Source organism: Rhinoderma darwinii, chromosome 3 (assembly GCF_050947455.1).
Source record: "Rhinoderma darwinii isolate aRhiDar2 chromosome 3, aRhiDar2.hap1, whole genome shotgun sequence".
In the NCBI taxonomy this organism is placed as follows: domain Eukaryota; kingdom Metazoa; phylum Chordata; class Amphibia; order Anura; family Rhinodermatidae; genus Rhinoderma; species Rhinoderma darwinii.
This window is the reverse complement of record NC_134689.1, coordinates 273,471,815-273,615,993: the sequence shown is the minus strand read 5'-3', so window position 1 is coordinate 273,615,993 and position 144,179 is coordinate 273,471,815. Positions and strand designations below refer to the sequence as shown.

The 144,179-nt window shown below is 44.4% G+C and overlaps 1 protein-coding gene across 5 annotated transcripts; it reads left to right on the top strand.

The window, feature by feature from the left end:
• Nucleotides 1–53,352: 53,352 nt before the first annotated feature.
• On the top strand, nucleotides 53,353–133,400 carry RNF111 (ring finger protein 111). 5 transcript variants are annotated; one of them, XM_075857934.1, is made up of 14 exons: nucleotides 53,353–53,687; nucleotides 89,723–89,921; nucleotides 97,851–97,980; nucleotides 101,975–102,138; nucleotides 103,772–103,957; nucleotides 108,353–108,672; nucleotides 110,014–110,263; nucleotides 111,701–112,073; nucleotides 112,161–112,286; nucleotides 117,874–118,000; nucleotides 122,820–122,912; nucleotides 129,110–129,205; nucleotides 129,890–130,017; nucleotides 131,766–133,400. In XM_075857934.1, exons 2-14 carry the CDS (start codon nucleotides 89,792–89,794, stop codon nucleotides 131,881–131,883), a joined length of 2,241 nt encoding a protein of 746 aa, XP_075714049.1. In that variant the 5' UTR covers nucleotides 53,353–53,687; nucleotides 89,723–89,791; the 3' UTR covers nucleotides 131,884–133,400. The 5 variants fall into 5 exon arrangements, with proteins under 5 accessions (XP_075714049.1, XP_075714046.1, XP_075714045.1 ...); XM_075857931.1 differs by having other exon boundaries at nucleotides 89,723–90,611; nucleotides 129,914–130,017; XM_075857930.1 differs by having other exon boundaries at nucleotides 89,723–90,611.
• Nucleotides 133,401–144,179: the final 10,779 nt, after the last annotated feature.

Here is a 144,179-nt window from a genome sequence, read left to right as displayed (position 1 = left end):
GTCCCAGCTGCCTTGAGATCATTAACAAGTTCCCCCCGTGTAGTTTTTGGCTGAGCTCTCACCTTCCTCAGGATCAAGGATACCCCACGAGGTGAGATTTTGCATGGAGCCCCAGATCGATGTTGATTGACAGTCATTTTGTATGTCTTCCATTTTCTTACTATTGCACCAACAGTTGTCTCCTTCTCACCCAGCGTCTTACTTATGGTTTTGTAGCCCATTCCAGCCTTGTGCAGGTCTATGATCTTGTCCCTGACAACCTTAGAAAGCTCTTTGGTCTTGCCCATGTTGTAGAGGTTAGAGTCAGACTGATTAATTGAGTCTGTGGACAGGAGTCTTTTATACAGGTGACCATGTAAGACAGCTGTCTTTAATGCAGGCACCAAGTTGATTTGGAGCATGTAACTGGTCTGGAGGAGGCTGAACTCTTAATGGTTGGTAGGGGATCAAATACTTATTTCTCTGTGCACAATGCAAATAAATCTATACAATTTTGACTATGTGATTTTCTGTTTTTTTTTAAAATATAATCTATCTCTCACTGGTAAAATTAACCTAGCCTAAAAATTCTAGACTGTTCATGACTTTGACAGTGGGCAAACTTACAAAATCAGCAAGGGATCAAATACTTATTTCCTTCACTGTATATTAGAATACCCCAATAAATTAACCCATTTTAAAAACTGCACCCCTCAAAGTATTCAAAACTGCATTCAGAAAGTATTTTAACACTTTAGGCGTTTCACAGGAAATAAAGCAAAGTAGAGGGGAAATTTACAAATTTCTCCTTTTTTTGCCGAAATTCATTTGTAATAAAAAAAAATTGTGTAACACAGAAGGTTTTACCAGAGAAATACAACTCAATATTTATTGCCCAGGTCCTGCAGTTTTTAGGAATATCCCACATGTGGCCCTAGTGTGCTAATGGTCTGAAACACCGCCCTCCGAATCAAAGGAGCACCTAATGCATTTTGGGGCCTGATTATTTTTAGAATATATTTTAGGCACCATGTCGAGTTTGAAGAGGTCTTGTGGGGCCAAAACAGTGGAAACTCCCCAAAAGTGACCCCATTTTGGAAACTAGACCCCTCAAGGAATTTATCTAGTGGTATAGTTAGCGCTTTGACCGCACAGGTATTTTGCTATATTTATTGGAGTTAGTCTGTGAAAATGAAAATCTACTTTTTTTCTGAAATAACATAGAAATTTTTAATATTTACAAGGAATAAAGAAGAAAATTCACCCCAACCTTTGTAAAGCATCTTCTCCCGATTACGGAAATACCCCATATGTGGTAATAAACTGCTGTTTGGACCCACGGCAGCGCTCAGAAGGGAGGGGGCACCATTTGGATTTTGGAGCACAGATTTTGCTGGCTGGATTTTCAGTGCCATGTCGCGATTGCAACCCCCTGGAGGGAACAAAATAGTGGAAACCCCGCAAAAGGGACCCCATTTTGGAAACTAGACCCCTCAAGGAATTTTTCTAGGTGTTTAGTAAGCATTTATACCACACAGGTCTTTTGCAGAATTTAGTAGAATTAGGCCGTGAAAATGAATATAAACATTTTTGTCCACTAAAATGTTGAATTTTTTCATTTTCACAAGGGATAAAGGAGAAAAAGTCGCCCTAAATTTGTAGCGCAATCTCTCCCGAGTATGACAATATCCCACATGTGGTAATAATTTATTTTTTTAATAGAAGGGCTTATTTTTGGCAGGACGAGCTGTAGTTTTAATTGGTACCATTTTTTGGTAGATGCAAATTTTTTATCACTTTTTATTACTTTTATTTACAGCTTTGGTGGCCAAAAACAGTGATTTTGGCGTTTTAAATTCTTTATTTCTTACGGCGTTCATAATGCGCTATAAATGACAATTGTACTTTATTCTGCGGGTCGGTACGATTACGGCGATACCATATGTATATAGTTTTTTTTATGTTTTGCAGCGTTTGCACAATAAAATCACTTCTTTATAAAATAATTTCTTTTTTTGTGTCACCATATTCTGAGAGCCGTAACTTTTTTATTTTTCAGTCAAAAAACGGTGTAAGGGCTTGATTTTTTGAGGGACGGGTTGTAGTTTTTATTGGTACATGCGACTTTTTGATCACTTTTTATTCTATATTTTGGGAGGGATAGTGACCAAAAAATAGTGATTCTGGCATTGTTTTTAGTTTGGTTTTTTTGCGGCGTTCACCGTGCGGTAAAAATAACATTATAGTGTTATAGATTGGGTCGTTACGAACGCGGTGATACTAAATATGTTTACAGTTTTTTAACGGTTTCATTTTATTCCTATAATAAGAGACTTATTATAGGAAAAAAAAATCTTTTATTTTTACAATTTTGTAAAACATTTTTATTAACTTTTTTTTACATTTTTTCTTTACTTTTTACACTTTCTTTTTTTACCTGCAGCTCTGATCGCTGCTAGAATACACTACACTACCTAGGTAGTGTAACGTATTCCAACTGTCAGGCTGACATACATGGCAAACCCGTGGGCCGTTGTCTTGCCCCCGGGTGCCATCACAAGCATCAGCAGCCCCCACAATTGCATGGGGGCTGCTGATGTGCTACAAACCCCCTACATGCGGAGATCGCAATCGAGCACCGCATGTAACGGGTTAATTGCCGAAATCTGCGGCAATGAGCCGCTGATCGGAAACTAGTGGAGTGTCAGCTGTCAGGGACAGTGTGCATCGCGAACGGCAGTGAAGTCTTGTCACTGTGACAGGAAGTCTATCAGGAGGCTGATCCTGATAGGCTGCCATACATGGCAGACACGGAGGCCATTATTTGGCCTCCAATCGCTATGCTAGCCATCTGCAAACCTCACGATTTCATCGTGAGGTCTGCCGATGAGCTAGAAACCCCTGAATGCGGTGATTGCAATCAATCACCGCAATCAAGGGGTTAATTGCCGATATCAGCGAAAATAAGCCGCTGATCGGCATACAGTGGAGTGTCAGCTGTCAGGGACAGCTGGCCTCCCGGTTCCTGGTGCACACTGTCGCCGACAGTGTGCACCGGGAACTTCGCAGTAACTGTACGTCCCTGTGCCTTAAGACACTGGCCACATGGACGTACAGTTTGCGTCCTCGTGCGCCTAGGGGTTAAAATCCACTTTTAATACGGCGCACACTATATGCTAATTACTCTTTAGAGGGTCATGGGGCCGTGCCGCTATCCTGAAGAGTCACATAGTCCGGCCTCCAAACCCACCTTTCTATGTTTCACTGACATTTCCCTAGCTGATACAACTTTCTCGGATGCGCCATTGCCTTGTGGCACTATACACAAGGGGGGGGCTGTGTGGCACTATACACAAAGGGGGGCAGTGTGGCACTATACACAAGGGGGAGCTGTGTGGCACTATACACATGGGGAAACTGCATGGCACTATTTACAAGGGGGAAGGCTGTGGCTCTATCTACAGGGGGCTGAGTGTGGCGCAATCTACAGGGGTCTGTGTGCTGCACTTTCTGCTAAGGGGGGCTGTGAGCACTGTATACAAGGGAGTGGGGCTGTGTGGCACTATATACAGTGGGAGCTGTACAGCGCTATATACAATGGGGGCTTTATGTCGATATCTACAGGGGGGCTGTATGGCACTATCTACAAGGGGTTGGTGGGGGCGCTATCTACAAATGGGGTGTTACACTGTCTATAGGCGGGGCTATATAGCCCTGTCTACAGGGGGCTGTATGGCACATTCTACAGGGGGCACTATTTATAAGGGGGGCAGTTTGTGGCACCCGGGGGGGCCCCGGTCAAGAGTTTGCTATGGGGCCCAGTCTTTCCTAGTTACGCCCCTGGAATGGAGGATCGAGTCTGCTGCCAGATCTACAGGAAGTCTCTAAAAGCGGAGTCAGCCGCTGGTAACTTGGAAGTATCGGGCACCGGGAGAGGAATTCGTGGGTGCTGGCTGTAAACAATGAAGAACGGTGTATTCCTTGTGGACTCGCTGGTGTGATTATTGTAGGAGAATTCAGCCCTCAGACGCAACTGCACCCACTCATCATGCTGCTTGGAGATGAAGTGGCGTAGGTAGTTCTCCAAGATCTGATTGATCCTCTCGACCTGACTATTGGACTGAGGATGGTAGGCTGATGTAAAGTCCAACTTCACACCGAGGAGTCCGCAGAGGACTCTTCAGAACTTCGAAGTAAACTGAACTCCCCGATCAGACACAATATGCTGCTGCAAGCCGTGCAGGCAGAAGATGTGTTGGATGAACAGCTTGGCCAGCTGAGGAGCAGAAGGAAGACCGGTCAGAGGAACGAAGTGGGCCATCTTCGAAAATTGATCCACCACCACCCAGACACCACTGCATCCAGCAGAGAGAGGAGGCAAAACACAAGCAGGATCTTCCTCCGAAGGAGGGCTGGCAATGAAGCTACGCGACAGTGCATCAGCTTTAATATTTTTAGACCCAGCCCTATAGGTGACCACAAAGTTGAATCTAGTAAAAAACAATGCCCATCGAGCTTGTCTCGGGTTTAGCCTCCGGGCAGATTCTAGGAAAACCAGATTCTTGTGGTCGTTAAAGACAGTTACCTGGTGCCTAGCCCCCTCCAAGAAGTGGCGCCACTCTTCAAATGCCCATTTAATGGCTAAGAGTTCCCGGTTGCCCACGTCATAGTTACTCTCAGTGGGCGAGAACTTCCTGGAGAATTAGGCACAAGGACGGAGATGGGTGAGGAACCTGGTACCCTGGGACAAGACAGCACCCACTCCCACCTCGGAGGCGTCAACCTCCACGATGAATGGCTCCATTTGGTTAGGCTGAATCAGCACTGGGGCAGAGATAATGCACTTCTTAAGGATCTCAAAAGCCTGGACCGCCTCCAGAGGCCAGTGGAGGAGATCAGCACCTTTGCGAGTAAGATCCGTAAGAGGCTTAGCGATGACCGAGAAGTTGCAATAAATCTCCTGTAATAATTAGCAAACCCCAGGAAGCACTGTAACGCCTTCAGGGAGGCAGGTTGGACCCATTCAGCCACAGCTTGAACCTTGGCAGGGTCCATGCGGAATTCATTAGGAGTGAGGATTTGACCCAAAAATGGTATCTCCTGCACCCCAAACACACATTTTTCGGATTTAGCAAAGAGTTTGTTTTCTCAAAGGGCCTGGAGCACCTTCCTGACATGCTCAATGTGGGAGGACCAGTCTTTAGAAAACACAAGTATGTCATCAAGGTACACTACAAGAAATACCCCCAGGTAGTTTCTTAAAATCTAATTTATGAAATTCTGGAAGACCGCGGGAGCATTACACAACCCAAAGGGCATGACAAGTTATTCGAAATGACCTTCGGACGTGTTAAACGCAGTCTTCCACTCATCCCCTTCTCTGATTCGGATAAGGTTATAAGCCCCCCGAAGATCACACTTAGAGAACCATTGGACCCCCTGAACCTGATTGAAGAGATCAGGAATCAAAGGAATGGGATACTGGTTCCTTACAGTGACCTTATTCAAGTTTCGGTTATCGATGCACGGCCTAAGACCACCATTCTTCTTCCCTACGAAGAAGAAGCCAGCACCTACCGAAGAAGTAGAGAGGCGAATGTAACCCTTGGCCAGGCTTTCCTGGATATATTCTCTCATGGCCTCATGTTCGGGACAAGAGACATTAAAAATCCTACCCTTAGGGAGCTTAGCTCCTGGTACCAAATCGATTGCGCAATCGTATTCTCTATGAGAAAAAAACATCAGCGAAGTCCTGAATAAATTCAGGTAGAGTGTTCACCTCCTCAGGGAGAGAAATAAAATTAACAGAAAAACACGACGTCATGCATTCATTACCCCATTTGGTAAGATCCCCAGTATTCCAGTTAAATGTGGGATTATGCATCTGCAACCAGGGAAGGCCTAAAACCAAATCAGACGATAATCCCTGCATCACCAGTACAGAGCACTGCTCCAAATGAATGGAGCCAACAATGAGTTAAAAAACAGGGGTATGCTGCGTAAAATAACCATTAGCAAGTGGAGTGGAGTCGATACCCACTACCGGGACAGGTCTAGGCAAATCAATCAATGGCATAGCTAGAGACATAGCAAATTCCACAGACATAATATTAACAGAAGACCCTGAATCCACGAAGGCACTGCCGGTGGCAGACCTACCCTCAAAAGAGACCTGAAAGGGAAGCAAGATCTTATTAGGTGTCACGGACACTGGGTTTGTGGACCCACTAGGCCGCTCCGCCGTAGCGGGGAGGCAGCTGACCAGGTCACAGTCTATGTGAAAGTAGATAGCAGAGAGTAATGCTTAGGTACCTGAAATAGTCCGGGCGGTGACTGTGGCCTCAGCACGGATGGAGACAGGTGCGGAAAGTGGCGCCAGACGTGGCAAGCAGTATCCGATGAGCAGATGGCACTTGACGTGGCAGATGGCACTTGACGTGGCAGATGACTCTTGACGTGGCAGATGGCACTTGATGTGGCAGATGACACTTGACGTGGCAGATGGCACTTGACATGGCAGATGGCACTTGACGTGGCAGATGACACTTGAACACGGGTAGGCACAGGAACAATGCGGAATACAGGAACGGTAACAGGGCACGGGTAACAGCAGGAACGGGAGACACTAAGGGACCATTTGCGAGACAGACAGGGAAAGACTAACAACGCTCAGGCAAGGATCAGAAGGGCTGGGGCATTCTTATAGAGCAGGGAATCACGTGGGTTAATAATCATTGATTTCATGTGCGCACGCTGGCCCTTTAAGAGCGGGCGCGAGCGTGCACATGCACCCTACGGGACCCGGCCGGACTGAGCGGAAGTGAGCGCTGGCATCTCCTAGGAGGGAGACGGAGGCCAGCGCTCACAGATCCATGGCTGCGGGCGTCGGGAGGTGAGTGAACCCGACGGCCCGCGGCCATGGGTGCTACATTAGGTTTCATATTTATGGGAAATACCTGTGCGCCCAAGCGACCTCCCCGATGGTCACTTAGGCGCAGATGTTTTCCGACTGCTTATTCTTATGCCTTGGACAGTTGTTCACTTGGTGCTTGTCATCCCCACAGTAGAAGCAGAGACCATTCTTCCTGCGAAGTTCTCTACGTTGTTGGGGAGACACGGAGGCCCCGAGTTGCATTGGTTCATCCGAGATTCCCGTGGAAGAACGAAGCAACGGAACCTCAGGAGCCATCATGGGGGAGCCAGAGGAGAAGGCACAAGAATGTTCAAGTCGTCGTTCCCTGAGACGTCGGTCAAGACGTACCGCTAAAACCATATCCTGATTTAGAGAGTCAGAAGAGGGATAGCTAACTAATAGGTCTTTCAGGGTGTTCATCAGACCCAATCTAAACTGGCACCTCAAGGCAGGGTCATTCCACCGAGAAGCTACGCACCACTTCCTAAAGTAAGAACAGTACTCCTCAACGGGTCTCTTACACTGACGTAAGGTCACCAGCTGACTCTTGGCAAAGGCAGTCTTGTCAGTCTCGTCATAGATGAGCCCGAGAGCAGAAAAAGTGGTCAACAGAGGAAAGTTCAGGGGCGTCAGGAGCCAAGGAGAAGGCCCATTCTTGGGGGCCGTCCTGGAGCCGGGACATAATTATACCCACTCGCTGGCTCTCAGAACCTGAGGAGTGGGGTCTTAATCGGAAATAGAGCCTACAACTCTCCCGAAAGGAGAAAAAAGTCTTCCGGTCCCCTGAGAACCGGTCAGGCAACTTGAGGTGGGGTTCAAGAGGTGAGGTGGAGGGCACTACCTGGTTAGCATCACGCTGGTTGCACCTCTGAGCCAGGGCTTGGACCTGTAGGGAGAGACCCTGCATTTGCTGAGCCAGGGTCTCAAGGCGGTCCATAGGAACCAGGGTAGAAAAGGTATATGGGACTGTGATTATGTAATGTCGGGGTAGGGAGACAGACAGGTGAGCCCTAATCTACCCGCCACTCAGTCCCTGCCTACTTGCACGGCCCGTCCTAGGCGATGGCGTACAACTGGGCGACCTACGCTCCCTACGCTCAATAAGTGCATGACAGACAAACAGACAAGGGTACACAGAAGCTAAGGGAAATGGGGCAGTTGCCCACGGCAACACCCTGAGCAACAAGAGTAGTGAACGAGCCGAGTCAAACCAGGTGTGTACGAGGTACCAATCGCAGAGCAGGAGAGTAGTCAGTAAAGCCAGGGTCAATTTGAAGCAGAGGTCAATAGTACTAGCAGAAACAGCAGAGCCAGGAAACCAGACAGAATCACAGGCAAAGAAAAGCAGGAAATGAAGGTATAAATAGACCGAGGGCGGGAGCTAGCTCCGTCTGGCCAGGCTGTGATAGGTTCTCCCACTACTCAGCCTACCAGCCTGAGTGGTAGTAGATCGAGTCACTCTATCAGACCTAGGAGCAGATGCAGACTGATTAACCACGGGCGTCGACACAGAAGCTGTGTCTGGCAGGTCCTTTACAAACTGCCTGTAAAAATCAGTGAATCCCAAAAAGCGCTGTATGCCCCTCAAGCCTTGAGGAAGTGGCAATTTCAGAACAGACTTTACCTTCTCAGGTTCCATCTCGAGACCTCGATTCGAGACGATGTAGCCCAGGAAGGATACAGCATCTGTGTCAAACACGCACTTTTCCAACTTGGCGTACAGACGATTCTCCCTTAACAGTAGCAGAACTTGACGGACATGTCTCTGGTGCGTCACAGGATCTGAAGAAAAAATCAAGATGTCATCAAGGTAGACTACTACACAAACATAGAGGAGGTCATGGAAAATGTCATTAACAAACTCCTGGAAGACCGCGGGAGCATTACATAGGCCGAAGGGCATTACTAGATACTCATAGTGTCTATCACGGGTGTTAAATGCAGTCTTCCATTCATCACCCTGGTGAATCCAGACTAGGTTGTAAGCCCCACGCAGCTCTAGTTTAGAAAAAATCTTGGCACCACGTATACGATCAGACAGTTCAGAGATCAGTGGCAACGGATATTTATTTTTCACCGTGATCTGGTTGATGCCTCGGTAGTCGATACAAGGATGATGAGAGCCATCTTTCTTTTTGACAAAGAAGAACCCGACTCCTGCCGGGGAAAAATACTTTTGTGTGAAGCCCCTCTCCAAGTTCTCTTAAACATAGGCGGACATGGACAAAGTCTCTGGCAAGGAGAGAGGATATACCCTACCACGGGGAAGAGATGCACCAGGAATCACTTTATAGGACAGTCATACGCCCGATGTGCAGGCAATGTCTCCGCCTCCCTCTTTCTAAAGACGTCCGAAAATGCAGCATAATGACTCGGCAATCCTGCCAATGACTGAGGCAGCGAAGGCTGAGCTGAACAAATCTGCACCAGGCAACGGCCTTGACACTCAGGGCCCCACTGGCGAACCTCTCCGGAATTCCAGTCTAGGACTGGGGCATGCAGTCGGAGAAAAGGCAGGCCCAGCAACACAGGGTTAACAGCTTTGGATAGCACATAGAAAGGCAGAAAAGTTCAGAGTGAAGGGCTCCCACTTTGAGCCTCAGCGGCTTGGTCACAGCTATATCTGGGTCTGGCAAAGGTAGTCCATTTACTGAAGCAACTGTTAATGGGTTCTCCAGAGGGGGGTGGGTAATTGCAGAAGGTCCACCAGGTCTCTACGGATTAAATTAGCAGCGGATCCAGAGTCCAGATACGCAGAGACCTGATGCGTTCTCTCACCGGACACTATGGTCACAGGTATGGACAATTTAGATGGAAGTCCATTCTTACACAAGGTTGTCACTCCTAGCAACCCTAGGTTTTGGGATCTTTGGGGACACAGGCGCACAAGATGGTCACCGAGGCTGCAATAAAGACAGAGTCCAGACGCGCGTCTGAGTTGTCTCTCCTGGGTGGATAACTTACACTGGTCCATTACCACAGACTCCTTAGGAGGATCGACATCTGTGGACAGCAGGGGTTGCTGCAAAGTAGGAGCCAGACTGGGAAGGACTCCCTCCCGTTGAACCTCTTGGAGGCGTTCTCGGATCCGTATATCAATCCGGGCGGACAAAAGAATGAGGTCATCCAGGGTAGACGGCAGATCCCGAGCGGCAAGTTCGTTCTTAATTTTAGGAGCTAGTCCATGAGCCAGAGGCCACCAGAGCCACATTGTTCCATAACAGCTCTCCCTCCAGGGTGCGGAAGTGGATGGCGTACTCACTCACGGAGGTGCCTCCTTGGCGTAGGTTAATCACAGAGGCCACTGTAGATGAGACGCGACCAGGCTCCTCAAACACCATGCGAAAAGTCCGGAGGAAGGCTTGGAAGTCACGGATCCCTGGTCCTTGTCTCTCCCAGATAGGGTTCGCCCATGCAAGAGCCTTGCCAGTAAGGAGAGAGATGATGAAAGCAACCCTTGTGCCATCAGATGAAAATGTCCTATTATACAGGCTGAAGTGGATCTGGCACTGATTCGGAAATCCACGACAGGTACTTGCTTCTCTATCATAGCGGTCAGGAAGTGGCAAAGAAACACGCGGGTCAACACTGCCAAGAGATGTAGTCTGAGGATAAACACTGCCAAGAGGTGTAGTAGGAGGAACAGAAGCTTGTGCCTCCTGCCGATGTGCAAGGATGTTCAACGCCTGGAGGAGTTGGTCCTGTTGAGACCGGAGGTCTAGCATATCCGGTCGCATCTATTGAGACGTTGTCATAGTCTTGAATCGACCAGCTGGGTCCATGGCTTGAGTGTACTGTCACGAAGGGTCTGTGGACCCACTGGGCCGTACCGCCTTGGCGGTATGGCAGCTGGCCAACAGGGCGCAGGACAATGTCTATAGATTGTATAGGTACCTGTGGCAGCTCGGACAGCAGTAAGGCAGGCTCGGCTGGGACTAGGCAGCAGGTAGACGTCAGGCGAGGTGAAGCCGGTCAGACGTGGGATACAGCACAATACAGGATGGTATGGAATGCAAGGAACAGGAACTGGAACAGGTACAGGAACAGGACACAGGAACACACTAGGAGGCCATCACATACAAACTTAGGAAACATCAACAACACTCAGGCATAGAAGCAGGCGCTGGACCCCTATTATAGTCCAAGGTACTCAGGGGTCAAAGTTGATCAAAAGTCCGGTACGCACGCTGCCCCTTTAAAAGCGGGCACGAGTGTGCGCGCGCACCCTACGGGATCCGGCTGAGGTGAGTGGAAGCGAGCGCTGACGTCTCCTGAGGAGGAGGCTGGGGCCAGTGCTTGCCGACTCTTGGCTGCGGCTGTCAGGAGGGGATTGGAGCTGACGGGCCGCAGCCACGGACATTATAGGCAGTAAGAGATGAGAAATTTAGGATGAACTGACAATAGAAATGAGCGAATCAGATACATTTTTGTAAAGCTCAGAGACCTTGAGGACATGGCCACTCCAAGACGGACTTCATCTTTTCTTGATCCATTTGCAGACAATGATCAGAAATAATATAACCCAGGAAGGGCATGGATATATTTTCAAATACGCACTTCTCGAGTTTCACGTATAGGTTATACCCTCTTAACCCCAACAAGACTTGGAGTACATGCTTCCGATGGGTCGACAGATAAGGTGAGTAGATCAAGATGTCGTCCGTATACACCACCACACAGACATATAGAAGATCACGGAAGATGTTGTTTACAAATTCTTGAAACAAAGCTGGAGAATTACACAGTCCATAGGGCATTACGAGATACTTGTAGTGACCGTCTTGAGTGTTAAATGCGGTTTTTCATTCATCACCCTTGCGGATACGGATCAGGTTATAGGCGCCGCATAGATCCAGCTTAGTGAACACCTTGGCTCCACAAATCCTGTCAAAGAGCTTGGAGATAAGCGGCAAGGGGTACTTGTTTTTGATCGTGATTTGGTTTAATCCACAGTAGTCAATGCATGGTCGAAGTGATCCATCCTTCTTCTCCACAAAGAAGAATCAAGCTCAAGGCTGGTGAAGTGGACTTCCTGATGAACCTCCTCTCTTGGTTCTCCTTGAGTTACTCTGACCTGGGTTTCCAGCAAGGAGTGAGGACAAACCCGTCCGCAAGGGGGAGAGGCTTCAGGAAGCAGCTTGATAGGACAGTCATAGGAGCGATGAGGAGGAAGGATCTCTACATCCTTTTTGCTAAAAACATCTGCGTAAACAGCATATTGTGGAGGTAATCTAGAGAGGGACTGAGGCAGAGGAGAAATTACAGGTCGAACCTGAGGCAGACAGCGGTGATGACATTGGGGTCCCCACTGGAGGATCTCTCCGGAATTCCAATTGAGGACTGGAGCGTTCTGGCCAAGCCATGGCAATCCCAGCAGGAGGGGGTTAATAGCTTTGGTTGGGACATAGAAAGTTATTGACTTAGAATGGAGGACTCCCATCAACAGAAGTGACTGCCAGAGGTTTTTATAGGGAAACAATAGCCAAGTGGAGACGGTTACGAAGTCCTGCTTAATGAAGTTTGCAGCTGCTCCAGAATCCAAGTAAACAGGAACAGAATGCGATCCTTCACCGGTGATGATAGACACCGGAATAGAAAGTCTGGGAGAGAATTTAGTAGTTGCAGGAGATTCACCTAGGATTGTCTCTCCAATCAAGCTTAGGTGCTGTAGTTTCCGAGCTTTTGTGGGCATTGGCGCACAAAATGTCCCTGTGGCCACAATACAGACATAACCCAGTCAAACGTCTGCGTTGCCGTTCCTGGTTGGACAGTCGGAGTCTGTCTACCTGCAAAGGCTCCTCCGGAGGTTAAGCAGGACAGGGCAGTAGAGGCCTTTGAAATTTGGGTGCCAGACTTCTCCCGACAAACTTCCAAATTGTGCTCTCGAATCCTCATATCGATCCGGGTTGCCAGAAGTATTAGGGCATCCAAGGTAGCAGGATGCTCTCGAGCTGCCAGTTCATCCTTTATATGAGAGGCCAGGCCCTGCCAGAAAGTTGTCACGAAGGACTCATTATTCCAAGCATGCTCCGCTGCCAGCGTACGGAAGGAGATGGCGTAATCCCCTACAGTTGATTCCCCTTGATTGAGGGTCAGCAGCGAGGCAGCGTCATGAAGATCTTCAACCCGGTTACTCAAACACTGTATGGAAAGTCTCAAGAAACAGTGGCAGATCAGAGAATTCCAGGCCCACTCGTTCCAAGATGGGGTTCGCCCATGCCAGGGCTTTGCCAGACAGGAGAAAAACAATAAAAGCAACCGTGGCCTCATCTGAGGGGAAGAGATGAGCACGCAACCTGAAGTGGATTGTACACTGAAGGATGAAACCTCTACAAGTCTTAGGATCCCCGTCGTAGCGAGGAGGTAAAGGCAACGAAATTACAGATGCAAGGCAGGCAAGAGGGATAGCAGGTGTTGGAGCAGCAGGAGCAGCCAGAGGAGTTCCAGGACAAAGATCCAAACGAGTAATTATGGAGTTTACCGCCTGTAGTAGTTAATGTCTGCTTGCATCATTTGGACTGCAGTTTTGGGTTGACCAGTGGGATCCAGGGCCTAAGCATACTTTCATGGCTATGGGGTATGTGGACCCTATAGGCCGCTCTGCTGTAGCGGAGTAGCAGCTGGACAAACAACAGTCAATAATAGTCTTTAGGACAAGAGTACCTGGAAAGAAGATTAGGCAGACACGTGGCGTAGCAGACACTTGGTAGAGCAGACATTTGATTTCGCAGTCGTTTGAAGTAGCAGACGTTTGGTGTAACATACACTTGGCACAGATGACACTTGGCACAGATAACACTCTCAACTCCGACACTAGACTTTGCACTGGAACAAACACAATTACGGGAACACAGGATACAACTAAGGGACCATTTTCAATAATGAACATGGGCAGGCACATCAACGCTCAGGCAAGGAGGAAGAGGGCAGGGTCCATTTTATAGCTCCTGGTATGATGGGATAGGATGGGGGAGATTTTCCAGCACCCTATGCTCAGCAGCAGTCGAGGGCAGTATTGTGTGCCGACGTCTCAGACGAGGGAGACGCCGGCAGGAGCCCACAGGTCTGCCGTCACGGTCGTTGGCGGGTAAGTAATGCCGCAACCAGTGGCGTAACTACTGCGGTAGCAGCCGTAGCGGCTCCTACGGGGCCCGGGGCTTGAGGGGGCCCGTGCCGCCAGCCGACACGCCCCCCCATATGCCCGGTGGCGCCGCTAGCAGCCGTTATGGCTGCTACAGCGGTAGCGCCGCTACTATGGGGCCCGCGCCGCCGAGCCCCCAAGTATGGGCTGGGTGACACAGGCCCTCTCATGCCTGTAGGTGTCGCTAGCACCGGAGGGGGCCCCAGTGCTAGCGGCAGCCAAATACATGGGAACGGGATCATGTGAGTATGTCAAGTTTATATATTTTTTTCTCATAAAAATGTGAGTGGCATTATCTATAGTGGGGGTCTATCTACAGGGGGGGGTCGTCTTTATGTGGGCCATTATATACAGGGGGGTCTATATGTGGGCCACTATATACAGGGGGGTCTATATATGTGGAGCACTAGCTACAGGGGAGGTCTGTATGTGGGGATGTGGGGCACAATCTACAGGGGGGTCTATATGTGGGGATGTGGGCCACTATATACAGGGGGCTCTATATGTGGGCCATTATATACAGGGAGGTCTATATGTGGGCCACTCTATACAGGGGGGTCTATATGTGGGGCACAATCTACAGGGGGGGTCTATATGTGGGGATGTGGGCCACTATATACAGGGGGCTCTATATGTGGGCCACTATATATAGGGGGCTCCATATGGGGGTCATTATCTACAGGGGGCTATGGGGGCACTATCTACAGGTGGCACGGTTTGTGTGTGTGACAGTGTATCGTACTATTATAATCAGGGACACAGCGTATGGCGCTATTATAGTTAGGTGCAGTGTATGGTGCTTTATTATATTTAGAGGTGTTGAACATTTTAACTTTGTTTATAGGTGGAGAAATGTTTTAAAAGTGAGAAGCTGAAGACATCTGAGCAGCAAACTGCAGAAATGGGTCATGGCGGGTAGAAATCCATCATAGAGGTCTGGACCGGAGGGAGAAGAAAAGAACTAGAATCTGAGACGTCACTTAATGTAAATGTTTATTCTGCCTCTAATCTGCATTGTAGTCACTGTGTGATCTGCAGCGAGATGATTATGATATGATATTTTTTAGTGAAACACCATCTCCCAGCATATCCTTACCATTGTTTGGGCCATGCTGGAAGCTGTAGTTTTACGCCGTACAAACCTATACGGCAGGGGTTGCAGTAAAATGAGCCGTATTTGTTCTGGTGTTTTATATATGTATTGATCTTGGTTCTGATGCTGTACGTAAGTACTGAGCTTGGTTCTGGTGCTGTATATACGTATGAGATTGGTTTTGGTGCTGTGTATATATGTAATGAGTTTGGTTCTGGTGCTGTATATATGTACTGAGCTTGGTTGTAGTGCTGTATTTATGTACTGAGGTTGGTTCTGGTGCTGTATTTATGAACTGAGGTTGGTTCTAGTGCTGTATATATGTACTAAGCTTTGTTCTGGTGCTGTATATATGTCAGAGCGTGGTTCTAGTGCTGTATTTATGTACTGAGCTTGGTTCTAGCGCTTTATTTATGTACTGAGCTTGGTTCTGGTACTATATATATGTCAGAGCTTTGTTCTGGTGCTGTATATATGTACTGATCTTGGTTGTGGTACTGTATGTATGTACTGAGCATTGTTCTGGTGCTGTATATATGTGCTTAGCTTTGTTCTAGTGCTGTATTTATGTACTGAGCATGGTTGTGGTACTGTACATATGTCAGAGCTTGGTTCTGGATCTGTAGTTTATATAGGATATATTTATAATAACAAAATTGCAGGGCAGATGGAATTGTTCTCAATTCATTGTAAATTTAATAGGAATCTGTCAGGTAGTTTTAACCCCTTGAACCGCCACCATGCGGTAATACATGACCTGACAATATTTCCAAACATTCCCTTGTATGTTTTTTTCAGATGCAGCAAAATCCTTAAAATCCACTTTTAAAATGATACTCACTATATGCTAATTACTCGTTAGAGGTTTATGGGGCGGTGCTGCTATCCTGAAGAGTCACATAGTCCTGCCTCCAAACCCACCTTTCTATATTTGAGTGACATCTCCCTGGCTGATACAACTTTCTCAGATGCGCCATTGCCTTGTGGCACTATACACAAGGAGGGGGGCTGTGTGGCACTATACACAAAGGGGGGCTGTGTGGCACCATACACAAGGGGGAGCTGCGTGGCACTATACACAAGGGGGAGCTGTGTGGCACTATACACATGGGGGAACTGCATGGCACTATTTACAAGGGGGAGAGCTGTGGCTCTATCTACAGGGGGCTGAGTGTGGCGCAATCTACAGGGGTCTGTGTTCTGCACTTTCTACTAAGGGAGGGCTGTGAGCACTGTATACAAGGGAGTGGGGCTGTGTGGCACTATATACAGTGGGAGCTGTACAGCGCTATATACAGTGGGGGCTTTATGGCGATATCTACAGGGGGGCTGTATGGCACTATCTACAAGGGGGAGGTGGGGGCACTATCTACATATGGGGTGTTACACTGTCTATAGGCGGGGCTATATAGCACTGTCTACAGGGGGCTGTATGGCACATTCTACAGGGGGCACTATTTATAAGGGGGGCTGCTTGTGGCACCCGGGGGGGGAGGGCACGGTCAAGAGTTTGCTATGGGTCCCAGTCTTTCCTAGTTACGCCCCTGGCCGCAACCATTACAATTTTGAATAGTCTTTACTAGTGAAAGCCCATCTAAGAACAATAGCATTTGCTGGTATGTACTATGAGAGTAATATTTAACTATTGTTCATCATGTATTATTCAGTCGGAAGATCTGTATTATAGGGAGTTAGTAATTAAGTGAAAACAATTGTTAGACCTTAAGGGTATGTTCACACGGCTTATTTTCAGTTGTTTTTCGGGCCGTAAATGCCCCGAAAAACGGCTAAAAATACGGAGGCTGAACGCTTCCAAACGTCTGCCCTTTCATTTCAATGGGAAAGACGACGTTCCAATCCCCCGGTGCAGATTTTAAAACGGCGCGTAAAAATATGCCCCGTAAAAAAGATGCGCATGTCACTTCGTGAGCCATTTTTGGAGGCGTTTTTCATTGTCTCAATAGAAAAACAGCTCCAAAAACGTCCGTAAAAAATGCATAAAAAAACGCTTGATGCATAAAAACGGCTGTAAATCAGAGGCTGTTTTCATTTGAAAACAGCTACGTATTTTACAGCCGTTTTTTGTTAAGCGTGTGAACATACCGTGAAAGTCTCAGGATGAATAATTTTTCAGAAACCAATTAAAACAGACTGAAGTTATTACGACCCCCAAGACGATAAGATTTTTAAGTCTTAACGAGGCTGAAGTTTCTTATCTTTTCCAAACAAGATTTCAGGTTCAGTATTAACGAAACTGAACTTGTCATACCAATCAAGGGAGCTTAAGAGAATTTCCTGAGACCATGTAAAGATAGGCTTCCGTTGATTTTTCTATGCAAGTAATATATTCATATACTATGAAGTGACCATTAATGTGATTGGTTAAGCTAACTGTTATGTCCGCGGTCGCAGACCACCGCCTCTCCTTACCCTCTGACGGCTGCGACCGCAGACTCCTGTCTTCTGGCTGACATCTCCCTTCTCGTAAACATCAGCATATGCGGCCGCTCTGCTTCGTAGTGTCCACCGGGGTGCGCACGCTCGTGCCCGGCCTTAAAGGTCCAGCTCATGCACATGCTAATAATGTCTAATTAGCCTGAATTCACCCTGGACTATAAGAAGGGTCCTGCCTTTTCATTCCTTGCCTGAGTTTTGTTGTCTACCCATATTCGTATTGCAAATAGTCATTTAGTTGTGTCCTGCTCCTAGTGTTCCCGTATCCTGTATCCTGTGCTGTGTTTGTTCCCGAGCCTTATCTAGTGTTGGAGTCGTGTTGTGTCATCTGCCATGCCTGCTGTCATACACCACGTCTGGTGTCATCTGCAATGCCTGCTGACATACACGATGTCTGGTGTCACCTGCCACTCCTGTTATCATCCGCCACTTCTGGCGCCACCTGCCACTTCAAGCTCCATCTGTGTCAAAGCCTCTGTTACTGTCTGAACTCTTACAGGTATCCTTGTGCTAGGGACTTTGCATAGACTTTGTATAGACTGTGATTTGGCCAGCTGTCACTCTGCTACGGCGGAGCGGCCTGGTGAGTCCATATACCTCTAGATCGTGACAGTACGCTCAGGTCATGGAAACCGCTGGCCAACCTAAGACCACGTTTCAGATGATGCAAACAGATATGCGTGACCTGCTTGCATGCCAGGATCAACTCCTCGTGGCAGTAAAGTCTATCGTCTGCACACTGGATCAACTTCCTGCTCCCCCTCTGGATGCTGCTGCCGTTCCACAACAACCACCTCACTATGACGGTGATCCTAGAGCCTGTAGAGGTTTTATTAACAAATGTACCTTCCATTTTAAACTGCGTGCTCATCTCTTACCCTCTGATGAGGCCAAGGTAGCGTTCATCATTTCCCTTCTCGCTGGCAAGGCCCTGGCATGGGCGAATCCCATCTTGGGAGGGCCCGTCATTCTCGGACCTAGCACTATTCTTAGAGACTTTTTGTACTGTGTTCCGGGAGCCAGGTCGAACATCCTCTGCAGTGGCCGTTCTGCTAACTCTCAACAAAGGTGGGTCCACGGTAGAATATGCTATCTCCTTCCATACACTGGCAGCAGAGCTGGCATGGAACAATGAGGCGTTGGTGATGACCTTTTGGTAGGGACTGTCCACGCACATCAAAGACAAGCAAGCAGCCCGCTATCTTCCTTTTTCACTGTATGCTCTTATCCTGTTCGCTACCCAGGTCGACATGAGGATCCAGGATTGTGCTCAGGAGGTACGGCGGAAGAGACAATTCCACAGGCTGGCACCCTTGTTCCAGAGACCACTATTGCCTCCTCTTGTTGTTCTACCTCAGGAACCTATGCAGGTAGACAGAATCAAGTTGTCTGAGCAGCAGAAACAGCGCAGACGCTCTTCAGGTCTGTGTCTGTATTGTGGCCTTAAAGGCCTTTTTGTGCGTCAATGTCCATAAAAGCCGGGAAACTCAAGCACCTAGGGTTGGTTGGAGAGACAACCCTAGGTGTGACGATGCCAAACGTCAAGGCCTCTCCCAAGTTATCTTTTCCTGTGACCATCATCTCTGGAGAAACATCACACTCCTTTACTGCCTATCTGGATTCCGGAGCATCTGCAAATTATATTCAGCAGGAGCTAGAGGATCGCCTACATCTACCCATAATTCTTCTGGAGAGACCCCTGGCTGTTGCCTCTGTAAATGGACTACCATTGCCCGATCCTATTGTTTCCATCACTAAACCACTGACACTACAAATCAGAGTTCTTCACTCAGAAGACATCATCCTAAGGATGGCCGCAGCCATGTATCAGTGAGCGCTGGCCCGCATCTCCTCCTCAGGAGACGCCAGCGCTCACTTCCGCTTCACTCTGCTGTGTCCCGTAGAGTGCACACCTGAATAGTATGTCAAATTAGCCCATGATCACCCTGGGCTATAAGCCCTGCCCCTTCCTTCATTGCCTGAGTGTTGTTGTAATGGCAGGGGGTAGGGAGACGGACAAGTGAGCCCTAATCTACCCGCCACTCTGTCCCTGCCTACTTGCAACGACCCGCCCTAGGCGACGGGGTACAACTGGGCGGCGGTCCCTGCGCTCAGTAAGTGCACGACAAACACGACAAACATACAAGGAACACAAGCAAGGAAAAGGGGCCGTTGCCCACGGCAACACCGTGAGCAACCAGAGTGGTGAATGAGCCGAGTCAAGCCAGGAGTGTGCGAGGTACAAAATGAAAAGCAGAAGAGTAGTCGGTAAGCCAGGGTCTGTATGGAGCAGGATCAAAAATAGCAGGAGCTGTAGCTGGGCCAGGAAACCACAAGGAAAGACTCACAAGCACCGAGGGACAGGAAGTGCAGGCTTAAATAGACCGAGGGCGGGAGCTAGCTGAGTCTGGCCAGGTTACGATAGGTTCTCCCACTCCTAAGCCTGCCAGCCTGAATGGTGGAAGCAGGAGTCAGTCTCAGGGATGTATTCTCAGGTGCTGACTGATTCGTTCTGGGAGTTAACTCCGAAGCTGTGCCTGGCAGATCCTTTACAGTTGTTGTGTTTACCTGTGTTAGTCTTTGCAAATGGTCCCTTAGTGTTTTCCAGTTCCCAGTGTTCCCGTACCTGCTATCTGTATCCTGTATCCTGTGCTACCTTGTTTCTGTGCCATAGAGAGTTTGAGTCATGTTGTGCCGTACACTTCGCCTGATGTGTTACTCCGTGCCTGGTGTCTGCCTGCTGCCAAGGTCCCATCTGAGCCTAACCATCGCTACTGTCTGAATTACCAAAGGTACCCTTATTCGAACTATAGACATTTACTTGGTATCCTGTTGGCCAGCTGCTATCCAGCTGCTATCCCGGTACGGCAGTACGGCCCAGTGGGTCCACACACCCATCGTGAAAAAGTCTTACAAGAAAAGGAAGCAGAAGACTCAGCATAGATAACCTATTAGGAAAACGCTATAATAAAATAAAAAAAATAAGAGTAATAATGGAGTAGCCACTATTTCTGAAGCAGGGAACCATCAGCTCCCAGCTACAGAATTAGTTCAGAGCGGAGGAGCAGAGGGAGCATATCCGCTCGCCGAGGACTCCCCGGGCAGAGCGCTACTTTAAGCGTTGCGCTCGGTGAAGCCCTTGACGTTACTGTCCATCTTTGGGCTGAAGCTGGTGTGTATGGGCGGGGATTGGAGGCGTGGCTTAAAAGGAAAAAAATGGCTGTGACGCATCTGTTGTCCCTCTTTATCATACTTGAATGTTGGGAGGTATGCTCACATCTGTTTCTCCTGGTGAGGCGGCCACTGGCTACAGATTCCAGACGGGGACTACTGGAGAGGGGCCGCGCTCCCCGTTCTTGATATATGTGCAGGTACCAGAGCTATCAGGTGGATATGCCATAAATGTCTACATTGCGAATAACCCTTTATATAAAAACTTGATTTAAACAATAGGTAATTTTTTGAAGATACATGCCCTTTAAGCTGCCCACATGCATTTGGTTTCCTTTGTTAGAAGTAGTGTTTCATTGGGATCTACTGACAATCTAATGTGCATGGATACTAAAAGAGAATTTCTTTCTGAAATATTTGAAACCTGATAGTATGAAGCACTCAGCAGCTTCCCACATATGAGTGCATTTACACAAGCATAGTACAGGTTTGTTTTTTTTGCTCCCGTATTATAGACGCCACACCCAGCCCTTCGACGGTTCATCAGAACCAGAGTTAGGCTGGAATCACACAAGCACATTACGTCCGTAATGGACGGAACGTATTTCGGCCACTAATCCCGGACCGAACACACTGCATGGTGCCGGGCTCCTAGCATCATAGTTATGTACGATGCTAGGAATCCCTGCCTCGCTGCAGGACAACTGTCCCGTACTGAAAACATGATTACAGTACGGGACAGTTGTCCTGCAGCGAGGCAGGGACTCCTAGCATCGTACATAACTATGATGCTAGGAGCCCGGCTCCCTGCAGTGTGTTCGGTCCGGGATTAGTGTCCGAAATACATTCCGTCCATTACGGACGTAATGTGCTCGTGTGATTCCAGCCTTAGGGTACGAACATACACAGCGTAAACACTGCAGATTTTCCGCAGCGTATTACAGTAGTAGCAGTGTGGGTGAGATTTCAACAAATCTAGTTCCCACGCAGCAGAAAAGTGCCGCAGAAACAAAAGCACGTAAATTGACCTGCAGCGCGGTTTCCTCAATAACAGCATGTCAATTAATGCTGCGGAATCGCAGCTCTTCTGTTGCGGGTTTTCCCTATTGAATTCAATGGGGTGCTTAAACCCGCAAAAAAGTGGTGTGTGTTGCGACATTTGCAGCTGAATCACAGCGTTTCCGTCGCACAAATCCCAAGTTATACTTACCCAGATTTCCCTGCTTCTTTTCTAGTCCGGCCTCCTGGGATGACGTTTCATCCCATGTGACCGCTGCAGCGGTCACATGGCCTGCAACGTCATCCCAGGACGCCGGAGTACGCGCAGAGAAGACGGAGGGCGTAAGTATGAACAGGCTTTTTACATTTTCCGGCACTGCCTTACGCAGTGGAAATTCCGCCGGAAAAGTGGTGCGGTTTTTTTACGGCATTACCTACGGTGTTCAGGTCGGGTACGCTGCGAAGCTTGATGCATTGTATCCGCCCATAACACGCCGTGTGTGTTCCTACCCGTAGAGCACCATATGTTAGGGCTTGTCCTTCCATTTTCCCATCCCCTGGTTGGACTTGATGGACATAACTATGTAACTATGTAACGGAATTCCGCTGAAACTACTAAAAGATTCTGCTGTGGAAAAACCGCACAATTTCCTGCCTTTTTTACTACAGATAATGGTGCGGATTTTGCTGTGTTTTTTTTCAATGCTAGGAGATGGTGATATCTCCCCGGAAAAACACAGTAATTCAGTCCACATTGCGCAGCAGGAATCGACATGCTGCTGTACGAAAAATATGGATCGCAGGTGAATTTCTGGTCGGAAATTTTACGCACCGTGTGGATGAGATTTGTTAAATCTCATCCACTGTGCTGCTACTGTATTCTGCTACCGAAATGTGTACACATGAAATCATGTTACAATCGTAGACAAGGTCCATTTTGTATCGCTGAGGCCAATTGTAATAATACGTAATTTAAAGTCACCTTGATGTGACATTCCCAAGCTCGCAAACACATGCACACACACATGCACACGCGCCTACACGCATTTAGGATTTTACCCGCGCGGTACATTTTGGGTAATGCTAACATTGGCGGTAGCCGATAATGAAGATGATACCTTTAAAGTTAAATATCTCAGAGAAAAATCCTATCTCAAAATCGATTGCAGCATTGTTTTTGTATTGAAAAGAGCTACACTCGACCCCCCCTGTGCCATTTAAGATTTTGGTGCACCCGCCCACCCCACCGCCCCCAAGGGTTTGGGGGTGTTTTGTTTGGCGTTAAGTGGTAGATTTTATGACCCCATTTAATCCCACCAAATATCAACCCTCTACCTCGAGCCGTTCAAAAGTTATGAGGGTGTTCCGGAACTTTTGGTGGGCACTATATATATATATATATATATATATATATATATATATATATGTATACACACAGTATATATATTGTGAGGGTTTAGCATCAGGAGAGGTTGGTACAGCGGTTTCTTAGTAGCCAGAGACAGGGACACCGTGCGTTAAAGTTCATAACAGGGCTTTGCCTGTGTTTTATTCTTGTCAAGGAAACAGCCTCTTGTACAACAAGGCAAAATACAAAATAAATCCTGCTCGTCTGAGCACTAACTAAACAAGATATTATCTAACTATACCAAGTGCCTTCCTACCAGGCACTGGACACAAAGTAACACAGGTCTTTACTCACATAGCATACAGGCTACTCCAGACTTAGTAGTCTCCAGTCTGAGTCAGGGCGGAGACTGACACACACTGTGTCTGCACCTTTTTATACACAGACTGCAGGTGCAGCTAATTGAGCAGCAGCCTTGTCCTACAAACAGAGATGGACTAGGGATTGGGGAACCCGCCCGGCTCTTCCCCAATCCAACTACAGGCCCTTTTTCCGGCTTTTCCTTAAGCCGAGATTGGAAAGCTAGAGCTTTCTATTGCAAAAAATACTCATTCCCTGGAGCCTAGGATACATATGACAGGATTCTAGGGGAAATGTACCTTCCCTCACTGACTTTACCTGTCACGGTCTCACAATATATATATATATAGTGAGACAGTGACAGGTAAAGTCATTGAGGGAAGGTACATTTCCCCTAGAATCCTGTCATATGTATCCTAGGCTCCAGGGAATGAGTAGTTTTTGCAATAGAAAGCTCTAGAGTAATGACGGGGGTGGGGAGACAGACAAGTGAGCCCTAATCTACCCGCCACTCAGTCCCTGCCTACTTGCAACGACCCGCCCTAGGCGACGGGGTACAACTGGGCGACGGTCCCTACGCTCAATAAGTGCACGACAGACAAACAGACAAGAGTACACTGAGCTAGGGGGAGAAGGGGCAGTTGCCCACGGCAACACCGTGAGCAACAAGAGAAGTGAGCAAGCCGAGTCAAACCAGGAGAGTACGAGGTGCCAAACGCAGAGCAGGAGAGTAGTGAACAAGCCGAGTCAAACCAGGAGTGTACGAGGTACCAAACGCAGAGCAGGAGAGTAGTCAGCAAGCCGGGGTCAATATGAAGCAGGGACAAATAGTTCAGAAGCTGCAGCAGGGCCAGGAAACCAAACGAGAAGAATCACAAGCAAAGGAGGAACAGGAAAGGCAGGTATAAATAGACAGAGGGCGGGAGCTAGCTCCGTCTGGCCAGGCTGTGATAGGTTCTCCCACTCCTAAGCCTGCCACCCTGAGTGGTGGAAGATGGAGACAGTCTCACAGACATAGAAGCAGGTGCAGACTGATTATCTATGGGCATTAACCCCGAAGCTGTGCCTGGCAGATCCTTTACAGTACCCCACCCTTTTATGAGGGGCCACCGGACCCTTTCTAAGTGGACCTGGTTTACTGGGGAAACGAAGGTGAAACCTCCTGACCAATATCCCAGCGTGAACATCCCGAGCGGGTACCCAAGTCCTCTCCTCAGGCCCGTATCCTCTCCAATGGACCAGGTACTGGAGGGAGCCTTGGACCATCCTGCTGTCCACAATCTTGGCCACCTCGAATTCTGCCCCCTCAGGGGTGAGAACAGGGACCGGAGGTTTCCTCGAGGGAGCCAAGGACGGGAAGCAGCGTTTAAGGAGGGAGGCATGGAACACGTCATGTACTCGAAAAGATGGGGGCAACTCCAGTCGGAAGGAGACAGGATTGAGGACTTCAATGACCTTGTACGGCCCTATAAACCGGGGAGCAAACTTCTTGGACGGGACCTTAAGGCGCAAATTTTTAGACGATAGCCACACCAGATCCCCGACCATAAACAAGGGGTTAGCAGAACGTTTTCTATCTGCCTGAGTTTTTTGTATGCTCTGGGACGCCTCTAGGTTCTTCTGAACCTGGGCCCAGACTGTGCACAGTTCCCGATGAACGACATCTACCTTGGAATTGTTGGAACTACCAGGTGAAACGGAAGAGAACCGTGGATTAAACCCAAAATTACAGAAAAAGGGGGATACCCCTGATGAGTTACTGACCCGGTTATTAAGGGAAAATTCGGCGAGGGGAATGAATGAGACCCAATCATATTGACAGTCAGAGATAAAACACCTTAAATATTGTTCTAGAGACTGATTAGTCCTCTCAGTCTGGCCATTAGTTTCAGGATGGAAGGCAGAGGAGAAGTACAGATCAATCTCCAACTTTTTACAGAAGGCTCTCCAAAACAAAGAAACAAATTGTACCCCTCTGTCAGAAACAATATTGACAGGGACCCCATGGAGACGCAGGATGTGTTTGACAAACAAGGTAGCTAACATCTTAGCATTGGGTAGTTTCATGAGGGGCACAAAGTGGCACATCTTACTGAAGCGGTCTACTACAACCCACACCACCGACTTGCCTTGAGATGGGTCCAAGGTCTCTGGGGAATGGGCAAAGAATGGGTAAAGAACATAGTAAGCCCGCTGGTCGGGACCTGGGAGTCTTGGACCTAGCACAAACTTCACAAGCGGCGACGTAGGCCTTAACATCTTTAGGCAACCCAGGCCACCAATAGTTTCTGGCAATGAGGTGCTTGGTACCCAGGATGCCTGGATGGCCAGATAGTGCAGAGTCATGATTTTCCCTAAGTACCCTTAGCCGGAATTGCAGGGGAACAAACAGCTTGTTCTCAGGAAGGCTCCCGGGAGCTGAACCTTGATCAGCCGCAATTTCAGAGACTAAATCAGAATCAATAGTGCAAATGATTATACCTGGAGGCAAAATACAAGCAGGATCTTCCTCCGAAGGCGGGCTGGCCATGAAGCTACGGGACAGTGAATCAGCATTAACATTTTTAGACCCAGCCCTATAGGTAACCACAAAGTTGAATCTGGTAAAAAATAACGCCCAACGAGCTTGTCTCGGGTTTAGCCTCCGGGCAGATTCTAGGAAAACCAGATTCTTGTGGTCGGTAAGGACCGTTACCTGGTGCCTAGCCCCCTCCAGGAAGTGGCGCCACTCTTCAAATGCCCATTTAATGGCTAAGAGTTCGCGGTTGCCAATATCATAGTTACTCTCAGTGGGCGAAAACTTCCTGGAGAAGTAGGCACAGGGACGGAGATGGGTGAGGGACCTGGTACCCTGGGACAAGACAGCCCCCACTCCCACCTCGGACGCGTCAACCTCCATGATAAACGGCTCCATTTGGTTGGGCCGAGATAAAGCACTTCTTAAGGACCTCAAAAGCCTGGACAGCCTCAGGAGGCCAGTGGAGGAGATCAGCACCTTTGCGAGTGAGATCCGTAAGAGGCTTAGCGATGACCGAGAAGTTAGCAATAAATCTCCTGTAATAATTAGCGAACCCCAGGAAGCACTGTAACGCCTTCAGGGAGGCAGGTTGGACCCATTCCGCCACAGCCTAGACCTTGGCGGGGTCCATGCGGAATTCATGAGGAGTGAGTATTTGGCCCATAAATAGTATCTCCTGCACCCCAAACACACATTTTTTGGTCTTCGCAAACAGTTTGTTTTCTCGAAGGACCTGGAGCACCTTCCTGACATGCTCAATGTGGGAGGACCAGTCCTTGGAAAACACAAGTATGTCATCAAGATACACTACAAGAAATACCCCCAGGTAGTCTCTTAAAATCTCATTTATGAAATTCTGGAAGACCGCGGGAGCATTACACAACCCAAAGGGCATGACGAGGTATTCTAAATGACCTTCGGGCGTGTTAAACGCAGTCTTCCACTCATCCCCCTTTTTGATGCGGATAAGGTTATACGCCCCCCGTAGATCAAACTTAGAGAACCATTAGGCCCCCTGAACCTGATTAAAGAGATCAGGAATCAGAGGAAGGGGATACTGGTTCCTTACAGTGACTGTTATGGCCGGAAGGAGGGGATAAGTGAGCCCTAATCTACCCACCGCCCTGTCCCTGCCTACTTGCAACGACCCGCCCTAGGCGACGGGGTACAACTGGGCGGCGGTCCCTACGCTGACTAAGTGCAAGGGAATACAAACAGGGAACAAGCAAGGGAAGGGGCAGTAGCCCACGGAACACCGTGAGGAAACCAGAGTGGTCAACGAGCCAGTCAGAATCAGGATGTCACCAAGTATACGAACGCAGAGCAAGGAGCAGGAAGCAAGCCGGGGTCAGAGCGAAGCAGGATAAGCGGAAGCTGTAGCAAGGCTGAAGCAAGGCAGAAGCAGGCTGGAGCAAGGCTCTAGCAGGGCCAGGAAACCAGGAAGAATCACAAGCAATGAGGAAGAGAAAACGGCGGGTATAAGTGGACAGGGGGCGGAGCTAACTCCGACTGACCAGGCCGCGATAGGCTCTCCCACTCCTGAGCCTGCCACCCTGATTGGTGGGAGCCGGAGTCAGTCTAAGAGGTCCGGCCTCAGGTGTCGATTGATTAATCCTGGGAGTATCCACAGACGTAGTGCCTGGCAGATCCTTTACAGTACCCCCCCTTTTATGAGGGGCCACCGGACCCTTACTAAGAGGACCTGGTTTAGTGGGGAAGAGAAGGTGGAACCTCCTGACCAATACCCCAGCGTGAACATCTCGAGCAGGTACCCAAGTCCTCTCCTCCGGCCCGTATCCTCTCCAATGGACCAGGTACTGGAGGGAGCCCTGGATCATCCTACTGTCCACAATCTTGGCCACCTCGAATTCCACCCCCTTAGGGGTGAGAATGGGAACAGGAGGTTTCCTCGAGGGGGACCAGGACGGGGAGCAGCGTTTAAGGAGGGAGGCATGAAAGACGTCGTGTATGCGAAAGGATGGGGGCAGCTCCAGACGGAAGGATACAGGGTTGAGGACTTCAATGACCTTATAAGGCCCAATAAATCGGGGAGCAAACTTCCTGGACGGGACCTTAAGGCGCAAGTTCCTAGACGACAACCACACCAGATCCCCGACGACAAACCGGGGGTTAGCAGAACGTCTTCTATCAGCCTGAATTTTTTGTACGCTCTGGGACGCCTCTAGGTTCTTCTGAACCTGGGCCCAGACGGTGCACAGTTCCCGATGAACGACCTCTACCTCGGGATTATTGGAACTACCAGGAGAAACGGAGGAGAACCGTGGATTAAACCCGAAATTACAGAAAAACGGGGAGACCCCTGACGAGTTACTGACCCGGTTATTCAGGGAAAATTCGGCGAGGGGAATGAATGAGACCCAATCAAATTGACAGTCAGAGATGAAACACCTTAAATATTGTTCCAGGGATTGATTAGTCCTCTCCGTTTGGCCATTAGTTTCGGGATGGAAGGCGGAGGAAAAGGACAGATCAATCTCCAACTTTTTACAAAAGGTTCTCCAAAATAAAGAAACAAATTGTACCCCTCTATCAGAAACTATATTGACTGGGACCCCATGGAGACGCAGAATGTGTTTAACAAACAAAGAAGCTAACGTCTTGGCGTGAGGTAGTTTCTTAAGGGGCACAAAGTGGCACATCTTGCTGAAGCGGTCTACTACCACCCACACCACCGACTTGCCTTGAGATGGAGGCAAATCGGTGATAAAATCCATGGAGATATGGGTCCAAAGTCTCTGGGGAATGGGCAAAGAACGTAATAAGCCCGCAGGTCGGGACCTAGGGGTCTTGGACCTAGCACAAACCTCACAAGCGGCGACGTAAGCCCTAACGTTTTTAGGCAACCCAGGCCACCAATAGTTTCTGGTAATGAGGTGTTTGGTACCCAAGATGCCAGGATGACCAGATAGTGCGGAGTCATGGTTTTCCCTAAGTACCCTTAGCCGGTATTGCAGGGGGACAAACAGCTTGTCCACAGGGAGGTTACCGGGAGCTGAACCTTGATCAGCCGCAATATCAGAGACTAAATCAGAATCAGTGGCAGAAACGATTATACCAGGGGGTAAAATACAAGCAGGATCCTTCTCAGAAGGAGGATTGGCCATGAAACTACGTGACAGTGCATCAGCCTTAATATTTTTGGACCCAGCCCTATAGGTAACCAAAAAGTTAAATCTGGTAAAAAATAACGCCCATCGAGCTTGTCTCGGATTAAGCCTCCGGGTAGATTCTAGGAAAACCAGATTCTTGTGGTCAGTAAGGACCGTTACCTGGTGTCTGGCCCCCTCCAGGAAGTGACGCCACTCTTCAAAAGCCCATTTAATGGCTAAAAGTTCGCGGTTGCCAATATCATAGTTACTCTCCGTGGGCGAAAACGTCCTGGAGAAGTAAGCACAGGGGCGGAGATGGGTGAGGGACCTGGTACCCTGGGACAAGACAGCCCCCACTCCCACCTCGGACGCGTCAACCTCCACGATAAATGGCTCCCTTTGGTTGGGCTGAACCAGCACAGGGGCCGAGATAAAGCACTTCTTGAGGGTCTCAAAAGCCTGGACGGCCTCAGGAGGCCAGTGGAGGACATCAGCACCCTTGCGAGTGAGGTCCGTAAGAGGCTTAGCGACGACCGAGAAGTTGGCAATAAATCTCCTGTAATAGTTAGCGAACCCCAAAAAACACTGTAGCGCCTTCAGGGAGGCAGGTTGGACCCATTCCGCCACAGCCTGAACCTTGGCAGGGTCCATGCGGAATTCATGAGGAGTGAGGATTTGACCCAAAAATGGTATCTCCTGTACTCCAAACACACATTTTTCGGTTTTCGCAAACAGATTATTTTCCCGGAGGACCTGGAGCACCTTCCTGACATGCTCCACGTGGGAGGACCAGTCCTTGGAAAACACCAGTATGTCATCAAGGTACACTACAAGAAAATTTCCCAGATAATCTCTCAGAATTTCATTAATAAAATTCTGGAAGACAGCAGGGGCATTACACAACCCAAAGGGCATGACCAGGTATTCGAAATGACCTTCGGACGTGTTGAACGCAGTCTTCCACTCATCCCCCTCTTTGATGCGGATAAGGTTATACGCCCCCCGTAGATCAAACTTAGAGAACCATTGGGCCCCCTGAACCTGATTAAAAAGATCCGGAATCAAAGGAAGGGGATACTGGTTCCTTACAGTGACCTTATTCAAGTTACGATAGTCAATGCACGGCCTAAGACCACCATCCTTCTTCCCCACGAAGAAGAAGCCAGCACCTACAGGAGAAGTAGAGGGGCGAATGAAACCCTTGGCCAGGCATTCTTGGATATATTCCCTCATGGCTTCACGTTCAGGACATGAAAGATTAAATATCCTACCCTTAGGAAGCTTAGCACCTGGTACCAAATCGATAGCGCAATCGTAATCTCTATGAGGGGGCAACACCTCGGAGGCCTCCTTAGAGAAAACATCAGCGAAGTCCTGAACAAACTCAGGTAGCGTGTTTACCTCCTCACGGGGAGAAATAGAGTTAACTGAAAGACATGACGTCAGGCATTCACTACCCCATTTGGTGAGATCCCCAGTATTCCAATCAAACGTGGGATTATGCAACTGCAACCAGGGAAGACCTAATACCAGATCGGACGATAATCCCTGCATCAACAGTACAGAGCACTGCTCCAAATGCATGGAGCCAACAAGGAGTTCAAAAACAGGAGTATGCTGAGTAAAATAACCATTAGCAAGAGGAGTGGAGTCGATACCCACTACCGGGACAGGATTAGGCAAATCAATAAAAGGCATTTTTAGAGACATAGCAAATTCCACAGACATGATATTAGCAGATGAACCTGAATCCACGAAGGCACTGCCGGTGGCAGACCGACCACCAAACGAGACCTGAAAGGGAAGCAAAATTTTATTGCGTTTCATATTAACGGGAAATACCTGTGCGCCCAAGTGACCTCCCCGATGATCACTTAGGCGCGGAAGTTTTCCGGCTTTTTATTCTTGCGCCTGGGACAGGTGTTCAGTTGATGCTTGTCATCCCCACAATAGAAGCAGAGACCATTCTTCCTGCGGAACTCTCTACGTTGTCGGGGGGACACGGAGGCCCCGAGTTGCATAGGTACCTCCGAGTCTTCCGTGGAAGAGCGAGGAGACGGGACCTCGGGGGGAATCGCAGGGAAGTCAGAGGGGAAAACACTGAAACGTTCAAGCTGTCGTTCCCTGAGACCTCGGTCAAATCGTACTGCTAAGGCCATAACCTGGTCTAGGGAGTCAGAAGAGGGGTAGCTAACAAGCAGATCCTTCAGGGCGTTAGATAAGCCTAACCTAAACTGGCACCTTAGGGCAGGGTCATTCCACCGAGAAGCTACGCACCACTTTCTAAAGTCAGAACAGTATTCCTCAACAGGTCTCCTACCCTGACGTAAGGTCACCAGCTGACTCTCGGCCAAGGCAGTCTTGTCAGTCTCGTCGTAAATGAGTCCGAGGGCAGAGAAAAAACGATCAACGGAGGAAAGTTCAGGGGCGTCAGGAGCCAAGGAGAAGGCCCACTCTTGGGGCCCTTCCTGTAGTCGGGATATAATGATTCCCACCCGCTGGTTCTCGGAACCTGAGGAGTGAGGTTTTAGACGGAAGTAAAGTCTGCAACTCTCCCGAAAGGAGAGAAAAGTCTTACGGTCCCCTGAGGACCGGTCCGGTAACTTGAGGTCAGGTTCTAGAGGTGAGGCGAGGGGTACTACTATGGCAGCGTCAGGCTGGTTGACCCTCCGAGCCAGGGCCTGGACCTGTAGGGAGAGGCCCTGCATCTGCTGGGTCAGGGTCTCAAGGGGGTCCATGATAGAGTAGAAGAAAGGGTAGACTAGGTATGGGCTTGTGATTATGTTATGGCCGGAAGGAGGGGATAAGTGAGCCCTAATCTACCCACCGCCCTGTCCCTGCCTACTTGCAATGACCTGCCCTAGGCGACGGGGTACAACTGGGCGGCGGTCCCTACGCTGACTAAGTGCAAGGGTATACAAACAGGGAACAAGCAAGGGAAGGGGCAGTAGCCCACGGAACACCGTGAGGAAACCAGAGTGGTCAACGAGCCAGTCAGAATCAGGATGTCACCAAGTATACGAACGCAGAGCAAGGAGCAGGAAGCAAGCCGGGGTCAGAGCGAAGCAGGATAAGCGGAAGCTGTAGCAAGGCTGAAGCAAGGCCGAAGCAGGCTGGAGCAAGGCTCTAGCAGGGCCAGGAAACCAGGAAGAATCACAAGCAATGAGGAAGAGAAAACGGCAGGTATAAATGGACAGGGGGCGGAGCTAACTCCGACTGACCAGGCCGCGATAGGCTCTCCCACTCCTGAGCCTGCCACCCTGATTGGTGGGAGCCGGAGTCAGTCTAAGAGGTCCGGCCTCAGGTGTCGATTGATTAATCCTGGGAGTATCCACAGACGTAGTGCCTGGCAGATCCTTTACAGTGACCTTATTCAAGCTTCGGTAGTCAATGCATGGCCTAAGACCACCATCCTTCTTCCCTACGAAGAAGAAGCCAGCACCTACCGGACAAGTAGAGGGGCGAATGTAACCCTTGGCCAGGCATTCCTGGATATACTCTCTCATGGCTTCACGTTCGGGACAAGAGAGATTAAATATCCTACCCTTAGGGAGCTTAGCTCCTGGTACCAAATTGATTGCGCAATCATATTCTCTATGAGGAGGTAACACTTCGGAGGCCTCCTTGGAGAAAACATCGGCGAAGTCCTGAACAAACTCAGGTAGCGTGTTCACCTCCTCAGGGGGAGAAATAGAATTAACAGAAAAACATGACGTCATGCATTCATTACCCCACTTGGTAAGGTCCCCAGAATTCCAGTCAAACGTGGGATTATGCAACTGTAACCAGTGAAGGCCTAAAACCAAATCGGACGATAATCTCTGCATCAACAGTACAGAGCACTGCTCCAAATGCATGGAGCCAACAAGGAGTTCAAAAACAGGGGTATGCTGTGTAAAATAACCATTAGCAGGAGGAGTGGAGTCGATACCCACTACCGGGACAGGTTTAGGCAAATCAATCAATGGCATAGCTAGAGACATAGCAAATTCCACAGACATAATATTAGCAGAAGACCCTGAATCCACGAAGGCACTGCCGGTAGCTGACCTACCACCAAAAGAGACCTGAAAGGGAAGCAAGATTTTATTATGTTTCATATTTACGGGAAATACCTGTGCGCCCAAGTGACCTCCCACCGATGGTCACTTAGGCGCGGAAGTTCTTCCGGCTGCTTATTCTTACGCCTAGGACAGTTGTTCACTTGATTCTTGTCATCCCCACAGTAGAAGCAGAGACCATTCTTCCTGCGGAAACTCTCTACGTTGTTGGGGGGACACGGAGGCCCCGAGTTGCATAGGTACCTCCGAGTCTTCCGTGGAAGAACGAAGCAATGGAACCTCGGGAGGCATCATGGGGGAGTCAGAGGAGAAAACACAAACACGTTTAAGTCGTTGTTCCCTGAGACGTCGGTCAAGTCGTACCGCTAAAGCCATAACCTGATCTAGGGAGTCAGAAGAGGGATAGCTAACTAGCAGGTCTTTCAGGGCGTTCGACAGACCCAATCTAAACTGGCACCTTAAGGCAGGGTCATTCCACCGAGAAGCTACGCACCACTTCCTAAAGTCAGAACAATACTCCTCAACAGGTCTCTTACCCTGACGTAAGGTCACCAGCTGACTCTCGGCCAAGGCAGTCTTGTCAGTCTCGTCATAAATGAGCCCGAGAGCAGAAAAGAAAAGATCAACGGAGGAAAGTTCAGGGGCGTCAGGAGCCAAGGAGAAGGCCCATTCTTGGGGCCCGTCCTGGAGCCTGGACATAATTATACCCACCCGCTGGCTCTCAGAACCAGAGGAGTGGGGCTTTAAGCGAAAATAGAGCCTACAACTCTCCCGAAAGGAGAAAAAAGTCTTCCGGTCCCCTGAGAACCGGTCAGGCAACTTGAGGTGGGGTTCAAGAGGTGAGGTGAGGGGCACTACCAGGGTAGCATCAGGCTGGTTGTCCCTCTGAGCCAGGGCCTGGACCTGTAGGGAGAGACCCTGCATTTGCTGAGCCAGGGTCTCAAGGGGGTCCATAGTAGTGTCAGGGACCAGGGTAGACTAGGTATATGGGCTTGTGATTATGTAATGACGGGGTTCAACTGGGCGACGGTCCCTACACTCAATAGGTGCACGACAGACAAACAGACAAGGGTACAAAGAAGCCAGGGAAATGGGGAAGTTGCCCACGGGGACACCGTGAGCAACAAGCGAAGTGAACGAGCCGAGTCAAACCAGGAGATGAGCGAGGTACAAAAATGCAGAGCAGAAGAGTGGTCAGTAAAGCCAAGGTCAAACACAAGCAGAGGATCAGTAGTTCAATAAGCTGCAGCAGGGCCAGGAAACCAGCAGAGAAGAATCACAAGCAAAGGAGGAACAGGAAAGGCAGGTATAAATAGACAGAGGGTGGGAGCTAGCTCCGTCTGGCCAGGCTGTGATAGGCTGTCCCACTCCTAAGCCTGCCATCCTGGGTGGTGGAAGATGGAGTCAGTCTCACAGACATAGAAGCAGGTGCAGATTGATTACCTATGGGCGTCGACACAGAAGTTGTGTCTGGCAGATCCTTTACAGTTCCATCTTCGGTTCCCCTATAAGCCAGGTCCACCTAGAAAGGGTCCAGTGGCCCCTCATAAAAGGGGGGGTACTGTAAAGGATCTGCCTGACTGCTTCTGTGTCGACGCCCGTGGTTACTCACTCTCCTCCTGCTCCTAAGTCTGGTCGAGTGACCCCTTCTTCCACCAATCAGTCTGGGAGGCTGAGGAGTGGGAGAGCCTATCACTGCCTGGTCAGACGGAGCTAGCTCCCGCCCTTTGTCTATTTATACCTTCACTTCCTGCTCTTCCTTTGCCTGTGATTCTTTCAGTCTGTTTCCTGGCTCTGCTGCTGCTACTTACTACATGTCTTCTGCTTCATATTGACCCTGGCTTGACTGACTATTCTCCTGCTCTGCGTTTTGTACCTCGTCCACTCCTGGTTTGACTCGGCTCGTTCACTATTCTCCTGCTCTGCGTTTTGTACCTCGTCCACTCCTGGTTTGACTCGGCTCGTTCACTATTCTTGTTTCTTACGGGGTTGCCGTGGGCAACAGCCCCATTTCCCTTAGCTTCTGTGTACCCTTGTCTGTTTGTCTGTCATGCACTTAGTGAGCGTAGGGACCGTCGCCCAGTTGTACGCCGTCGCTTAGGACGGGCCGTTGCAAGTAGGCAGGGACTGAGTGGCGGGTAGATTAGGGCTCACCTTATTGTCTCCCTACCCCGCCATTACACCAGGTTTGGAGGGACAATTGTCGCGCTGATTATGAATTATGTCTTTACGAATACTTATTTTAAAACAGAAGTTGCATTTTCTGTTGGGATGCCTTTTTTCTTCTGAGGGAGGCATCTCAGCAGGGAAACGTTGCCCTCTGACAATTCTTGTATACACACTATATGGACAAATGTACACACCTCTTAGTCAATGAATTCAGGTGTTTCATTCAGTCCTACACAGTTGTATAAAATCAAGCACCTAGCCATGCAGTCTGCCTTTACAAACATTTGTGCAGCACATTACAGAAGCAAAAAAGTATTGGGACACACATTTAAATCATTGAATTCAGATGTTTCAGTCCCATTGTCACAGGTGTATAAAATAAAACACCTAGCCATACAGTCTGCCGTTACAAACATTTTTGAAAAAATGGGTCGTTCTAAATAGCTCACTGAGTTCGAATGTAGTACTGTAATAAGATGCCATGGTTGCAACAAGTCAGTTTGTGAACTGTCTTCCCTCCTAGATATTCCACAAACTGTGAGTAATATTATTGCAAAGTGGAAGCATTTAGGAACCAAAGAAATTCAGCCATGAAGTGGCAGACCACGTAATGTAAAAGAGCAGAGTCGCCAAATGCTGAGTTGCATAGTGCATAACAGTCGCCAATGTTGTTCTGACTCAATAACTGCAGAGTTCCAAAACTCCTCTGGCATTAACATCCGCACAAAAACGGCGCGCCAGGAGCTTTATGGCACAATGCAAGACGTCAGATGGAGTGGTGTAAAGCATTCGCCTGTCATGTCCATGGCCGCGGCCCGTCAGGCTCACTCACCTCCTGATGGCCGCAGCCATGGGTCTGCGAGCGCTGGCCCCAGTCTCTTGCTCAGGAGACGCCAGCGCTCACTTCTGCTTACCTTGGCCGGGTCCCGTAGGGTGCGCGCGCACGTTTGTGCCCGCTCCTAAAGGGCCAGCGCGGCCACCGGAGTTTATGTCAAAATTAGCCCATGAGTACCCTGGACTATAAGAAGGGCCCAGCCCCTTCCTCCCATGCCTGAGCGTTGTTGTCATACCCTAAGTTTGTCTAAGCAAATGGTCTCCTAGTGTTTCCCAGTTCCCAGTGTTCCCTGTTCTTGTACCTGCTGAGCTGTAGTCGTGCTCTGCTGTATCCCCCGCCTGTCCTGTTACACCACGCATGACGTCTGCCTACTGCCTAAGTCCCAGCCGAGCCTGTCATTGCTACTGTCTGAGCTGCCACAGGTACACTATACGAACTATAGACTGTGACCTTCGCCTTGTTGGCCAGCTGCCATACCGTCAAGGCAGTACGGCCCAGTGGGTCCACGCACCCAATGTGACAGTACGCTCAGGCCATGGACCCCGCTGGTCGATCCAAGTCCAAGATGACGTTACAAGAGATGCGGACGGATATGCTGGACCTCCGGTCTCGACAGGACCAACTCCTCCAGGCCTTGAACATTCTTGCACGTCGGCAGGAGGTGTAAGCTGTCGTTCCTCCTACTACACCTCCTGGCAGTGTTGATCCTCAGACTACACCTCCTGGCAGTGTGGATCATCGATTTTCTTTGCCACTTCCTGACCGCTATGATGGAGACGCAGGGACCTGTCATAGATTTTTGAACCAGTGCCAGATCCACTTCAACCTGTATGCAATGAAGATTGCATTTTCATCTGATGGCACAAGGGTCGCTTTCATCATCTCTCTCCTCACTGGCAGGGCCCTTGCATGGACGAATCCTATCTGAGAGAGACAAGGACCAGAGACCAGTGACTTCCAGGAGTTCCTCCGGACATTTCGCACGGTGATTGAGGAGCCTGGACGAGTCTCGTCTGCAACAGCCTCCTTGCTGAACCTACGCCAAGGAGACACCTCCGTGGGCGAGTACGCCATCCACTTCCGCACTCTGGCGGGAGAACTGTTGTGGAACAATGAGGCCCTGGTGGCTACATTCTGGAATGGACTGTCTACTAAGATTAAGGACGAGCTTGCCGCTCGAGATCTACCGTCTACCCTGGATGACCTCATCCGTCTGGCCGCCCGGATTGATATAAGGATCCGAGAACGGCTCCAAGAAGCTTGTCGGGAGGGAGGCAGCAACCCCTGCTGTCCTCTGATGTCGATCCTCCTAAGGAGTCTGTGAGGATGGACCAGTTTAAGCTATCTACCCAGGAAAGACAACGCAGACGCACTTCGCGACTGTCTATATTGCGGCCTCGGAGGCCATCTTGTGCGTCTGTGTCCCCAAAAGCCCCAAAGCCTAGGGTTGGTGGGAGAGACAAACTTGGGCAAAGTAGGACTCCCCACTAAATTGTCCATACCCGTGACCATAGTGTCCGGCGAGAAACACATCGGATCTCCGCCTATCTGGACTCTGCATCCGCTGCCAATTTCATGTGTAGAGACCTGGTGGATCTTCTTCAATTACCCACTACTGCTCTGGAGAGGCCGTTGATGGTTACATCGGTAAATGGACTACCTCTGCCAAACCCAGTTATAGCTGTAACAAAGCCGCTGAGGCTCCAAGTGGGAGCTCTCCACTCCGAGCTTCTATCGTTCTATGTCTTGTCCAAGGCCGTTAACCCCATGCTGCTTGGCCTGCCTTGGCTCCGATTACATGCCCCAGTCCTGGACTGGAACTCTGGAGAGGTTCTCCAGTGGGGCCCCGAGTGTCACAACCGTTGCCTGGTACAGATTCGTTCGGCTCAGCCTCCTCTGCCTCGGTCATTGGCAGGATTGCCTTGTCATTATGCTGCATTTTCGGACGTCTTCAGCAAAGGGGAGGCGGAGACGCTGCCCCCCGCATGTCTGTCCTATCGAGCTGATTCCTGGTGCATCCCTCCCCCGTGGTAGGGTATATCTTCTCTCCTTGCCAGAGACTCTGTCCATGTCCACCTATGTTAAAGAGAACTTGGAGAGGGGCCTCGTATGGAAGTCTTCCTCCCCGGCAGGAGCCGGGTTCTTCTTCGTCAAGAAGAAGGATGGTTCCCTGATTCCTTGTATTGACTACCGGGGTCTCAACCAGATCACGGTTAAAAATAAGTATCCGTTGCCACTGATCTCAGAACTGTTTGATCGTATACATGGTGCCAAGATTTTTTCCAAACTAGACCTGCGTGGGACTTAAAATCTAATCCGGATGCACCGGGGTGATGAATGGAAGACTGCATTTAACACCCGTGATGGACACTATGAGTATCTAGTAATGCCCTTCGGCCTGTGTAATGCTCCTGCAGTCCTCCAGGAGTTCATTAATGATATTTTCCGTGACCTCCTCCATGTTTGTGTAGTGGTCTATCTTGAAGACATCTTGATTTTTTCTCCAGATCCTATGACTCATCAGAGACATGTCCGTCAAGTTTTGCTGCGGTTAAGGGAGAATCGTCTGTACGCCAAGTTGGAGAAGTGCGTGTTTGAGAAAGATTATCTACCCTTCCTGGGTTACATCGTCTCGAATCGAGGTCTTAAGATGGATCCTGAGAAGGTAAAATCCATCCTGGAATGGCCACGTCCTCAAGGCTTGAGGGCCATACAGCGCTCTCTGGGATTCTCCAATTTTTACAGACTGTTCATTCCAAACTTCTCCTCACTGACTTCTCCTATCTCTAACCTCACCAAGAAGGGCATGAACGCCAAAGTGTGGACTCCTGAGGCAGAGTCCACATTCAATAGCCTGAAGAGTGCCTTCACGTCAGCCTCTATCCTCCATCATCCAGATGTTTCTCGACAGTTCTCATTGGAGTTGGATGCCTCTTCGGTCGGTGCTGGTGCACTCCTGTTCCAGAGAGGTTCCAAGGGCAAGTCAATGGTATGTGGCCATTTCTCTAAGCTCTTCTCTTCCGCAGAATGCAACTACTCGATTGGGGATCAAATTGGCCCTGGAGGAGTGGAGACATCTACTAGAGGGCGTAGCTCATCCCATCCTTATTTTTACGGACTACAAGAATCTCACCTATCTTTAGACAGCCCAACGGCTGAACCCTTGCCAGGCCAGGTGGTCGCTGTTCTTTACCAGGTTCCAGTTTGAGCTCCATTATCGCCCGGCCGACAAGAATGTGTGGGCCGATGCCTTGTCCAGGTCATTCGAGACAGAGGATACCATGGTGATTCCACAGAATATTATTGATCCATCTTTCATTGTCTCTGTCAATCCCTTGCACGATAGGGAAGTCCCTCTGCGGACTCCTCGGTGTGAAGTTGGACTTTTCCTCAACCTACCATCCTTAGTCCAACGGTCAGGTTGAGAGGATCAATCAGATCTTGGAGAACTACCTACGCCACTTCATCTCCAAGCAGCATGATGACTGGGTTCAGCTGCTTCCGTGGGATGAATTCTCGTATAATAATCACACCAGCGAGTCCACAAGGAATACACCGTTCTTCATTGTGTACACCGTGTTCCAAATTATTATGCACATTGGATTTAAGTGTCATAAACATTTAATTAAATGGTTTTTCAATTTAACTCATGGATGGTATTGTGTCTTAGGGCTCTTTGGATCATTGTAATCAATCTCAAACACCTGTGATAATTAGTTTTCCAGGTGTGCCCAATCAAAGGAAAACTACTTAAGAAGGACGTTCCACATTATTAAGCAGGCAACAGGTTTCAAGCAATATGGGAAAGAAAAAGGATATCTCTGCTGCCGAAAAGCGTGAAATAGTGCAATACCTTGGTCAAGGTATGAAAACATTGGATATTTCAAGAAAACGTAAGCGTGATCATCGAACTGTGAAAAGATTTGTGGCTGATTCAGAGCACAGACAGGTTCGTTCAGATAAAGGCATAATGAGGAAGGTTTCTGCCAGACAAATTAATAGGATTAGGAGAGCAGCTGATAAAATGCCATTGCGAAGCAGCAAACAGGTATTTGAAGCTGCTGGTGCCTCTGGAGTCCCGTGAACCTCAAGGTGTAGGATCCTCCAGAGGTTTGCAAGTGTGCATAAAGCTATTATTCGGCCACCCCTAAACAATGCTCACAAGCAGAAGCGGTTGCAGTGGGCTCAGAAATACATGAAGACTAATTTTCAAACCGTGTTGTTTACTGATGAGTGCCGTGCAACCCTGGATGGTCCAGATGAATGGAGTAGTGGATGGTTGGTGAATGGCCACCATGTCCCAACAAGGCTGCGACGTCAGCAAGGAGGTGGCGGAGTCATGTTTTGGGCTGGATCATGGGGAGAGAGCTGGTAGGCCCCTTTAGGGTCCCTGACGGTGTGAAAATGACCTCTGCAAAGTACGTAGAGTTTATGACTGACCACTTTCTTCCGTGGTACAAAAAGAAGAACCGTGCCTTCCGTAGCAAAATTATCTTCATGCATGACAATGCACCATCTCATGCTGCAAAGAATACCTCTGTGTCATTGGCTGCTATGGGCATAAAAGGAGAGAAACTCATGGTGTGGCCCCCATGTTCCCCTGACCTCAACCCTATTGAGAACCTTTGGAGCATCCTCAAGCAAAATATCTATGAGGGTGGGAGGCAGTTCACATCAAAACAGAAGCTCTGGGAGGCTATTCTGACATCCTGCAAAGATATTCAAGCAGAAACTGTCCAAATACTCACAAATTCAATGGATGCAAGAATTGTGTGAAGGTGATATCAAAGAAGGGGTCCTATGTTAACATGTAACTTGGCCTGTTACGTTTTTTTTGATTGAAAGAGCTTTTGATTTCTGTAAATATGACCCCCTGATGCTGCAAATTCAACAAATTACCATTTTAGTTCTCTTTACAACCTTTAAAATGTTTTGATCTCTGTTGTGCATAATAATTTGAAACAGTGTATTTTGAGTTTTTTACTTCTGAAAAAAAATCTGTTATCATTAGGAGATTTGTTCAATAAAATTTGCATTATACTCCAATGTTTGATGGCTTGAAGATTATACTGACTGTCATTTGCATCGACTATTTGGGAAAATCAGCGAAAAATAACATTTGCATAATAATTTGGAATGCGGTGTATGGCCAACACCCACGAATTTCTCTCCCGGTGCCTGATACGTCTGAGGTACCAGCGGCTGACACTGCTTTTAGGGACTTCCTGCAGATCTGGCAGCAGACTCGATCCTCCATCCTACTGGCAGTCGACCGCATGAAACGGAAGGCAGACACAAGGAGAAGAGAACTGCAAAGGATCTGCCAGACACAGCTTCTGTGTCGATGCCCGTGGTTAATCAGTCTGCATCTGCTCCTAGGTCTGATAGAGTGACTCGATCTGCTACCACTCAGGCTGATAGGCTGAGGAGTGGGAGAACCTATCAGCCTGGCCAGATGGTTCTAGCTCCCTCCCTTGGTTTATGTATACCTTCATTTGCTTCTTGTCTTTGCCTGTGCATCTCTCTTTTTTCCTGGCTCTGCTGTTCCAGCTATTTCTATTGACCTCTGCTTCTTATTGACCCTGGCTTTACTGACTACGCTCCTGCTCTGCGTTTGGTACCTCGTACACTCCTAGTTTGACTCGGCTCGTTTACTACTCTTGTTGCTCACGGTGTTGCCGTGGGCAACTGCCCCATTTCCCTTAGCTTCTGTGTACCCTTTTCTGTTTGTCTCTCGTTCACGTATTGAGCGTAGGGACCGTCGCCCAGTTATACGCCGTCGCCTAGGATGGGTCGTGCAAGTAGGCAGGGACTGAGTGGCGGGTAGATTAGGGCTCACTTGTCTGTCTCCCTACCCCGTCATTACAAGAACCTCCTCAATTTCTCCCTGGCACAAAGGTCTGGCTGTCCTCTAGGAATATCCAACTGAGGGTGTCATCATACAAATTTGCTCCCAGGTTCCTGGGACCCTTCGAGATCCTACAGCAGATCAACCCTGTGGCCTGCAAGCTTCAGCTGCCTCCTTCCCTCAAGATCCCCAACTCCTTCCATGTCTCTCGCCTGAAGCCGGTGGTTTTGAACCGCTATACTAAGACTCCTAGCCCTGCGGTTGCCTCCAGCGGCCCTTCAGACACCTTCAAGGTTAAGGAGATCTTGGACACTAAGACGGTAAGAGGAAGAACTTTTTATTTGGTGGATTGGAATGGGTTTGGTCCTGAAGAGAGGTCCTGGGAGCCAGAGAACCTCAATGCTCTTACCCTTATGAAGAAGTTTCTCTCCCACTCTGGCACCAAAAGGAGGGGGCGTAAGAGGGGGGATACTGTCATGGCCATGGGTCTGGTGCCATGGCGCTGGCCCCAGTGTCCTCCTCAGGAGACGCCAGCGCTCACTTCCGCTTACCTTGGCCGGGTCCCGTAGGGTGCGCGCGCACGCTCTTGCCCGCTCTCAATGGCCCAGCGCGCGCACCGGAGTTTATGTCAAAATGAGCCCATGAGTAACTTGGACTATAAGAAGGGCCCAGCCCTTTCCTCCCATGCCTGAGCGTTGTTGTCATACCCTAAGTTTGTCTAAGCAAATGGTCTCCTAGTGTTTCCCAGTGTTCCCCGTTCCTGTACATGTATCCCGTGCTACCTGGTCAAGTGCCGTGCTGAGCTGTAGTCGTGCTCTGCTGTATCCCACGCCTGTCCTGCTACACCACGCCTGACGTCTGCCTGCTGCCTAAGTCCCAGCCAAGCCTGTTATTGCTACTGTCCGTGCTGCCACAGGTACACTATACGAACTATGGACTGTGACCTGCGCCCTGTTGGCCAGCTGCCATACCGTCAAGACGGTATGGCCCAGTGGATCCACGCACCCATGATAGCGCGCCTGTGATGGCAGGAAGGAGGTGAAGGGAAAGTGAGCCCTAATCTACCCACCGCCCTGTCCCTGCCTACTTGCAACGACCCGCCCTAGGCGACGAGGTACAACTGGGCGGCGGTCCCTACGCTGTCTAAGTGCACAGGAAAACAAACAGGGAACACGCAAGGGAAGGGGCAGTAGCCACGGAACGCCACGAGGAAACGGAGCGGCGAACGAACAGTCAGGACCAGGATGAAGTGAGTAACCCGAGCGGGCACGGAGACAGAAGCAAGCCAGGGGCAAAGCAAAGCAAAGCAAGTCAAGTCAAGGAGAACTGCAGCAAGGCAGAAGCACGGCAGAAGCAGGCTGGAGCAAGCAGCAGTGGGGCCAGGAATCCAAAAGAATAACAAGCAATGAGGAAGAGAAAACTGCAGGTATAAATGGACAGGGGGCGGAGCTAACTCTGACTGACCAGGCAGCGATAGGCTCTCCCACTCCTGAGCCTGCCACCCTGATTGGTGGGAGCCAGTGTCAGTCTAAGAGGTCTGGCCTCAGGTGTCGACTGATTAACCCTGGGAGTCTCCACAGACGTAGTGCCTGGCAGATCCTTTACAGTACTCCCCCTTTTATGAGGGGCCACCGGACCCTTACTAAGAGGACCCGGTTTAGTGGGGAAGAGAAGGTGGAACCTCCTGACCAATACCCCAGCGTGAACATCTCGAGCAGGTACCCAAGTCCTCTCCTCCGGCCCGTATCCTCTCCAATGGACCAGGTACTGGAGGGAGCCCTGGATCATCCTACTGTCCACAATCTTGGCCACCTCGAATTCCACCCCCTCAGGGGTGAGAACGGGAACAGGAGGTTTCCTAGAGGGGGACCAGGACGGGGAGCAGCGTTTAAGGAGGGAAGCATGAAAGACGTCGTGTATGCGGAAGGATGGGGGCAGCTCCAGACGGAAGGATACAGGGTTGAGGACTTCAATGACCTTATAAGGCCCAATAAATCGGGGAGCAAACTTCCTGGACGGGACCTTAAGGCGCAAGTTCCTGGACGACAACCAGACCAAATCCCCGACGACAAACCGGGGGTTAGCAGAACGTCTACTATCCGCCTGAATCTTTTGTGCGCTCTGGGACACCTCTAGGTTCTTCTGAACCTGGGCCCAGACAGTGCACAGTTCCCGATGAACATCCTCTACCTCAGGATTATTGGAACAACCAGGGGAGACGGAGGAGAACCTTGGGTTAAACCCGAAATTACAGAAAAACGGGGAGACCCCTGACGAGTTACTGACCCGGTTATTCAGGGAAAATTCAGCAAGGGGAAGGAATGAGACCCAATCGAATTGACAGTCAGAGATGAAACACCTTAAATATTGTTCCAGGGATTGGTTGGTCCTTTCCGTTTGGCCGTTAGTTTCGGGATGGAAGGCGGAGGAGAAGGACAGATCAATCTCCAACTTTTTACAAAAGGCTCTCCAAAATAAGGAAACAAATTGTACCCCTCTGTCCGAAACGATATTGACTGGGGCCCCATGGAGACGCAGGATGTGTTTCACAAACAAAGAAGCTAACGTCTTGGCGTTAGGTAGCTTCTTAAGGGGCACAAAGTGGCACATCTTGCTGAAGCGGTCGACTACCACCCACACCACCGACTTGCCCTGAGATGGAGGCAAATCGGTGATAAAATCCATGGAGATATGGGTCCAAGGTCTCTGGGGATTGGGCAAGGGACGTAGTAGGCCCGCAGGTCGGGACCTAGGGGTTTTGGACCTAGCGCAAACCTCACAAGCGGCGACGTAAGCCCTAACATCTTTAGGCAACCCAGGCCACCAATAGTTTCTGGTAATGAGGTGTTTGGTGCCCAAGATGCCAGGATGACCAGATAGAGCGGAGTCATGGTTTTCCCTGAGTACCCTCAGCCGGTATTGCAGGGGAACAAACAGTTTGTCCCCAGGGACGTTCCCGGGAGCTGCACCCTGATCAGCCGCGATATCAGAAGCTAAATCAGAATCCGTGGCAGAGATGATTATACCAGGGGGTAAAATACAAGCGGGATCCTTCTCGGAAGGAGGATTGGCCATGAAACTACGTGACAGAGCATCAGCCTTAATATTCTTGGACCCAGCCCTATAGGTAACCAAGGAATTAAATCTGGTAAAGAATAGTGCCCACCGAGCTTGTCTAGGATTAAGCCTCCGGGCCGATTCTAGGAAAACCAGATTCTTGTGATCCGTAAGGACCGTTACCTGGTGTCTGGCCCCCTCCAGGAAGTGCCGCCACTCCTCAAAAGCCCATTTAATGGCTAGAAGTTTGCGGTTGCCAATATCATAGTTACTCTCCGTGGGCGAAAACTTCCTAGAGAAGTAAGCACAGGGGCGGAGATGGGTGAGGGAGCTGGTACCCTGGGACAAGACGGCCCCCACTCCCACCTCGGAAGCGTCAACCTCCACAATAAATGGCTCCTCTTGGTTGGGCTGAATCAGCACGGGGGCCGAGATAAAGCACTTCTTGAGAGTCTCAAAGGCCTGGACGGCCTCAGGGGGCCAATGGAGGACATCAGCACCCTTGCGGGTAAGGTCCGTAAGAGGCTTAGCGACGACCGAGAAGTTGGCAATAAATCTCCTGTAATAGTTGGCGAACCCTAAAAAACACTGTAACGCCTTAAGGGAGGCAGGTTGGACCCATTCCGCCACAGCTTGAACCTTGGCAGGGTCCATGCGGAATTCATGAGGAGTGAGGATTTGCCCTAAAAATGGTATCTCCTGTACCCCAAAGACACATTTTTCAGCCTTAGCAAACAGATTATTCTCCCGAAGGACCTGGAGCACCTTCCTGACATGCTCCACGTGAGAGGACCAGTCCTTGGAAAACACCAGTATGTCATCAAGGTACACAACAAGAAAATTACCCAGGTACTCTCTCAGGATTTCATTAATAAAATTCTGGAAGACAGCAGGGGCGTTACACAACCCAAAGGGCATGACCAGGTATTCGAAATGACCCTCGGGTGTGTTGAACGCAGTTTTCCACTCATCCCCCTCTTTGATGCGGATAAGGTTATATGCCCCCCGTAGATCGAACTTAGAAAACCATTGGGCTCCCTGAACCTGATTAAAAAGATCCGGAATCAAAGGAAGTGGGTACTGGTTCCTTACAGTGACCTTATTCAATGGTTACGATAATCAATGCACGGCCTAAGACCACCATCCTTCTTCCCCACGAAGAAGAAGCCAGCACCTACAGGAGAAGTCGAGGGGCGAATGAAACCCTTGGCCAGGCATTCCTGGATATACACCCTCATGGCTTCACGTTCAGGACATGAAAGATTAAATATCCTACCTTTAGGAAGCTTGGCACCAGGCACCAAATCGATAGCGCAATCGTAATCTCTATGGGGGGGCAACACCTCGGAGGCCTCCTTAGAAAACACATCGGCGAAGTCCTGAACGAACTCAGGAAGCGTGTTTACCTCCTCCCGGGGAGAAATAGAGTTAACAGAAAGACATGACATAAGACATTCATTACCCCATTTGGTGAGATCCCCAGTATTCCAATCAAACGTGGGATTATGCAACTGCAACCAGGGAAGGCCTAAAACCAGATCAGACGATAATCCCTGCATTACCAGTACAGAGCACTGCTCCAAATGCATGGAGCCAACCAGGAGTTCAAAAACAGGAGTATGCTGAGTAAAATAACCATTAGCAAGGGGAGTAGAGTCGATTCCTACTACAGGGATAGGATAAGGTAAATCAATACAAGGCATCTTTAGAGACATAGCAAATTCCACAGACATGATATTAGCAGATGAGCCAGAATCCACGAAAGCACTGCCCGTGGCAGACCGGCCAGCAAACGAGACCTGAAAGGGAAGCAAAATTTTATTGCGTTTCACATTAACGGGAAATACCTGTGCGCCCAAGTGACCTCCCCGATGATCACTTAGGCGCGGAAGTTTTCCGGCTTCTTATTCTTGCGCCTGGGACAGGTGTTCTGTAGATGCTTGTCGTCCCCACAGTAGAAGCAGAGACCATTCATTCTGCGAAACTCCCTACGTTGTCGAGGGGACATGGAGGCCCCGAGTTGCATAGGTACCTCCGAGTCCTCCGTGGAGGGGCGAGGAGGCGGGACCTCGGGGGGGATCGCAGAAAAGTCAGAGGGGAGCACACTGAAGCGTTCTAGCTGACGTTCCCTGAGACGTCGGTCAAGTCGTACTGCTAGGGCCATAACCTGGTCAAGGGAGTCAGACGAGGGGTAGCTAACCAGCAGATCCTTCAGGGCGTCAGATAATCCTAACCTAAACTGGCACCTTAGGGCCGGATCGTTCCACTGAGAAGCTACGCACCACTTCCTAAAATCAGAACAGTATTCCTCAACCGGTCTCCTACCCTGACGTAAGGTCACCAACTGACTCTCGGCTAAAGCAGTCCTGTCAGTCTCGTCGTAAATGAGTCCGAGGGCAGAGAAAAAACGATCAACAGAGGAAAGTTCAGGGGCGTCAGGAGCCAAGGAGAAGGCCCACTCTTGGGGCCCTTCCTGGAGTCGGGATATGATGATACCCACCCGCTGGTTCTCGGAACCTGAGGAGTGGGGCTTAAGGCGGAAATATAGTCTGCAACTCTCCCGGAAGGAGAAAAACGTCTTACGGTCCCCTGAAAACCGGTCAGGTAACTTGAGGTCGGGTTCTAGAGGTGAGGTGGTGCGCCCAACCCTTTGGGCCAGGGCCTGGACCTGTAGGGAGAGGCCCTGCATCTGCTGGGTCAGGGTCTCAAGGGGGTCCATGATAGCGACAGCGTAGGAGAAATGGTAGACTAGGTAAGGGCTTGTTATTCTGTGATGGCAGGAAGGAGGTGAAGGGAAAGTGAGCCCTAATCTACCCACCGCCCTGTCCCTGCCTACTTGCAACGACCCGCCCTAGGCGACGAGGTACAACTGGGCGGCGGTCCCTACGCTGTCTAAGTGCACAGGAAAACAAACAGGGAACACGCAAGGGAAGGGGCAGTAGCCACGGAACGCCACGAGGAAACGGAGCGGCGAACGAACAGTCAGGACCAGGATGAAGTGAGTAACCCGAGCGGGCACGGAGACAGAAGCAAGCCAGGGGCAAAGCAAAGCAAAGCAAGTCAAGTCAAGGAGAACTGCAGCAAGGCAGAAGCACGGCAGAAGCAGGCTGGAGCAAGCAGCAGTGGGGCCAGGAATCCAAAAGAATAACAAGCAATGAGGAAGAGAAAACTGCAGGTATAAATGGACAGGGGGCGGAGCTAACTCTGACTGACCAGGCCGCGATAGGCTCTCCCACTCCTGAGCCTGCCACCCTGATTGGTGGGAGCCAGTGTCAGTCTAAGAGGTCTGGCCTCAGGTGTCGACTGATTAACCCTGGGAGTCTCCACAGACGTAGTGCCTGGCAGATCCTTTACAGCGCCACTGGACTCTGGAGCTGTGGAAACGTGTTTTGTGGAGTGATGAATCACCCTTCTACATCTGGAAGTCATGTGGACGAGTCTGTGTTTGGAAAATGACGGGAGAACATTACCTGCCTGACTGCATTGTGCCAACTGTCAAGTTTGGGGGAGGAGGGATAATGCTATGGGGTTGTTTTCCAGGGGTTGGCCTAGGTCCCAAGGTTCCAGTGAGAGAAATCTTAATGCTAAGACATTTTGGACAATTGTATGCTTCAAACTTTGTGGAAACACTTTGGGGAAGGACCGTTTCTGTTCCAGTATGACTGTGCCCCAGTACACAAAGCGAGATCCATAAAGGCATGGTTGGGTGAGTTTGGTGTAGAAGAACTTTACTGGCCTGAACAGAGCCCTGACCTCAACCCCACCAAACACCTTGGGGGTGAACTAGAATGGACACTGCAAGCCAGGCCCTCTCGTCCAACATCAGTATCTAACCTCCCAAATGCTCTTCTGGATGAATATACAAAAATACCCACAAACTCCAAAATCTTGTAGAAAGCCTTTCCAGAAGAGTGGAAGTTGTTTCAGATGCATAGGGGAGACCAACCCCACATTAATGCCTATGGATTTAGAATGGAATGTCATAAAAGCTCCGGTAGATGTGTAGTGTGTGTGTCCCAATACTTTTGTCCATTTAGTGTATCTGTGCCCTGTTGGACTCTTGCCTAAGGTTCAATCAGCCTCCACCCTCTCTCCAGGATACTTTTGCTTCTCCCCAAATTCACCTGCCGACACTATCCATCAAGCCCAAGCTTCATTTGTCTGCTGATGACAGTTAAAACTTGGATATTTGGACCTTCCTTATTTTTGCTATAGCTGCAACTTTTTTTTACTGCAACTAGCACGTTGAGTTTTATGTTTATAGCTACAGAGCAATTCATAACTGGCTGGATGACTAGTTCACGTTTGGTCACTAGTTCCCTATATAGCGCAGCAGAAAATGTAGCTGATATAACAATTATTATGCGCAGCGCTACGGGTCTCGTGGCACCTATTGAGGCACATGGGGCTCATGCAGGGGTGGGATCCAGCCGGTTAGCCCCGGTTCTCTCGAACCGGTTGTTAAAATGACAGCCGGTTCGCATAACTGGGTGAAGCGGAAAGCCGGACCCGGTCCTGTCCCCTGCACTCAATTGTATCCACGTCCTTAGGACGCGGATACAATTGAGTTGACTAGCGCTGCTCTGGCAAGGCACATGATGCCTCGCCATTCGGCGCTTTAGTGATGATGCAGCCGGCGCCATGACGTCATTGCGCCGCTGCATCATTCTGATAGAGGAGGACTGACGTCGCTGGAGGATGGCGCAGCAACGGGACAGGTAAGAAAATATGTTTTTTTTCCTTCTACTGTGGGCACTATAGGGCGCTACATAGGGGACTATACAGGGCACAAGTACTACAGAAGACTATATAGGGAACTAACTACAGGGGACTATATAGGGAACAGTAACTACAGGGGACTATATAGGGGACAGTAACTATAGGGAACAGTAACTACAGGGGACTATATAGGGGACAGTAACTACAGGGGACTATAGGGAACAGTAACTACAGGGGACTATATATGGGATAGTAACTACAGAGGTCTATATAGGGAACATTAACTACATGGGACTATATAGGGAACACTAACCACAGGGGACTATATAGGGGCCCTTATCTACAAGGAACGTCTCAGCGGGCCCTTATCTACAGGCAACGCCGGAGGGGGCCCTATCTACAGGGTAACACCACATAGGGCCCCATGTGGCGTTCCCTGTAGATAGGGCCCCCTGTAGCGTTTCATGTAGATAGAGCCCCTTGTGGCCTTTCCTGTAGCTAGAGACCCCTGTGGCGTTGCCTGTAGATAGAGCCCCCTGTGGTGGTCCCTGTAGATAGGGCCCCATGTGGCGTTCCCTGTAGATATGGCCCCATCTACAGGGAATGCCACATGGGGCCCTATCTACAGGGACCGCAACAGGGGGCTCTATCTACAGGGGCCACACAGGGGTCTCTATCTACAGGGAACGCCACAAGGTGCTCTATCTACACGTAACGCCACAAGGGGCTCTATCTACAGGGAACGCCACAAGGGGCTCTATCTACAGGGAACGCCACAAGGGGCTCTATCTACAGGGAACGCCACAAGGGGCTCTATCTACAGGGAACGCCACAAGGGGCTCTATCTACAGGGAACGCCACAAGTGGCTCTATCTACAGGGAATGCCACAAGGGTCTCTATCTACAGGGAATGCCACAAGGGGCTCTATCTACAGGGAACGCCACAAGGGGCCCTATCTACTGGAAATGCCACAGGGGGCCGTATCTACAGGGAACGCCACATGGGGCCCTATCTACAGGGACCGCCACAGGGGAACAGGGGGCTCTATCTATAGGGAACACCACAGGGGGCTCTATCTACAGGGAACGCCACAGGGGGCTCCATCTACAGGGAACGCCACAGGGGGCTCTATCTACAGGGAACGCCACAGGGGGGCCTATCTACAGGGGATACTATACAGGGAATGCTACAGGGGGCACTATACAGGGAACGCTACAGTGAATGCCACTGGGGGCACTATCTATAGGGAACGCTACAGGGGGCCCTGTCTGCAGGGAACGCTACAGGGGGCACGATCTACAGAGAACGCTACTACCTACAGAGGGCTCTATGGGGAGAACTATCTATAGATGGCTCTACTGGGAGCACTATCTACAGAGGGCTCTACTGGGAGCACTATCTACAGAGGGCTCTATGAGGGCCACTATTTACAGGGGGCACTGTGTGTGGTGCATTACTTTACAGTGTTTGACACAATTTTATTCAGGGGCAAAGTGTATGATATTATTATATTTGGGGGCATAGAGTGTGGTGCCATAAGAATTTGCTCTTCGTTTATAGGTGCAGAATTGTTGAAAAAGTGAGCTTACGAAGATATCTGAGCAGCAAATGTACCCATTTCCGCAGAAATGGGTCATGGCCAGGAGGCATCATAGAGTTCTGGACCAGATGGAAAAGTAAAGAGAACGACTAGAATCTGAGAAGTCGTCACCGGTGAGTCACTAAATGTAAATGTTTATTCTCCCTGTGACTGCTCAGTACTGTAGTCATTGTATGATCTGCAGTGAGATGATGTGTGTATCATTCTTTTTTGTGAAACAGCAACTCCCAGCATATTCTTACCATCGTTCTGGCTATACTGGGAGCTGTAGTTTTATGCCGTACAAACTTATATGGCAGTGATTAAACTAAATTTGCAAATTATCTCTTTACTGAGATGTATTTGTACTGGTGCTGTATATATGTACTGAGCTTGGTTCTGGTGCTGTATATAAATATGTACTGAGCTTGGTTCTGGAGTTATATTCATCATAACAACCAAACTCAATACATATATACAGCACCAAAGAGAAGCCTAAAACATATATACAACTCCAGAACAAAGCTCTGCATATAAATACAGCACCAGAACCAAGCTCAGTACATATATACAGCACCACAACAAAGCTTAGTACATATATACAGCACCAGAACAAAGCTCAGTACATATATACAATACCAGAACAAAGCTCAGAACATATATACAACTCCAGAACTAAGCTCTGCATATAAATACAGCACCAGAACAAAGCTCAGTATATATATACAACACCGGAACAAAGCTCAGTACATATATACAGCACCACAACAAAGATTAGTACGTATATACAGCCCCAGAACTGAGCTTTGTTCCGGTGTTGTATATATATACTGAGCTTTGTTCTGGTGCTGTATATATGTACTGAGCTTTGTTCCGGTGTTGTATATATGTTCTGAGCTTTGTTCTGATGCTGTATATATGTACTGAGCTTTGTACCGGTGTTGTATATATGTTCTGAGCTTTGTTCTGGTGCTGTATATATGTACTGAGCTTTGTTCCGGTGTTGTATATATGTACTGAGCTTGGTTCTGGTACTGTATATATGTACTGAGCTTGCTCCTGGCACCGTATCTGTGCATTAGCCAGGAGAGTTGTCACGGTCTACTGTGCACGCCGCACTGTCCTCCACCCTACTCATGTGCACAGCCAAAACGAAATGGGCTGAGCACGCTTAGGATATTGAATGTGTGGGTAGGTATGTACGCTTATGTAATTATATACATAGCGTGGTAATCCACACTAAAACATTCTAGACAGGGAATTTCTTTATTTAGAGTCCACTTTAATGTAGGGGGTATTTGGAATATAATTGTTTTGCTTTATTATTAGAATCATTTTCAATGGTGTGATACACTGCAAAACACTGTGAACCCATCGTCCCCCCACATGTCTTCGTCTGAAAAACAGGGAACATGTTGTTAAAAATTTGAATCCCACCCCTGGGTCTCATGGTCCCGAATCAGAATACACCTTCCTTGCATGTTAGAGATTCCTGCTGCTGGGGGTGTTGTAGATGACTTGGGCTGACTATGGGGCATTGTGCCTGACACTGGGGCATCTATATACAGTTTGCCCATTACTATCTAACCAAAATTGGTATACTTGGAGGATCTATCCATTTTTGTCTAAAACCATCCCAGAAATGAAAAACTTCTGTAATCCATGTTGTATCCAAGAGCTGTGCCTCACAAGCCAATGTCCCTCTATACTGCTCCCAATCTCATTTCAGATTTTAATAAGCTATTGGAAAATGCTGAGGACCTGTCATTCTTCACAGCACAACTAGTAAGTGTCATATATTCTGTCTAAATACACAATAATGTATAGGGTTCACACAACAGCTCAATACAACATCTATAACTTTACTTCAGGACAGTGACAACCACATAGTGTAAAAAAGGCGGGTGCCCTAAAGTAAAATGGACTCCGGAGCGTCCTAGTTTGTGTCACGTGACTCGCAATAGCAGCTGTCGTAGTTCAAATCTCGCTTTTCCGCTTCCCCGTTGTGTCATAATAGTGTCGCGAGAGGTAGGAAGAGCCTTAGTTGCTCGGGCCGAGGACGAGTCTCAGCTCGGCTGAAACAGGCCGCGGTGGACGGGGGCAGCTTCAGGAAAAGTGCCCCCCTTCCTCCAACTCTGGCTCTTCTCTCCCATTCTTTGGGGAGAACGTTAGAGCATTCTAGAAGCATATACGCCAAAGGAACCTCCCCATCCCCCACCGGGGGTAGAGCCAAGCGATCGGCCCCTTTGGGTGGGGAAGGAAGCAGCGGGGGTTCGGATTATCCCCGGCTACGACAGATGGAGTAATGTTCCAGGCCGCAGACTTGTGATCGGTAAGGGCACCTAGTGCATTTATATCGAGGTCTGGGAAAGCTTGCATCGTGGGCGAGGAGGTGCCTGGGTGGGGGAGGGGGGTTATTTACATCTGAGATCATTAACCCATTTGTTACTGCCGGACTCTCCATGGGCTGTCTTATGGAAGTGAAATCTATATCAGTCAGCCGTGTGTCTGTCATAGGTCTGCTGAGAATGGACACAATCTGAAGTGCCCCATAGCTGGAAAAAGCTAATGCCACAAAGTGTATGATGGATATATATATATACACACACCTTCATGGAGCCGGATACCAGATACGTTTTCAGTAGTCTTAATGGCAAGTATTAGCCCTCTGTTCACACTGGCATGATGATTTCCATTTTTGCAGGATCTCTGAAAGGTTTAACATTATATTTTTTTAGTTTCTTCCTCCCATCCATAAAGGAGTTGTCAAGATTGACATTTATCACCTATCCACTGGCATAGGTGATCCATGCCAATCTTAGGACAGCCCTTTGGAAACCATACGCTACAGATTTTGGCCGGCTGTAAAGGGTGATTTAGACCATTTTCTGCTGACCGTCTGCCCTTTAGGGTATGTTCACACGAGGGAATTACGTCCGTAATTGACGGAAGTATTTCGGCCGCAAGTACCGGACCGAACACCGTGCAGGGAGCCGGGCTCCTAGCATCATAGTTATGTACGACGCTAGGAGTCCCTGCCTCTCTGCAGGACAACTGTCCCGTACTGTAATCATGTTTTCAGTATGGGACAGTTGTCATGCAGCGAGGCAGGGACTCCTAGCGTTGTACATAAGTATGATGCTAGGAGCCCGGCACCATGCAGTGTGTTCGGTCCACTACTTGTGGCCGAAATACGTCCGTCAATTACGGACGTAATTCCCTCTTGTGCACATACCCTTATCGTGACACGAACAAGCGTGACATATCTGTAGAAAAGTTGATGTGCTGTGTTGGATTTTTTGGGCGCATTTGTTGGAAAGTCTTTCATTCAGATCTGTATCCCATCTATGAAAGTCTAGTCCAGACCACAGATGTGGGCAGAGAACGATCAGCATTTTGTCGCTATAACTTCTGGAGTTGTCGTCCAGAATGGCAACCTTCACAGACCATCCATGAACGACAAGTTTTTCAGACAACGGCCCTCTGAAATCCTTAATGTATGGCCAACTTTAAAGTGTCTCAGTCAGTCATGTATTCTGATGCCAAAAAACATCAGAAACCTGACATAAGAGAATGAACGCAAATGTGAACGCAGCTAAACGAGCTTCAATAAGGTTGTGCGTTTATATTTAGATGCTATCAGGTTTTACAGGCAGTGTATACAATGAGGTTTCTTCAGGGTACGTCCACACACAGCGTTCAGGGTATGTTCACACAGAGTTTTTTTGCAGGCAGAAAATTCTGCCTCAAAATTCTGTTTGGAATTTTGAGGCAGATTTTGATCTGCCTGCACGCCGTTTTGCTTGCTCCCATTGAGAGCCACGGATGAAAACTCAGCGAGACACGCTTTCTCTGCCTTTCATTGATGTCAATGGGAGGTCAGAGAAGTAAACGCCCGAAGATAGGGCATGTCGATCCTTTTTACCACAAGCGTTTTCCGCTCGCAGGAAAATAAACGCCTCCGTCTCCCATTGAAATCAATGGGAGGCATTTTCAGATATTTTCCGACGCGGTTTCTTCGTCCAAAAACTGTGTGAACTGGGCCTTACACTGCACATTTTCCATATGGATTTCCTGTGTGGATATTCTGCAGCATTTTTGGCAATAGAAATTGACATTCTGCAGGTTCAGAATCCGGACCGCAGGCCAACTTCCGCACTTCTTCTTCTTTTCTGCATGGTTTTTTGTGCAGCGTGTGGATGAGATTAGGTAAATCTCATGTACTTTGCTGCTAATGTAATGTGCTGCGAATTTCCAGATGGAAATTTTTACGATGTTTACGCTAGTGTGGACGTACCCTTAATCCGGTACAGAAATTCGAACAGTACAGCCCAGAATTAAATATCTGAATTTTGGACACCAGTAACCAATAATGACACCCCTCAGACATCTAACCATAGGAACAGCCGGACGTTTTATATAACATTAGATTTTGGGACCTATCTTCCCTTCTGGTCCTCTAACCTTGCAAGACAAATCTATATACTGTGCGATGACTGCCTTGTCATTCAGAATACTTAATAATCCGGCACCTGTCAGGTATTCTATACATTTCTCATGGCTGGTAAACGTAATACTGGCACGATTTCCTTGCTTAAGATTTAATTTTATTTTTTTTATATTGTAGACTCAGTACATAACAACTTATGTCGCTAACTATTATATTACCAATGTAAAATCAATAGATACTAATGTATCTTTATACAGAATTTTCTTTTTTCAGGCCCAATTTAAGGCACAAATTGTATAATAGATATTTTTAATCCCTGTAGATTTTTGCTTAAATGTCAGAACTGTTTGAACAATATCAGATTTGCCTCAGACAATTCAGTAAGAAGGGCCTTCTAGGGAAGAAGACCTCTATATTCTGGCATGTAATGGAGCAAGTCGACCCCCCCCCCCTCTCATTCAGCATGTTCTTGGATGAACCATGGAGGCCGGTGTAATACGAAAAAGAAGGTTTGTATATTGGTAAAGGTGACCAATGACGCAACAGTAGTTAACAGGCCGACCACTACAGTACGTTATCATTGTCTGTTGCATAAAAGAAATAAGACGGAATGAAGGAAATTTGTAAGAAGTAAAGGACTACTTTTGCATTTTTCTCAGCTTGTAGTGTTTACATATTACAAGCATAGTCTTTAATCATCTATTAGGCTATGTTCACATTGCATTTGCAATGTACGACTGATGTATACTTGCCAGCGCATAGCCGCAACCAATCCATAGGGTGCTATTTACCTGTTGTATGCCAAAAGCGTCTACTTGGCACACGTTCAGATGGTATTCATCGGCATCCTTTATTTATTTATTTTTTTCCAACTTTTCAAAAAGGGCTCTAGGTCTTCCCCAGGTAATTATAGACCAGTAAGCTTAACATCCATCGTGGGGAAAATGTTTGAGGGGCTATTGAGGGACTATATACAGGATTATGTGACAATAAATAGTATTATAAGTGACAGCCAGCACGGTTTTACTAATGACAGAAGTTGTCAAACTAACCTAATCTGTTTTTATGAAGAGGTGAGCAGAAGCCTAGACAGAGGGGCCGCTGTGGATTTAGTGTTTTTGGACTTTGCAAAGGCATTTGACACTGTCCCCCATAGACGCCTAATGGGTAAATTAAGGACTATAGGTTTAGAAAATATAGTTTGTAATTGGATTGAGAATTGGCTCAAGGACCGTATCCAGAGAGTTGTGGTCAATGATTCCTTCTCTGAATGGTCACCGGTTATAAGTGGTGTACCCCAGGGTTCAGTGCTGGGACCACTATTATTCAACTTATTTATTAATGATATAGAGGATGGGATTAATAGCACTATTTCTATTTTTGCAGATGACACCAAGCTATGTAATATAGTTCAGTCTATGGAAGATGTTCATGAATTGCAGGCAGATTTAAACATACTAAGTGTTTGGGCGTCCACTTGGCAGATGAAGTTTAATGTAGATAAATGTAAAGTTATGCATCTGGGTACGAAAAACCTGCATGCATCATATGTCCTAGGGGAGCTACACTGGCGGATTCACTTGTTGAGAAGGATCTGGGTGTACTTGTAAATCATAAACTCAATAACAGCATGCAGTGTCAATCAGCTGCTTCAAAGGCCAGCAGGATATTGTCGTGTATCAAAAGAGGCATGGACTCGCGGGACAGGGATGTAATATTACCACTTTATAAAGCATTAGTGAGGCCTCATCTAGAATATGCAGTTCAGTTCTGGGCTCCAGTTCATAGAAAGGATGCCCTGGAGTTGGAAAAAATACAAAGAAGAGCAATGAAGCTAATAAGGGGCATGGAGAATTTAAGTTATGAGGAAAGATTGAAAGAATTAAACCTATTTAGCCTTGAAAAAAGACGACTAAGGGGGACATGATTAACTTATATAAATATATTAATGGCACATACAAAAAATATGGTGAAATCCTGTTCCTTGTAAAACCCCCTCAAAAAACAAGGGGGCACTCCCTCCGTCTGGAGAAAAAAAGGTTCAACCTGCAGAGGCGACAAGCCTTCTTTACTGTGAGAACTGTGAATCTATGGAATAGTCACCGCAGGAGCTGGTCACAGCAGGGACAGGAGATGGCTTTAAAAAAGGCTTAGATCATTTCCTAGAACAAAAAAATATTAGCTCCTATGTGTAGAAATTTTTCCTTCCCTTCTCTCGTCCCTTGGTTGAACTTGATGGACATGTGTCTTTTTTCAGCCGTACTAACTATGTAACTGTACTGAAAGTGTCTTTTGCACGGGACTTTATGGGCGATGCGTGCCCCTGTATGGTATAAGTCAGGGCTTTATGTTCCTTGCAAACGCCAGGAGGTTTCCCCAGCATATGCGACAACTATATACTGTACGCTGTGTTCAGAGCTTTTAGCTGAAAATATATGTGCAACAATGTACGGGAACTTTCCACATGGAAAAGCATTTCCAGAATTTCAGATCTGTTTTAAGGTATGCCCCTTTTTAAATGGCTGCATTTTGTTCTATGGAAGTATTTCTTCTACACAAAGCTTTCACAAAAGGCTGATCGATCCTGTAGGGAATCTTTAACCCCTTGTCGACATTTGACGTATACTTATGTCATAGCTGGCAAGGGGATGCTCAGCCTGTGAGCCCGCTCCATATTAAGTGGGTGTATGAAAAAGCTGACACTTTACTGCAACGAGTCGGATCCCGCTCGTTTAACCCCTTAGATACCGGGGTCAATAGTGACTGCAGCGTCTAAGCCGTTCGAAAGAGGGGGGGGGGCAATCCCTCTGACAGCCCACTGCCCCCACAATGCCTTTTTGGTGTGCCGATGGTTGCCATGGCCCCCAGGTCTGCCATCTTTGTACTCCTATTAAGTCCTGCCTCCAGCTGGGCTTATTGGGAGCCTGTCAGAATTACAATCTACTGCATTACGTTAGTATTGCAGTTTATTATGTAAGCAATCCAGTGATAGCTGGTTTAAGTCCCCTTGATGTACTAAAAAGTTAAAGGTGTGGTTATATTTTTTTTTTTTTTTTTTTTATGTGCAAAAAATTAGAAGTTCAAAATATTCACAGTTTATGTTAATGAGAGAGGTTTAATATTCTCTCCCATTAGTAAGGCCCAAGAGCGTGCTGCTTGGTTTGTTCCAAATTTGTAGACTGGCCACCATGTCCAACATCCGAGGACCGTATTATAAGAGCGCTATTGCCGAATTTGGCATAAAAGTAAAGATCTGACAGACTCGCACATGTTTGTTTTAACCTTTCCTTGGAGGTAGACGGCAGGAAGATTTCCCAATGTATACCTCTGATGGAAAGCTGTGACATATGCCACTGTATAGACCTACAGTGGCATTCGTCACACATAGGACCCCATAGTAAAAACCTATACTGCGTGGTATACATCTGAGTTTACGCCACTATTCCATACATTTACTGCTGATTTATATTGTGCCAACAAACTCCAGTTACGTTCTATGTCACCAAGGGTTTCATTGCTTCCTATTAAATTGGCTCTAGTGCGTGAGATAGGGAAATTAGATAGAAATCCTTTATGGGGACAATCTACTTTCCGTATCTCACACACTAGAGACAATTTAATTGGAAGCAATGAAACCCAAGATGACATAGGATGTAACTATGTCTTGGCTGCGAAGGGGGAGTATGGAGTAGGTTCCATGCTCAGTGGGTGTCGGCTGTATTTCACAGCCGAAACTTAAAGAGGCTCTGTCACCAGATTCTCAAATCCCTATCTCCTATTGCATGTGATCGGCGCTGCAATGTAGATAACAGTAACGTTTTTTTTTTTTTAAAAAACGTTCATTTTTGGCCAAGTTATGAGCTATTTTATATATATATATATATATATATATATATATATATATATATATATATATATATATATATGCAAATGAGGTTTGAAATGGACAACTGGGCGTTTTTTTTTTTCGTTATGTCCAACTGGGCGTGTTTACGTGTATGACGCTGACCAATCTGTGACCAGTCAGCATCATACACTCATCTCCATTCATTTACACAGCAGCGATGTGCAGCCACATAAACAGAGATTAACGTTAATCAAGTGTCCTGATGATAGCCTGGACGTCATGTGTATTGAAAATCCTGACACTTCTGACTCTTTTCTTTGAGATTTCTAGCAAGGGAAACGAAATCTCGCGAGATTACGGAGGTAAACGAGATTTCGTTTCACTTGCTGGAAATCTCACAGAAAAGATTCAGAAGTGTCAGGATTCTGAGTACACATGACGTCCAGGCTGGATGGTCATGTGTATTCATTATCAGGACACTTGATTAACGTTAATCTCTGTTTATGTGGCTGCACATCGCTGCTGTGTAAATGAATGGAGATGAGGGAAATGATGCTGACTGGTCACTGATTGGACAGCGTCATACACGTAACCACGCCCAGTTAAAAACACAATACACGCCCAGTTGGACATAACGAAAAAAAAATGCCCCGTTGTCCATTTCAAACCTCATTTGCATACATATAAAATAGCTCATAACTTGGCCAAAAATGAAAGTTTTTTAAAAAAACAAAAAAACCATTACTGCTACATTACAGCGCCGATCACATGCAATAGGAGATAGGGATTTGAGAATCTGGTGACAGAGCCTCTTTATCTGCAACGGCTGTAAACCGAGAACACCGATCACTGCTGTTTAACTACTTAAATGCCACGGTCAATAGCGACCATGTCAACCATTAGAAAGAGGGGGGCCTCCGTCACCCTATTGGCCCCCTAACGACGCGAATGCAGGGTGCCGATGGTTGTCATGGCAGCCTGTGGGCCTAATGAAGGTCCCCAGGTCTGCCATCTTTGCGCTCCGATTAAGCTTTGGTGGAGGCAGGGCTTAATAGGCAACTTACAATACTTTGCAATACATTGGAATTGCAGTGTATTGTACCAGTGATCAATTATCGCTTGTTCAAGTCCCTTAGGAGGACTAAAATGAAAAAAAATATATATAAATAAATGTAAACATAATTGGTATTTTGGCATTCTTAAAAGTCCAAACTATTATAATATAACTTTATTTGTCGCACGGTGAACGCCGTAAATACAAGAAAAAAAAAATAAATCCAGAATTGCTGTTTTTTGTTTTTTTTGTCTCCTTACAACCTAAATAAAATTGAATAAAAAGTGATCAAAGACTCCTTTGTGATCAAAAATGGTACCAATAAAAACTACAGTTCGTCCCGCAGAAAACAAGTACTCACGCTGCTCTATCAACTGAAAAATAAGTTATTACTCAAAATGAACACATTTTTTTCTTTTTAACCGTTTTTTTTCATCATAAAATGACATTAATCAGACGTTAAAAAAATAAATAAATAACATTAAATATGTTACCAATTGTATTTGCCTGAATAAAGTTAACATGTCGTTTTTACCGCCTAAGGAATGCCGTAAAAACAAAACCAAAAAAACTATCGTGGTATTGCAGTTTTTCTATTCCACCTCACACATTTTTTTTTTTGCAGTTTGCTTGTACATTATATGGCAAGTTAAATAATCCTATGCAAAACTACAACTCGTCTAGCAAAAAATAAAACCCTTATACGGCTATATCGAAGGAAAAATATAAAATTTATGGCTTTTGGATGGCGGGAAGGATAAAACGAAAATAATAAAGCCTAAGAATAAGGTGCCAAGGGGGTTAACATATCAATTTTTTTTTTTTTTTCTGGAAACTCCTAGGCTCTGTTCACATCTGCGTTTGGGTCACGTTCTGACGTTTCGCCGGAGCTATCCATCAGTCGACTATGCTATTACTTCTGGCAAAACTACGTGTTCGGTGCACGACAGAGACAAACTGAAACCACGGGCACCGGATCCGTCACTATTGAAATCAATGGTGATGGAAACGGAAACCTATGCTTTCTGTTAGTGTCTGTTCAGGGTCCCGTTCTGACTGAAAGCTCAGACGGAACGTCAGAACGGGACCCCAACGCAGATGTGAACAGAGCCTTACAGGATTTGAAACCTAGAACCCCCAGTGCTAACATTGACCCTCTGCTCCTTTTGTCATCGAGAGAGAGGTTCTCTATTTTTCCTGTCTAGATGTGTGCTCAGAAATTATTAGGAAAGCTCTAAAGTAAGTCAAAGCAATAAATGGTAGCATATTATTTGTTGATATATGCCAGAACTCTGCAATGCTAATTTTCAGGTTAGGATCATTGTGTGGGACGCGTGAGGGAAAATTTACAAGTCGAGCAGAGTTACTGTTATAATGATAGATTTTATGACTTGTAGCAAGTCGTTGGAATAGCACTTCTAATGTAAGAAGGAGGCAGGGGTCTTCATCATGAAATGGGAAGTCTGTCATAAATTGTAACGTGAGCATATTGCAAACAATGGAAATTGCTAATAACCGTTCTCGCTTTAAGGAATAACTAATGCATCACCTCGAGTAAACTCCAATGTCGCACTCTGAGTAGGGCAGCAATCGGGAAAACTGCGACGTCTCAGTCATTTTTATGTCTGATGGAAAATACGTATTTATTGGACAATTATAACATGCTCTACAGTCTCCGCAGACTTTACTTTAATGTTTCATCCCATCCTTATAGTCAAGTACTGCAACTAGCTTAATCTGCCAATTCTAGTAATCCAGTTCTTGTTTCGGAGTCCCATAGCGCAATGAAATATGTTATAGACTTGTGTCGCATTCACAAACAATGTTGCCGTTTCCGTGTGTGTTGGTGTGTTTTTTAAATTTGGAATTCTAGGACCAAAGATGTATAAAGCTTTATCCGTCGTTTATTCTCTCTTCAAAAAACTAAATATTAATTATACCACTGTCTGTAAATGCAGCCTAAGACCCCATGCACACGACCGTAGATTTCGTCCGTAAATACGGACCCTTGCATTTCTATGGCCGACAGGCACCTTCCTGTATATTTGCGGGAAGGCGTCCGTGCCGTAGGAACTTCTCATAAAAAATAGGACAATAGGCCACATGCACATGATGTGTATCACGTACAGATTTGCCGTGCAGTTTTAGGCACGCCAAATTTGCAGTGCAATAGAGTACCAGCAAAGTAAATGACTTTCCAAGTAATCTCCTCTACACGTTGCAGTTTTTTTTCCACGCGTAAACTGACCTGCGATGCAGATTTTAAAATTTGCAGCATGTTGATTTATCTTGCGTTTCCGTCTTTGAATTGTATGTGACGAGTTTATAAAAAAAAAAATGTAACTAAATCCGTAGCATAAAATCTGCACCTGTTTCTGCATCAACCTGTAAAATCCGCCCCAAAAATGCATAAAAAAATGCAATATTAAGTGCAGATTTTACCTGCGGAATTACGTGTTTATCTACGGTTTGGATTTTCCGCATCAAGTTTCGCAATGTGTGTATGTAGCCTAAAGGTGCCAATACGCATCAGATGACAATAGGCTGAACCCGCCGATTTGCTTTGTGACTTTATTCATTTTTATTTTTGTGTGAAATTGCAACACCAAGAAGGGCAAGCCGTTAGTTAATGCAGATCGAGGAAGTAGCAGGTGTCGCTAAGACCCGCAAATGATCAGATTTTCAAGCACCTAGCTCCAATCTGTGGCATGTCAGAGGGGCATAAAAGCCAGATTGAAAGCAAAGTTGTTTTTTTAGTCACATGAAACCTCAAAAACAGGATCAAGTAGTGTGGGGTGACTGTGTGATGCCTCCTATTTGTCTACGTGCCAGTTGTCGCCACTTATCGCAAACTGAGAGTGACAGAATCCTTGAACTGAGAGACCTTGGTTTATCACTCCGGAGGATCGCTACGTGCCTAGGCCGATATGTCCGCACTGTTCGCTGTTGCGTGTCGCGGAAGTTGGGAGATCAACAACAAATGCGAATGATAGCAAGAGGTGCGCAGAGGGCAACGTATGCACGGACAGATCGTCTGATTGGATCACTACACGCCATTCTTCCATTCTGTACGGCAAGTGAAATTGGATGTCACATCTCAAGCCTAGGACGGTAACCAGTGTCAACACAAACCATCAGAAGACCTTTGCATGACATTGGGCTACGAGCCAGACTTGAAGCTATAGGTGTTCCATTAAACACACGCCACCTCTGTCAATGGCTATCATGGTGCACAGCAAGATGACAATGGAGGTATATCCTCTTCAGCGATGTCCCACTATTGTCTCTGATGTAATGACAGACGGAGATTGGTCTGGAGACCACATGGGCAACGCCATGAAGAGGCCTTCACAAGATAACATCGCACCGGTCCAACTCCTGGGATTATGGTGTGGGGTGGCATAATTTACGGCAGGCCGACCCCTCTAGTCTTTATTTCAGGTACGCTAAGAGCTCGGAGTTACATTGATTTGGTCGTAGAACCAGTGGTACGGACATTTCTCCAGTGTCCCAGAAGCCGTTTTTCAACAGTACACCAGGTCGCATGTTGCTCGTGCTACTGTGATTAGCCTGCGTGGCCTAAAGGTGCTCCCATGGCCTGCAGCGTATCCAAACTTGTGTCCCATCGAGCGCATCTGGGATGTCATTGCTTGGAAATTGCAAAGGGAGCTACCAGCAGCCAATCTTGTCTGAGGAATGTTCTCATCAACCATTAATAACCTCATTAAGTGCATGTATTTCTGTGCGTGGCGCTCATTCTCAATCGAGATATTTGGAGTATTTTGTTTCCATTTTTTTTTTATCGTTTGCATATCTTGTCTATTAATCCTGTGATTTCCACAATTCCAGAACTTTTCCTTCTGTGTGTGTGTGTGTGTGTGTGTGATCTATCTATAATCTCTCTTCGGACCCTTTCACTTTTTTCATGTTTTGTTATGTTGAGGACTTGATCTGAAATTGTAAAAAAAAAAAACTAGGGACTTTTTTTTTTTATATCATTCTGCCCTCCATACCCATAATGACAAAGTGAAAACTCAATTTTAGATAATTTTGCAAATGTATTCAAAATTTAAAAACTCAAATTTCGCATTGACATATGTATTTATACCCTTTGCTATGATACTTCAAATTTAGCTCTTGGGGCCACTCGTTTCTCTAGATCATTTTTTTTATTTTTATTTTTTATATGTTTTTACACCTTAATTGGTGTCCACCTGTGGTAAATTAATTGGAAAGACACACCTCTGTCTATATAAGTTCTCACTGTGCATATCAGAGCAACAACCAAGCCATGAGGGGGAAACCTCCCTGTAGAGCTCAGAGACATGATTGTGTGGAGGCACAGATCAGGAGAAGGGTACAATGACCTTTCTGCTGTACTGTGGCCTCCATAATACTTAAATAGAAGAAGTTTGGAATAACCGGGAGTCATAGAGCTGGCTGCCCCATCAAACTAAGTAATCGATGTAGAAGGGTCTTGGTAAGAGAGGTGACGACCAAGAACCCAATGGTCACTCTGGCTGAGCTCCAAAGATCCTGTGTGCAGATGGGAGAAACTTCCAGAAGGTCAACCATCACTGCAGCACTCACCAAGCTTTGCATATGGCAGAGTGGCCAGAAAGAAGCCTCTCCTCAGTAAAAGACACATGAAAGCCCACCTGGAGATTGCAAAAAAAGCACCTAAAGGACTGACTGTGAGAAATGATATTCTGTGGTCTGAAACCAAGATTGAACTATTTAGCATTAATTCTAAGCTTCATCTCTGGAGGAAACCAGGCACTGCTCGTCACCTGCCCAATACCATCCCTACAGTGAAGCATGGTGGTGGCAGCATCGTGTTGTGTGGGTATTTCTCGGCGGCGGGGATAGTGAGACTGGTCAGGGTTGAGGGAAAGATGAACGGAGCAAAGTACAGAGATATTCTTAATGAAATCCCGATCCAGAGTGCTCTGGGCCAAAGGTTCACCTTCCAACTAGACAATGACCCTAAGCACACAGCCGAGACCACACAGGAGTAGCTTAGGGACAACTCTGAATATGTCCTTGAGTGGCTCAGCCAGACCCCTGACGTGTACTCAATGGAACATTTCTGGAGAGACATGGCTGTCCACTGACGGCCCCCATCTATCCTGACAGAGCTTGAGGGGATCTACATACAAGAATGGCAGAAAATCCCAAAATCCAGGTGTGCAAACCTTTTGGCATCATACCCAAGAAGACTGGAGGTTGTTATCGCTGCCAAAGGTGCTGCAACGAAGTACGGAGTAAAGGGTCTGAATACTTACGTCAATGCAATATTTATTTATTTATTTTCAATACATTTTCTAAGATTACTCAAATTCTGTCCATTATGGGGTATTGAGTGCAGAATGATAGGGACACTTTTTTTTTTTTTTTTTTTATATATTTTTTTATTTATTTTAGCACAGGGTCTCAACGTCACAAAATGTGAAAGCATTGAAAGGGTCTGAAGACTTTCCGAATGCATTGCCTGTGTTTGTATATATAATATAATGGTTTTCAAACTAGACATTCATATTCTTCTATGCGTTCTCTCGATGGTCCAGGTCCTGTAGATACCAAACTAGATGTTACTGTATGGATATTATAGGAGTTACAAATTTGTCTTCTTTAGGTCAGGATCACAAACAGGTTTTTTTTTTTTTTTGTTTTTTTTTAAATCGCTAAAGCCAGAAGTGGATCCAAAATGAAAGAAAGGTATAAAGTAAAGAATGAATGCATCACCTTTCTTTTGTGTCCACTCTTGTTTGGCCGTAAAGGGAACCTGTCTCACTCTATGCTGTCCTCTCGGTGCCAGACTCCTTCCGCTGGGCGCTCGCATCGATCTGAAACATTAAGGGTCCGCTCACATGTTGCGTAAATACTGCGGTTTTTCCCGCAACGGAATTCGTTGTGGAAAATCCACAGCAAATACAGTAGGAAAAGTCAGTGGATGAGATCAAACAAATCCCATCCACACGCTGCGTAAATACTGAGCGGAAAAAACACTCAAATTGACCTACGATGCAGAGTTTTATTCCGCAGCGTGTCAATTGTATTTGCGTAAACGCTGATTGTTTGTTGCAGGTATTCCCCATTTGAATTCAATGGGGAGCTAAATGCCACAACAAATAGCAGTTGTCACATTTTTTTTACAGCGGGTTTGCAGCGATCCCGCTGCAAAAAAACGCAATTCCCAAAAAATATCTCCCCCTTACACAGACTTCTGTATTCATCCCTCCTGCGTGGCCTCTTGGGATGACCTTTTTATCCCATGTGACCGCCGCAGCCAAACCCAGGCTGTAGCGGCGGTCACTTGGGATGAAACGTCATTCCAGGAGGCTGGCCTGTATGACATCAGAGGGCCGGCTACTGGGATGGCGCTTCATCCCATGTGACTGCCCCTGCAGCCAATCACAAGTTGCAGTGGTCTCCTGGGATAAAACGTCATACGTCAGTTTTCCGCAGCCGACATTCCGGGTGATAAATCACCACAGTTTGGTGTGCTTTTTCGCATGGAATTCCCTTTGGCGCACAGGGCGGATATGCTGCGTGCTATTGTGCAGCATATCTGCGCCGTGTGAACACCGCCTTAAAATTATAGTTATGCTAAACTATCAGACATGAGTGACAGACTGCTGAAATCGGTGTCATTAGTTTATGCTATCGTCACTGACAGGTTCCCTTAGAAGGGGACGCCAAACCAATTTTGTACTTCATTTCCATGTCCTTAATAGCAACTCTCCAAATACATGATCATTTGTTCAGGAGTATAATTTTGCTTGTTCTGTTTTGTTATGTTATTGAGGCTTGTGAAGAGATGTCTTCAGTGACTAGTTATGTGCTGAGACTTGTACGACTAGCACTTGGAGCAATTAAGTGCGTGCTTCAGAGCTGAGATCTTTTAGCTGTACGTTCAGAAATGTGCCTGCCTCAAGGAGCGACCCCCCCCCCCCCAAACCCTCCCCCGCACCCACTCTCTTTTCAAAATGACCAAATAACATTCTTCTGTCAAAAGCTAAGTGATACTTTTGTGAAAGGAAATAGAGATAAGACCTGTTATCCTCTTCATTAGTTTTTTTTTTTTTTGTTTGCTTCCCTTTCTTCTAGCTAAAAGGTGTAAATATCCCAGATGCGCCCCCCCCCCCCCCCGATTCCAGCGCTATAAGTTATTTATTTCTTGCCCCACCCTTTGCCTTGGCGCCTAATATGCTAACTGTAAGTAAAGGTACCTTTTCTCTACTAAGTAGGCGTTGCCTCGTGCATCGAAGTGATTGTCCAATGAGAGCGGACAGCCTCCCAGCGATGCAGAGGACCTGCAGTAAATCTTGCAATATCAGCAGGTCTCCTGCATCGCTCTGTGGCTGTCCGCTCTGATTGGACAGTGATGCACGAGGCAACGCCTACTGAGGAGAGATGAGGTCTAATCCTCTCGGTACCTTCACTCAAAATTAGCATAGTCGGCGCCAGACAGAGTGGTGAACGTAGTGGGACCCTGTGTAATACAATTTGTTTTATTTTTTTGTTTCTACAGTGCTGGAATCAAAAGGAAGCTGGGGAAAAGGGGAGGCATGTGGCTTGAAAACAAAAACATGACCGGTTCCATTGGGTTTCCGTCCCTTTGACAAAGTAGCGCTGTAGTCTGCAATATTTTGTCCAAAAAAATGTGCTAATCTGTGACGGAGGTTCCCAAAATAGCCTTTGACGCAGATGTGAACTGGGTCTAAGGCCAGATTCACACGAGCGTGTGCGTTTTGCGTGTGCAAGATACTCGTTTTGCGCATGCAAAAGGTCCGTGTGTCCTCATTATATCATGCGTGGCTGCGTGATTTTCATGCACCCGGCATCATGATGACACTCTGTTTTTATGTTTACAAACCGAAAAGAACGAGGTGCTTTTCTGTTTTCATTCATAGTTTTTACTACTGTAGTTCGCATCACGCGCGGCACCTGGAAGTGCTTCCGTGTGCCGAGCGCGATTTGCACGCACCCATTGACTTCAATGGGTGCGTGCAGAGCGAAACACGGGCAAATATAGGAGCGCTGCGTGAAATTCACTGACCGGCCCCATTTAGTAACATAGGTCTGTGCGACACGCGTGATTTCCACACGCGTAGCATGGACTTATTATACGTTCGTGTGAATAAGGCCTAAGACACAGGAAATTTCAAATTCAAAGGAGACGTGATGGGGAGGATCTTGTTAGTCTTGGCTGTGAGACATAGTTATCAATATCTTACAACAGACATGAAAAAGTGGAAGTCAAATCACGAAAATGAATACGTTTTTGCTTTGTCCTGTCGTGTGACCGTATTAACCTTCCACATGGTTATCATGTTTACAATTAATTGGCACTATAATGCAGGTACAGTTCATAGAGCAGTTGAACAGGTTAATCTTTTATCCTATGAATGAATAGTTCCTTTCTGTCTCGCATGCACCATATAACAGAACAAAGACTAACCTCCCCTGACGCCATAGTTTGTTTTGCCATGTTTGTACTTGCAGAGCTGTTAAAAATGATTCACTCACGTTGTATTGGCCTTACAGGGGAGGTATCCCATATGAAGCTACACTATATGGACAAAAGCATTGGGACACACCTTCTTAATCTTTGAATTTAGGTGTTTCATTCAGTCCCATTGCCACAGATGCATAAATTCCAGCACCTAGCCAAGCAGTCTGCATTTGCAAACATTTGTGGAAGAATAGGTCGTCCTAAAGAGATCACTGAATTCCAGCGTGGTACTGTAATAGGATGTCACCGCTGCATTAGTCAGTTTGTGAAATGTCTTCCCTCCTAGATATTCTACAATTAACTGTGAGTGGTATTAATGTAAAGTGGAAGCATTTAGGAACCACAGCGACTTAGCCATGCAGTGGCAGACCACGTAAAGTTACAGAGCGAGGTTGCCAGGTGCTGAGGCCCAAAGTCCAATAACTGGAGAGAGTCAAACCTGGCATTAACATCTGCATAAAAATTGTGCACCTGGAGCTTCATGGCATGGGTTTCCATGGCTGAGTAGCTGCATGCAAGTCTTGCATCACCAACCACAATGCCAATCGTCATATGGAGTGATGTAAAGCACGCCGCCACTGGACTCTGGAGCAGTGGAAATGTATTCTGTGGAGTGACTATTCAAACCTCTATCGGGCAGTCTAATGGACAAGTCTTGGTTTGGCGAATGCCAGGACAACGTTACCTGTCTGACTGCATTGTGCCAACTGTAACGTTTGGTGGAGGAGGGATAAGGCTATGGGGTTGTTTATCCGGCGTTGACCTAGGCTCCTTAGTTCCAGTGAAGGGAAATCTTAATGCTTCAGTCTACCAAGACATTTTGGACATTTGTATGTTTCCAACTTTGTGAGAACCGTTTGGGGAAGGCCCTTTTTCTGTTCTAGCCTGTGTCCAAGTGCACACGCAAGGTCCATAAAGGCATATCTGGGTAGTTTGGTGTATAAGAACTTGACTGGCCCACACAGTGCCCTGACCTCAACCCCATCGAACACCTTTGGGATGACTTACAACGGAGATTGTGAGCCAGGCCCTCTCGTCAAACATCAGTGTCTGACCTCACAAATGCTCTTCTGGATGAATGGACACAAATTCCCACAGACCCTTCCAAATCTTATAGAAAGTCTTCCCAGAAGAGTGGAAACCGTTTTAGCTGCAAAGGGGAGTCCAACTCCATATTAATGCCTGGATTTAGAATGAGATGTCATAAAAGCTCCTGCAGGTGTAATGTGTAGGTGTCATAATACTTTTGTCCATGCAGTGTATGTATTATGCTCTTCTTGTTAGCATGATTGTTAACCCGTTAGTGACCGACCCATCGTGTTTCTACGTCGGTCACTAACGGGTTTTATTCCGATGCCATAGACTTTTTACGTCGCGGCATCGGAATAAAATAGCGCCGCCGGGGGGAGGTTTAGCTCCCTGCTCTCAGCTGCCGAAGGTAGCTGAGGGCTTGGAGCAGTGACTGGGGACCGCTGTTTGCGGTCCCCATACCGGCGATCGTAATAACGGGCTCATAAGACTTCTATTGGCGACGGGTGCCTTCCCGTTTTCTCACGGGAAGGTGCCCGTGCCGTTGAAAAAGATAGAACATGTCCTATTTCAGGCCGTAATAACGGCACGGACAGTCCATAGAAGTCTATGGAGCTCTCGTAATGACGGGTGGCTACATGTGTGCACCCGTCATTACGGCAGTGTTGCTAAGCGACGTCGGTAAATAGTCACTGTCCAGGGAGCTGAAAGAGTTAACTGATCGGCAGTAACTCTTTCAGCACCCTGGACTGTCACTACCGATCAGTATAAACCTGTAAAAAATAAATGACTTTCATACTTACCGACAACTTCCTGCTTCCTCCAGTCCGGTCTCCCGCCCGTTGCCTTGGTGACGCGTCCCTCTCGACATCCGGCCCGACGTCCTGGATGACGTTTCAGGCCATGTGACCGCTGCAGCCAATCACAGGTCAATCACAGGCTGCAGCGGTCACATGGACTGCCGCGTCATCCAGGGATGTCGGGCTGGATGTGAAGAGAGGGACGCGTCACCAAGACAACGGCCGGGTAAGTATGAATTTCTTTAACTTTTATTACAGAAAAGGCTGTCCCTTCTCTCTATCCTGCACTGATAGAGAGAAGGGGCTGCCGATTAGTGCAGTGCTATTTTGCCGCCAAAAACGTGCCCGTAAATACGGGTGGAATACGGGTGACACCGGACCCATATTTACGGGCATGGGTTCGTAAATACTGGTGCAAAACGGGTGGAATACGTGTGACACCGGACCCGTATTTACGCCAGTATTTACGGGTGGGAAAAAATACGGTCGTGTGCATGAGGCCTTATACTGTGAAATACACCACATACTCGCCAGTGTTCCGATATTGTCCGTAATCACCCCAGATTACCCGTAATCACGCCAGATTACCCGTAATTACTTGTTATCTCCGTAATTCTTTTTTTTTTCCGCTGAATTAGTTTTAGTTGCTGTAATTCACTGCGGTTTACCGTATTTTTTTATTTTTTTACGGTCGTGTTGTCTATTATGTAAAAAAAAAAATCCCAAAAAAATGTAAAATACAAAAAATAAATGTACTTGTTAGTTTAGTGTTAGAAAATAATGAACCGCAGAAGCCGCAGAATGTTCTCTGCCGAGCAGGCATACGCCATGCTGTGCTGTAGCGGTTCCGGCAGTGATACAGACACTGCGTCAGAAGCAGAACTTGGCTCAGAAAGCGACACAAGTTCTGCTTCTGCCACTGGACCCCCTAGCCCTATGGTGGTGGACGCAGCGGTCACCGGTGAAGCGTCAGGAGCCGGGCCTAGTACTGCAGTCCCTCCCGCAATGTGGGATCCTGCAGTTTCTTTCTCCCCCCCAAATTCCGCCATTTACAGCGACTCCAGGCATCCACTCTGATGTCACAAATTTTACCCCCTATAATTTTTTTAATTTGTTTATAGGCGATCAGTTCCTGGAACTAATCGTCCAGCAGACGAATTTATTACTATTCCAGAGGATGGATCCCCACAACCGTCTGTGAAATGAAAAATTTTTGGGGAATTACCCTAAATATGGGGATAGTAAAAAAAAACGTCTATCCGCTCCTACTGGGCTACTAGCGCTATCCATAGCACCCCTGTATTTGCTGCTGTCATGACCCGAACGCGCTATGAGACGCTAATGCGCTTCATGCACTTCTCGGACAACTCCCAAATCCCCCCCAAGAAGTGACCCAGGCCATGATCGCCTCAACAAGTTGAGACCCCTCATCTCCCTCCTATCTGAGTCTTTTCTGAATTTGTACACCCCAGGCCAAAAAATAGCGGTTGACGAGTCCCTTATGGCCTTCAAGGGCCGTCTATCGTTTCGCCAATATATCCCCTCCAAAAGAGCCCGATACGGAGTGAAACTCCATAAGGTGTGCGAGAGCACAACGGGCTACACCTGTGCCTTTTTTATATATGAGGGCAGGGACCGCCACCTTAATCCCCCAGGATGCCCAGAGGATATTTTACTACACCAATGTCCCCCTGTATAAGTCCCTCCATGCTGCGAATACAGGGGCCTGTGGGACGGTACGAAAAAATAGTCGGCTTCCCTCAACAGCTGGTGTCCAGGCGACTAGTAAGGGGTGCATCACTCTCATTCACCAGTGACCAGTTGCTCGCAATACAATGGAGTGACAAAAAGGACGTGTACATGCTCTCCACCGTGCACGAGGACACCACAGTGGCAGTAAGAGAGAGGGGCGCTACCTCTGATAAGAGGAAACCGGTCTGCGTGGTGGACTATAATAAGTTCATGGGGGGAGTCGATCTATCTGACCAGGTCCTACAACCGTACCTGGTCAAGCGCAAAACTAGGGCCTGGTATAAAAAGGTAGCGATCTACCTTATCCAAATGGCCACTTACAACAGTTATGTGCTCTACAAGACCCAGGGAACGCTCAGTTTCCTCCAGTATCAGGAGAAAATTATAGAGCACCTCCTGTTTGACTCCCCCGCACCTGGAGACTCCTTTTGAGTCAGAGAATGTCAAAAGGCTCACTGAGCGCCACTTCCTTCACCCCGTCCCTGCCACTGAGAGTAAGGAATACCCCCAAAGGAGATGCCGGGTGTGCAGTAAACACGGAAGGAGGAGGGATACCCGGTTTTACTGCCCCATGTGCCCTTCAAATCCAGGCCTGTGCAACTACCCCTGTTTTGAGACCTACCACACAGTTTCTAATTATTAATTTTATCTATAATTTAGGGAACACCAAAAAGGGTGGGGTGGGGGGGATTCTTTTTAGGGAGTCAATTTCATTTATTCATATTTTATTTTTCGTTTCTGAGCTTTCCAAGGGAGGGAGGGATTCTCACGGGGAGGTAGTAAAGTATTTATTTCAGACTGTAAAACTAAATTTCCCCTTTATGATTTTTTTTATACAATTCTTGGACAATTAAATCCAGGACTTGATCACTCACAAATGAATACAGTTTATTGTGCAGGAGCCCACATCTGTCTATTCAGAACATGGACCCCCATAAGTGTTCTTGAAATAAAAAATAAATGTGGGCATTGCATTTATTAGTAGATAAATCCAACACCTGCGGCCCGTGCCGCCCCTGAATTAGTGGAAGTCGTGCATTTTAGCAATGGTTACAAGAATAAATTGGGGATGTATTTCCTTTTTCTTATGACTATGTCCTGCCACATACAGCGGTTACATTCCTAATTCTGTACCGTGATACGGGCATGATATTTTTTTTTTGGAGGATCTCTAATAATCGAGCTGTTCCTTATCAATACACCATGGGCTTTGTTACGGTTCTTCTGGAAATACTGACATAATTTTGAGGATTAGTGATCCTTTACTGTTCCTATAGATGGTTTTGGACATTGTCCCTCTATATATTCTGTAGGCGATTGGTTGTTTTGTGCACATAGCGGTTCCTACCTTGCCGGGCAGGGGCCTGTTATGGTGTACCGCGTCACTTGGCACATTCGTCCCTCATAAGGATTGATGGAGCTAAAGAGACGTTGTACAACCAGTCACTGAAAAAAAAAACCTTGTCTTGACAGCCCTGCAGGTGTTCTTCTATCTAGTGAACAGACTCGAGTTTGCAACATAGTTGGATACATTTTCCTCCATTTGTTTGAAGATATTGCCCGTCACTCCAGTACAGTTTATTTTTTTCTCTCTGACTGATTTTATATTAGGACAGAATTCTGTCCACAATGACATCGTAATGGCACCAACTGCTTCTTCAGCAAGACATAGTCATAAGTACAGGCAAATACGTCTATAGCGACATGTATCCATTATGAATACACGGCTTCACTTCTCTTCTGTATGCCGCACAAATGTATTAATGTGGCATATTTCTAACAAAATAACCTTCTACCACGTCTCCTCTATTTCATGTGGAAACGTAATAAGAGTTTGAAGAAAACATTATATACCCATAGTGTCTGAAATGATACCCATTATTTCCTCCTTTAAAAAATTTTTGGTCCGCATGCCCACTACACCACTAGATGAATACCTTTAGGGGTTTAGTTTTTAAAATGGGGTCATTTCTGCGTGTTTTTTTTTTTTTTTTTTTTGTTCAGGCAGCTCAATGCCTCTAAATGCATGATATGGGGCCGAGAATTTATTCAATTGTGCCCTGAAAGCCAAAGGGTGCTCCCTCTCTTTTTGGCCCAGCCACACGTCTAATAAGCAGATTGGGGCAACAATGAGAGTATTTTTGAAAACAGGAGAAACCGGGTGATTGATTTTGGGGTGTGTTTCTTCATTTTCATCGCTTTACACAGAAATCGGTCTTCAAAGTGATACTTTTATGAAAAAAGTAATTTATTTTTATTTTTTTTCACCTGCTATGCATTAAATTTAGCAAAAAACTGTGGGGTCAAAATACTCACTCACTACACCCCTAGATAAATACCTTAAGGGGTCTAGTTTTCTAAATGGGGTCGTTTATGGGGAATTTCTATCGTTCTGGTAGTTCAAAACCTCTCCAAATATACAGTGGGGCCTAAAACATTTTCAAGCAAAATATGAGTCCTGAAAGCCTCCGGGTGTTCCCTTCCTTTCGGGCCCTGTCGTGTGTCCAGGCAATGTATTAGAGTCACAATGGGGGCATTTTTGAAAACAGGAGAAACAGGGTGATAGATTTTGGGGTGTGTTTCTTCATTCTTATTGTCGCTTTACACAGAAATCTGTCTTCAAAGTGATACTTTTATGAAAAAAGTGAGATTATATTTTTTACGCCTGCTTTGCATGAATTCTTACAAAAAAACTGTGGGGTCAAAATACTTACAACACCCCTTAATAAATACCTTAAGGGGTGTAGTTTGCAAAATGGTGTCACTTGTGGGGGTTTCCAGTCTTCTAAATTGCTCAAAAAAAAAAATATTTTTTTTTTCAAAAGTGCTACCAAAATAGAGTAAAGAGATGGAAATATATATTTAATAAAAAAAAATTGTACTGTATGTATGTACATATGTGACATATTGGCGTTAAATATAGGGAAAAATGATAATTTTTACAAAATTTCTTCATTTTTTCTATTTTTTTATTCTTTTCCGTAAATCGTATCAGTCTACTTTAACCACTAAAATAAAGTACAACATGTGACGAAAAAACAATGTCAGAATTACTTGGATATTCAAAACTTTCGCTGAGTTATTCTCTGATAAAGTCACACATACCAGATTTAACAAATCTGGCTTGGTCATTAAGGCGTTAAAAGGCAAGAGCTTGTATGCATGTGAGCTGCTTACAGTCAACCATGAGACATTTGTAGGTTCTTCATCTTCAGATGTAAATGCTGGTCTTATGAATATCTAAATTGTTTCGACTTAGCACATACTTCAATTAAAAATAAAGTGGCAAAGCTTAATGGAAGCATACCAACAATTAATAACTTGCCCAGCTTACACGTAGCTCATAGTGGAAGTGTTACACATAGAATCGAGGTTTTCTGATTTGATGATTAATGTTGACTTATCCATTGACCATCTAATGCATAAGACGACATCCTGACTGTCCCTTGATGTTGGCAGAGAACTGTGAACGGCCATCTTTAAAGTGGGCTCTTACAAAAAATAAAAATAATTCTGGAAATTAGACCCAAGTTTTCTATCAGTTATGTCCCATTGACATACAGCCATCTTATAATATATTTAGCTCTATTATACCATTGGTTAATGCTTCTTGCTTGTGATACTTATCATTCACTAGATCTAAACAATATGTCACTTTATCTTACATGTCCGTGATACTAGGTGGAATACATTGCAATACATGGTGCACAATGATGAACCACATGGGGAACAATACAGGTCCACAACTCATGTATGTGGTTGTGTGAATAAGGCCCTGTTTTTTTTGTAGTTTGTACTCTGACGGAAAACTGATGACGAACTAGCGCAAACTTATGCGCTTTGCATCTGTAGTCCTTGTTTTTGTTTTCTCTATTAACCCCTTCCCGACATTTGACGTACATGTACGTCATGGAAAGTACTGACTTCCCGCATCTTGCCGTACATGTACGTCAAACGTTTGGCACCGGCTCAGAAGCTGAGCCGGTCCCATCATCACCGGATCTCAGCTGTATCTTACAGCTGACATCCGACTGTAACGGCGGGGACCGAAATTAGCTTCGATCCCCGCCATTAACCCCTTAAGTGCAGCGCTCAAACGCGATCGCTGCACTTAAAGAGCCTCTGTCACCAGATTTTGCAGCCCCTATCTGCTATTGCATGTGATCGGCGCTGCAATGTAGATTACAGTAACGTTTTTATTTTTAAAAAACGAGCTTTTTTGGCCAAGTTATGACCATTTTCGTATTTATGCAAATGAGGCTTGCAAAAGTACAACTGGGCGTGTTGAAAAGTAAAAGTACAACTGGGCGTGTATTAGGTGCGTACATCGGGGCGTGTTTACTACTTTTACTAGCTGGGCGTTCTGATGAGAAGTATCATCCACTTCTCTTCACAACGCCCAGCTTCTGGCAGTGCAGATCTGTGACGTCACTCACAGGTCCTGCATCGTGTCGGCCACATCGGCACCAGAGGCTACAGTTGATTCTGCAGCAGCATCAGCATTTGCAGGTAAGTAGCTACATCGACTTACCTGCAAACGCCGATGCTGCTGCAGAATCATCTGTAGCCTCTGGTGCCGACACGATGCAGGACCTGTGAGTGACGTCACAGCGTGATCTCTGGAGAACACGGCTGTGTCTGCACTGCCAGAAGCTGGGCGTTGTGAAGAGAAGTGGATGACACTTCTATGCACAACGCCCAGCTAGTAAAAGTAGTAAACACGCCCCGATGTACGCACATAATACACGCCCAGTTGTACTTTTACATTTCAACACGCCCAGTTGTACTTTTGCAAGCCTCATTTGCATAAATACGAAAATGGTCATAACTTGGCCAAAAATGCTCGTTTTTTAAAAATAAAAACGTTATTGTAATCTACATTGCAGCGCCGATCACATGCAATAGCAGATAGGGGCTGCAAAATCTGGTGACAGAGCCTCTTTAAGGTGTTTGCAGCTCATCGGAACCCCAGTAATGAAATTGCCGGGGTTCCGGTGGCTGCAATGGCAACCGGAGGCCTAATACTGGCCTCCCGGTCTGCCTAGCACCGAAGCCGGTCAAGATCCGCCCGGCGGCGGAGCCTGATCGGCCTCCGTAGCTGCCGGCAAGATGGCGCCGGGTCAGGAGCTGATCCGGCGTCATCAGCGGTGGAAGTCAGCTGTACTGTACAGCTGACATCCACCTGTAACGGCAGGAACCGGAGCTAGCTCCGATCCCTGCCATTAACCCCTTCGATGCAGCAATCGAAAGCGATTGCTGCATCGTAGCGGTTACAAGCAGATCGCCAGCCCTGACAGGCAATCGGGACTGGCGACTGCTGTTATGGCAACAGGAGACACAATGGTCTCCTGCTCTGCCATTACGGAAGCCGATTTAGGCCCCGCCGGGAGGCGAAGCCTAAACGGCTTGCTGTCAGTGAATGACTGACAGATCTAATACATTGCACTACATAGGTAGTGCAATGTATTAGAAAAAAAAAAATCTGACCGTTGGACCTTCAAGTCCCCTAGTGGGACTTGAGAAAAAGTGTAAAAAAAGTATAAAAAAGTGTAAAAAAAAGTGCAAAAAATAAAAGTTTGAAAACAATAAAAGTTTCAAGTAATCAAATAACACACAATCCCCCTTTTACTCTTATCAAGTCCTTTATTATTGAAAAATAATAATAAACCATATGTATTTGGTATCGCCACGACCGTAACGACCGGAGGTATCAAAATATTATATTTATTGCACGCGGTGAACAGCGTAAAAAAAACCCGTAAAAAACGTTACCAGAGTTTCTGTTTTTTAGTCACTTTGCCCTACAAATATTACAATAAAAAGTGATCAAAAAGTCGCACGTATCCAAAAATGGTACCTATAAAAACTATAGCTCGTCCCGCAAAAAACAAGCCCTCATACAACTCCGTCGACAAAAAAATTAAAACGTTATGGTTCTCACAACTTGGCGACAGAAAAAATACATTCTTTTTACAAAAGTAATTTTATTGTGCAAAAAGTTGTAAAACATAAAAAAGTTCTATAAATGAGGTATCGCCGGAATCGTACTGACCCGCAGAATAAAGGTAACATGTAGTTTATAATGCGTGGTGAACTCTGTATAAAAAAAAACCAAAAAAAGCTGTGCCAGAATTGCGTTTTTTGGTTTACCTGGCATCCCAAAAAATAGGATAAAAGGTGATCAAAAAGTCACATGTACCCCAAAATGGTACCAATAATAACTACAGCTCGTCCCGCAACAAACCAGCCCTCATACCGCTACGTCTATGAAAAATAAAATTAGTTATGGCTCCAATAAGTCAGGAAATAAAAAAATATGCAGTTGTGCCCGAGGAGAACATTTCTTCTGTTTCAAGAGGCGATTTATCAAGGACCTAAAATTAGGGAACCAGGAAGGGAGGGCCCAATCATATCCGATGGAAGCGACGGTGCCCGTATTATACCAGGATAATACTTTCCCAGCAAAATTCCCCAAACTACAAAGGCGCGGAGTGTGGACCAAAAGGGGGATAAGAAATGACACCATTTATCAGTGCGACACCGGCCTGTGCAGAAAGGATTGCTTCACAGCGTAACACACATCTATGGATTATTTTTATTTTTTTATACCACCTGACTATGCCCCTTATATACTCCGCCCCGCTTACATGTACCCCCACATTATAAAACACCAGCAATACTCAAACAAATATAGTACCAAGCAAAATCCGCTCTCCAAAAGCCAAATGGTGCTCCCTCGGCCCTGAACCCTACAGCGTGCCCAAACAGCAGTTTCCTTCAACATATATGGCACCGTCATACCCGTGAGAACCCTTTTAACAATTTTTGTGGTGTGTGTCTCCAGCGTCATAAGCTGGGCATGACATATTTGCCACTGAATGGCATATCTAGGGAAAAATAGAAATTTTTAATTTGCACCATCCGCAGCGCATTCATTTATGGAAAAGACCTGTGGGGTGAAAATGCTCACTACACCCCTTAATAAATGCCTTGAGGGGTGCAGTTCCATAATGGGGTCACTTATCAGGGGTTTCTTTTTATTATTTCACATCTGAGCCTCTGCAGTTGTGAACCAATACTTTGTAAATCGCCAAATTAGGCCTCCACTCCGCATGGTACTCTTCACTTCTGAGCCCTGTCATATGTCCAGACAAAAGATTAGGGCCACATGTAGGGTGTTTCTAAAACCGGGAAACACCGCATAATAATTAGAGAGCTGTCTTGTTATGGTGGCACAAGCCGGGCACCACATATTGGCATATCTATGGAAAAAAATCCCATTTTCACTCTGCAACATTGAGCGCACACTAATTTCTACAAAACACCTGCAGGGTTAAAATGCTTACTACACCCCTTGGTAAATGCATTGAGGGGTGTAGTTTACAAAATGGGGTCACTTCTGGGGGGTTTCCACTGTTTTGGGCCCACAGGTGCCCAGAAACCAATCCAGCAACATCTGCACTCCAAATGGCGGTCCTTCCCTTCTGAGCCCTGCCGTTTGCCCAAACAGCAGTTTATGACCACATATGGGGTATTGCCGTACTCGGGAGAAATAGCTTTACAAATGTTGGGTTCTTTTTTTCCTTTATTTGTTGAGAAAATGAAAAAATTTGCGCTAAAGCTACGTCTTATTGAAGAAAAAGGACTGTTTTTATTTTCACTGCCTAATTCTAATAAATTCTATGAAACATCTGTGGGGTCAAAATGCTCACTACACCCCTAGATGCATTCTTCAAGAGGTGTAGTTTCCTAAATGGAGTCCCTTTTTGGGCGTTTTCATTGTTTTGTCCCCTCAGGGGCTTTGCAAATGTGACCTGGCCTCCGCAAATCATTCCTGCTAAATGTGATCTCAAAAAGTCAAATAGTGCTCTTTCCCTTCTAAGCCCTGCCGTGTGTCCAAACAGCCGTTTATTACCACATGTGGGGTATTGTTTTACTCGGGAGAAATTGCTTTACAAATTTTGTGGTGCTTTTTCTCCTTTAGTCCTTCTGGAAATGAGAAAAAATTAGCTAAACCTACATTTTCTTTGAAAAAATGTAGATTTTCATTTTCACAGCCTACTTGCAAAAATTTCTGCAAAAAACCTGTGGGGTCAAAATGCTCACTATACCCCTAGATAATTTCCTCAAGGGGTATAGTTTCCAAAATGGGGTCACTTGTTTGGGGTTTTCACTGTTTTGTCCCCTCAGGGGCTTTGTAAATGTGACATGGCCTCCGCAAACCATTCCTGCTAAATGTGAACTCCAAAAGCCAAATGGCGCTCTTTCCCTTCTCAGCCACGCCGTGTCTCCAAACAACCGTTTATTACCACATGTGAGGTATTGTTTTACTCGGGAGAAATTGCTTTACAAATTTTGCGGTGCTTTTTCTCCTTTAGTCCTTGTGGAAATGAGAAAAAAAATTGCTAAACCTACATTTTCTTTGAAGAAATGTTGATTTTAATTTTCACGGCCTACTTCCAATAATTTCTGTAAAAAACCTGTGCGGTGAAAATGCTCACTACACCCCTAGATAATTTCCTTGAGGTGTCTAGTTTCCCAGATGGGGTCACTTTTGGGGGATTTTGACTGTTTTGGCACCGCAAGAGCCCTTCAAACCTGACATGGTGCCTAAAATATATTCTAACAAAAATAAGGCCCCAAAATCCACTAGGTGCTCCTTTGCTTCTGAGGCCGGTGTTTCAGTCCAGTAGCACGCTACGGCCACATGTGGGATATTTCCTAAAACTGCAAAAACTGGGCAACAAATATTGAGTTGCATTTCTCTGGTAAAACCTTCTGTGTTATAAAAAAAATTGTATTAAAAATGTATTTCTGCAGAAAAATATGAAATTTGTAAATTTCACCTCTACTTTGCTTTAATTCCTGTGAAATGTTTAAAGGGTTAAGACATTTTCTAAATGCTGTTTTGAATACTTTGAGGGGTGAAGTTTTTAAAATGGGGTGACTTTTTTGGGGTTTCTAATATATAAGGCCCTCAAAACCACTTCACAACTGAACTGGCCCCTGTAAAAATAGCCTTTTGAAATTTTCTTGAAAATGTGAGAAATTGCTGCTAAAGTTCTAAGCCTTGTGAGGTCATAGAAAAATAAAAGGATGTTCAAAAAACGATGCCAATCTAAAGTATGGGGGATGTTAATTAGCAACAATTTTGTGTATTATAACTGCCTGTCTTACAAGCAGATACATTTAAATTGAGAAAAATGCTAATTTTTGCAATTTTTCGCTAAATTTTGGTGTTTTTCACAATTAAATACTGAACATATCGAGCAAATTTTGCCAGTAACATAAAGTCCAATGTGTCACGAGAAAACAATCTCAGAATCGCTTGGATAGGTGAAAGCATTCCGGAGTTATTACCACATAAAGTGACACATGTCAGATTTGAAAAATGAGGCTCTGTCAGGAAGGTCAAAAGTGGCTAAAGAGGGAAGGGGTTAAACAAAATAATACATGCTAAAAATGCAAAAGGTGTGTTTTGGTTCTGTTCACATCACAGGCTCCATTGCAGATCCTGTTATATTTTATGGGAAGATAGCATTGCATGCATCGCTATCTTTCTTCCTGTGAAAACTACAGCCACCATGATGGAACCTGACAGACCTCCTAAGGCCCCATGCACACGACCATAACGGTCCGTAAAATTAAAAAAAATAGGACATGTCCTATTTTTTACTGAAGGATTCTACGGCACGGACACCTTCACGTAAATATACAAGAAGGTGTCCGTCGGCCTTAGAAGGTAATGGGTCTGTAATTTCGTACAATTTTTACGGTCGTTTGCATGGGGCCTAGTCGGTGGTGGTTGACAGGTGCTAGTGGTATCTGTTTGATAACACTGTCGTGGTTTACATTATAAACAGAAACCGGGACACAGGTGTGAACCGCGTCTAAACCTAGCTTTTATAGAGAGTCTGACTACGTGCGGGTGTTTCACTGATGGTCAATGTTGGGGAGAGATCTTCCTGTGTATTGCCACCCTTAGGAAACATTCAGTTCCTATTGCATCATTAAATCATTGCAGTCAGTGAAGTATTTAGTGTGGAAAAATGCACAGGTTTTCTATTTGTGCTATGTCTTTTAGGTCTGACTTATTTTTTTTTCTGGTAGTTCTGATTCAGCTTTTATATGTGAAATATTTTTTGCTTTTGTCCGACTTTGGTTGGTATATCTCTGAGAAATTTCTGTGAAGTCATTACTCATCTGTACCCGCCATCTGTTGCCAGAGATGACATTACAGCATAATGTTTCTGGCCTCTGTGACTAGCTTGCCAAATCATCCCTGTTGAGCTCCGTTCATTTTTTTGTGGTTGTATTGAAAGGTCTTTCTTTCCGCGCTTTACAGAAAGAGATCTATGTTTTTATGCGTATAAATGTTAGGGCTCTTGCACATCTATTCCGCTTTGATCGTGAATACAGATCTGAGATCAATGATTTGCGTGCATATCCATTTACTGCATTATATCTAGAGCTGGTTCTTTGCCAAGATTCTATAAGCAATATTCAGATGGTTAGAGCAGGAAATAAAATAATCTGTGCTAATGACTGTTGCTGTGTGGTGACCACAAATGAACACTTAGGCATTTCACTGAACTAGATCTTCGTGGTTACATATCCTGGATTTATTCCCTCAGCAGTATGAAGATGCTGCTTTTAGGGGTGCCAGGGTATATAATCACCATGCAGACCCTTTAATTTTGTGGCAGCTGTAAGTTTCTCTAATAAAGTGAAGCAATGGGTGCATCTAAATAGACCCCATCAGAATGAAATTGATAATAAATAAAATAATACGCACTCACCTGTCAAATCCCCCCACCACTCTGACCCTAATGGTCTCCGTCTGTCACGTGGATGACCTGCAGTGATGCCGGTCATCCACGTGACCAATTCAGTCAACCATTGGGCTCAGCGGTCTAGTGCCGTACACGCAAGCATCACCGCTAAGGCCTGTGTTTAAACACTTTGCTGCAGCGATGACGTGGCTGCCGACAAAGACCAGCGGTGACTTCCGGAGACTATGCGCTGGAGCAGCAGGGGATGTAGAAGGTGAGTATTGGTTATTTTATCTAAAATCTTAAATTTTGAAATGCCCGGGAAAACCCCCCATTAACTTAGATAATGACTTAACCCTTTCAAGACCGAGCTCATTTTGGCCTTCAGGACCAGCTCCATTTTTTTCAAATCTGACGTGTTACTTTATGTGGTAATAACTCCGGAATGCTTTTGCCTATCCAAGCTATTCTGAGATTGTTTTCTCGTGACATATTGTACTTTATATTAGTGGAAAAATGTGGTCAATAAATTCATTGCTTATTTGTGAAAACCACCAAAATTTAGAGAAAATTTGCAAAAATTATGATTTTTCTAATTTTAAATGTATCTGCTTGTAAAACAGATAGTAATATTACACAAAATAGTTACTATTTCACATATTCCATATGTCTACTTTATATTTGCATAGTTTTTTTAACATTATTTTATTTTTCTAGGACGTTACAAGGCTTAGTACTTTACCAGCAATTTCTTACATTTTCAAGAAAATTTCAAAAGGCGATTTTTACAGGGACCAGTTCAGTTCTAAAGCGGCTTTGAGGGCCTTTTGTACTAGATAGACCCCATAAATCACCCCATATTAAAAACTGCACCCCTAAAAGTATTCAAAACAGCATTCAGAAAGTTTCTTAACCCTTTAGGCGTTTCACAGGAATGAAAGCAATGTAGAGGGGAAATTTACAAATTGTATTTTTTTTTGCTGCAATTCATTTGTAATAAAAAAAATTCTGTAACACAGAAGGTTTTACCAGAGAAACGCAACACAATATTTATTGCCCAGATTCTGCAGTTTTTAGAAATATCCCACATGTGGCCCTAGTGTGGTAATGGACTGAAATACCGGCCTCAGAAGCAAAGGAGCACCTAGTGGATTTTGTGGCCTCCTTTTTTTTAGAACATATTTTAGGCACCATGTCGGGTTTGAAGAGGTCTTGTAGTGCCAAAACTGTGGAAATCCCCCAAAAGTGACACTGTTTTGGAAACGGCACCCCTCAAGGAATTTTTCTAGGGGTATAGTTAGCATCTTGACCCCACAGGTCTTTTGCTATATTTATTGGAGTTTGCCTGTGAAAGTGAAAATCTACTTATTATTTCTGAAAAAATATTTTAAAAAAAGATATTTGCAAGGAATACAGAATAAAAAGCACCCCAAAACTTGTAAAGCTACTTCTCCGATTACAGCATTACCCCATATGTGGTACTAAACTGCTGTTTGGACCCACGGCAGAGCTCAGAAGGGAGGGAGCGCCATTTGGATTTTGAAGCGCAGATTTTGCTAGATTGGTTTTCAGTGCCATGTCGCGTTTGCAAAGCCCCTGAGGTACCAAAACAGTGGAAACCTCCCAAAAGTCCCTTTAGGGGACTGGAACGAGCGATCATTAGGTCGCTGGTACAATACACTGCAGTACTAATGTATTGCAGTATAATAATCAGTTTTACAGGCTCCTGTAACAGCGCGATCGCTGTTCCTGTCCCGGGTGTCGGCTGTAATACACAGCGGACACCTGCAGAATATGGCGCGGGCGCAGTTCATGAGCCCGCTCCATATATAACCCCCTGCACCACGACATGCTATTAAGTCGTGGTGCGCGAAGGCGTTAATGCGCAGCGGATGGTGCAAAGTGAAAATTAACATTTTCCACTGATATGCCATTTTAACGCACAATATGTTGTGCCCAGTTTGTGCCACTGAAGACAAATACTTCATACAATGTTGAGCGGGTTCTCCCGGATATAAAATATCATATATGTGGACGTCAGCTGGTGTTTGGGCACGCTGTGGGGCTCAGAAGGGAGGGAGCACCATTTGGCTTTTGGAGCGCAGAGTTTGCTTGGTAACTGTTCTGTTTGGGGTTTTGCTTTTATTTCAGTTTATGATGTGGGGGTATGTGTAAATTGGGCAGAGTACATCAGGACATGGTATAGTAATTCGGTAAATAATAAGCCGCAGATATATGGCCAATGTCGCACTGATAAATGGCGCCCGATCTTTTCAGCTTTTGGACACTCCACAATTTCTGTCGCTATATTCTGAGAGCCAGAACTTTTTTTATTTTTTCTTCACCGGAGCCGTGCGAGGACTTATGTTGCGGGACAATCTGTAGTTTTCATTGGTACCATTTTAGGGTACATGTGAATTTCTTTTTTTTTTTCTCACTTTTTATTAGATTTTTTTTGCAAGCAAAGTGACAAAATACTAATTCTGACAATGTTTTTTTGTCTCTTCTTCCTTTTTTTTTTTTTTTTTTTTTTACACTTTTCACCGTGCGCTATAAATGACATTTTACTTTATTCTGCGGGTTGATACAATTACGGTGATACCATATGTATATAGGTTTTTTATATTTTGTGGCATTTGCGCAATAAAATCACTTTTGAATAAAATTATTTATTCTGTGTCCCCATATTCTGAGAGCCATAACTTTTATTTTTCAGTCAAAAATGCGGTGTAAGGGCTTGTTTTTTGCGGGACGGGTTGTAGTTTTTATTGGTACTATTTTAGGGTACATGCGACTTTTTGATCACTTTTTATTCTCTATTTTTGGAGTGTCGATGACCACAAAAATAGTGATTCTGACATTGTTTTTTAATTATTTTTTTTGCGGTGTTCACGTGCGGTAAAAATAATATTATAGTTTTATAGTTTGTGTCGTTGTGAACGCGGTCATACCAAATATGTGTACTTTTTTTTAACTTTTTCATTTTTTTCCTATAATAAAAGACTTATAGGAAAAAAAGCATTTATTGTTTTTACACTTTTATAAAACATTTTTATTACTTTATTTTTTACTTGTTTTACTTGAAGACCTGCAGCACTGATCGCTGCTATAATACGTTATACTACCTAGGTAGTGTAACGTATTATAAACTGTCAGTGTGACGCTGAGAGTCACAATGACAGGAAGCCTATGGGGACCGGCCTCCGGCTGGTTCTCATAGGCTGCTGTGCACGGCAGACCCGGGGGCTGTTGTATGGCCTCCGGTTCTGCCTTATAACCGACTGCAGCACCTGCAATCGGTCCCCGGGAAAGTTTGTTGTAGCAACTTTCCAGTTCGTTGCTACAACAAGCTTTCCCTGCGATCCCAAGACCGGGACCTGAACCAATTAGGTCCCGGTCATGTCTCCGGGACCAGAGGCAGGCGTTAACAGCGCGATCCGGGTGTCAGCGCTACTCTGAGACACCCGGATCGCGCTTTTAACACTCACCGTGAATTCACGTCGGCGCTGCACAGAGCCCAGCAAATGCCGATGTGAATATACAGTGGGCGGTCGGGAAGCAGTTAAATGACGCCACTTTTATAAATGTTGGCCTGTGTTATATGCCTAATATGTTTGTCGATTAAATAGCTGTGCGGGAAGACGTCCATTGTTTTACTAATATGAAGTTAGGTTTTTCCAGTCTGCCTTATGGAAGAAGTAAGGCCCCATTCACATCGCGTTTGTGCTATCTGCCGGGCGTATATGTGTTTTGTTTTTTTTTTTTTATATAAAAACGTGGACCGTTGAAAACTTATACAAACATGTAACATTTTCTGTTTACATCTTTTTTAATAGCGTGTACGTTTAACGTGTACTCCTATGTCGGTATAAGTTTCTGTCATTTTTTTTTTTTTTACCTAAAAAAAAATGGTACGTTTTTTTTAAAGTGAACACTGATTTACTGTATGTAAACTGATACAAACCTAGCATAACGTTTGCATACGTCGTCTATTGAGATAAATGCTAAAAAAAAACGTTCCGTCATATACTTTTTTTTTTTGAAGTACAGAATAGTGTAGCAGACTACGTTTTTCAGTACTTTCAAAAAACCGTATCCCATCGTAAACCATGACAAACCTAGACCAAACGGTTGTTATTTTGGTCTAGGTCTGGCCCATTCGAGTCCATGTATACGCCGAGCTAAACGTTTCAATACTTTTTGAGTGTTTAAAAACGTATACGCCCCGCGGAGAGCACAAACGCGCTGTGAATGGGGCCTTATTCGTACAAAATGTCAGACTCCAGCACCAATGGGTGGCTGTGATTTGAAAAAGTCAACCTGGAGAAGCGGGGTGTGGTAACGCTTCAAGAGGTACGTATATGCATAACCTCCAGAATTTGCTGCAAACACGCAGCGTAATCACGGCAAATTCTGCTAATCGCATTGAACTCAATAGGGAAATGCGAATTCCAAGCACAATTTGGCATGCTGTGGATTTATAATTCGCACTGCAGGTCAATTTATGCAAGTTTTTTCTGCATTCTTGCTCAGCAGCATGTAGACTTGTTAAAATCTCATCCGCTTTGCTGTTACTGTAATCTGCTTCAGATTTTCTGCCCGCAAATTCGGATAGAAAACAAGCGAGAATATATCCTTATGCTGCCCTCAGACAGGGCAGTATAAATCTCCTAATGAGCCACTTTAACCCAATAAAACGCATTTTATGACGATCGTTCAGCATAATGTTGGGTTGGGCAAGTGCTTTATACATCCCTGCTACATTATGTTTTGTTTGGTTTCCATTTAGTTCAACACCTCACCACCACACACAGTTTCGGCCTTTATGACTGAGCCCCATTTTAAAAATCTGATGTGTAACCGTATGTCAAAACATTAGCATTTTTCCACATTTTGTATTTTTCAGCTTATAAGACAATCATACCACACAAAATACTTTAATAACATCTACTATATCTACTTTATGTTGGCAACATTTAGTTTTTTAGCATGTTAGAATGCGTCTAATTTTTTGCAGCTTTTTTTTTTTTTTTTTTGAATTTTCAATAAGATTTCCAAAAGCAATATTTTATGGTTCACTTCTGAACGGCCTTTTTATATATTGTAAGCCACCTCCTAAATCACCACATTTTAAAACCTGCACCCATCAAAGTGTTAACCTTTATTCAGGAAGGTTTTTTTTTTGTTTTTTTTGTTTGTTCACAGTAATTAAAGAAAAATGAAGGTGAAATGTGTTTTTTTTTTTTTATTTTTTTGTTGCAGACTTACATTTAAATTTTAATACATTTTTCATTCTGTAACACCGCAGTTGTTAACAGAGAAACACAACTCCAATATTAATTACCCCGATTCTACAGTTTCTTATAAATATCCCATATGTACAACTGGTGTTCTCCTGGACTTAAACACAGGCCTAAGAAATGAAGGAGCACATTGTGGATTTTGGTGCCTACTTTTTATTAGGATGTTTTCCAGGCACTGATCGGTATACAGAGGTCCTGAGGTGCCAAAAGATAATAAACTTCTTCAAAAAGACCCCAGTTTGGAAACTATACCCCCAAGGAATTCATTTAGGGGTGCATTGAGCATTTTGACTGCACAGGTGTTTCATAGATTTTATTAGAATTAGGTTGTGAAAATCTAAAAAAAGGAACATCAGAAAGTGTGCTGTACAGTTACAGCATTTTGCGGGACCCCCTTTTCCGACTGTGACATAGTTACGTCAAACGTTAGAAAGGGGTTAACAAAAATAAATGGAAATATGTTCTGCTCATGTGACCAGGACCGTTTTTTTTTTTTTTATCATTTGCAAAGTACCCACTGAATGACAGCAAGCAGAGATCTGGAAAGCCATGAGGAATTGATACAGAAAGTATACTGGAACATTGTGGAATTTTTTCATTCTACGATGAGTAATTTTTATTTGCTGAAACCATAATACCCCTTTAAGTGATCTATAAATTCTGTTAAATGTTGTTGGCAATGACCTTTCTGCTGACACTGACCCAGCCGTTTTATCCATGTTCAAAAATATCACATTTATGTCTAAGTGTTGGCAGGCGGCCTTTTCCCCAACTCCTATTACTGTTAAAATAAAGCCTGGCAGTGTTCAGCCCTATACTGATATTTCTTGTTCTCTTTTCAGCTTGTGGTGGACCTCACCAATCCACTCATGGTCTATTTGTGTGAGCGACAAAGCGTTCTATAAGCGGATATGAAGCGTGAGGTTCCTTCAGATGCACCAAAGAGACCGGAAAATCTGAAAGGGGTATTGCTGAACCCTATGTGTGCTGGGACAGCAAGGACCTTCACAGCAGACGTGGACATGATTGCGAGTAAAGTAGGTAATGAATTCTCTCACTGTTGCAGTGACTCTAATAAGCAACAGAGGAACTTAAATAATGGCGGCACAGATCAAGAAAAGGGCCTAGTGCGAAAAAAGAGGAAAAGCCAGCAGGCTGGTCCTTCCTTTACCCAAAGTTGTGCTGGCAAAGAAAATCAGAGACTGTTGGAGCTAAGACTAGAGCCCCATAGTAATGACGACAATGATTCTTCCTTTAGTGACTGTGTTTCTTCGCCTTCGTCAAGCTCACATTTTGGGGACTCTGATACAATGACTTCTGAGGAGGACAAGGACAGCCCTAGACGTTTCTCGCCTGCAGGAGTAAATCCTACAAATAGAACTCCCAGTTCGAGGGCTCAAAAATGGCCTCGTCCCCAGTCAGACTCTGTGCCTACTATGCTTCTGAAAAGGCCTTGTTATCAGGTGAGCAACTTAAGGAGGCCTGTTCATCGAAAGACTTTTATGAAAAAGGGTTCAACTCAGAGGACACAGAAACAAAAAGAGCGGATATTATTGCAAAGAAAGAAGAGAGAAGTCCTGGCAAGGCAGAAGTATGCTTTGCTCCCCAGTTCCAGTAGCTCCAGTGAAAATGACCTCAGCAGCGAGTCAGCCTCCAGTTCTTCCACTGAAGGAGAAGACATATTTGTGTCTCCTGGGGAAAACCATCAAAATGGTACAACAATTCCCTCAGGTAGAACTTGTAATTTCATTTATTTCCTGAACAGTAAGGGCTCATTCAGATGAGCGTATATATGTAGTACGTGTGACGGCCGTTAAAACGGCGGCCGTCACACGGACTCGTGTAATTCTATGGGGTAGTTCACACGGTCGCTTCAACGGAGCGTATAAAGGGTCCGTGAAAAAATAGGACGTGTCCTATGTTACTGCGTGTCACACAACCCTCCATAGACTCTAGTCTATGGGGAATCCGTGACAACGCTCTCTGCACGGGTGCACCTCCGATGTGAAAAAACCTTCGGTTTTCCCACGTTCGAGGTTAGCTACGCTGGTCTGAATGTAGCCTAAAGCGTTTCTTTATATAAAATGAGACATCCCAAGAGTACCACGTAACGAAGTTATCAGCTGTTAATGCTAGATGAAATTACTCATGTCTGGTTCCTCATAATGGCACATTCTGTTCTTCTTGATCAGCTCATTGTTATAATAATAGCATTGGGCCTTATAGCAACCAATTAGAATCTAGCACAGTAAAGAAAATGAATGAAAGAACTTGGGTTTGTTATGCACCCAGTGTTACAGTATCATTGTGCCTGCACAGTACCGTCAGAAGTATTGCTTAAGGACAAAGGTATAAATGTTGTATAAAAGATATCATAACTGCTTTTAGTTTTTAAAACCCGATAAGAAGGCTTTTATATTCTACTTTTATGAAAAAAGTCATGAATTTTTGTATTTGCCATTTAGTTGGGGAAGTAGAATGGTTCATGCATTATGCTTTCAAAAGCTACCACCGTGATCCTGCGATAGGGCAAAAACCACCCTTGAATGGTCTAAACCAATATGCCATGAACTAGAAACTGGATAATCCAAAAATACACAAAGAATGACCCTTTGATGGCGCTCCCCGCTTCTTCAGTAATAATTTTAGTCACTAGGGTAACATTGATAAACTTGATTGGAAACAGTGACCATCAATATACACTGGTAATACAATGTTTTCTCTTAACACACATTAAGAGAAAAAATATTATTACTCTTGTAAACTTTGACCCCATCACCATTTCCCACTTTTGTTTTGTCTATAAAGTGCAGCTAAATGTTCGACAAACTTCTGACATGTCATGAGTTTGTATTGGTGGAGGTCCGAGCCCTGAGACCCCCACCAATTGCTAGAACGAAGCAGCTGAAGAACTCGTGTGAGCGCCCAGCTGCTTTGTTTCTATTCGGCTTTTTCCGTAGATAAATGTATCGGAGTACGGCCTCATGAATGTATCGGTGTACGGACTCAATAGAAAGTATGAGCCCGTACTCCGATACATTTATTTCCGGAAAAAGCCGAATAGAAACGAAGCAGCTGGGCGCTCACACGAGTGCTTTGGCTGCTTCGTTCTAGCAATTGGTGGGGGTCTCCGTGCTCCGACCCCCACCAATCCAAACTTCTGACATGTCACTTTGACATGTCAGAAGTTTGACCGTTTAGCTACACTTTAAGCGAATAAACTGGTGATTGGACAGATCTCTGGATCTACGTTGATACTAGTATTCCTGTATATGGTGTTTTTCAAGGAAGACTTCCAACCCTTTCTTAAAGGCTATGGACACTTGTGATCATTCTGTCAGACGGCTCTCTGTTGGGTCAGTCTGAAGCCCCTCTCTCTCCAGAACGCTAGTCTAACCTCAAATAAAATAAACTCAAATCTAATAAAGTTAGATTAGCGTTCTGGAGAGGGTAAGAGGGAGGCTGCAGACTGATCCGACAAAGCCATCTGACGGGATCGAGCAGCTTGCATCGTACAGTATTGTATGCAAGCTGCAGAAGCTAAACGGCAGAAAATGTACATTGCAATGCAGTAACAAAAAAAGTGTACGAAGGCTTTAAAGGGGTTTTCCTCTACCAGACAACTGATGACCGATCCACCAGATAGGTCATCAGTATATCATTGGTGCGGGTCTGACACCTGGACCCCGCACCGATCAGCTGCCTCTGGGCAGCGGACGTCCCTGCCGGAAGCAGATGGCTCCAGTCATGGAATAGTGGGCGGGCTGCAGTTCGGCCAACTGCTTCCGACTCCGTACATTGCATACTGTGCAATGACATCCGTTGCCCACAGGCAATCGGAGCAGCTGATCGGTGTGGGGTCCAGGTATCTGACCTGCACAGATGATATACTGATGAACTATCCGGTGGATAGGTCATCAGTTGTCCAGTAGTGGACAACTGCTTTAAATCTGTCTATACTGTAAAGGTTAATTAAACATTTAAAAAACTTTTCACATGTCAGAAGTTTTGATTGGTGGGGTTCGGATCACAGAGACCCACATTGATTGCTAAAACGAAGCTGCAGAAGCGCTCAGGTGAGCGATGTGCTGCTTAGTTTCTGATCGGCTTTCTTTGGAAAGGTGAGCGAGCGTTGAACGAACTCGTATACCTCCTATTGTGCCCATACACCGCGCCGAGGAAATCCGATCAGAAACGAAGTGGCTCATCTCTCACCCGAGCGCTTCTGCCGCTTTATTTTCGCGATCGGGGATCCCCGTGCTCCAAACCCCACCGATCAAAGCTTCTGACATGTCAAGAGTTTTTTTACGTTTAGTTACACCTTGTTATTACCAAATCCTGTGGTAAGGAATTTTTTTGTTTTTTTTTCTGTCCCACTTCCTTGGTTATGAATCCCAATTAACTGAGGGTTGTTGGCAGTGGCTCTAAATAAATACTTTTGCCTGACAAGAAGTAGTTTGTTGCCATAGGTGGCAGTAGATGGAGCAGCTGGTTTTAGTGTAATGACAGAAAATCTTCCCCAATCAGCAGGGAATCTCTAGTTTCGAGGACTAGATGCACATAAAATCCTACTTTTGTATTTTATTTCGAAGTTCAAATTGGACCCCACCCCCTTTATTGAAACTTTTATAATCATTCTTTTTATCCTGCAATAGAAATCTGCTCTCCATGCACTGTGACTTTCTAGTGTATTTGTGGCGGGTTTGTGCTTCTACACAGCAGCCAGTCTGAGCAATCCGAGCTGCAGTGTCAAGAATAGCGGAGGAACCGAGCAGCAGGCTGAGCCTCTGATGAGACCAGATATGTAATTCACACTACCTCAGACTCCCAGCGGATAATATAGCTAAGCTGCAGTCTCAAATCAGGGTGCCTTTTTTTCTTTAGCTTTTTTTTTTTTTTTTGTTTCCATTAGCACACAACTAAGGCTTCGTTCACATCTGCGTCGGGACTCCATTCATGGATTTTGTCTGAGCTTTCCGTCAGGGGAACACTGGAACGGAATACAAACTGCAACAAACCAATTTCTATGGTGACTGATCCAGCGCAAATGGTTTCCGTTTGTCACCGTTGTTTAAGGGTTCTGTCGTTGGTTGAATCCATGCCGTAGTCGACTGCGCTATTCATTCCGTCAAAACGACGGAACCCTTACACAACGGTGACAAGCGGAAACCATTTGCATCGGATCTGTCACCGTTGAAATCAATGGTGATGCAAACGGAAAACTATGGTTTCCGTTTGTTTGTTTGTTTGTTTGTTTTGTTTGGGTTCCGTTCATGGTTCCCCTGACTAAAAGCTCAGACGGAACCCCTGAACGGAGCCCTGACACAGATGTGAACGAAGCCCAACACTGAGAAAAATAAATAGAAGCCGCTGATTACCCAATAGGAGTCACTTACATATAATTTTTGGGCCCATAACTGGCACCTGCTCTTATGAAACATATCTATAGTGTTTACTTTTCTATTAACCCTTTAGTGGTTAGCCTGGTTTGGGCCTTAATGAGCAAACCATTTTTTTTCAGTTTTTTCCATCATCGCATGCGAAGATCCGTACCACCTTCTTTTTTTTGGTAGACATAGGTGTGTGTGAGGCCTCGTTTTTTGCAGAATGAATTGTATTTAACAGCACCATTTTGGGGTACATCTAACTTGTTGATTCACATTTGGGGGGGGGGGGAGAATTTAAAAAGAAACCAATTCCGCCATTATTTTTTGCATCTTTGACTTACACAGTTCACCGTGTGGTATAAAATAACATTAACTTTGTTCTGCGGGTCGTTAAGATGACGGCGATACCGGATTTATGTAGTTTTGCTATTTGCACAATAAATTCACAAAAAAAAAGTTAGTTTTTGTCTTGCCATAGTCTAAGAGCCATAACGTTTACATTATTTCTGCCAACGTAGCTGCGTGAGGGTTTATTTTCTGCATAACTGCTTTTTTTTCTCATATAATAAAAGTTGTTTTTTTTCACTTGGGATTTTTCATTTTTTTTTGGCGACTTTACTGCAACTATTCTGTATTCGTGTATTACCCCATCAGTGTAAAACTGACAGGCATTCTTTTAGTCTCTGGCGGGCCTAAAATACATATTGTTGGCAGACTTAGGTGGGGTCTTTTTAGGCACCCCGGCTGTCATGGAAACCATCGGCACACGGTGATCGCATCAACCACATAGATACAGCGGTCAATAGCTGCCTAGGAATCTAAGGGGTTAAACGGCCGAAAACCGCTCTTGACCATTTTGGGTTAACAGAGTTGATCTATCCCCATACTATGCTGCCTTTTAAATGTGGAAGCATCTTATAATGACTGATCCTCTTGAACACAAGAAGAAAATTGATCAAGTGGTCCACATGTTTTGTTCTATGTATGGATTTTTGTTATGGGTAACATAAAAGCGTATTTTTCCGTGTACTGTCCGTTTTAACAGACCGCACACTGACCCATCCATGCCTTATTCTGGCCGTTTTTTGCGGACCAGGCCCGCCCATTGAAGTCTATGGGTGCATGAAAAAGACTGACAGCACGTGGATGACATCCATGTGCTGTCCGTTTTATACGGTTCAGCTGCTAAAGAAATGCAGAAAAAGAAAAGTGAAGCCAGGAAGTGCTTGCAGAGGAGAAAAACGCATGAAACCACATGGACCCAACACGCACATTCATATGGACGAAAAGCGGTCCATTTTCTGTGGACGCAAATCGAATGTGAATAATGCCCTATTTGCAGGATTGGTCAAAACCAGTGTATAAAACAGCATGTTTTCGGGGCTTGTGTGTTTTGTCTTTTTGGTTTTGCTTTTCTTTTTTTCCTGCATACACTATCCCTACATTTTTGGCTTAACCCCCCTCTCCCCAATCTACTTAAAAATGCAGCATGGAAAAGTGTGTACACACCGTGATCGTGGTACCATGATGGTGAGAACACTTTTTTTTTGCATAAAGATTGTGAGTTTTGGTTGCTATTCCAGTGAATACATGGGCATTAAGTAAGTTACGCTGAAGCTGGCAGTTGGCTGCTGCAATGTAGCGTGCCATGCATGCTGATCAGAATGTTATAATGACAGATCCACTTTAACGCAAGAGAAAAAAAATTGTGAAGTGGTTCACTTTTTGTTTTTATTGTTCTTCTGGGTAACATGGTTATAACTTTTCTCTGTATGAATCTACCCACCTTGATACCAGGCCAGATACTGAACCCTACTTTTTTTTATTTTTTTTATACGCATCAATATAAGAACCTATTCACACTAGCGTATTTCTCGCCCGTGTACTGTTTTATCAATGGACTGCACACTGACCAATACAAGTCAGTGGAGCTCTTCACAAATCCTTTTGCCCACCACTAACAAGAGTGAGTGTTAAGCTGGCCATACACTTTAGAGGAACATAGCGGCAGCTTTTTCCCTATATGCATGCGTATGGGGGAGTCGTAAGGAATAGCAGTCGAGCAGACGATCGTTCGGCTGACTGCTATCTTAAGTGTATGGCCATCTCAACCTTCTAGCCGCATCCATTCCTTCAATGGCTCAGCCTTCAAAAAGGGGGAGTCATTTACGCTGCATGAACTTTGCTCTTTGCACAAGACGACTGTTGAAATGGTGTCTCCTACCCTTATCGACCTATTGTGGCACTGGTTAGCAGATCTGATGAAAGTGGATAGAATTCGCCGTTTAGTGACCATAAGTGTACAGCAAACTGTCCTACAGTAAGTTACGTATTTTAAATTAAAAAATATATATATACATGACCCATTTGATTTGTCCTAACCTTGACTTTTCTGCTGCTTATGCCCTTCTAAATTTCAGATGCCTTGTAGTGGAAGCTTTAGATACCTTTTAGCTACACCATTCCTTTGCAACTCAATTTAGAGATCTCTGAAAAAAACGCCTGGTAAACCTCTTAGGCTGGGTTCACACACCCTATTTACGGACGTAATTCGGGCGTTTTAACCTCGAATTACGTCCGAAAATACGGCTCCAATGCGCCGGCAAACATCTGCCCTTTCATTTGATTGGGCTTTACGATGTTCTGTGCCGACGGTCATTTTTTTTACGCGCCGCTGTCAAGACAGCGCGTAAAAAAGACGCCCGTGTCAAAGAAGTGCCTGTCACTTCTTGGGACGTAATTGGAGCCGTTTTCCACTGACTCCATAGAAAAACAGCTCCAATTACGTCCGTAATGGACGCTACGAAAAACTCCTGCACTTGCCTTTACGTCTGAAATTCCGGAGCTGTATTTTCCTGAAAACCGCTCCGTAATTTCAGGCGTATCGAACGTGTACGTGTGAACATACCCTTACACTCTCCATCCCTTAAGAAGCCCTTTACCAATATTTACTTCCCTAACCCTGTCAGAGGAGTACGAAGGGGAATCCCAACGCTACTTTTCTGGCCACTATGACGGAATGTGCAGCATTCTCTCCGGCTGGTTAATACTAACCTCCCCAAATAAAAAGCTGCAGGTTAATTGAACACTTGCTGATAGGTTCCCCACCGTTCACATCTGATCACTGGGGGGGCCTATCAGTAGAGCACCCTAAAATAAGCTTATTGCTGGCGGGGCCATGCTAACATAAAGGGATTATCCCTAGCGAACAACTGTACAGTCTGCAAAGGTAAAAAACTAAATCTGCACTGAGCAAGAGCGCCACCAGTACTTCTACTTTTGGACTACATGAAAGCACCTGTCTCAAACTGGATGAGCAATGTAAAGCTTTTTTGTTTTTTTTCTAATTCTTTATGGGTTTTTTAAACCTTTAAAGTAAAATGGGATTGGATGGGAAAGCACAGAAAGGGAAGGGGATTATGGTAGGTATAAAAATATCATAAATGGATATTGACACATCTAATTTCATACAAACAGTGATTTTTTTTAAATTTATTTTTATTTTTTAAAACCATGTGGATGCGGTCCGTGGCTTTCATAAATGATGCTTTATGAATTCACATATACTACTTTAATTTCACAGGTAGCATTGATGAGGACGTTGTAGTCATTGAGGCTTCATCCACACCCCAAGTTCCTGCCAACAATGAAGAAATCAACGTTACCTCAACTGACAGTGAAGTAGAAATTGTGACAGTCGGTGAAACTTACAGGTTTGAGCAAATAATATTTCCTATAAACAGTGTTTATATGGATTGTTTATGTAGGCTGGCCATGGTGGCTTAGTGTTTGACTTAGTTATTGATTTTTATTAATCTGTTCTCACTAACGTCAAGGCTTCCATTTCCTTTTTTTACTGGGTATAATAGGATAGCCGGTTACACTATTCTACTTTCCAAAAACAATAGAAACTTGGCAGAATAGAGGCTAACTGAAGCCAACAGATGCCTTTGCCATCAGAAAAAAAATCTTATTGAAATCAATAAAGATATTAATGCAAATGTTTCTTTCAAAACAACGGAACAGAATGGGTTGGGGGAAAAAAACGATGATTGAATCCAAGGGCAGGAGCATGAGCGCCAACACTCACAAAAGATAGGGGTACATCTTCGGTTACTTGTCATTTTTTTATTTATATATTTTTTTTGCTGTATGAGTGATTCTAGTCCTAAGCAGAAGAGGTATAGAACTAATATTAAGCCTTATTTTTTTTTTTTTAAACACTGTTCTGCTATTGACTGGAAAAAAAAATAAAACGTAAAACTGCACTCTATCTGGTCTAAAGGAAAGGTTTGGAAATATTTTCATTAGTTAAAATAATCTAGAAAATGGACGCGTGAGCTTAATCTTACACCAAATAGATTTATTTTTTCCTAATATTTATTGATATTGGCAACCTCTGTATGATCGAGTGGATAGACTGGTTACAAGGCTTCTTTATAGATTTAGGTTTTCTGCACATACTCTGACCCATCTTAAAAGCGTTCCTTACGTTTCAGATGACTCTAGAATAAGCTGTCGTGTGTACATGAGGAATACCACTATGTTTCTCCATTATATGACTTGTATTCTGCATTAGTTAGCAGTTTCCCCTCTGCAGGCTCTATCTCGAAGGCTACGTTCACATCTGTGTTGAGATTCTGTTCATTGGTTCTGTCTGAGATTTCCGTCAGGGGAACCCATGAATGGAATCCAAATGGAAATCATAGGGTTCCGTTTGCATCGCCATTGATTTCAATGGTGATGGATCCGGTGCAAATAGTTTCCGTTTGTCACCGTTGTGTAAGGGTTCAGTTGTTTTGACTGAATAAATAGCGCAGTCGACTATGGTATTGATTCCTTCAAAACAACGGAACCCTTACACAACGGTGACAAACAGAAACCATTTGCACCGGATCCATAATCATTGAAATCAATGGCGATGCAAACGGAACCCTATGTTGTCCGTTTGATTCAGTTTGGGTTCCCCTGATGGAAAGCTCAGATGGAACCCATGGACGGAGTCCCAAAGCAGATGTGAACAAATCCTAATTCTCAGTTGTCCCTGAGCTAGTGGGTGGAGCCTAACGGGTATCATGTCTTCTATACACTGCACACAAGGAAGAGATCTCTATCACTTATATAGAAGCTGCAGCAGAATGGAGGAAATTATACAGCAGTAATGTAGCTGAGAATCCAGACGTGGGATGAGCTAAAACACTTACCAGGAAGTTGTTTGTGTCTTTCGCACTTTGCTACTTTCCCCCTCTCCTTAGACTTGTATGGGCAGTGTGTCTCTTTCTCTCTCTGCTCCCTCCTCCAGCTCAGCCTCCCCTCTAAATAGACTTTTATTCGCAGGCAGTGAAGAGACACATCCTCACCTTCTGTAGTCCGTCTGTAACTAGGGACGCATTTTGCTTGACAACAGGGGATGGACAGCAGATTACATAAAGGTAGACACCTAGTTGCAGTAAATTCACACAGAATTTGCACGGATAAAATAGATATGTTTTAACAGTACGTAAATTACAAAGTAGGCATATCTTAGGTATACTATTAGATTAGCATATGTTTTGTGGGGGTTTTTTTTGTGTTTTTTTATTTTATTTTTTATTTCGTGTCCATTTAAAGAAATAGGACTAGATTATTGTGTTTGACACCATAGTTGCATTTTTTTGCTGAGGCTTCTGGTTTGAATGATCGTTGTCAATGCAATCAGGTTTTGGTTTCAACCTAGTTAGATTATATACCTTACAATTGCAATACCCTAGAGATTAGAGTGTTTGTTAGTCCATGTAAATAAGAATCAAATTTCCTGCCTGTTCACAACCGTCTGGGAGATGATGGCTATCGATAGGCATATTTTGTGAAGACTTTTGTTCATTGTACTTGGTCATCTGCTACTTTTGTAAACCAGATCTGCAGTTTGGCCAAAGCCGTTGAGGTTCGTCTCCTGACAGAGCAGATTGCTTAGTGTACTTGTAACTATTAGGCCAGGATCACACACACTGCTTTGATGTTATTTTTTGGCTGTTTTTTGTGCCAAAGTCAGAAGTGGACACAAAATAAAGGAAAAAGGTATAAGGAAAAGACTGATGTCTCCTTCCTTTTGTGTTTATTCCTGTGTTTGGCTAAAAACTGCATCAAAACTGTGTGTGATCCTGGTCTTAGTTAGGTGAGGAATTTGCCTGTCCTCTCCCCTGAGGATTAATTTACAAGTCCAAAGGGCAGTTTTTTTTCTGTGTTTGTCAGTTTTCCTAAAGTAAGACCACCCTCCAGACTCCTAAACCCAGATAGGGATTTACATCAATAAATGCATATACTGATCCTTTTATATATAGACTAATCCCTAACCAGAGGACGGGCTGTTATTGAAAGGTTTACTATTTTGTCTCTTGACCCAAGAATATCTTTAATTACTATGAAGTGATAGCCGGTTTCTCAAGAGGAGCTATTAAACATTCCGTCTGTTTCCAGCGTGAAATGGAAGAGGCCCAGATAATTTGGAACTTGCTATGGAATAAACAGGCGGTTGGAGTATTTTCCACAGGCTCCTGAAATTTGCTTGCTGTGCAGTTTCCTCCTCACACACACAAAGCAAATTAAATGAACGCATTTAACCCATTTGCTGACAACGCTGTGAACTCACCCTTTATGGCTGGCGCCGTTTACATTGTGTTTCGGAGAAATAGTTAGATCTGTATTTTGTTTTTATTACCTGATCAGAATGTTCTTGGCTTATACAGTGATATAAAGACTATTTCTTATTTTCCATCGGTCTCCATTATCAGGTACTTGTCACACTGAATATTCTTTGAACAGTTATTACATTTAAATCCTTAGTGTCCAAACCATGCTCCATACAACACGCTCCATACTTCTCCCCCTGCACCTTGACGTACCGGCGCGTCAAGGTGCGTTAACGGGTTAAAGGACATTTTCCCATCACAGTAACTTATAGCATATATTGCTAGTACATGCCGTCACCTACTGCTCCAACTGCTGGGACCTCCACGGATCCTTAGCACTAAGGGACCACGGCCCCCTTAGCCAATTTCTTTGCCAGTGTCGCTCCCTACCAGGGACTGTGCAGAGAATTGCAGTTCAGCCCTACTCAAGTGAGTGCATCTGCATTGCAGTACCTGCTTAGTGTTGGGTTAAAAAAAAATGTGTAGGGAAAATAAAAAAATCATGCAGTGTACTGGCGCTTTAGTTCTAGCCATCGTGGGTGCCCCATCTACCAGGCCCCCATTGATCAATAGGTTACAGCATATCCTAGCAATATACTCTCCCTTGCTGTGCTGGGAAAACCATCTTTAGAATCTATGGTAGCAACCGTACACCACCCATAATCGGATATTGGGCTTTCACATCAATGTTGAGGTATTGTTATCCCAATTCTCTTTGCAGAACTGCTGCACTTCAGACACACCGGTGGATTTTGATGCATAAAATGCTAACTTTATATCCTGATACATCATCTCTATTGCTGTCAAGTCAGTATTTAGCCTCGGCTAGTCCAAAATATTAAGGCTTGTATGTATTGTGCTTTAGCATCCTGCTAAAGCACGGTGTATAACCTAGTCTGGCGTTGATCAATAGATCAATTTAATATGTTATAGTTTCTTTAATAATAGCAAAAATGGAACACTTATTGATCTCATTCTCAACAGCTTAAAAATGTGTAGCTTAAGATCTTCAATGACAGGCACTTTGTCTTTCCCCTAGATCTCGTTCCTCACTTGGACACTCTCGATCTCACTGGGGCCAAAGTTCAAGTTCACAATCTGGAAGATCCCAGGAGCACAGGAGTCGCAGTAGAGTTTCCACGGTTATTCAGCCTCTAAGACAAAATGCGACTGAAGTTGTGGACCTGACTGTAGATGAAGATGGTATGTCTACCTTGCTTGTGTAGAATACAAGCCAAAAGCCCCTGTTACGTATTTATACATACACCTGCTGGTTGTTTTGGAGGGCAACGATGGAGAACCTTAAGGCTTGCAGCTTATTAAGGGAACAATTCTATATTGGGATATTTGGTATTTTTGCTCTCTGGTGAACGTATACTGTAAGAAAAACCTTAGTTTTCTGTAAAATGGGACAGTGTTGTGGATGTAGTTATCAAATATACAGACCATTCACTGGTAACTTCTTAAATCACTTTAATTTTGAGTTCTTTCTTTCTTCCCTGTAAACCTGTTTTCAGTACGGGACAGTTTTTCCGCAGTGAGGCAGGGACTCCTAGCGTCATAGATGACTATGATGCTAGGAGCCCGGCTCCCTGAAGTGTGTTTTGGTCCAGGAAATACTTGCGACATAAGGTCCAAATATCACAGACCGAACACGCTCGTGTGAATCCGGCCTAAAGCTTTGCTCTGGATAACCCCACTGCTAAAGATCTTCCTGTTGAGCAGCTGGTCACTAGGAGAAATTATGAAGTCTACATGCCTTAGGGCCAGTTCACAACTGCGTTGGAGGCTGTGTTAGGGGCATCCGTCACATATCTGGTCAAAAATACCAGAAACTAGCGCAGCATGCTTTGCTATTGTTTCCAGTAAAACCACAGACACTCCCACAAAACCCATTAAAGTCCATGGCTTCCATCAGGCACCGGTTGTGTCTCTCGTTCAGCAGAACCGGCGCTACCGGTAACTTGAACGCAGATGTGAACAGGTCCTTAATTAGCATATGGGTAAGCGCTGACCTGATGGGACAACCCCTTTAGTGCATCTCAAAATAGTCTGGTCTGATAGAAAGGGAAATCTCCTACTATGATGGTGTATTGCACAAGTGTATCCGTTAAGTAACGTTGCATTAGGTTGGCTTTCACAGCAGAACTTGTGGGGTTATCATGAGTCCCCCAGGAATTTCCTTTGATTAGATAGTGAAGGATATAGCACTGGGAGTATTTTGGGCCAGCTTATGACATTTCCTTCTGGTTATTCTCTGGAGCTGCTGGGCTGAAGTAATTACACAGGTAAGGAAAATTTAGGGTTAAGTGAAGTGAGTTAAAGCGAACCTTCAGCGAGTACATGTTGCCCTAACCATGTGCAGCATGAAATCGCACCAGGTGCCCTCACTACACTGAACTGTTTTTCACTGAAGTGCTACAACATTTTAGAGAAAACATAGTTTTAAAGCCTATGGAAACATTTTCGTAAATGTATATGAGGAAAATAAAATCTCCAAATACATACATTACAATTACAAAAAACGACACCAAAGGTTTGCTCAGCCTTTTAATAAGTTCCGGGCTCAGATGGTTCACCCGATGGGCGGCTCCCCTTCAACTTCTCTTTGTCTGTTTCAGTTACGTTGACTGTCACCTGCGCTTGTTAAAACTGTTTTCTCTGAAAACACTTTGCGCTTTAGAGTAAGTAGGGGCACCTGTCATTATTTCATACTGCCCATGGTGAAGACTGCAAAAACCTTATGACATGTTCCCTTGAAAATTCTAGTTTTTACAAATGTCAAATGGTTAGCTTTTGTATGTTGTGTAAATCTATATATATTTTTTTAACACAGATCCTACAGTTGTGCCAACTACCTCTGGCAGAACAGAGTCTCAGCCTGTAAGCACTGTTTCCAGTGATTCGTCTACCTCAGAGCCGGCCTCTGATCCTGTTTCAGGACCCTCAGTGGGTCAGACATCAACAATGCCTGATGCTCCTGCTGTCCCACCAAGTAACAGTACAACAGGCGTGACAGCAGGTAAGTCCAATTTCTGTTCAGCTGCATTGGCACTATGCTGGCAGCAAAGAGAAGTTAAGGCCGTTTGGCAGCAGCCAAGCTATTCCATTTTCCACTTTGGCATGTAGTATTATTTATATTTTTAATAGTTGACAGTCTTAATATTTAATAACATCCAGTCCGTCAAACACCAGTTATACAATCTTCTCTCTCCTCCAAAAAGTATGGACTAAAGATGTCACAGTAGACAGTTGCAGCATAAGAGTTTGCACTGTAACAGGTGGAGACCTCCACTTTTATACATAGATAATTGTGAATGTAGCTGTGGACTGTATTACAGGCTGTAACTCGAGATCAGTGCAAGATAAGTAACGCAGCATGTTTACAAAGTGTTTGTTACCAGTGTAAGACCTCATGCGCACTAACGTGTTTTTGCGTCTGCAATTCATACACAAAAATGCGGTTGAATAGCGGACCCATTCATATCTATGGGCCCATGCACAATACTGTGGTTTACACGGACCGTGTGGGGCTGCGATTGCGGACCGTTAACGCAGGACAAGTTCTTTTACTGTCCACAATCGTGGTCCGGTCCCATTGAAATAAATGCACATCTGTGTGCACGGTCCGTGATTGCGGACGACACTGCGGCCGTCCGTGCCATAATCACGGACCGAGTACACCGCTATGGCCATGTGCATGAGGCCTTAGCCAAGTTACCCACTTTTTCTGAAGATTTATTCTGTGTTTTAATTGCAGTTGCTTTCCAAGGTGCTCATATGCTATAACTTATAGCAGACCACTAATGGATTGTATAGGTCTTAGTGGTCTGCATATAACACTTTAAAGAGGTACATATGTCTTGTCCAGTTTGCAGCTGCACGATCATTAGTGGCATAGTGCTAGAACCAGAACATAACAGCAGTTTTTGGCTCTGTTAACATCGTCATGGGTTCCATTTAGAACATTGAACCAGGACGCAGTGCAGGATCCATCATACAATTTATACCACCATTGTCCAACAGAACCCGTTGATTCATAATGGGGCACATCTGGTGATTTCCAGCTACAGAGGAAATCTAATGTAAATATAAAACATAAATAATCTACCCCAATGGTCTGTTGTAACATTTTGGTGGTATCTAATAATAAAAATCGTGCCTACTACCATTATCTTTTACCTAAAACGGGAACCTACACATAGTCAGTCAATATCAGGGCTTCTCAATGTATTTCTACTGGGCCTCCAACCAGAACACTGTGAAGCCTGGGACTTCCTATTGCTTATAATTCTTTTAAAAATTTAAAATAAATTGAGCTTATCTTAAAATTTGTCTCCTGAAATCTGTATAACAAACGCAGAAAATAAACACAAAAGGAGTCAGTTATGTTGCTAAACCAGAGCTTGGTGAAACTATAGACAGACCTATGCAGCTTTAAAATCACTTCTGTCAAATCTGACTCGCCAGCTGCTTGTCACAAACGACTGAGGGAGCCCTTACCAGGGAGGTCTGCCTTACATATGGAGAAGCACTGCTCTTTCCCAATACATGCACCTTATTTAGGTCAGCGATGAACAGGGTAAAAAAATAATAAAATGGTGGCATTTTTTTCTCCTATTCCCCCTCCTAAAGTAAATCAGTAGAAATTTGAGAGTTTGTCCAGCAATAAATAAGGCCTCATTTAACCACATCGATACAAAAATAAAAAAAAGGCATGATCCTTTAGGGGTTAATCATGGTAACCATTGGACAAGTAAAGAAAATATTTATCGATCTTGTACACAATCAGTGTAAAATTATGATGTCTGATTTTCTTTAACCCCTTAACGACCACCCACCGTCCTTTGATGACAGGCAGTGCAGGTGCTTAGTCTACAGCGACGTCTTTTGGTGTCGCTGTAGAAGAGGCTGATGAGTGCTGCTCCTCTAAGCAGGATCTGTAACTAACCGCTCCTGATCTTAGAGCAGCCTGCTAAATACAGCTGGGGTCGGAAAACACTCGAACCCCACCTGTTTAACCCTTGGATTGCGGCGGTCCGTGACATAATCACGGGAAACCCGGTGACATAATCAAAGAGCAGGGAATCCCCCTGCAGTCAACCCTGGGGTCCTAGAAAGGACCCCAAGGCGGTCTGTTCAGTAAGCCTGCTGTTAGGGCACGCTATGTGTTGTAAATAAAGTTATCCCTTAACGGGATTAAAAAAAAGTACCAAAAAATTTTTATTATTTTGCATAAAATATATTTTATTGTCCCTACATTAAATAAAGACACAAAACCTACACATATTTGGTATCTAAACGACCGTAATAACCTGAATTAATATAACTGGTTATAGCCTGAAACATGAACAGTATAAAATATAAACAAGAAAAACTATGCAAAGAATCGCTTTTTGCTATATTCACACCGTAAAAATATATATTTTTTCTACCCCAAAACTGAGAGAAAAAAAAAATACAATATCTCCTGCATAAAACAAGGCCTCATGGCCACGTCAATGAAAAAATAAAAAAGTTATGGCTGCTGAAAGGCAGAGGGGTAAAAACAGAAAAATTGAGCTGGTCATTAAGGCCTTTTCAGGCCCGGTCATTGAGGGGTTAAAGGGGTTGGCTCCCTAATACAACCCTTTTCCTGCCTTAGCAGAAATCCATTCAGATCACTGTGGATCTAGCTCCTAAAACCTTTGAACAGCTGATATTGTGCAGTGGAAGTTTGGGTGGTCCACTCCTTTCCCCTACAGCGGCTAGTCTCCTATATTGAAATCCAACATGCCCAATCCTTCTACCCCACTATATCTGACATCGGGGCAAAGTCTTGACACCCCCATACACATCAGAAAGTCAGTCGATCCTGCCAAAATTGGTGGGTTCGGTCAACTGTTTTGTGTATGGGCACCTTTACCATTTTTGTTTAATTTTCTCTTTTCTGGTGATCTAAGCCTTCTTCACACAGAATCTTTCTGTCGATTTTTAAACTGCCTCAAACGCTTCTGAACCCGCTAACATTATTAAAATATAATGAATTTTTTAAGGCATTTTTGGTGGTGTTTTTCATGTGTTGTCATTTACTTTATCCTTTTTTTTTTTCAGGCGTTTTTGAAATCCTATAGAGAAGACTATGGGAAAAAAAATACGCCTGAAAAAACACCATAACCAGAATATTCTGCATTTGGAAAAAAACGCCTCTGGCTACAAAATTACCTGAAAAACACCACAACGCAGTTGTGTAGTGAATTTTATATTTTACCACAGACTTTAAGTAACTTCTGGCCGCATTAAATAACACCGTTAAAAACGCCACAAAGAAATGGAAAGATGCAGCAAAATGCTGTGTGTGAATCCAGCCTTGATCCTTTTGGTGACTGCTTTATCTCTTATGACTGTTAGGTCCTCTCGGACAGGGCAGCACTGCCAACATCCTGGGTCTTTGTCCTATAAAAAGCATGGATTATTGCCTCATTGAAAGGCATTAAAGCTAAAATAACGGCTTGAAATGTGACTATAAAGACACCTATTTACTCCGATTGTAGATTTGGCCTCTGTTGGAAATGCTGCACTAACTAAGGCCCCATGCACACGACCGTGCCCGAAATCACGGCCCGCGATTGCGGGCACGGCTGGCCGCCGACTGACAACCGCATTTTCGGGCCATGCTCCCATACAAAGTATGGGAGCACGGCTCGCAAAATGTAAAAGAGCGGACATGTTTCATAATTCCCGGAACGTTTCCACGGCACGGACACCCTTCCGTAGTGCTACGGAAAGGTGTCCGCGTTGAATGAAAGTGAATGGGTCCATTTTTGCGGCCCGCAGTTGCGGTCCGCAAAAATGGAGGTTTTTTACGGTCGTGTGCATGGGGCCTTAGCTATACTTGCATGGTTCCATATGACAATAGATGAACACATTACACATGGCATACTACAACAAACTAAACACTAATGTCTGATTCGAAATGTTCGTGTACCAATTTACTATTTGAAATATTCTGTCATTTTGTTTGCATTGGTTTGTACCAACAATACAGTTGACTGACATTATCAACATCCCCCCAAAAAAAGTTAGTTCATGGCTAGTTCTGAATGAAAACTATCCAACTAATGAGCCAGCTTTATCCTGTGGAAGGAATGTAAATACTTGATATGTTTATGATAGTGCTGAAGTATAAGACCATGTTCACACACTGCTGCAATTGGGGCTTGACGCAAATTTCACCCTTGGGTAAAATCCGCCGCCTGCCCTCAAATCAGTGCGTTTTTCTTTTTCTGTAGATTGTGAGTTGAGTTTTGTCAAACCCATCCACGTTCATTGTGCTGTATTGCCACTGAAACTATATAACAAGTACCCTATGTATGAACATGGCCAGTGACACATTACAATTGCGTTTTAAGGTGTTTAGACTTTTTTTTTTTTGTAGGTGACTCCAGAAGGACTACTGGCACCACTGTTGATGGTGGCCCTCCAGCAATGCCACGATTACCATCTTGTTGCCCCGAACATTCGCCATGTGGAGGATCATCTCAAAATCCCAATGTCCTTGGACATCCTCATTCAAGTTGTTATCCAACACACAGTCACCACTTTCCACATCACCACCATCACCACCACCACCACAGTTCTCACCCCACTATTCCTGTGTCTCCTCCCTTCATGGACCCACACTGTCATGTAGAAAGAAATGCCCCTGTCCCACCACCTTGTGGAGTAACAAGCAGTTCTTCCACTTATCATGACCCGGTAAGAATTTTCAAAATTGAAACTGCTTCCAAAGATTTTCATATTAACCTGTTCGGGACCGGGTTTTTGTTCATCCTTGAGGACCAGACACTGTTTAGCCCTTTATAGCACTCGTTAGTTAAACGGCTATAACTTTTTTATTTGCAATGTTTTTTTCCGTAGACCACGCAGGTTTTGTGTTTTATCATTTTTCTACACATCCTTTTTTGCGTTTTTAGAATTTTTAGGCTTAAAGTTTAAAAATAGTAAAAATACGCTTTTACTTTTTAGCAATTTTTTTCTGGCAAAAACATAGTTTTACCCTATAATAGACCTTTTATTTGTGATCGACATTGTCTACCGTAAATTTTAATATATTACAAGCCTATTTTAGGGTAATTGGCTCAGGGCCAGCCTTACGACCATGATTGGGAGGGGATTTTTTTTTTGGGGTGGGTATTTTGTGTATTTAATTTTTTTTGCACTTTATTTTACTTTTTGTTTTTTTCTTCTGGTCTGTCCCTCAAAGGTCAGAAAAGACCTTTGGGGGACTTTTATTTTTTTTCTTCTTTTGCACCTTGTCTTTCCACTGTAACTGGGGCTGCACAGCAGCCCCAATTACAGGGAAAATCAGCCCTCTTCTAGTACTATTGTCACTAATAGGGCTGTGCTGGGCCTAGTAAGATCCAGCAGCAGTCTGCCACTAATGGCACCCGGCAATCGTGACCAGTCACATGATCACCGGAACAAATAGAGGTAGTGGCACTGCCGCTCATTGAGCGCTGTGTAGAAGAGATTATAGAAGCCGCGAAAACTGCTTCTATCCTCTCCTCGGGGTCCCCGGCAGTCACTGACTGCTGGAGATCTAACATTCAGCTGCCCGATCGCTCGGGCAGCAGGCTAAAACCTGCGCCGTAAATAGTCTGACGTGGGTTTTAAGGACCCCGACCGCCGGCCGTAAATACACAGCCAGCGGTCGGGAACCGGTTAAAGATATCTTTTTGGTTTGTGTATCCGTTCCATATAGATTCCTTGCCGCTGGAATATTTCTAAATGTAATTTGATACCAGTTGAGCGGCATGAATAGAGTGAAATATAAAATCTTTTCTTGCCAAATACAAATGGTAATACATGCTCGTGTTCACATGTTCCCGATTACAACAATGGAGAGGTTATGTCTATTTCTTCATTCTTGTGTTAACTACCTTTTGAATGTTTTTACATGAGCCAATTTCTTTTCCTACTTTTTTTTTTTTATACTCAGAGGTTTGCTTTAGATTATGTGGATTATTGTTTAACATCTGTGTAAACTTGCAGAATGCAGACTTTTGTTTTCTCATGTCTATACCATTCATGTTACAGCAAGCCTTGCCTGTGGATCTAAGCAATAATGGTATAAGAAGCCACGGAAGTGTTAGCTTTCATAGCACCTCTGCTTTTGACCCTTGCTGTCCTGGTTCATCTTCGCGGTCTTCAGTCTATGGACATCAGTCAACTGCCAGTACCGCCCAAACTATGGCTATCGATGGCTATGGACCTAGCATGGTAGCACAGGCACAACCACCTCCCCAGACTTCACTCTCCTCCTGTCGGCATTATATGCATGCACCATGTAGGTATTGAATGCTTTCACTGCTGATTCTGTGAAAATGTATATATCTGTATACTTGGTTTTCTTCCCTTGTACAGAAAAATACTTGGTCTTGGAAAAGTTTCTAGATGTCTACCCATAATTCTATTTTGCAGCTCAGTGTGTGTGCGAGTGTTAGAAATGGTTTGTTCATTTTAACTAAGTATATTTAGAAATCAAATTACTTGACACACTTCTATTATTCTTATCCTCTGGACTGTTTAAATAACCACTCCAACAATTTATTTATTTTTTTGCACTTATGCTAACTCACCAGCAATATTCTAGCAAAGTCCTATTTGTTTCTTCACAGCGAAGTTGTATTTTGGACCTTTTCATTTTGGGCAACTGTGTAATGTGATCTCAGACTGATCACCAAAATATACCATGCTCTCATGTGTAAGCAGGAGGTAATTTCTCGTGTGTGTGTGTCTGACTTCTTTTGAACTATGGGAGAACATATCACCTATCAAATCCCCCTTGGCAGCTCTACTACACGTTCCCTCCCCACTCAGCTCCACCCTCTTTGTTCCTCTATATGTCTCCCATGCATAGAGTACTGCTGAATAAAGGATTTCTGCCCTATCAAAGGGAGCAGGAGTGCAGTGATATAATGTGTGTCAATACAATGATTAGCTACAGCGTTATAAACCTCCCCTGGCTCGCACTGACAGTCTATACTATCGGAGTGCACTATCGGAGTGCTGTGTGCAGAGTCTGCAGTGTATTTCTATGAGATGCTGCTCTTCACTGCTTCCTGTGTAAAAACTGATACAGAGAAATCTTTCACAAACCGAATGCAGAGACGACAGGCTGGGGCTACATAGACTATTGAGACTCTGCAGTATGAGTACAGCATTAGGGGATCCATAGCAGAGGGGAATAATGAACCGAGATGACAGACGACCCTTAAATTATTTCTATATCGTTCTCCATATCACAAGAGCCTCCACATTATTTTTTAATAGCGGCTGCCTATGTTGCACTATATAGGCAAAAAAAATTACCAGAGTGCTTCTTTAAAATCTCTTATTACCTAGATTGGTATAGATGTTAGGATGAGTGAGGCCATATACATCTCAAGTTCGGATTGGCAGAGTGCATGTTTATTTCAATATTCTATATGTAATACTTCTGTAATTTTCAGATTTTGGCGTTTAATCTGTACGGTTAACAATTATTGGACATGTGTTCACACAATAATAGTTGCAACATTTTATGATTCCACTTAAAGTAATCTGCTTTAAAACATTTCTTCCCAAATCATGCTGAATGGATGAATATACTTGTTTATGGTTTGCTAATCATATGGGTGGTAAATTCCATTGCAGGGTAATGCCCTACCTCTAGGATGCTATATTCTAATGGAGCAGTTTGCATGGTTAGAAGTGCTAATTTCATTTTATTTTATTTTTGTAGATGCTTCGCTTACAAGGCCTCTCCACCACCAAACATCTGCCTGCCCTCATTCACATGCTAATCCTCCGCCGCAGCCGCCACCACCACCACCCCCTCCACCTCCTCCTCAGATGGACTATGTGATTGCTCACCCAGTGCCCCCTTTTCACCCATCTCTCCCCAGTCTTTCCTCCACACATCCCGTTCCTCCTCCTCCACCACCATCCCACCACTTTACAAGTGCTACTGCTCCACTCTCTCAGCATCTTTCCACCTCCCATCAGTCTATTTCCCATCATATTTCTGCAACAGCGCCTGCAACACAGAGGTTGCACCCTCATGAAGTTATTCAGAGAATGGAAGTTCAGAGGCGACGTCTGCTGCAGCATCCAACGTAAGTTTGTTGTTTTTTTTTATTTTTATTTTATTCCAAATTTTAATCATAAAAAAAAATCGATCAATATTTTGCATTGTTTTCTAGGCGTGCTCATGAACGCCCACCGCCACATCCGCACAGAATGCATCCAAATTATGGACATGGACACCACATTCATGTGCCACAAACAATGTCCTCTCATCCAAGGCAAGCTTCTGAACGGTCAGCTTGGTAAGTAGGCAAAATAACATATGCCTAGTATTTTTTAATTGAAGAATGATATTGGCAACTTAGTTGTGTTTTTATTTTATTGTTTGCTACTACTATACTGTTTGCTATATGTATAATTTTTTTTTTTTTTTTTAAATAACCAAAAAATAAATGTTTCAGTTTCCCCAAAATCCATGTTAAAAAAAGAAAAATGTAACTGCTATCGCCACGTCCATAAAAGTCCAAACTATTGCGATCTAACCCGCATGGTGAACGCAGGAGTTAAGAAAAAAAAAAATTTAATATAGATTTTTATTTTTTAACTATAAAAACTAAATCTCGTCCCGCAAAAAACAAGCCCTCACTGCACAAACGACAGAAAAATTTAAAAAAGTTATGACACTCATAATGTGGCAACTCAAAACTAATTTTATTCTGAACGATGGTTTTTGTTTCCTTGCAAAAGTAGTAAAACAAAAAAATAAATATAAATTTGGTATTGCTATAATCATATTGACCTGCAGAATAAATTAACATGTTCATTGCATGGTGAACACCGTAAAAATTAGACCCAAAAAGAAATGGAGATAACACTATTTATTTATTTTCCCCATTTCATCCAACAAACTATTTTTTTTAGTTTCCTTGTACTCTATATAGTTACCTAGTTGATGAGGTTGGAAAAAGATACCGGTCCATCAACTTCAACCTGTAATCCTACCGTGTTAATCCAGAGGAAGGCAAAACCCCAATGAGGTTGATGCCAATTGCCTCATTAGGGGAAAAATTCCTTCCGGACTTCAAATATTGAAATCAGAAGAAATCCCTGGATTCATGTCCCATCTCTAGAATCCAGTACTCATAACCTGTAATATATAATTTTTTTCAAGAAAGGCATCCAGGCCCTTCTTAAACTTGAACATGGTACAATAAACGGTTCCGTAAAAAACTACAACTCGTCCCGCAAAAAGCAAGCCCTCGCACGGCTGTATCGATTGAAAAATAATACGGCTTTGGAAGGTGGGGAGAAAAAAACTACAATGAGAAAATGGCCGCGGCGTTACCAGGAATCTGCGTGTCCTTATTTTCTTATTGAAATGATCATGTATGTATGCATGTATGTTAGACAGGACATCCTTTTTAGTGACATGTTGGTGCGGATATGTTTAAATCGCTGTGAATCTGTCCTTGGAACTTGACCCATTATACCACAGATTGCACCAATGCGCTCACTAGAAAACACCCCCCACCCCCCCTTCCAAAGTTGGCTACACTGCTGTACATATGCACGTCCTTGTAGTGTTACATGCAGACCACTAAAACAATATAGTATACAATCTATTAATGGTCTGCAATATAGATAGAGTATGAGCACCTTGGAAAGCAACTTCGATTAATATACAGACTAAATCTACAGAAAAAGGTGGGTAACTTTGAAAACACTTGTAACAAACACTTTGTAAACATGCTGCGTTACTTATCTTACACTGATCTTGAGTTACAGCCTGTAATACAGTCCACAGCTACATTCACAATTATCTATGTATAAAAGTGGAGATCTCTACCTGTTACAGTGCAAACTTTTATGCTGCAACTGTTCATTTTGAGATCTCTAGTCTATACTTTTGGGAGGAGAGAGAAGATGTTAAAGCGGCTCTGTCACCAGATTATTATCCCCTACATAATCTGATTGGCGCTGTAATGTAGATAACAGCAGTGGCTTTTATTTTGAAAAAACAATCATTTTTGAGCAAGTTATGAGCAATTTTAGATTTATGCTTTTTAGTTTCTTAATGCCCATCTGGGCGTTTTTTAACTTTTGACCAAGTGGGCGTTGTAAAGAAAAGTGTATGACGCTGACCAATCCGTGTCATACACTTCTTTCCATTCATGTCCATTTGTACTCAGCACAGTGTGATCTGGCGAGATCACGCTGTGCTGTCAAATACATACACATTAACTTTACTGAAGTGTCTGGAGAGTGAATAGACATTAACTCCAGCCAGGACGAGATGTCTATTCACACTCCCGACACTTTGGTAAATTTTGTGTGGGACTTAATCACTGCACATCGTGATCTCGCGAGATCACGCTGTAAATGACAGCACAGCGTGATCTTACGAGATCGTGCTGTGTGAGTAAGTCCCACACAAACTTTAACGAATTGTCGGAGTGTGAATAGACATTGCGTGCAATTTAAGGGAAGTCTATATAGTGCGCTCATGCAGCTCCCACTAACTTCAACATTTTATATATAAATGACTTTTCCCTTGAGTAATATTAAGTAAGAAGTGGTATAGCTTCTTTAACCCCTTCACGACTGTCATACGGCTATATACGTTCCAACTGCCGATGCCCGGTGCAGTTGTCACGTATATAAACGTTGACAGCCTGGAACTGGGTTTAATGAGTGCGGTGCTTCTTCAGTGTGAGCAGCGCTGCAATCTCATGTCTGCCGTGGCATTGAGAGCCCCGGAATACACCCCAATTGCAGATGCAAAACCCTCTGTAGACAGCACCACTTAAGCTCCCTCTAGGATCGGAATCCCCGGCCAGCGCTCTGGTTGAGGATTCCCCTCCTAGAGGGAGCCCCCGCCGTCTCTCCATCCCTGCTGTAGATTAGCCCCCCGCTGCAGATAGCATCGCACCCCCCCCCCCCCCACCCCACTGTAGATAGTGCCACCTAAACTCTCTCTAGGAGCAGAATCCCCGGTCGACACTCTGGTCGGGGATTCTGCTATGGAGAAGCCCCTGGCATCACTATTCTACAGGGAGCTATAGTGGTGCTATTTGTGGCCACTGTGGTGTTTTCAGGGGGTTGGGACAAAAAAAAAAAACCTAACTATTAAAATTCATCCAATTTTTTTTTTTGTTTTTTTTTTAATGTCTATGAAAAACAGATGGCAAATGGCGGTTAAAAACGGTCAGACGGCCAGGAAAAGGATTCAAATTTTTTTTTTCTTTATCAAAGATTTTTATTTTGAAAATATAACCGTATATAAAACATTTCACATATTTGCAAAAAATTTGCACGCAGTGCAATATATTAACTTTCATATAATAACAGTATATAAATATATGAACATCATTAGGAGGTAGCCTCTCAACCATCAAGATTGAGTAGTAATAGAAATGTAGCGGTAATAACTGTACCATGTTCACATCAAAACAGTGCAATAGTCAGGGGACCAGTCCCCCAGTGAAATAAGAGTTGGCACGTATAAGTGTACATTTAAAGGAACAGTGTCATCACAAATAATTTTTTTATATGTTAAAGATGTTAGTGCTTTAATAAAAACGTTTATATTCATTTGTGTGTTTGTGTTTTACTGTTTCTTATTTTTACACTTTTTCTTCCCTATGGGGGCTGCCATTTTTTGTTCCATTTCTGTGTGTGTCGATTAACGACACACACAGACATGGAATACGGCAGCCACAGTCCCATAGGGACTGCGAACGGCTCCCGTCCCATTGACTGCCGTGTACGGCGTCTGTGTGGGAACTGCGCATGCGCCGCTCCCACACAGTCCTATTCGAAATTGGCGCCGTCCGGCGCCATTTTCCTGTGGACCGGAAGTCGCGGCCGGACAGTAATATTACTACTTCCGGTCGCGGCTTCCGGACTTGTGCACATGGAACAGCGGCAGCAAACGGAGCGGACGGGCCGGAGGGAGCCGCGGCGGCAGGAGCAGGTAAGAGATTTCAATGTATGTTAGTGTTTGTGTGTGTTTACTACTGTATGTAAACCTACTACACTGTGGGTTACCTCAAAAAATGGCGACACACAGTGTAGGAGGTTAAACCTTTCAAACCCCTCGTTTATCCCGGCACTAGCCAGGATAAAGGAGGGGGGGATGCTGAGAGCTCACTAGAGCGAGGGCTTTTAACCCAATGTTGCAATGCTGCAATTTTGGGAACTAGCTCCATCTAGTGACCAAAAATGGGTAGTATTATAAATTAGAAATAATTTATAATATTTCCTGACTCGCGAAAAAAATAAAAAAAATTTGAACAATGTTTAATCACCCACACACTAAATGTTTAATTTTTAAAAAAAAAACATGTTTTTCTGGCAACACATTCCCTTTAAATGTAGAGACACACAACACAAGACACCAGACGACAAAGGGAAACACATACAGACAAAGCGCACTCAGTTAGGCTATATAAGCTGTTCAGAACATTCCATCCAACCAGAGAGGTAGATCAGCAAGGATTCAAATTTTGAGACACATTGATGCAAAACAGCCATGAAAAACTGAACGTTGATCTGTTAACTGCCCTTTTTTTCAATGTGAAAAAAGTGTGTTTTCACGTTTTTAGTTATTTTGTCTGCTCATAATAAAAATGAAAAACACTTAAACGAATCTAGAAAATGAAAGCCTTATAAGTAACAAAGTAAAAATAGTTGTATTCAAAGCGGTTGCAAAGATATTATCGTTTAAAGAAGTGCATATCAGAAAATAAAAATTTGACCTGGACACGGGTGTCAGTGACCCTTGGTCATGAAAGGCTTTACAGCTTTTTAGACCCATTTTTAGTAAATATTAGTAGCTGTTTATCTTTGCACAGTTAGGCCATGCGCGTCACACAGACCTATGTAAGGCAATGGGGACATTCAGACATTCAGTGTTTTTCACGCAGCGTGTGTCCGCTGCGTGAAATTCACATGTCCTATACTTGAGCGTGTTTTGCGGATCACGGATCCATTGAAGTCAATGGGTGCGTGAAAATCACTCGCAGCACACGGATGCACTTCCATGTGCTGCGCGTAATTCGCGCAACAGTAGATCAAGTAATGAAGGGAAAAATAAAACCACCTCCATTTCTTTTTCTAAACCTCAAAACCGCGTGTCATAAGGATGGCATATGCGCGAAAATCACGCAGCCACGCACCAAACACTTTTGACACACGGAACTGCAACCCGCAAAAAACACTGCGGTTTTTTGCGCGCACAAAACGCACATGTTCGTGTAAATAAGGCCTTCGTCTGACAGTAACGCAGTAGAGAATGTCCTAGAGATGGGTCTGTCCGAGATCCTTCTATCTTGGCTTCGGCTCTGGAGAACTCGGTGTTGATGGTCATCCATTGATTTTAATGGTTGTAGCTTAATACTAAATCATGCAGAAAATGTGTAGGTGCGATAACTTCCTCCTTGGATAAGCGCTGATCACCGAGGCCTCCAGCATCTAGACTGCTGCCATTTCATTGTATGTATTATTAAAGGAACACTCCACAGGGATTCACAAAACAGAGAATCTGTCATGCACCACCCCCTCCACTAGGGACAGAAATAATGTAAGGGAAAAGCCGAGGCGTTCCCCCATCGCAACCAGTGTAGTTGCTGCTTTCTAAAAGATCTTAGAAAAATGAGAGCTTTAATCTCATTGGTTGCCATAGGAAGTTGTTCCACGTTTCTGTTACACTGGGGCAAATTTGTTAAAACTAATGCATCAGTTTGGCTTGAAGTGTTACTTAAAATGTATTAATCAATTTTAATAAGAAATCCACAAAGATCTGATACTGCTGTCATGGTTTTTGTTCTTTATCCCATGTTCTACTGAAAAAGCTGAACATAACTGCAAATTTCCGTTTTAATCCTACAGGGAGATCGCAATTGAAACTGGAGTGACTGCAGCACCCTACCAAACCAGTCCCTTACATCCCCATTTATCTCACTACCACACACCTCCAAGGCTTCACCACTTACAGCTCGGGGCCCTACCCTTAATGGTAAGCTATGTTCACTGTGATAATGTATCATGTAAAATTAGTTCGGGACTCTATGTTGAAAACAGGCAGCCGCTTACTTGTTTTCTCGGGTCGTATACTTACCATGCAATGGACTTCTGTAAAATAAGGTTTGTGAATAGTACTGTATTCTCAAAGTAGTAACGTTATTGCTATTTCTCATCCAGGTAAATGTTTTCTAATATAGTATATATTTACTTCAATACCATTGTTTTCACAAATGGCCGATAGGAGCAGCATGCCATAAAATCATGGTCATTTATCCATTGTCTAATTTATTTTTTTGCTTAAAAGTGGCCATTTTATTCTGGCCATCAGGAGGTAGATTGTTAAACCAGAACTGGCCATTTATGCTGTTAAGCATCTTAAACGGTCATGTGTGTACATGAGGAATAACACAATTTCTAGCCATTATGACTTGTATATTTTTTATTTTATATATATTTATTTTATCAGTTTTTTTTAACTACAGTTCTATCTCTAGTTCTCAGTTCTCTCTGAGCTAGTAGGTGGAACCTAATGGTGATTATGTCTTCTATATACTGCACACAGAGAGGAGGAGAGTCCTGCTCTCCTATCTCTACCTTTCACATATAATATATATTATAGAAGCTGCAGCAACATGGAGGACATTATACAGCAGTAATGAGCTGAGAATCCAGCACTGGGGTAACATAGAACTCTTACCATGAGCCTGTGTTTACTCTCTGCTCCCCCTCCCCTCTCCATAGCTCTGTATGGGCAGCACATCTGAGTTTTTCTTTCGCTCCTGTTTCCCTCTCCATAGACCTTTATGGGCAGCAGTCTCTCAATCTGCTCCCCCTCCCCAAAGACTTCTATGGGCAGTGTGTGTGTCTCCCTCTCTGCACCCTACTCCTACTCCCCTCTCCCTATAGACTTCTATGGGCAGCGTCTGTCTCCCACTCTCCTCCCCCTTCCTCTCCATAGAATTCTATGAGCATCGTGTCAGTATCTTTCTGCTCCCCTCCTCCATAGAATTTCATGGGTAGGGTCTGTGTCTCTCACTCTGCTCCCCCTATCCTCTCCATAGACTTCGAGACACGCCCCCCCCCCTCACTTCTCATCTGCTTTGTAACTAGGGATGGATTTTGCTTAAAAACAGGGGGTGAAAATCCGATTACAGGGAGACACCTAGTGGCAGTAACTTCACAAAGATTTGGCATAGATATAACAACTAAATTTTAACACTAAGTAAATTACAAAGTTAATATATATTGGGTATAGTATATACTATTTTATGCAGTTTCATATAATATGAGTGCTGTAAATGATGTAACAGCTGCTCTGCTTTCATGCTTGATTCTAATAGAGTATGGCCCAGTTCACAGGTGTTTTTTTTTTTTGGGGGGGTTTTTTTTTACGCAAAAACCGCATCTGAATCAAATGCAAAAAAAAACCACCGAATGCTGCCTCCTATTGATTTCAATGGGAGGCATTGAAATCAATGAGAGGCAAAGAAAGTTTTTTTTTTTTTCTTTGCAGTGTTTTTTTGCCCGCAGCACTCAATTGCCGTGGCCGAAAATCGTGGCAAGAATTTGCAGTCAGGTCCACATTTGCGTTAAAATTCCTGAAGGAGTTTTGAGGCATATTTTTCTGCCTATAAAAAAAACTGTGAACCGGGCCTATATTCGGAAACTGCATAAAGTGAACTTTATAAAATTGTGTTATTGTTTTAAAATATAAACGATCAGGAAAGGGAGCATAGTATTAACCCCTTAATGACCAGGCCATTTTGCGCGTTAATGACCAAGGATTATTTTTTGTTTTCTCACGGCAGCATTCCAAGAGTCGTAACTTTTGTTTTTTTATTCCGTCGACATAGCCGTATAAAAGCTTGTTTTTTGTGGGACGAGTTGTATTTTATAATTGCACCATTTTTAGATGCTTATAATCTATTGATTAACTTTTATTAACTTTATTTTAGGAGAGAATTGAAAATAAGCAGCTATTCCAGCATTGATTTTCACGTTATAAATTTACGCCGTTTACTATACAGCGTAAATAACATGTTAACTTTATTCTATGGGTCGGCACGATTAAGGGGATACCAAATATGTAAAGGTTTTATGTTTTCCTACGTTTGCACAATAAAAACCCTTTTTCTAAAAAAAAATATAGATTAACTTTTATTCAACTTTTTATGGGTGGAATGGGAGAAAGAGAATTTTGCCGTTGTTTTTTTTTGGATGCGGTTTAATTAATGTGTTAATTTTATTGTTCAAGTCGTTACGATCGCGGGGATACCATATAGGTGTATGGTATTTGTTTTGATACTTTTACTAAATAAAACCACTTTTTGGGCAAAAACAAATTTTATTTTATTTTTTTATTCACAAACTTTATTTAACTGGTTTACATTTTTTTTTTTCTAGTCCCACCAGGGGACTTCACTATGCGATGTGCCGATCGCATATATAATGCTTTGGTATACTTAGTATACCAAAGCATTATTTCCTGTCAGTGTAAAACTGACAGGCAATCTATTAGGACATGCCTCTGGCATGATCTAACAGGCATTTGCTGAAGGCAGACCTGGGGGCCCTTTGTTAGGCCCCCGACTGCCATGGAAACCCGACAGCGCCCCGCGATTTCTTTGCGGGGGCGCTGATGGGTTAACAGAGGGAGCTCCTTCCCTCTGTCAAACACATTAGATGTCGCTATTGAGAAGCGACATTTAATGGGTTAAACTGACTGAATCGCAGTGCGCTTCGATTGCGGCAGGAGCCAGGCTGTGTATAACAGCTGTGCTCCTGCCGCTGATCGCGTGGGTACACTGGCAGTACCCATGCGATCAGAGGACGGATATATCCGTCCTTTTGCAGAACTAACCCCTGCACAGGACTGATCTATCCGTCTTTTGTCGTAAAGGGGTTAAAGTAGTTGCCGATATTGCTATACTTCTTTAAAAGGAGAATTCGCAGCTTTTTAACATATCATCATAGATGCATGTGAACTGTGAAGCCCTAGAGCTTGGGCCACCCCATCATTTCCAGAAGGGACTCCTCACTCTATACGCCTCATGCACACGACCGAGTGGGCCGTCTGAGTCCCGTCAGTAAACCGAGGAAAGATAGGACTTGTTCCATCTTTCCTCGGATCGGAGACTCAAACCATTTTGCACGGACCCGATTCACCCGCTAAAGTGATTGGGTGCCACTCGGATGCCGTCAAACGCTTGAGGGGCACAACGGTCATGTGCAAGAGGCATTAGAACATCTCAAAGATTGCTGCTGGAAATTTGACACTATATTCTCATTAATTTTTGGTTTTTCGCGTATATTGTCCCATAAATTTGTTCCAAAACTTTACAGCGTTCCATAGTTTTGGAAGTTGACGGGGAGTCTGAGCCCATGAGCTGTGCAAAAATTACTTTTAAGATTTTTTTAAACCATACATACATACATACATACATACATACATACATACATACATACATCTCATCAATGGTAATTGTGTATAGTCTATACCTATATTTTTTTTTTTTTTTTTTTTTATATATTTATCCTATTATGTGCATGGCCGTAAAATGCATGTTTACAGAAAAATAATTGACTTAATGATGGGGGGGGGGGGAGGGGGGGTGTTAAATTATAGTCCAGGGTGGAGAATAGCACTAACTGATGATCAGGGCTATTCTGTTTCTGGATCGCAGCTCAACACACTGTGTGCATTGATATTCGTATCCGGGCTTTATTTGCATAGTATGAACCGAAGACGCATGTATCTTAGTAGATTTTTGTATTCTGTCATGTACCCACTGATGTCTTTTTTACCAGCTTAGTGACATTTTCTACTTTCAATAAACTGTAGTTGGGCAGGAAATCGATCCTCTTAACCATTAGTCATTGACACTCTGCATCTGATTCGAAGTGTCTGTACAGTGATGTCTGCATTTATGCAGTTATCATGCACAGGTCAAAAGGAGTTTCTAGTCTAGTGTCCCCATGACAACTACTTGTCAATCTGTCAAGCAAAACAAATTTTGTAAATCTGAAGTCCAAGATTAGTCAGGTGTCTAGTGCACCATATTAGATGCTTGTCCATATTTATTTACAACCTGTATTGTAGTTTTGAATGTTTATTTTTTATTTCTCGGTGCAGATTGGTTATTTCTTGGTACTCTACTAACACCTTCTCTTTGTCTTACTTGTTACTGCTTAGTTGGGTGTATTGAACCCATAGTGTACTTCATCCTCTTATCGCTAATAAATTGTGACTCCATATAATCCATAAAACATGTTGGTGATTGCAGGGTTTGAATTGATCCTTTTGGTCAAGTTTCTGACTTGCCACTCTGATCTGAATAAAGGATGTGTTTCGGGCAGGCAATGGTTTTTAGTCCTTGTTGGATCTAATAGGGCCTATAAAGCTTGTATCTTTGCTATCAAACAGGCTAATTTCCATGCAAAATGTTGCCCGTCTTATGCCTTTGAAGTTGGCTTCATTAAAAAAAAAAAAAGAAAGTGTCTGTAGCCCAAAATGCATTCACTTTTGTGTTGGGGCTGCCAATGGACTTTTCTTTACTGGTATGGTACAATGAATGTACTGAGTTGCCTATAGTAGGCCACCAATTTTTCCTGCAAATGAAGAAACAAAACCAGATTGCAGTCCTTCACTATAGTTATGTGTTTTAAATATATATTTTTATTTTTCTATGACAAGTGATCTTTTTGCTGGCAGATGGGTGGCTCACTGTAAACCCCTCTAACAGCAAAGAGGTCAATACGATCATTTCCAAGCAGTTGTGTTAAAGTTTAACTTACATCTGCTATTTGAATAGGTTCCAGACATGGCGGGCTACCCTCACATCCGCTACATTTCATCTGGATTGGATGGAAGGTCATTCAGAGTTCCTTTCAGGGGCAATTTTGAGGTTTGTAACAGAATGTTAGCTTTCTGCTGTCATGTCTTTGAGCAACATATCTCTGGAATGTTTCCATGAGGTTGCTGTGTTCTTAGTGCGATAATAAAGGATACACAATAAACCATTCCCCCCTAATCAGATGCAGAGTGTTAATATGGGGTCCCCAAATACAAGGAACAGGCCAATGTGTAAGTTTGCTACAGATGTCTTTAGTGAGCATCTTGGAATAAGCTATTAGGCATGGAATGAAAACCTATTTTGATTTGTGATTTATTCTATTGTGAAATTCCGTATTCTGTCAAATGCACATTTTGATGTTCATACATAAAAAAAATTGTTTTAGCTTAAACTAATTAGGTATTGCACTCTAAGACTAAAACTTAGATTTATAATTTGCTTATTTACAAATCAAATAGAATGCTATGTCCAGTATGTAGTTTATAGAATATTTGATGCCGTTTTACTGCATGTTGCAACATCAACATTGTGTATCCTATGTTCAGAAACTGTGATGTGTGAGCAAGAGTTAAAGGGAATGTCTCAATTTTGTTGTTTTTAAATTAAATTTTTTTTAAATCTATAATAAAAATATAATGTGAATTTTTTTTATTCAACAAGTTAGGAAATATTAAAAATTAAATACGTTTGTTCCCGATGTTGGCCACCAAGGGTGCACTTTTCATAAAAACAGCAAGGTGAATCAAGAAAAGAAACCTTATTCATGGTTACTGTAAAATGTGGGAGGGACACTCTCCCTTACTATAATGATCAAAATCTGTGGCACTCTGCAGGTTGTCTGGGTGCTATGGGTAGGGTTCCCATTCCCACCCCGTCAAGAGGTAAACTCAAGCACTCCTTAGGTCAATATGCAAAAATAGATTTGAGTAAGGCAATAAGAAGCGATCACTAACGTTTCGGCCACAATACGGCCTTTGTCAAATGCTATTGCCGCTGGTCAATAGAAAAATGTTATAGCTTGAGAATGACTCTTATGGAATAGGGTAACTTGTGCCATGGGTACGCATACCCATGGTACAAGTTACCCTATTCCATAAGCGTCATTCTCAAGCTATAACATTTGTCTATTGACCAGCGGCAATAGAGTTTGACAAAGGCCGTATTGTGGCCGAAACGTTAGTTATCGCTTATTGTCTTACTCAAATCTATTTTTGCATATTGACCTAAAGGGAATGTGTCGCTAGAATTGTTTTTTGTTTTTTTTTTTTTGTTTTTTTTAGTTAAACAATTAATATTTAAGTGATTACTCATTGTTTTAATTTTTACATTTTTTTTCACAAGTCAGGAAATATTATAAATTATTCTAATTTATAGCATTTCCATGTGCTGGCCACTAGAGGGAGCAGTTCCCAAAATTGCAGCATGGTCAATGTGGTAAAGCAACCTCATTGCTTTATGCTGCAAATTTGGGGTAGACACACTCTCCTCTAGTGTCCTCACACAATCCCCCCTCCCTTCTTCTGGCTACTGCCAGGAGATGGAGGGGTTTGAATCTTCAAACCTCCTACACTGTGTGCCGCCATTTTCTGAGCGACAGCACAGTGTAGGAGGATTAGATACAGTGCTCAGCAGACAGTATCACACGAACATAATATACACGAACATAAATTACCTGCTCCTGCCGCCGTCTCCGCTCCTATTCCTTGCGCCTTCGCTTCCTTGAACAAATGGCCGGAAGCCGCGGCCGGAAGTCGTCCTCTTACTGTCCGGCAGCGGCTTCAGGTCCACAAGAAAATGGCGCCGTATTTCGCTCTGCGAACAAGCTTCGGTTTGCGCTGTTCCCACACAGACGGCGTACGCTATAGTGAATGGAACGGCTCCCGTTCACATTCTCTATGGGGTTGTATGTGCCGTATTCCATCTCTGTATGTGTCGTTAATCGACACATACAGAGATGAAAAAAAAAATGGCAGCCCCCATAGAGAAGTAAAAAGTAGAACACAAGAACACAAATAAATAAAATTTATTTTAATAGCATATTAAAAGCAATATGATAAAAAAAAAAAAATTAATGACACCTTCCCTTTAAGGAGTGCTTGAGTTTACCTCTTAAATATTCTACCTACTAGTGACCACACGCAACACCCCTCATGTTTTTTTTGACTGAAATACCCCCCCCCCCAGCTTGTAAACTGCCTACCACTCTGCAGTAGTCATAGTTGTGTCGGCAGCAGCTTCCGCTCTTAAAGAATATGGTTTCAGTCTTCCCCCTAGAAGTGGGCATGCGCAGTTCACAGTATGAAGGGCACCAGCATAGGAGATGGGGTTGACTCCGGTACCTACTCTCCTATGCCCTGTGTGTGCTGTATAGCACCTGTGTATGTGTCGTGCAAAGACACATATACAGATGCTAATAAAGATGGCTGCCCCCACAAGAAGACAACCTGTATTAATAAAGTAACATCAGTTAAAATATGCCCATATAATAAAACATATCAAATAAAAAAAATCTGAAAATCTTTCCTGTTTGACGCTTAAGTGGGGTGCAACAAAAAAAAAATTACATCTATCCCGGAGTGAACAGTAATTGCATTTTCTTTATTTTTTTTTTTTTTTGTGTTTTTGCTTTCCCAGCAATCATTTATAGGCTAGACCCAGTGCAGGTACCTGTCCCAGGACTAAGAAGAAGGAAATAGAGCACGCTACTTGAAAGCAGCGCTGTTGTTATACAAAATTGTGCCATTTGGTTAAGGGCCTGTTCACATCAGCGCTTTGGTTTCCGTTCAACCTTTCCGTCAGAGGAACTGACGAATGGGAAGCCGAGCGGAAACTATAGCTTTAGTTTATTGCCATTGATTTCAATTGTAATACTTCCATTGCAGTTGTTTGTTTCCGTTCCGCAAAGTTTCCAAGGTTGTTTTTTTTTCTTCACGGAAACCATAGCGTAGAGGACTACGCCATTGTTGCCGTAAAAAAAACAAAAATCGTTACGGAACCGAAATCAACTGCAACAAGAGCATTACTATTGAAATCAATGGTAATGCAAACGGAAGCAGTAGTTTCCGCTCGGCTTTCCATTCATCGGTTCCTCCAACAGGTTGAACAGAAACCAAACGCTGATGTGAACAGGCCCTAAGAGAGCCTTACAAAGAATATAGCTGACTCATTGTTATGATTCAGCTTTATTCATGAGGGTAGCGATCCTCCCGTCCCTCTCAGCAGTGACTGACTGTTGCCTTGTATCTGCATATGAAGTAGCAAGAAAAAGTAAGTGAACCCTTTGAAAATACCTAGATTTCTAAACTGATTACTAATAAAATGTGGTTGGATTGTTACCCAAGTCACAATAATAGAAAAACACAATCTAAACCAATAACACACAAACCGTTGTACTGTCATGCCTTTTATTGAGCACACTGAGTAAAGATCTACAGTGCAGGGAGAAAAAGTAAGTGAACCCTTGACTTTAATAGCCTGTAGATTCCTCTTTAGCAGCCATCGCCTCCACCAAACATTTGCTGTAGCTGCAAATAAGATTTGCGTAATGTTAAGGAGGAATTTTAGACCATTCCTCCCTGCCTATGTGTTTTAGTTGCTCAGTATTTCAGTGATGCCTTGCGTACACCGTCCTCTTCAGATCAGGACACAGCATCTCGATAGGGATAAGGTCAGGACTTTGACTTGGCCATTCCAAAACACATCTTCTTCCAACCATTCTTTAGTTGTTTTACTTGTGTGCTTTGGTTCATTTTCTCGTTGCATCTCTTCAGCTTGACTTAATGGACTATAGTTCATTGTCTCCTCACTGATCAGAAGGCCCTGAGGCAGCAAAGCAGCCACAAACAATGATGCTCCCTCCACAATGCTTCACAGTGGATATGAGGTGTTGGTGTGCAGTGTTCTCCTTCCTTTCTCTTTTTTATTTTTTAATTTTTATTTTTTATAAACCTTGATTTCTGCTTACGAGTTCCACTCATCTGTCCATAGAACGTCTTCCCAGAAGCATTGTGGAACATCCAGGTGGTTTTGGGCAAACTTGAGACGGGCCGCAATGTGTTTTATTGTTTTTTGGACACAGTGTCTTCTTTTAATGGTGTCCTTCCAATGACCCCATCCTCGTTTAGTGTCTTTCTAATAGCGGACACATGATCAGAGGCTTTTGCAGTTTGTTGCGTCTTCAGTAGGTCTTTTTCTGTTGCCTTTTGGGTTTCTTTCTCACCTTTTTCAGGATTGCTTGTTGTGCTCTAGGAGTAATCTTTGCAGGACACTCACTCCTAGAGAGTAGCAACAGTCCGGAATTTTCTCTAGTTGTAGACAGTTTGTCTAAACATGGATTGATGTAAACCCAGGTCTTTAGCAATGCTTTTGTATTATTTTCCAGTTTCATGTGTCTCTATAGCACGTCTTCTGAAAGTTATTTGCCTCGACCTATTGTTCACACTAACCAATCTTTCTTGAGAAGAACAGATTTGTCAGTAACCAGGCTGTGTGCCTTTATTTAATGAGCAAACACCTGTGAAACTCGCACTTCCCATCTCATCCCCTTAATTGAAATTCATTTTCCCGATTTAACTCTTCGAGAAGTCATTCACTTACTTTTTCTCCCTGCACTGTGGATGTTTACTCAATGCTTTTAATAAGACCTGAACAGTGCAACAATTTGTGTTATTAGTTTAGTAAGATTGTTTGTTTGTCTATAATTGTGACTTAGATAGCAATCCAACCACATCAATAGTAATCAATTCAGAAATCTAGGTAATTCCAAAGGGTTAGGCATGAGGCATCACGGCCCGCGATTGCGGGGACGTTCGCGGGCTGCATTTTTTTAGTAGCCCGGCCCGTAAAATACAAAAAGTAGGACACTCTCCATAATTCCCGACACGGTTCTCTGGCACGGACACCTATCCATAGCAATACGGAAAGGTGGCCGTGCCCAATAGAACCGAACGGGTCTGTAATTGCGGACCGTATTACGTTCCACAATTACGGAGATTTCTTACGGTTGTGTGCATGGGGCCTTACATTTTCTGTATACTTGGCGGCCTATCTGTCACTGGTAAGGAGGGTGGGGGATCGCTCAGCACATGAATGCAGTGGATCTTTAACTGGTTCCCGACCGCTGGCTGTGTTTTTTTTACGGCCAGCGGTCAGGGTCCTTAAAACCTGCGCCATAGACTTTTTACGGCAAGGGTTTTAACTTGCTGCCCGAGCAACGACTGCTCCCATCACCGAGAGCTATGGATGGGGACGAGCAAACCTGTCTTGTTGAACGGCGCTCGCTGCATCGGCCAAGTGTGCATCACCAGCCCACCCCAGATAACTCTGCCCTGTCGCTGCACTCTACAATGTTCCGTTTGCTTTTGGCAATATAAAAGCTGCTTATCTTCGCTTCGGCAAAGGAATAGACTTTTCAGTTGTCAGTGTGGAAACTGCTTATCTTAACTCCTGCACGACAATAGACGTGTCAGTCTGTCTTTAACCTCTCCCTACATCCAGTTCCTCTGTAGGCTGTAAAATAAGGCCTAACTATTCTGGAGTGTACTTTTTTTTTTTTTTATTGTGCCGGTGTCTATTAGCCACGTTAAACTGCAATATTTTATGATAAATATTTACATTAAGAAATTACGTAAAAATAAATGCTGGGAATTACAATTTTTTTTATTGATCGTGTCGTGTTAATTGATCTAGCAGTTATGATGTTGTGCAGCAAATAGAATTTGTGATTTTAATGTTTTTCTAGAAGACATAAGGTCGAGCTGATCTTGTTTGACTTCATATAATTTATTCCTCTACAGTTGTAATCTTGACTTTCCTTATGAGTACTCCGTGCAGAGCTTGATTCCTGTACGAGCTTCCGCCTATATAACATAATGACATTTAGGAGAGGGCTAGAATTGCTGCTTTCATATTAACAAACAACGCTCCGATTTTGGAATGTTTTCTTCTAACCTTTGGCTAGGTGGTGTTCGTTTTTTATTTTTCATTTTTTTTTATGTTGCTAAAAATGGGTGCAGTCTTAAAAAAAAAAGTTTTTCTTACCATTTTCTTTTACTTTATCTGAAAATAAAATAATGGCGTCCCTGTAAAGTGCCATACCTGTAGACCCCGTCCTGTTTAATCATCACATAGCTCATTTAGCATTCTTTATTTTATGTCTGAGCTAGGGGACATTTAAACACTGTGCATGTTACTGACAAGAGTGGTGACGGTCCATTTCTTTCCATTGACTTATGATTTTTCTTCTACAGGAACTTATCCATCTTGAGGAAAGGCTTGGCAATGTAAATCGTGGAGCTTCACAGGGGACCATAGAGAGATGCACATACCCACACAAATATAAAAAAGTGAGTGCATCTGCGTCCTGTGATGTGAACACGTGCTGTAACATAGAACATTTGAGGAGAAAGTACATTTTGTTTAATAAACCATTGTATTGCCTAGTCATGGCTTCACAGTCTGCACTTTAAAAATTACTAAGAAAAGTTACAATTACCCCGTAAAATAAAAAAATTCTGTAGTCTGTCTTTTTTTTTAAAAATTATTCTGCTGTTTCCCTATTATATTCTATAATGGATGTTGAATTCTTAAAGGCGAGAGACACCAATGACAGCCATTACTGCACCCTTAGAATTCCACAGATGCCAAATTGCACACACGTTTTATGATTGTGCAGACTTGCCTCCATCCTCTGCTATTCTGCCTGTGTTTCACCTGTTGTTCTAATATATCCGTGAACCAGGAGGCGCAGGATGAACAGAACTATAGGTTCCTCTTGGGTAGGGGAATGCATAGAATTGTCGTAGGACCAAAAAGATGATTCATTGACACAACCATATGAATAGTTGCAATCTTTTGCGATGATTTAGAATAGCTCTTAAAACGTGAACAGGAATGCAGACTTACATGCTAAAAGTGTAGAAAAGCTGGGGTTGTCGGTTTCAGTGGAATATTTCTGTATTGTGGTAAATGTATGTGTATGCCTGAAACTGGTCTTTATAAAGTTTGCCAATAATTTCATCTCTAATAAGGTATCCACTGATTGGTTCTCACAGAGGAAACTGCATGACAAACAGGATGGGGAGGAAGCCACTGAGGAAGACACTGAAGAAAAATGTACCATTTGCCTTTCTATATTAGAGGAAGGTGAAGATGTCAGGTAATAATGCCGGCTTTAAAACCGAACAGATCCAGCGAGTGTCACAAAGTCATGTGAAGAATTTTACTTCAAAACATCAACACCATTTAATTTCTGCTTAAACGAGTTTCATCCTTGACATTTATGGCACATCATAAAGTCTGATTATTGGCGGGAAGTCCTAAAGTAATAGGATTGTAACTTCATCTAATTTCACTTCGGGTGAAACCTTCTGCCAAGCACATCGAACAAAGAGGACATCTTTAAGGCGTTTTGCTTCTGTGCTATTATTATTTTTACGCCCATCTTAGTGAAGTACATAAAACTGATGCAAAATCAATCCCAGTACTTTAGACTTCTGCAAGCTGCAAAAATGGTGTAATAGCGTGATTTCCTCCCCTATGTATCGACCTCAATTATAAATATAACATGATAACCGGTTAAGAAAAATAACAATTTACCTCCAAAGGCCCTGTTCACACGGCGGAATTTTTGCGGCGAAACCCACCTCTGATTTCACCCAGAGTTTTGCCTCCCATTAATTTCAATGGGAGGCAGACACTTCTTTTTCCCGCTAGCTGATTTTTTTTCTTCCGGTCGACGGCAGAAATAATTCTGCGGTGGATTATGCGGGGAGACCCGCCAAGCAAAATCAGCCATGTGAACTGACCCTAAGGCCATGTTCAGACATAGCGGGATTTTTCAGCTGAAAATGTTGGTGCAGATTTGGGGCAATTATGCAACGAATCTGCACCAACATTTGCATATTTGACAGATAATTCAGACGTTGCAGATATCACAGCGGACTTGCCACAGATTTCAGTTTTTGCATTGCAAAGACTGAAATCTGCAGTGAAATTCTGCTTCTTCTCCGCAATGGAATGAGCATGCTGCGGAGGGAAAATTCTGCACCGCAGCCTAATTTCCACACAGTTATTTTCCGCAACGTCTGAACTAAGTTTACTAAAAATGTATAGAAAGAAATGAAAAAAACTGCTGCTGCGGACTGTCCGCAGCGGAATTCAACAGCAATTCCGCCACGTCTGAATGTACCCTAAGGGTATGTTCACACGAGGACGTCCGTAACGGCTGAAATTACGGGGATGTTTCCGCCTGAAAACATCCCCGTAATTTCAGCCGTAACGGCATGTGCAGGCGCTTGAACGCCGCGTCCATTACGGACGTAATTGGCGCTGCTATTCATTGGAGTCAATGAATAACGGCTACAAATACGGCCAAAGAAGTGACAGGTCACTTCTTTGACGCGGGCGTCTATTTACGCGCCGTCATTTGACAGCGGCGCGTAAATTACGCCTCGTGTGAACAGACAAACGTCTGCCCATTGCAGATGTTTGTCAGCGCTATTGCGGCGCTATTTTCGGACGTAATTCGGGGCAAAAACGCCGTAATTAGTGCGTGTGAATATACCCTTAGAGTCAAAGGACATGACCAACTTTCCATCCATTAAGAAACTTCTATGATATCCCTGTATAATATCTGTACAGACTATTGCTCTTTCACAATTTCTAATATTTTAATGGATATAGTGATGCCGAGGTTACAGTGGCCGCTTGGGCCCTGATGATTGGCCTTAACCACATGAACTGGTGACAGAACTATAAATAGTACCTGACGGCTAGGGAAGTCCTGGTACAGATTTTGCACCTGAGTACACAAGCTTCAAGCATCACCACATTATTTTTTAGCATCCTGTGAAAAGAAAGTGTGGATTTGAACTAATGTGTGTTCCGGTTTCTCTCCTTACCTAGGCGCCTCCCATGTATGCATCTCTTCCATCAAGTCTGTGTGGACCAGTGGCTGATCACAAATAAAAAGTGCCCCATTTGTAGAGTGGACATTGAAGCTCAACTTCCTACAGATAGTTGACATTTCTCAAATCAATTAATAATATGCCCCATCACTCCCGTCGGTACTGCAGCCAACCAAAGATGGCATGACTTATGTTGAAATCAAGAATAAACTTTCCTTTAAAAATTAAAGATGGCATGACTAAACTGCACAGATGAGGAAGCATTAAATCTGGTGTGTCGGCTCTGGCCCAGTATACAACTAATGCTATAGACTACCATTTGTATACAGATCATATTTAGGTCCTTTGCTGCTCACAAAGCAGAGGAAAGTAAGTGTATTTATACATATGCATTTTTTTTTTTTTTTTGCCGTTTCCATTATTTTGTTATTTTACAGTTTGTTTGCCTCTATGTATTTTTGCATGGTTTCTCGTATTGCATTTCTTTGCACATTTATGGGCTTTGTGAACCCTTAAACTTGCAGGCAAGATCTAGCTGCTCTAGTTGGTAGAATTGTGAGCGTGTGTGTGCGCGCGCGTGTTTTTACATAGTTCCAGGCTAAATTAAGATTTCATTTATTGCGAACAGTGAAGTCCTTAAAGGGGTTGTCCCACAAAACACATGTATCCCCTATTCACAGTATAGGGGACACATGTGTTATCGCTGGGGGTCCGACTGCTGGGACCCCCAGCGATAAGGAGACCAGGGACCGAAAGTCCCCTGAAGTGCTCCATGAGAAGCTTGGGACTGCTGGGTTGTGTTTCCGGCAGCTCCATAGAAATTAATGGAGCGCCGGTCATGCGTGCACACAAGCGCGACCGGAGCTCCATTAATTTCTACGGAGCTGCTGAACACACAAGCTGGACACAGACCCTGGACACAGACCCTGGAAGTCCCAAGCTTCTCATGGAGCACTTTGGGGGACTTTCGGTCCCAAGTTCTCCTTATCGCTGGGGGTCCCAGTGGTCGGACCCCCAGCAATCACACATGTATGCCCTCCCCTGTGGATAGGGGATACATGTGTTTTGTGGGACACCCCCTTTAATTTAATCAATCATTCATTCTTAGTTTGTATGTATGAAAGATATATAGTTGTCAAAAAAAAAAATAATGTATGAAAACATTCCTTATTTTTAAAATATGGGCTGCTGTATAAAGAAAAAAAGCGCTGATTCAGATAACATTGTTTTTGATGCTGAGATCACACTGCTTTTGAGAATAACATAGAATAAATATTTACCACACATTTTGTTTGGTTTCCTCTAAGGTGTTTCAATCCCTTTTGAGCACAATGCAAATATATTTAAATGTCGATATTAAGGAGTTTAGACTGCTGTTCACATATTTATTTCTTTTATGAACGTGATTTTCTTTGCTTCTGTGAAATCGCTCTAACAATTTGTCCAATAGCAAGTAGTCAGGTACATGTTCTTACTAATATGGGTAAGAAGTCTCCAACAATTCTAACATTAAATGTATAGTCTTAATAGCAGCTGTTATATGGCAGGTGTCCATGCATCCAGAGAACTTTTTCAAGGTCCCTAAAAACTCTCGAATGGAGAGTTTCTGGTTTAATAAACTTAGCTAAATGAAGCGGATTGTGTGTCTTTATTTCTTTATGTAATCTACTTTGCATTGCACCATAAGACTGTGTGATATTTGCATGCTGGCTCTGTTATTTGAGAAGTTTAGAGGATCTGGATTTTTTTGAGACCGCATAGAAAAAAAAAGCCTTTAACCCCTTAATGACTAGCCTATTTTAGACCTTAATGACCAAGCCGTTTTTTACGTTTTTCCATCGTCTCATTCAAAGAGCTATAACTTTGGTTTTTTTTTGAGTCGATATAGCTGTATAAGGTTTTGTTTTTTGCGGGACAAGTTGTTGTAATTTTTAATAGCACAATTTTGGGGTACATAGAATTTATTGATTCACTTTTTTTGGGGAGGGGAATAGAAAAAAACCTGCAATTTCGCCACACTTTTTTGCGTCCTAAATTTACGCCGTTTACAGTGTGGTATAAATAACATAACTTTATTCAGCGGGTCATTGCGATTGCAACGATACCAAATTTATATAGATTTTGTATGTTTTACTACTTTTACACTGAACACTTTTTTATTTTTTTTCAAAAATGTTTTTGTGTCTCCATATTTGAAGAGCCATAACTTTTTTTTATTTAATTTATTTTTTTGCCGATGCAGTTGTAGGAGGGCTTTTTTTTTGCAGGTCGACTTGTAGTTTTCATCGGTATCATTTTGGAGTAAATGTGATTTTGATCACTTTTTATCACATTGTTTTTAAGGCTGGATTCAAAGAAAACAGCAATTTCTGCATTGTTTTTTTATTTTTTTTACGACGTTCACCGTGCGGGTTAAATGATGTAATAACTTTATAGTTTGGGACGATATCAAATATGTGTAACTTTTTAACTTTATTTTGATTTTTAATAATAAAGCAGTTTGTAAGGGGAAACATTTTTTTTTTTTTTTTTTTTTTTTTTTTTACTAGCCCCACTAGGGGACTTCACTATGCGATCCTATGATCGCATTTATAATACACTGCAATACTTCTGTTTTCAGTGTATTATGCCTGTCCGTGTAAAACGGACAGGCATCTGCTAGTCCATGCCTCTGGCATGACCTAGCAGGCAGACCTTGGGGCCTTTATTAGGCCCCCGGCTGCAATCAGACACACACTCGGTGATCTTATCGCCGGGTGTCCTTGGGATGAGAGGGAGCTCCCGCCCTATCTCCAAAACCACTCCGATGCGGCGCTCGTTGTTGAGCGCTGCATCTGAAGGGTTAAACGGGTGAGATCGATCCTGATCTCTATTTCACCCATTAGAGCAGGGAGCAGGTAAATCTCCCTGCTCGGCTTGGTTTACTTATTCCAATGCACTGCTGTAAAAAGGCCTATTCATCGGAATAAAGCCTGTTAGTGGCTGCCATAAAAACACTATGGAGCGGTCACTAACGGGATAAAATCTGTAGAATTCTTATCCCAATCCAAATAAAAAACAAACTGCACTGGTTGGCCAAGTGACTTTAGTTTAGGATTTCCATTCATCTGTTCCGTCAGAGGAACAGAAAGCATTGGTTCTGTTTGCATCACCGTTTGCATCACCAGTTAGTCTCCATCTGCCTCTGTTCCGTTAGGTTTCAGCTTTGTTTTTTTTCACAGAAGCAATATTGCTGCTAACGCTATTGTTTCCGTGGGGGAAAAAAAAAAAAGGGAAACTAAGCAGAACAGAGGCAAAAAAAAGAAATACCACTGAAATCAATGGTGATGCAAATGGAAGTGATGCGCTCTGTTTTAGCTTTCCGTCCATCTATTCCTCTGCCTGAAGAGATAAACGGAAGCCAGCGCTGATGTGAACAGGCCCTTACACTTACATTCCTTACATGTATAGTTACATTTAAAGAGAATATGGATGTCATATTGTGGGGGTGGGCCAGAACAGAAAGCCATAAACCAGCAGCGGCTCTCAGGCTCATTTAAATGGCCACAGGTTATACTACATTGGAGTCGACTACAGCAAAACATATTACAATGGCACTGATGTGCAGTGCATGCAACTGCCTGGGACATCTAGACAAACACTGGGCATTCCACTGGTACAATGCCTGTAAATAATTGCATCACAGAGTAGAACCAATAACTAGTTGCTGAAGTACAGAAGAGCATGCGCTGATTGGTTGCCTAGTTGTGACTCTCTGAGACCAAGCTTCTCTGTTTTCTACTGGGACCTCACCAGCCAGAACATGCTGAGGACGGGGACTCACCACCCTTGTTCAAGTCCATGACCAATATTGCTCAGTCATCATTCATAGCTTTTCTCAACTCTGTATAATGTTTAAAATAAGCAGAAAAGGAGTCAGTTCTATTGCTAAACTAGAGATTTCTGCTGGCTGCGCCGCTGATCACTTTTGACAACTGCCAAACCCCCCCCAGCTGTGCGAATGCCAGATGAAGGCAGCTCTGTTTTAGTTTTTACTGAATGCTGTGCTCTGTATAGGTTGAACACTTCTCTATTTTTTTTTTAAAAAGCATTCTTACTTTGCAGATTTTTCTACAACTGCCTAAAACTTTTTCACGCATACTGCGTGTATGTTAGAATATATACTAGTCCTTCTCAATGAATTAGAATATCATAAAAAAAGTTAACTTATTTCAGCAATTCAATTCAAAAAGTGGAACTCATATATTATATAGAGTCATTACACACGGAGTGATCTATTTCCAGCATTTTTTTCCTTCTAATGTTGAGGATTATGGCTAACCGTTAATGAAAATCCAAAATTTAGTGTCTCAGAAAATTGGAATATTATATAAGCCCAATTTTACTCGATACTTGGTTTGGGCTCCATTTGCATGAATTACTGCATCAATGCGGCGTGGCATGGAGGTGATCAGCATGTGGCACTGCTGGGGTGTTATGGAAGCCCAGGTTGCTTTGATAGTGTCCTTCAGCTCGTCTGCATGGTTGGGTCTGGTGTCTCATCTTCCTCTCGATAATACCCCATAGATTCTCTATGGGGTTTAGGTCAGGTGAGTTTTCTGGCTAATCAAGCAGAGTGATACTGTACCAAGTCCTGCTGGAAAATGAAATCGGCATCTCCATAAAACTTGTCAGCAGGGGGAAGGATGAATTGCTCGAAAATTTCCTTGTAGACGGCCGTGTTGACGCTGGACTTGGACTTGATATAACACAGTAAAGGCCACTCAGAGGCTACAGCAGACATAGGCCCCATGCACACTACCGTATTTTTTCCCCTCCCGTAAATATGGGTCCTTTGTCACACGTTTTTAACCCGTATTTACGGACCTGTGCCCGTAAATACGGACCCATAAAAAAAGGGGCTGGAAATTAGGCCCCCTCAACATGCCATCGTGCCCCCCCCCCCCCCCCCCGGCATGATCGGCCAGTATACAAGGGTTGTTATGGCAGCCCGGGGGCCTAATAAAAGCCGCCAGGTCTGCCATCTTTGTACTCCTTTGAAGCTTTGCCTTTGGCAGGGCTTCAAAGGAGACTGGCAGTATCATGATATAATGCTATACATTAGTCCGAACTGTCACAATATAGCATCGTTTAACCCGCTCGATGAACACCCTAAAAAAATTAATAAATTATAAAACACACAAATTGCTGTTTTTTGGTCACCTTAGCTCTCCAAAAAAACTAAACAAAAAATTGCATCAACTGTAAAATAAGGTACACATGTAGTTTTTACCACCTGACGCCATAAAAACAACCCCCCCCCCCCCAAAAAAAAAATATGGCATAATAGTTGTTTGGTTTTTTTTCCATTTCACCCCACAAATATTTTTTTTTCAGCTTCCCAGTACACCATGTGGTACGATAAACGGTGCCATGACCAACTACTACTTGTCCCGCAAAAACCAAACCCTCATACGGCTATGTCGACAAAAAAAAACCAAAGAAGTTATGTCTTGGAAGGCGGGGAGGAAAATACGATAATGAAAATACTGAAATTGGCCGTGTCTCCAAGGGGTTCATGCCATGATTGCAGCACTTAAGTTGGCCATTCACACAAGATAGTAGTTGGACAAAAAATTGCACCGCAGATGGCTGTCGTTGTCCCTCCCTCCCTCCCAAACCTCTACATAAATATAGGATGAGCATATCTATTTCACTGGAAAGGAGACAAGCCGGTCATCTTCCAAAACTAGAAAGGATCAGGCAGTTTGAAATCTAAAGAGCATCACACACGAGCATGTTCGGTCTGTGATATACGGTCCGTACGTCGGCTGTATTTCCCGGACCAAACACAGTGCAGGGAGCCGGGCTCCTAGCATCATAGTTATCTATGACGCTAGGAGTCACTGCCTCACTGCAGGACAACTGTCCCATACTGAAAACATAATTACAGTACGGGATAGCCCATGAAAATAATAGGCGGAAAACACAGTTATCAATGCAAGTTGACCACATTGCGTCTTCTACCATCAGGCTGCATTTCTCTTGGCGTTTTTTTTAAGTAAAAACGCTGTGGCCAGATGTTACTTTAAAGTATTTAGCAAAATATAGAAACACTACTTTTAAAGAATTTTGGTTTGTGATGTTTTAGTGGTGTCTTTAGGTTTAGAGACTTTTGTTTTTTCAAAACGCAGCATATTCTAGGTGTGTTTTTTTGTGTTTTTCCCATAGGCTACTTTATAGAACTTTTAAAAAAATGCATAATATCATTAATCATTTTTTTTTTTTTACATTTATAAAAATTCTAGTGTTTTTACATGCGTATATTCACGCAGTTTTAAATGTCAGACAAAAATCCTGTGTGAAGGAGGTCTGAGGGTAAGGAATTTCCGCAGCATATTCTGAGCAGAGAATCTGCAGCATTTACAGTAGCAGCAAAGCGATTCAAGATTTCTGAAAATGTCAGCCGCGCGCTGAGGAAAATTTGTGCGGAAATTGTAATGCGTTGCGGCTTTCAAAACCACTGCATGTGAATTTATGCTACATACTCGGTGCAGAGATGCTATGTGTTTGGGCAATACGACCGTTTACATTTTTTTGCATTTTGTATGGTGTTTACGTAGCGATAATGCAGTAAGAACTGCTGGAAATCCATAGGTGCATATCAAATTTGCTACATTCAATGCTTCACACTAAATTTGCAGGTGAAACCTCTGTGAAAAATTTGAAGCATATCCGTAGCAATATGCGCAACAAAAACGCACTATTTGCCACAGATTTCTGTGACTGATTTAACTTTTTGGGATTTTGTTGCACATTTTCTGTTGTAGAAAATCTCCAGCGTCTCCTGTGTGTGGGAACATACTCTAGGGGTAAGATCACACGTAGCCTAAATACTGCAGATTTTCGACAACGGATTTTGGTTCGGAAAATCCGCAGCATCGTACAGTAGCAGTAATGTGGATGAAATTTGTACAAATCTTAACCACACTTTGCGTAAATAAGCAGAAAAAATGCTCCGAAATTGTCCTGCAGTGCGTTTTTTTTTAATCCGCAGGATTTTTTGAAGTGGGCATGGTTTAAAACAGGCATCTGAAGAGCACTATCCAAACAATGTGATAGAGTGGCTGAATACCTCCGATTATACTACCACACAGTGCTGAAATAATAGTGCCAAGATAAAACCATCATACTGTGCCATAATATTTTAATAACATAATGCATTAACTCCTTCCCGCCATTTGTCGTGTGGATACGTCATGGAAACCTAGTGCTTCCCGCATTTTGTCGTACCCATATGACAAATGGTGGACACCGGCTCAGAAGCTGAGTCGGTACCACCATCCCTGGATGTCAGCTGTATTTTACAGCAGACACGCTGCTGTAATGTCGGAGACCGAAGTTAGCTCCGATCCCCACCATTAACCCCTTAAATGCAGCGGTCAATAGCGATTGCTGCATTTAAGGGATTTGCAGCTCATTGCAATGGCAACCGGAGGCCTAATACTGGCTCCCCGGTCTGTCTAGTATGAAAGCCCTCCAGGCCCCACCCAGAGGCGGGGCTTAAAAGGCTTCCGTAGCCGCCGGCAAGATGGCATCGGCTCAGGAGCTGAGCCGGCGTCATAAGCAAGGGAAGTCAGCTGTATGTTACAGCTGATATCCACCTGTAACGGCAGCTAGCTCCGATTCCTGCCATTAACCCCTTAGATGCAGCGATTGAAAGCGGATCAGCAGCCCTGCTATGCAATCGTAGGGCTGCCGACTGCTGCTTTGGCAACAGGAGGCCTAACAATGGCCTCCTGCTCTGCCATTACGGAAGCCGATTAGGTCCCGTCCTGAGGCGAAGCCTAATCGGCTTGCTGTCATTGAATTACTGTCATTGAATTACTGACAGATCTAATACATTGCACTAGATAGGTAGTGCAATGTATTATAAAAAATATCTGACAGTTGGACTTTCAAGTCCCCTAGTGGGACTAAAAAAAAGTCTAAAATAAAAGTTGTACAAAATCGAATTAAAGTTTCAACATAAACGCCCTGTTCCCATATCAACTCCTTTAATATTGAAAAAAAATAAAATAAACCATACATATTTAGTATCACTGTGACCGTAACGGCCTGAACTATAAAAATGTTATGTTATTTATTCCATGCGTTGAACGGCGTAAAAAAACCACGTAAAAAACAATACCAGAATTTCTTTTTTTTTGTTACTTTGCGCTACAAAAATTGGAATAAAAAGTGATGAAAAAGTCGCATGTATCCAAAAATTGTACTTATAAAAACTATAGCTCGTCTCGCATAAAACAAGCCCTCGTACAGCTCCGTCAATTAAGAAATTAAAAAGCTATGGTTCTTAAAACATGGTGACAGAAAAAAATACATTCTTTTTACAAAAGTTGAAAAAAGTTGTAAAACATAAAAAAGTGCCATAAATTTGATATTGCAGGAATCGTACTGACCCGCAGAATAAAGTTAACCTGTAATTTATAACGCATGGTAAACGCTGTATAAATGTTTTTTTTTTTTAAAAACTGCCAGAATTGCTGTTTTTTGGTCACCTTGCCTCCCAAAAAAATTGTATAAAAAGCGATCAAAAAGTAGCAGGTACCCTAAAATGGTACCAATAATAAGTACAACTCGTCCCGAAAAAAAACCAGCCCTCATACCACTACATCTATGAAAAAATAAAATTATTTAAGGCTCCAAAAAGTCAGGGAAAAAAAATGCAGTTGTGCAGGGAACATTTCTTCTGTTTCAAGAGGCGATTTATCGAGGCCCTCAAATTTGGGAACCAAGAAGGCGACGGCCCAAACATATCTGCTGGAAGCGAGGGTGCCCGTATTATACCAGGACAACACTTTCCCAGCAAAATTCCCCAAACTGCAAAGGCGCAGAGCAGGGGCGTAACTAGGAAAGACTGGGCCCCATAGCAAACTCTTGACCGCCCCCCCCCCCCCGTGTGCCACAAGCAGCCCCCCTTATAAATAGTGCCCCCTGTAGAATGTGCCATACAGTCCCCCCGTAGACAGTGCTATATAGCCCAGCCTATAGAAAGTGTCACACCCCATTTGTAGATAGCGCCCCCACCTCCCCTCTTGTAGATAGTGCCATACAGCCCCCACTGTATATAGCTCTATACAGCTACCACTGTATATAGTGCAACACATCCCCCCTTAGTAGATAGTGCATCACAGCCCCACTTAGTAGATAGTGCCACACAGACCACTGTAAGGCCTCATTCACACGGCAGGGTTTCCCGGCCGGGTGCCGGCCGTTCATAAATCGGCCGGCACCCGGCTGCATTAGAAATAATAGACCCCTAATGGGGCTATTCACACGACCGATTTTTTGACGGCCGGGAAAACCGCCCGTCAAAAAATAGGACATGCTCTATTTTCGCCCGGGTACCCGGCCGCCCGGCTCCCATAGAAGTCTATGGGGCCGGGTAATACCCGGCCATTACCGGGATGTGTCCCGAGTGACGGCCGGGTTTTCCGGCTCTTGCGCTCTATCTCCTCCTCCTCACAGCGCAGAGTGCATGTGATCAGGAGGAGTTGATGCCATTCTGACGAATGGCATCGCTGTACACGGTGTGGCAGGGCCGGGGTGTACAGCAGGTGGAAGGGAGCGCTGCGCTGGCTCCCTTTTCCTGCTTGTTTTAAAAGCACCCTGGCCCGGCGACACCTTCGATGGCGCCGCTAGCAGCTGCAGCTGCTGCTGCTGCTGCTGCTGCTGCTACTACTGTAGCTACGCCACTATAGCAGAGCGGGGAGGTATCTCCCCGCTCTGCTATGTGCTAGCCGCACTTTAGCTCCTTGAAGGAGCGGAATCCCCGTGTGTTCGGGGATTCCGCTCCTGGACAGAGCGCTTGATGTCTCTGTCCATATCTGGGCAGTGACATCAGGGGAAAGTCCTGAAGCGGAATCCCCGAACACATGGGGATTCCCCTTCAGGAGTTGCCGCTGATGTCACTGTCCGGATCTGCCCGGCCCGGCACGGATGCATAACTTTATGCAAACCGGCCGGGCAGAATGGCCGATTTTACCGGCCGGCACTCGGGCTCGGACGCGACCCGGTCGTGTGAATCCCGCCTAAATTGCGCCACACTCAGCCCCCTGTAGATAGAGCCGAAGCCCTCCTCCTTGTAAACATTCAATGCTTCACACTAAATCTGCAGGTGAAACCTCTGTGAAAAATTTGAAGCATATCCGGAGAAATATGTGCAAGAAAAACGCATTTGCCACAGATTTCTGTGACTGATTTAACTTTTTGGGATTTTGTTGCACATTTTCTGTTGTAGAAAATCTCCAGCGTCTCCTGCGTGTGGGAACATACTCTAGGGGTAAGATCACACGTAGCGTAAATACTGCGGATTTTCCACAACGGATTTTGTTGCGGAAAATCCGCAGCATCATACAGTAGCAGTAAAGTGGATGAAATTTGAACAAATCTTATCCACACTTTGCGTAAATAAGCAGAAAAAATGCTGAGAAATTGACCTGCAGTGCGTTTTTTTTAATCCGCAGCAAAGTCAATTGTATTTCCGTAAATCGCTGTTTTTGAGTTGCGGGTTTTCCCTATTAAATACAATAGGGAGGTTAAAACCAATTAGCAGATTTCTTGTGTTTTTTTTTGCGGCGGAAAAGCTGTTATTCGGCCGCAAAAAAACAACTAGAAAAAAAAAATCTTATACTTAATTCTGTTCTTCTTCATCCAGAGCATGAAGCGGGCTCACGGGCTTAACCCACTCCATACGTTGCAGTTATCAGCTGTATGTTACAGCCAACACCTCACTGAAACTACCTAGATCGGAGACCACTCCAATCCCGGGTTGTTTAACAAAATCACATTGTAAACCACCCTAGGAGGACTTGTTTAACCCCTTCCCCCTGCTTGCATTCTGGGCCCTAATGTCCAAGCCATTTTTTACATTTTTCCATTGTCACATTCGAAGAGCTGTAACTTTTTTATTTTTGCGTCGGCATAGCTGTATAAGGTCTTGTTTTTTGCGGGACGACTTGCAGTTTTTATTGGTACCATTTGAGAGTAGATGCGACTTTTTGATCACTTTTTATCACATTTTTTTTAAGTCAGGATTAACAGAAAACAGCAATTTTTCCATTGTTTTTTATTTTATTTTTTTTACGGCGTTCACAGTGCGGGTTAAATAATGTAACAGCTTTATAGTCGGGGTCGTTACGGACGCGGCGATACCAAATATGTGTAACTTTTTTGCTTTATTGTAGTTTTTTTTAATAGTAAAGCATTTTGTAAGGGGAAAAAGTGGGTTTTTCATTTTTTTGGTTTCACTTTTTTTTTTTTTTATTAAACTTTTTTACTTTTTTACTAGTCCCACTAGGGGACTTCACTATCCTCCGATCGCTATTATAATACACTGCAATACTTTTGTGTTGCAGTGTATTACTGCCTGTCCGTTTAAAACGGACAGGCATCTGCTAGGTCATGCCTGCGGCATGATCTAGCAGGCATTCGCTCCAGGCAGACCTGGGGGTCTTTATTAGACCCCCGGCTTCCATAGAAGACACAGACACTCTGCGATTTTATCGCCGGGTGTCGGTGGGAGAGAGAGGGAGCTCCCTCCCTCTCTCCAAAACCATTCAGATGCGGTGCTCGCTATTGTGCACCGCATCTGAAGGGTTAAACGGGTGAGATCGATACTAATATCGATCTCACCCGGCAGAGCAGGGACGCCCCCAGCCCTCAGCTGCCTCTGGCAGCTGAGAGCAGGGAGATTTCACGGCTCCCTGCTCTGTTTACTTTATTCTACAGCAGCGACGTAGAATAGCGGCGCTCTAGAATAAAGCCCACTAATGACCGCCGTAAAAAGGCGTATCGGCGGTCATTAAGGGGTTAAAAATATTAACAAAAAAAAGGTGAAAGACAACCTTTTTAAAAAATGTTAATGTAAAGAATGAAAAAGTAAACATAGTTGGTATTGCTGCATCCATAAAAAATTTCTGCACAATTGCAATATACCATTATTAAACCCACAGGGTGAATGCTGTAGGAAATCAATTCACAATACAAACGTGTTTTTTTTGGTGACCTCTCTTACAAAAAAAAAATGGAATAAAGAAGGTTTAAAAAGTCGCATGCACCCCAAAATGGTACATTAAATGGTGCCAATAAACTACAGCTTGTCCTGCAAAAAACAAGCCCACACACCGCTCCATCGACGGAAAAATAAAAAAGTTATGTGACTTGGGGGCACAAAACAAATTTTTTATGTCAAAGCGTTTTAACTTTGCAAAAGTTGTAAAGGATAAAAAAAAGTTATAAACGTAGCATCGCCGTAATCATATTGACCCGCAGGATAAAGTTGACTGCACGGTGAACACTGTAAAAACAAAACCCAAAAAACAATGGAAGAAGTTGTTTTTTTTCTTGTCCACCCCGCAAAGAAATTATT

Coding starts and splice junctions, on each gene's coding strand:
- RNF111 (XM_075857930.1), top strand. CDS start 89,792: ATGAAGCGTGAGGTTCCTTCAGATGCACCAAAGAGACCGGAAAATCTG. Junction 118,001..122,819: donor TCGGGGCCCTACCCTTAATG/GTAAGCTATGTT, acceptor CTATTTGAATAG/GTTCCAGACATGGCGGGCTA. Junction 122,913..129,109: donor CTTTCAGGGGCAATTTTGAG/GTTTGTAACAGA, acceptor TTTCTTCTACAG/GAACTTATCCATCTTGAGGA.